Genomic DNA, 144,179 nt, shown 5'->3' with positions numbered 1-144,179 from the left:
AAAAACGCATCCTGGTTTCTTTGAATTTTTCTTGAAGTTTACTTTTAAAGATTGGAATAAGGTTTAGTGGTTGTGTATTATATGCCAAGTATTTTGCAGAGCTATCTTACCTGAAGTCACAAAACAATTTTGAGGAGAGGAGATGGATATCCCTGTTTTATGCCAGAGGTGGCAGGGCAAAGAAAGAAATGAACATTTGCCAAGTAACAATTGAGGGCCAGGCACGGAGCTGAGTATTTTCCGTTTATGCTCTGTTGCCCACTTTATGCAGAGGGCAGTTCTGGAAAGTTTAGTCTGTTGTCTAAGGTCACAAAAATCAATTAAATGACAGACCTAAGTTTTCACTTAGATTTTCTTGTCCCCAGAAAGTCCTGAATTCTTTGTGCTCAACCCTTGTCTCTGAATCCCTCATCTTTAGGATTCTGTTCATTCAGTGGATGGATTGATTTGCTGCCCAGATTTAGCTCTGATGATCAGGGCCAGTGAGCCCAAGTCCCTAGAAGGCTTTGAGCAGTAACTCTGAGGGGCTGGTTGCTGGGATGGGCCTTTGAGGAAGATGCATATTGTCCATGGTCATCTCTTTCAGTTTCCCTGTGACATCACCAGGGCCAGGGTAGGCGCCAAGTGGGCGAGTGGGCACATCTGCCTCTCCAAGATTCCAAGAACAGATGGAACAAAGTGGGCGGGAGGCCTGAAGAGGCCTCCTAATCATGGGAATCCGAAGTACCAGGTCACAAACCCAGAGTCTAAGTGGAAGGTCTTGGAAGAAACTGAGGTCCAGAGAGGGGCAGAGGCTTGCCTCAGGCCCCATGGCCAGCTGGAGGCACAGCTGGGAGTGGAGCACAGGGCAGAGGCTGGACTCCTTGTCCAGTGCTCTTTGCCATCTCCACTCTCTTGCCTCTACTATTTGTGTAATTCCTTCTTGGGATGGAGAAGGAGCAGAGTAAGAGAGTAAGTGGAGGGGTGAGGGGGTGAAATGATGGCGGCGGGGGGATACACAGAGACACTGTGGGGCCCCCAAGTAACCAAGGGTGTTGGGTATGTGTGTAGGGAGTGGCCTCAAAAACATATTTCCATGATGTCATTGTGTCTCCCAAGGGGACCCTGGGACAGCTGTCTATCCATCACTATTGTCTTGATTAGATCTTCATCTTTTTACCTGGGACTCTCACACCTGCCTCCTTAAGGGTCCCCAGCAGCAATTTCACCACTTTTAACCTATCCCCTGCATCATGGTCAGAGTTATCTTTTTAAACAACTTCCACTCAGGTCATCCTTGTTTATAAACTGTTGTATCAGTTAGCTGTTGCTGCCTAACAAACTATCCCCAAACATAGTGGCTTAAGACAACCACAGTTTTATTTAGCTTGTTGTTTTTCAGTCACTCAGTCATGTCTGACTCTTTGCAACCCCATGGACTGCAGCATGCTAGGCTTCCCTGTCCTTCACTATCTCCCAGAGGTTGCTTAAACTCATGTCCACTGAGTCGATGATGCCATCCAATCATCTCATCCTCTGTTGCCCCCTTCTTCTCCTTCCTTCAATCTTTCCCAGCATCAGAGTTTTTTCCAATGAATCAACTCTTCACATCAAGTGGCCAAAGTATTGGAGCTTCAGCTTTAGCATCAGTCCTTTCAATGAATATTCAGGTTTGATTTCCTTTAGGATTGACTGGTTGGCTCTCCTTGCTATCCAAGGGACTCTCGAGTCTTCTCCAGCACCACAGTTTGAAAACATCAATTCTTTGATCCTCAGCCTTCTTTATTGTCCAATTCTCACATCCATACATGATTACTGGAAAAACCATAGCTTTGACTGTGTGGATCTTTGTCAACATAGTGATGTCTCTGCTTTTTAATATGCTGTCTAGCTTAGGTTTCTCTTGTTCAGTTGGGTAGTGGTTCTGGTCTGAGCCAGACTGGCTGATCTGAGCTCTCTTGTGTGTCTGGTCCTAGGTTGGCTGGTGGCTGCACAATCCAAGATGGTCTCACTAACATGTCTGTTGTCGGCAAGCTGTCAGTTGGTTTGGGCTGGGCTCAGCTGGAAGACCCTGTTTCTTCACCATGTGGCCTCTCAGACTTGTTTCCACGGTGGACTCTGGGTTCTAAGAACAGCAAGGAGGCAAGTCCCAATATTCTAGCACTTTATAAACTTCTTGCTTCTGCTTTACACACCCACTTGCATCACCTTTCTAGATTCCCACTCACCAAAGCTAGTCACTTGACTATGCCCAGATGCAATGGTGAGATTGGGGTAGAGAAACAGACTTAACCTCTTTATGGAAAGGGCCAAAGTGTCATCTTTTCGCAGACTACCACAACCTTGCTTGATTCCCAGTGTCTTCAGGATAAAACCCAAAATCTTTACCTTGCACCCTATGCCCTCCATGATCTGTTCTCAAAATTGCCTTCCCATGATGTACCCCATGCAAATCTCATGTTGCAGTTATTCCAGAGTCTTACTGTTTTTAGAGCATCTTTCCTCTGCTCAGCCTTTGCCCATGCTGTTCCCTCTCTCTGTCTTTTCCATTACCCACCCCCAAGCACCCCTGCCTCATGCCCAATCATTCGTCATGGTCCAGCTCCAAAGTTGCCTTTTCTAGAAGCTTTTTCTGCTTCATCTCTGTCTGAATTCTTCCTCTCTTGCAGATCTCAGAAGCCTTGCAGGCATCTCTGTGGCAGCATGTCCTTCCTGTTGTCTGGAGTTTAAGCTGTGCTCATGGTTGGTAGAGTGGGGGCCCTGGGGTCAGGCTGTCCAGGTTGGAATCCAGCTTCTTCACTTACTGTGTGACTTGTGCATGACACTTTACTTCTCTAAGTTTCAGTTTCCTCATTCATAAGACAGGGGAAATAATAGTGGCCCTGACTTCAGAAGGCTGTTTTACGGATCCACTGAGGCTCACGTGAAATGCTTGGCAGGGTGAGCGCATGAACGTTTTGTGAACAGAGACTCTGTTGGTTAAATTTCTCCCCTACACCCAGCACATGACTTGACACAGAGCAGGTTGAGGAGATCCTAGCAATCATATTGGTGAATTGATATCTCCTCCAAATAATAAAGGTCCCTGCAGATGTAGCAGACATAAAGCTTGCCTGCATTTGGGCTTTTCTGTGGCACTCTTTAGTGTGGGACAAGGTTTAGCTGGGCCTACAGCCAGCCCTGAAGTGGATGCTAATAATATCATTATATGCTGAATAATTAACTGTCATTTAAATATTCATATGTTGTTGGGGGCAAGGCCTTTTATCAGCATCTGGGGATGTGTCAGCAGAGGAAGGAGATGGATGTCAGCAAGGCTGACTTTGCCTGTGAAGGGCGACCCAGGGTCCAGAGAGAGTTGTTGGAGTGGCCACTAGACAGTCAGCTAATATATAACTGCAATATCCCCATGTGATAAACTGCAATTTCATAAACGCTTGATGCATATGAGCAAGCCTAAAACAATATTGGAAGCATTAATTTCATTTGACTAATGCTTATCTATATTTTATTCTGTTCCATCTTTAAAGAAGTCCCTCTTCCTTTCCTGCTAAGGGAGTGGGGCCAGAGACTAGCAGATGGGCTAGAGTAGAGGGGGCAGAGGTTCTTACCTGTTCTGAACCTGAAGCTGCAGGTACAGCCATGGGGCATGTGTGGTGGTTGTCTCTGAGCCTTGGAGCCCTGCCTGGGTCGGGGGGATGGTTCTGCTTCTGGCTGTTTGGAAGATGAGCTCAGGCTCTCTACTGGGGTCAGGGGAAAGGGTGTGGGCCTCTAGGTCTTGGCCAGGTGGGCTGAAGCTGCTATAGATTCCCCATTTGTTTCTTCTAGGGATGGTCCTTGAGGGTTCCCTGTAGGGAGAGATTTGGGAAGGCAGGAACCATGACAAGGGAATTATTCCACTGTGGGTAAGGGAGAAGAAAGAGGAGAAAGGAAGTTGAAGAAGATCAAAAGGTTTGAGGAAGATTAAGAGGAAAAGGAAGAAGAGGAAAGATAAGAAATAGATGAGGGACCCTGAAGGGCCTGGTGATAGGGTGAGCTGGCTACCCTGGAAGGAAGGAGACAGCCTGGAGTGATGATTAAGAGCAGGGGTTCTGTAATCAGACAGTCCTGGGCTTGAATTCTGGCTGTGCCTCTAATTATATACATGACTTTGGGGAAGGTACTCACTATTTACAAATCGTAACCTCCTGTTTGTAAAAATGGGAAAAATACTAGTACTGAACTGGTGTATCAGTTGTCTATTTCTGCACAAATTCTAGCAAATTCCCACAAACGTAGTGTCTTTAAGCAACCCACATGTTTTTCAGTTTCTGTGGGTCAGGGGTTTTGGCATGGTTTAGTTGTAATGTCTTCTGAGGGTCTCATAGGCTACAATCAATGTGTGAGTGAAATGTGCTCTCATCTGGAGGCTTGACTGGGGGAGAGTCTGCTTCCAAGCTCACTCACATTGTTGGCCAGAATTCACTTCCTTGCTGTTGTAGGACTGGAGGCCTTGACTCCTTGCTGGTTGTCTTCTGGAGGTGGCTGTCAGCTCTTGGATGTGGCCCCAGCGCCTTGTCACATGGTCACCTACTTCATCAAGCTTGCAGGGAGAGGCTCTGTCTCCAGCCTACAAAAGTAGTCTTATACAGGTCTTCCTCAACTTATGGTGGGGTTATATCCTGATAAACCCATCATAAGTTAAAAATTCCTTAAGGTGAAAATGCATTTAATATACCTAACCTACTGAACATCATAGCTTAGCCTAGTCTACCTTAAACATGCTCAGGACATTTCTGTTAACCTACAGTTGGGCATCCGGTCCCATCACTTCATGGCAAATAGATGGGGAAATAATGGAAACAGTGACAGACTAATTTTTGGGGGGCTTCAAAATCACTGCAGATGTGACTGCGGCCATGAAATTAAAAGATGCTTGCTCCTTGGAAGAAAAGCTATGACCAACCTAGACAGCATATTAAAAGCAGAAACATTATTTTACCAACAAAGGTCCATCTGGTCAAAGGTGTGGTTTTTCCATTAGTCATGTATGGATGTGAGAGTTGGACTATAAAGAAAGCTGAGCACTGAAGAGTTGATGCTTTTGAACCGTGTTGTTGGAGAAGACTCTTGAGAGTCCCTTGGACTGCAAGGAGATCAAACCAGTCAATCCTAAAGGAAATCACTCCTGAATATTCATTGGAAGGATTGATGCTGAAGCTGAAGCTGACTGACAGTTGGGCAAAGGGCTTTCCTGGTGGTGCTAGTGGTGAAGAACCCTCCTGCCAAAGCAGGAGACATAAGAGATACAGGTTCGATCCCTGGGTCAGGAAGATCCCCCTGGAGGAGAGCGTGCCAACCAACTCCAGTATTCTTGCCTGGAGAATCCCACGGACAGAGGAACCTGACAGGCTACAGTCCATAGGATCTCAAAGAGTTGAACATGACTGACGTGAATTAGCATGCATGCACAGTTGGGCAAAAGCATCTAACATAAAACCTGTTTTACAGCAAAGTATTCATTTCAGTTCAGTCGCTCAGTCGTGTCCGACTCTTTGTGACCCCATGAATCGCAGCACGCCAGGCCTCCCTGTCCATCACCAACTCCCGGAGTTCACCCAAACTCATGTGCATCGAGTCAGTGATGCCATCCAACCATCTCATCCTCTGTCGTCCCCTTTTCCTCCTGCCCTCAACCCTCCCAGCATCAGGGTCTTTTCCAATGAGTCAACTCTTCATGTGAGGTGGCCAAAGTACTGGAGTTTTCAGCTTTAGCATCAGTCCTTCCAATGAACACCCAGGACTGTCTTGTAATTTACTGAATACTGTACTGAAAATGAAAAAGAGAAAGTCAGGGTACAGATGTAAGTGTATTAATTGTTTACCCTTCTGACTGTGTGGCTGACCAGAAGCTGCAGCTCACCATCACTGGCCAGCATCAAGAGAGAGTAATGTGGCTCATATTGTCACCCTGGGGAAAGATCAGAATTCAAAATTTGAAGTAAAATTTCTACTGAATTTGTATTTCTTTCATGTCTTTGTAAAGTCAAATAATCATGAGTCCAATCATCGTGAGATGGGGACTGTCTGTATAATGTGATGTAACCACAGGAGTGACACTGCGGCATCTTTGCCATATTCTGTCAGTTAGAAGCAAGTCACAGCTGCTCACACATATGGGAAGGGCAGTCCCTAGGAGCTGGGGATCACCTCTGAGTCTGTCCACCGTACCTGACAATGACTGCTCAGTGCCAGACACTGTTCTAAGTGCTCTTACTCTTTTGATTTTCTGAACAATCGTGTGATGTGCTATGATTATCATTATAATTATGATGAAGAAACGGCAGCACAAGAGGTTAAGTTGCAGCTATATATTTAGTAGCGAGTACAGTTGGCATGTGAATCATGTACTTGGGGATTCAGGCCCCAGACTCTTAGCTGCTGTGAGATGCAGTCTTGCAGGCCTGCTTGTGAAGATGTTGAGTACAAGTCCTGGTACAAGGCCTAATAAATTTTACCTCAAAATAACTTGTTGCTGGGTCGGCTTCCTTTGGCAGCCTCTGCTTACACTCTGTACCCACATGGAGGTCAGGTCCGCAAACACTTCATATTCCCAGGATAACTCAACCCAAGTTCCAGAGCACAGGACACAAAATGGGGAGATGGAGAGAGGTCATCTCTTTATGTGTGTTTCCTTCACCTGAAACACTCCTAGCCCAAAGCTATTGATCTCTTGGGCTTTGGCTTAAAAGTTACTAATTTCCTCTTGCTGCTGTACCAGGTTACCACAAATTAGTAGCTTAAACAACACAGATTTATTATTTTACACTCCTGGGGGTCAGAAGTCTGAGATGGGTCTCACTGTTCCATAATCAAGGTGTTGGAAAGGCTGTATTTCCTTCTAGAGGATCTAGGGAGAACCTTTTTTTATGTTTACTTTTTCCAGTTTCTAGAGGCCACCTGCATTCCTTGGCTTGTGGTCCCTCCATCTTCAAAGTCAGTCCAGTCTTTCTCATATTCCATCACTGTGACATTGACTCTTCTTCTGCCTTTTGATTCCACTTTTAAGGATCCTTGTGAATATACCAGGCTCTCCCAGATAATATTTAATAATATCCCTACTTTAAAGTCAGCTGATTTACAGAATTATTTGCATCTGCAAACAAAGTTCCCAATTTACCGTATAGCATATTCACAGTTTGAGGGGTAACAACGCTGTTATGGACTGAACATCTGTGTCACCAGCCCCTCCAATTTGTGTGTTGGCTTCCACTCCCTGTGCCTCTGTGCGATGGTATTCAGAGTACATTCAGAGGTAGGGCCTTTAAAATTTTATTTATTTATTTATTTTTGGCTGTACTGTGGCTTTGTTGCTGTGTGCAAGCAAGCTTTCTCTGGCTGTGTTGAGAAAGGCTACTCTCTACTTGTAGTGCACGGGCTTCTCATCGTGGTAGCTTCTCTTGTTACAGAGCATGGGCACCTGGGTGAGTGGGCTCAGTAGTTGTGGCACAGGGGCTCAGATGCCCCATACCAGGGGTCGAATCCATGTCCCCTGCTTTGGCAAGTGGATTCTTAACCACTGGGCCAACAGGAAAGTTGAAGTTGGAGCCTTTGAGAGGTAGTTACTATTAGATAGTAACTACCTCTCAAAGTCGTGTCCGACTCTCCTCTGTCCATGGGATTCTCCAGGCAAGGAATACTGGAGTGGGTTGCCATTTCCTTCTCCAGGGGATCTTCCCGACCCAGGGATCGAACCCAGGTCTCCCACATTGGAGGCAGACGCTTTAACTTCTGAGCCACCAGGGAAGCCCCTTACTATTTGATAAGGTCAGGAAGGTGGAACCCTCATGAATGGGATTAGCACCGTTATAGAAAAGACCCTGGGGAGCTCCCTCAACCCTTCTGCCAAGTGAAGACACAGTGACATCACAGCGGTCTACAAAGCAGGAAGTGGGTTCTCATCAGACCATGACTCGGCCAGATGTTGATCTTAGACTTCCTAGCCTCCAGAACTGAAAAATATATTTTTGTTGTATAAGCCACTCAGTTTATGATAATTTGTTATAGCAGTCCTCCTCTGCCCACTACACTTCCATGGGGATCTGGGTTTGGGTGCTGTGTCTGGTGCTCCTGTGACATCCTTTACTTCTCCATCCCCTCCCATAGCCTTCTTCCAAGTGTCTCAAATGCACCTGCCCTTAGGGGCCAGGAGATAATGTAAAGGAATTCTCTGAGTGTAAGATAATTAGGTGTGATGGCAAAGTAAAACCGGTTTCTAGTTGAAGAAAAATATTTTTTAAGTCTACTGAATTTGTTACAAGGCTGCTTCTGTTTTATGTTCTCAGAGCAGAGTTTGAACCCACACCCCCTGAACTGGAAGGTAAAGTCTCAACCACTGAACCACCAGGGAAGTCCCCAGTTGAGAAACTTTAAAACACTGTGCTGACCACGTAAACCCTTCAGCCTGCAGACTGCCAGAGTGCTCTTTGGGGTCCTGTTTGACAATGAGCACCCCGTGATCAGACCTGGGTTGCAGGAGGCTAGCACTGCAGTGAAAGGAGAGGGATGGCCCTGGGCAGCTCCATCAGGAAAGGCTCTCCTTCCGCTGTGCTGAAGCAACCTGTACTGGCTGGTGAATGGCACCCACCCTGGGCTCTCCTAGCCAGGTGAGTGCAGAAGATGCAACTCGCACGCTGTCCATGGTCCTGTCCCCAGGGCTTCATAGAGTGCCTGACCCATAGTACAAATGTGGACTAGATATTTGTTAAATCTGTAATTGAATGAAATTCACTGCCTTCTCACTTACTCTGTACCTCATTCAGGGATATGTGACCTCGTTCCAAAGAGCTCAGCTTCTCTTGACAGGCACCGGCCGTGGCCAGAGGCACCGCGCGTGTGCCTGTGCGCATGCATCAATCACATGCGTCCGTGACTTGGAACCTAAGGTCTTTTCACCTTTGTGGGAAATCACCATGGCCTGTGACCAAAAGGCCGGGGCCAGGGGCTGGCACACAGAGGGGGCTCCAGCCTGCCCTTGCTGCTGTCCCAGCTGCTCCCTTCTTGCTCTCTTCCCCCATCCCCTCATGTTCGAGATTCCCCGGAGGTCGGGCCTGGTGTAATTACAGGGTATCTGCTGCCTCCCTATAAATCTAATAGACTTTTTGGCCTTGTCAGATTAAAACTTACCTATCAACCCGCCGCAGTCCTCTACATCTCCCTAAATCTGTACTTGGGAGAGAATTTATGGCCAGGAATTGCATTTTGCAAAATGATTAAAGTTGCCAAACAGCCATAAAAAGTTGCAGGAGGAGATATGGTTTTTTTGAAAGTCTGCTTAATTTATAAGGGGTGGAAGGTTTATTGTCATTTAGAGTCCACAGCGAGGCAGCGATGGAGCGTTCCGTGGCAGCTGTGCACAGCTGCTCTCGCTTTATGCCTTTTACATGTTTTTAAATTGCCCTGTTTGAATCTGGCCTTCTGCAGCAGCAGAAACGCCCCGGTGGCCCTGTTTGCAGGAGAGAGGCTGGCCCCCCTTCCCTCTGATGCTTAGCTCCACTCATCCCCACTCCCCATCACCCCATTCTGGCTCACTTTCCAGAAGCATTGCTAGCTGATCTTGCATGATCCCATCCCACAGTCCTCCACTGCCCCCCTCACCCCAAACATTAACAAATACTCACGTGTGTAAAGGCTTTTAAGTTTATAGACGAATTCACGTGTAGTATCTTAGTACTTATCACTCCAGGTTAAATGATTAAACGAGATAAAGCACATAATGCTTTAAACACACTGCTGCTACCTAGAGAGCTAATAAATAGAATTAGGGCTTCCATTTACTGACCACTTACCACTTGCCAGGACCTCTGCTCTGAGTTTCACATGCATTAATTCATATAATCTCTCCTGCCACCTCATGAGGTAGCTGTGAGTTGTGTCTATGTTTAGGAAGCTTAAAGAACTGAGCCAAGGTCATGCAGTGAGTGCTGAATGAATCTTCACTATTATCTTTTTTTTTTTTTTTCACTATTATCTTTAATTCTGTTCAGGCAGAACACTAACCTATTTTTGCTCCCAGTTTGGCACAGAGTAGGTACTCAATAAATACAGCAGAATGTAAGCATACATGTGCCAGAGTGTCCTTATTGCCAGTCTGATACTGCTGGCCATGAACACGAAGATCAGAGTTTGTTCATAGTATGTCTGACCTTAGCACCAAGCCCAGTGCTAGGCACATGTAGGTGCTCTTCACATATTTGAAAAATGATGGAATAAATCTAATCCTTACCACAACCCCATTAGGAAGGTAATCGGAGTTCCATCTTGCAGAGGAAGATTGGAAGCGGAGAAGGAGTTTGACACCTACTCAGATCACACTGATGATGGCAGAGCCAGTTTCAGATTCCAAGTCTGGCGGTTTTTGTTTTGTTTTGTTTTTTTAACCACAGCCCAGCTGCCCACCTACTAGGCATCTGGGGTAGATTCAGAAAATTTTCTTCCTCATTATCATATCTAGTATTTATTAAAAACCTATGACTCACCAGCTACAGATACCATGCCAAATAATCCTCCCAACACGCTAGTAAAATGTAGCTTGTTTCTCCAGTTTTATAAATGTGGAAACTGAGGCTCAAAGAGATTAATCAGCAGTTGGCTGAGCTGAAACTTCAGCCCGGGTGTGTGTGTTTGTGTGTGTGTGTGTGTGATTCCAGAGGTGGATGATGACGACATAGGATGATCATGGCTCTACTGAGGGAAGATCTTCAAATCCAGTCTGGTAGGGGGCAGGGGAGGCTTCCTAGAGGAGAGGACTTCTAAGATGACATTTGGACAATGAGTGGGGATTTGCCAGGTAGGCCATGGAGAGTTGCATTTCAGGCAGAGGGACAGCAGGGAGGCAGGAAAGGGCAAGGCTGGAGGGAGGGCGTGAAGTTTTAGATGGGCCAGTCCTGAATTCCTTCTGGCCACAGACACAGTTCAGTCCATTATTCCCCTTCCCTGGTTTGCAGAGATGTTCGTGGTGCAGAAGGGGCTGGTGGGCTGTGTGCGAGATGCTCACCAAGATAGCCATCAGCTTCACTTACATTCCCTCCTCTCTGTCTCAGGGTCAAGCCCACTTCCCTCCTCTGAGAATCAGGGAAGTGGGGATCTGCCTACTGGTTTGTGATGGGTACTAGGGTCCCACTTGGATCTGGTCCAGGTTCTCTCAAACTTACCTCTGTCACTGCATCCACCTTCTACAGTTTCTTCCCTTCCTTCCCACAGCTTGAGCAGGGAGGTGAAGAAATCTCCTCTTCTGCTTTCCTTGCCTGTCAAATGTTCCCAGATTTGGAGCCCAAAGACTTCTCCAGGCTTTTCACTCATTCATTTAACAGATAACTTTGAGTACCTAGTGTGGTTTGGGTACTGTTCTAGGGACTAAGAACATGGCAGCGAACACAGAAGAACAGGCCATTATCTTCCTGGAAGGTACCATGATCCAATGGATAAACAATGGATAAATAGAGGGTGACATGTGCCTTGATGGGCTCCCCAGGTGGTGCTAGTGGTAAAGAACCCGCCTGCCAGTGCAGGAGACATAAAAGACATGGGTTTGATCCCTGGGTTGGGAAGATCCCCTGCAGGAGGGCACAACAACCCACTCCAGTATTCTTGCCTGGAGAATCCCATGGACTGAGGAGCCTGGCAGGCTACAGTCCATAGGGTCACAAAGAGTTGGACTTGACTGACGTGACTTAGCACACATGTATGCACGCATGTGCCTTGATATGCACATGAAAGCAAGTTGATATGACTGGAAGTGAGTGAGGGCATAGGGTGTATATGTGTGAGTGTACCGCTTTGTTAGCATTTAGGGACTTTTGAACCAAGACGTGAATGAGAAGAAGCCAGCTGAAGGAAGATCTGAAGGAAGAATACCGCACAGCAAGGGAAGAGGAAGTGGCAAGGCCCAGCGCAGGAATACCCAACTCAAGGAACAGAAGTGAGGCTGGAGCTTAGAGAGTGAGGGTGGAGTGGTGGATGACCTGGGGAGAGGCGGGCAAGAATCGGATCATGCAAAGGCTTGTAGGCCATAGCTAGACTTTAGATTTTTATCCAAAAAGCAATGGGAAGCTCTTAGAGGGTTGGGTCAAGGGACAACATGATCCTATTTCCACCTGCCAAGGTTCACTCTCCCTTCAGTGTTGAGAACAGAAAGTAGATGCTCAAGACAGCCTGAAATCCAGCCCACACCAAACTCTTCTCCAGATACACTGTACACTGTTGGGCTTCTAGGTCTTTGTACCTGCCAATCCATCAGCCAAGGACGCCTTTCCCTTTACTTCTACAGCATTCTGATTCACTCTTGGGAATAAGCTCCCATACTCCCTCCCTAGGATTCCATCTCCCTTCCTTCCAGGCACAATGAGTTCAGGTTCTCATTGCCTTCCCCCACTTACTGCCATGAGCAAGCACCCTGAAGTCTGCTTCTGGGTCCCTCCCCTGTCTGGACAAGGAGATCCTGAAGTGCCAGGACTATGGCTTTTAGCTCTGAGAGCCGGCGACCTGCACCCAGCCAGCCCATGATGGGTGCCTGACAGATGCTTTCTGAGTGACAAGAACTCCTCAAGCATCCCCATCATTGACAAAAGCACTAGATGAGCAAGCACCCTTTGTTTAAACAGATAATAAGAAGATAAGTATGCTGCTGCTGCTGCTGCTAAGTCGCTTCAGTCGTGTCCGACTCTGTGCGACCCCAGAGACGTCAGCCCACCAGGCTCCCCCGTCCCTGGGATTCTCCAGGCAAGAACATTGGAGTGGGCAAAGGTGAGTATGGCAACGTATTATTTACCATAACATTCACATTAAATCTATACTTACTAGAATTTTTGACATCTGGAGGTTAAGTCTCTAAGTATTTACTAAAAGCAGCAATAGTCTGTGATCATCAACATGTGAACAGCTCTTTCTCTCAAGGACTGTTCTTTTATTACCTTGAGACCATGAATGTTTGTCTAAAGAAGAATACATTTTAAAAAATACTTCTTGTAAATACTTGTGATTGAAAGAAGACGTTTGTTAGAATACCACCAGTAAATACTTGCTTGTAAACCCGTGTTTGTCACACAACACGGTATAAGCTGCCTGATTTGGTTCTAATTAACCTATGTATGTGTAAGAACTGTGTGTTTCCTTGTTAAGCTAAGAATGTATTAACGGCTGTTTCCTTTGAACATCCTCCACCAAACTCAGCCGCATCTTCCCACACCACGTGGAGAGTGCAGGCTGGGCTGATCCTGTGGGTTCCACAGCAGGGGGCATCTAGCTCCCTTCCCCTTCCCACCTGGGCACTGAACGGCCTGCACACTCACAATCGCCAGGAAGTGCCCAGAGGGTGGTCCCGTGGGCATGGTGCATTGGGTAATGGGCACAAGACTTGGAAGCTTCTGGGTAAATGCTAAAAACCATGTCCCACATCTGCATATTTGGTAACCCTGATGCCCAGCTTTTTGAGATGTGGGGAACCAGTTGGATAACTGAAACATGCAGCTGTCACTCAACTAATGGGTAAAGATTCTAAGCCCTGGACAAGTTATTCAGCTGCTTGAGCCCGTTTTCTCATCTGTGAAATGGGGACCGTAGTATACGTAGGGCAGCTTGCCAAAGCCCCGTGGCCCTATTGGATTGCCGGCTGCCTTCATCCTGCCTTGGCTCCAGGTAGACGGCGTCCTGGCAGCTGGTTCCATGTGATGGGGTCCCAGATGGTGACCTGTCTTAGAGGATGATGTTAGATTTTACCACTCTTGTAATAGTCACTAGGCACCTACTATGTGCAAGTACTGTGCTGGGCACTGAGAATAGATACAGCAGAAAAAGACACACAAATCCCCACCCTCATGGAGCCTGCATTCTAGAGGGAAAAACATGGATGCTTCTGAGCAGCTGGGGTTTGTGAGGTGGCAGAAGTCCACTTCTAGACTGATAGGCTTTAGATGCCATTCCTGAAAGTTGCTACCCATTTTTAAGTCTGATCCTGCAATATCCACCTTCTGAGTCTGTGGGAGAATTAATGCAGATAATGTCTGGTGTAGCACTAGGTGCATTCTGGATGCTCTGTAGGTTGGAGACACCTTTCTTTCTCCAGACACAGATCTATCTGTGGGCCCCTTCCTGGTCTCCCTCTTTGCACTGATTTTTAGGCAAAACAAGATATGAGGGATGCTTTTTGTGTTCAAGGATGAAGATGAGCCATTAAAAAAAAAAACTTTTTTGGAGCGGTTTTAGGTTCAGAGCAAAATTAAGAGGAAGGTACAGAGATTTCCCACACACCTCGCTCCCACACAAGCATGGCCTCTCCCACTGTCAACATACCCCCGCTCCTTGAGTGGTACCTTTTTATTTAACAACTGATGAACCTGCATGGACACATCATAGTCACCGAAGGTCCATAATTCTCATTAGGTTTCACTCTTGCTGTTTACAGTCTATAAAGTGAAAGTGAAGTTGCTCAGTCGTGTCCAACTCTTTGCAACCCTACAGACTGTAGCCTGCCAGGCTCTTCTGTCCATGGGATTTTCCAGGCAAGAATATTGGAGTGGGTTGCCATTTCCTTCTCCAGGGGATCTTCCTGACCCAGAGATTGAACTCAGGTCTCCTGCATTGCAGGCAGAATCTTTACCATCTGAGCCACTGGGGTTTGGACAAATGTATGATGACCTATGGTCTTCCCATGTGGCGCTAATGGTAATGAACCTGCCTGTCAGTGCAGGAGATATGAGACTCAGGTTTGATTCCTGGCTCAGGAAGATCTCCTGGAGGAGGGCATGGCAATATTAGAGTGGGCTCTAATATTCTTGCCTGGAGATTCCCATGGACAGAGGAGGAGCCTGGTGAGCTATGGTCCATAGGGTTGCAAAGAATTGGACATGACTGCAGTGACTTAGTATGCATAAATGCCTGATGACCTATATTCATCATTATAGGATCATACAGAGCATTGTCCTGCCTTAAAACTCCCCTGTAGGTGAGCTACTTCTTTAGCTTCAGGGAGGCGGTGTAGGAGGAGGATGGGAACTATATGGAGCCCTTGGAGTCAGGGGACAGCAAGCCTATATACCTCCGTACTGGCTGCCAACCCTGAAGTGGAGGGAGGCAGGGCCAGTTTGGAGTCTCCTTAAACACTTGCGCCAGGAGGAAGATACGTAAAGACCAGAGCGAGGGAACGCAACCAGACAGAGCAAGAAATAGCAAAATCATTGATACTCATTTCACAAAGTCCCACCAAAGAGCCATGGCATCTCGTGTAGTCCAGCCAAGCGATTGTCCTGGAACCCAGGAGACCCTAGCTGGAAGCCCCCAGCCAGCCAAGTGGAGGATGGCATGGTTGTCCATCGTAAAAATCAATGGTTCCTTTGCTAAGTGGTCAATATTTATTTGGCTTTAGCATTGTTTAATTCAATGCATCAATTAAAGATAGTGTAATGTCTGCTCTGGTCTGCAGCCCCGGCTTCTGTGTGTCGTTACCTCATCTGTTTGAGATCACTCACGTCCTTACGTCTCTGGTCCTTTGTCCTCTTGCATAACTCAAGGACAGGAGTAATTGACGTGAAACTTTTAAAAATTAATTTCACTGCATATGCCACCGAGGGGGAGCGCGCGTCCTCCCAGCCATTTATAACGTCACGGTGATTGGTCCTGACAAAACAATACCTTAAAAACTCACCAAAGTAAATTATGGCCCCAGCAAATGGCTGCTCCGCGGCAGGGCCGGAGGCTTGGAGGGGAGCCAGGCAAAAACAAAGTAATGTGCTTTTGATATTAATAACAGAGATGATATTGATCTGCAAGCTAGTGTCACTTTTCCACTCTGGCGAGGAGATTGCTCCCGGCATTTAGTCCACTGAAAGCCACTTTCCATGCAGGCCATTTAATTTTGTGAGTCTTTAATTATGTGAAATGGAGTCTAGTTAAAGGGCCAGGTCCCAGTTTTGCCGGGCGGAGACGTGGGCTGTGATTCAGGAAGCTGTCAGAAATGAATATAACTCAATTCTTAGATCTGCAAATGCAGTTGTCTTTCTAAATGTTTATTTCATCCCTGCACTTCTCTGGCCTGGTGCCACCGTGCATCAGGACAGACACAGCCTCTGATTACAGGACCACATTTTTCAAAGGACCTGAAGTTAATGGGCCTGTTTTCTGCATAATAAAAGTCATAACTCACAGGGGCCGCCAATGCCTCTCTCCTGAAAGAGGGCCTTTACGGACTGCGCTGAAGGGCTGCACATCCCTGCCCAGCAAGCCCCGAGTCCTGTACCTGGCCTGATTTTGAACGTTTGGTCTCTGGGTGGAGCTGCGACGGACCGCAAGTCAGACTACAGGTCGGTGTGTGGGTCAGATTATGTATCAGATCGTGTATAGGTTCGTGAGACATGTTGAGCAGAAATCCACGTATCAGATCAGAGAAGGCCATGACTGCTTTAGGATTTAGGAACTATGTCACCGCAGCTCTATGTCTTGTGTTTATATGTTACCCTTCCTCTGGTTAAGTTAGGTCAAGTCTCTTTCTGCATTTCTTTTACACATAGTCCTCTCTTTGTATGGCCATCTGCTCCTCTAAAGCCACCCTTTCATATATGCATATACATTCAGGCAAGCTTGCACACACACACACACACACACTCTCTCTCTCTCTCTCTCTCTCTCTCTCTCAGAGCTTCAGAATCTCTCCTGGATTCTGCTTTACAATCGAGAGGAATCAGTGGAGAAGAACGGTCTCATATCCAGAACTCGGCTCCCCAACAGCCCCGTCTTTTCAGAACATAGTCAAGGATCAGGAGCTCAGAGAAGCAGACCCGCAAAGAGAAAAGACCACACCTGACTCACAGGAAGATGCATCAGGGCCTTACTCACAGCTCCTTTCTCTTACTTTACAAGTAGTTTTGAAGATCCTTATGCTTATTTGTCCAGCCTACATGGGATTTAGAAGTAGGAAGAGGAGGGAGAGAGAGAGGCTTCTAGAAGCAAAAGCACCCAGAGCAATAGAAAATCACAGCTGAAAGCAAGGGAAGAGAGAAAAACCTGAAAAGCAGACAAAAGAGAACTCAACCCAGTGAGATATTTAAAAGTTAATTCTGTAGCATAAATGAGGGGAAGAGGTGGATGCTCATATATATTTAGGAAATTCTGGGTTAAATAAAAACAGACAGGTTCCTCCGTTGTATGAGATTCCAGTGCCCTTAATATGCTAATATGCATTGTGCATTCCTAGAGGCGATGGGGATAGAATCCAATTTTTCCCAAACTTATTTACCCCTGAATATCTTTTTCTCCCCTAACCCCTATCTCAGAGAATTCTGAGAGGTTAGTATTCAACACACTGGGATGTACTGACACACCAAGATTGATTGTCCAGGTGACCAGAGTGGATGCCATCTGGGTCTTTTTTGGTGCTTAGTAGCCATTGATTCTCCTTGCAGGACCAGCCATTTGGAAATCCCTCTCTCCCCCGTTTTTCAGTCCATGTGGATTTGTTGGAGTCTATTCCTGAAGCCCAGAGATAGGCCCGTAACCCATTCTAAGCCACTCATGACGTTGCATCTTCCTGGCCACCACGATTGGTTTGAGGACAGGCACACGGCCTGATCAGAACTATTGAGACACTATGGGACTTTGCAGGGAATTCTGGACAAGAGACAACTGGACTCAAAGGCAGAGCATGTGAGCCTTAGAAATGTGACAGCCCTTTTTTATACCACCACCACCTGGAGCCCAGAAAGCAGTCAACACAGAAGCGATCAGGGCCAGAGGTGGATAAAAACAGTTTGTCTTTTGAAAAAATCAGGGACTTCCCTCATGGCTCAGCTGGTAAAGAATCTGCCTGCAATGTGGGAGACCTGGGTTCGATCCCTGGGTTGGGAAGATCCCCTGGAGAAGGGAAAGGCTACCCACTCCAGTATTCTGGCCTGGAGAATCCCATGGACTATACAGTCCATGGGGTCCCAAAGAGTCGGACATGACTGAGCAACTTTCACTTTCACTTTTTGAAAAGATCAATCTAGGTGCTGTGCAGAAGGTAGATTAGAAGAGGAGTCCAGCCTGGAGATCCGTGAGTAAGCAGACATCGGAAAGAGACGAGAGTTGCTTGAGTTAGACTGGAGGTGGTAGAGGTGATTAAAGCTATTGAAGAGGTAATATTGACTGGAGAGTGATTGCTGGGGATGAAGAAGAGATGGTTCCCAGACTTCTGGCTTGTAAACTGGATGAGTTGCAGGAAAGGGAACTCCTTCCAGGGCCAAAGAGTGGGCTCTTGTCTAACACTTAATTATCTGAGGAGACACACGTGCTGACAAAGCAAGAGACTTTATTGGGAAGAGGTGCCCAGGTGGAGAGCAGCAGGGTAAGGGAACCCAGGAGAACTGCTCTGCCACTTGGCTTGCAGTCTTGGGTTTTATGGTGATGGGATTAGTTTCCGGATTGTCTCTGGCTCTGGGTCCTTCCTGGTGGCACACACATCTCTCAGACAAAATTGATTCCAGCAAGAAGGATTCCAGGAGAACATATGGACTGGTGTCTCCTGTTTCCTTTTGACCTTTCCCTAATTCTTCTGGTTGGTGGTAGCTTATTAGTTCCGCATTCCTTACCAGGACCTCCTATTGTAAGATAACTCATGCAAGTGGTTAACTTCGGGTCTGGCCAGAGTGGGTGATTTTGGTCAGTGATTCACCTAACAGATGGATGATTGCGATCTCTGAAAGAGGACCAATTTCTTTAGGTGGAATAAGGTGAGAGGAAGATCACAGGCTCATTTTGGTTATATTGGATCTCATGGGTGGTTGAGAAATCTGAGTGGAAATGTTGAGTAGGAAACTGCATGTAAGGTCAGAGGGCAGTCTTAGGTTGGAGATATATAATGGGGAGACACTGGCTTATGGAGGGTAATAAGTGACCCAGAGCAATGTCACCCAAACCTATGTCTGGGATAGGGGGATAAAATGTCAATGGAAACTGGAAAGGCATCCTCAGAGAGGTCAAAGGAAAAGAATGTTTGAGGAAGGAAGGAATGGTCAATTTGCTAAGATGTCAAGTAAAAAGATGGGAAGTTGCCCTATGGATTTAGAGAGGAGACCCTTAGTGTCTTTAGCCAGAGCTGTTTGGGTGGAGTAAAGCGAAGAGAGGATGAGAGGATGAGATGGTTGGATGGCATCATTGACTCAGTGGGCATGAGTTTGAGTAAACTCAGGGACTTGGTGATGGACAGGGAGGCCTGATGTACTGCAGTCCATGGAGTTCCAAAGAGTCGGACATGACTGAGTGGTTGAACTGAACTGAAGGCAAAGAGATCAGATTAGTGGGTGGAGGAGTGAATGGAGTTGAGGAAATAATCAGCATAGCAAGAACAATAATAAACAAAGACTCAGTTCAGTTCAGTTCAGTTGCTCAGTCGTGTCTGACTCTTTGCGACCCCATGAACCACAGCACGCCAGGCCTCCTTGTCCATCACCAACTCCTGGAGTTCGCTCAAACTCGTGTCCATCAAGTTGGTGATGCCACCCAGCCATCTCATCCTCTGTCATCCCCTTTTCCTCCTGCCCCCAATCCCTCCCAGCATCAGAGTCTTTTCCAATGAGTCAACTCTTCCCATGAGGTGGCCAAAGTACTAGAGTTTCAGCTTTAGCATCAGTCTTCCAAAGAACACCCAGGACTGATCTCCTTTAGAATGGACTGGTTGGATCTCCTTGCAGTCCAAGGGACTCTCAAGAGTCTGCTCCAACACCACAGTTCAAAAGCATCAATTCTTCAGCACTCAGCTTTCTTCACAGTCCAACTCTCACATCCATACATGACCACTGGAAAGCCATAGCCTTGACTAGACGGACCTTTGTTGAAAAAGTAATGTCTCTGCTTTTGAATATGCTATCTAGGTTGGACATAACTTTCCTTCCAAGGAGTAAGCGTCTTTTAATTTCATGGCTGTAATCACCATCTGCAGTGATTTTGGAGCCCAAAAAAATAAAGTCTGACACTGTTTCCACTGTTTCCCCATCTATTTCCCATGAAGTGATGGGACCGGATGCCATGATCTTCGTTTTCTAAATGTTGAGCTTTAAGCCAACTTTTTCACTCTCCTCTTTCACTTTCATCAAGAGGCTTTTGAGTTCCTCTTCACTTTCTGCCATAAGGGTGGTGTCATCTGCATATCTGAGATTATTGATATTTCTCCCCGCAATCTTGATTCCAGCTTGTGCTTTTTCCAGCCCAGCGTTTCTCATGATGTACTCTGCATAGAAGTTAAATAAGCAGGTGACAATATACAGCCTTGACGTACTCCTTTTCCTATTTGGAACCAGTCTGTTGTTCCATGTCCAGTTCTAACTGTTGCTTCCTGACCTGCATATAGGTTTCTCAAGAGGCAGGTCAGGTGGTCTGGTATTCCCATTTCTTGAAGAATTTTCCACAGTTTATTGTGATCCACACAGTCAAAGGCTTTGGTATAGTCAATAAAGCAGAAATAGGTGTTTTTCTGGAACTCTCTTGATTTTTCCATGATCCAGCAGATGTTGGCAATTTGATCTCTGGTTCCTCTGCCTTTTCTAAAACCAGCTTGAACATCTGGAAGTTCCTGGTTCACGTATTACTGAATCCTGGCTTGGAGAATTTTGAGCATTACTTTACTAGCGTGTGAGATGAGTGCAATTGTGCGGTAGTTTGAGCATTCTTTGGCATTGCCTTTCTTTGGGATTGGAATGAAAACTGACCTTTTCCAGTCCTGTGGCCACTGCTGAGTTTTCCAAATTTGCTGGCATATTGAGTGCAGCACTTTCACAGCATCATCTTCCAGGATTTGAAATCGCTCAACTGGAATTCCATCATCTCTACTAGCTTTGTTCATAGTGATGCTTTCTAAGGCCCACTTGACTTCACATTCCAGGATGTCTGGCTCTACGTGAGTGATCACACCATCATGATTATCTTGGTTGTGAAGATCTTTTTTGTACAGTTCTGTGTATTCTTGCCACCTCTTCTTAATATCTTCTGCTTCTGTTAGGTCCATACCATTTCTCTCTTTTATCGAGGCCATCTTTGCATGAAATGTTCCCTTGGTATCTCTAATTTTCTTGAAGAGATCTCTAGTCTTTCCCATCTGTTGTTTTCCTCTATTTCTTTGCATTGATCGCTGAGGAAGGCTTTCTTATCTTTTCTTGCTATTCCTTGGAATTCTGCATTCAGATGCTTATATCTTTCCTTTTCTCCTTTGCTTTTCACTTGTCTTCTTTTCACAGCTATTTGTAAGGCCTCCCCAGACAGCCATTTTGCTTTTTTGCATTTCTTTTCCATGGGGATGATCTTGATCCTTGTCTCCTATACAATGTCATGAACTTCAGTCCATAGTTCATCAGGCACTCTATCTATCAGATCTAGGCCCTTAAATCTATTTCTCACTTCCACTGTATAATCATAAGGGATTTGATTTAGGTCATACCTGAATGGTCTAGTGGTTTTCCCTAATTTCTTCAATTTAAGTCTGAATTTGGCAATAAGGAGTTCATGATCTGAGCCACAGTCAGCTCCCAGTCTTATTTTTGCTGACTGTATAGAGTTTCTCCATCTTTGGCTGCAAAGAATATAATCAATCTGATTTTGGTATAGGATATAAACACCTACCAAGGGCAGGCTCTTTCTAAGTGCTCTACATTTAATCCTCACAACAACTCTTTGAAGTGTGCAGTTATTTCCATTTTATAGAAGAGAAAACTGAGGCTCAGAGAGGTTAGGTAGTTTTCCTGAGGTCACACAGCTGGCAAGGAGCGGAGTGAAGTCGCTCAATCATGTCCGACTCTTTGTGACCCCTTGGACTATATCCTGCCAGGCTCCTCTGTCCATGGGATTTTCCAGGCAAGAATACTGGAGCAGGTTGCCATTTCCTTCTCCAGGGGATCTTCCTGACCCAGGGATTCAACCTGGGTCTCCCACACTGCATGCAGACTCTTTACCATCTGGACCATCAGGGAAGCCCTGGCTTGGAGTGGAACCAGAATTCAAACCCAAGTCTGGCTCTAGTGCCCATATTCCTAACCATTAACTTACACTGAGAAAATACATAAAGACAACTCTTTCAAGCAGTTTGGCTTTGAAGGCAGGGAGCGATATAGATATAGACCTGTAACTAGAGGAAGAAATGTAGCCAAGAATTAATGCTTTTGAACTATGGTGCTGGAGAAGACTCTTGAGAGTTCCTGGGACAGCAAGGGGATAAAACCAGTCAATCCTAAAGGAAATCAACCCTGAATATGCATTGGAAGCACTGATGCTAAAGCTCCAATACTTTGGCCCACTGATGCAAAGAGCTGACTCACTGGAAAAGGCCTTGATGCTGGGAAAGACCGAGGGCAGGAGGAGAAGGGGGCAACAGAAGATAAGATGGTTGGATGGCATCACCAACTCCACAAACATGAGTTTGAGCAAACTCTGGGAGATAGTGAAGGACAGGGAAGATTGGCGTGCTACAGTCCAAGGGCTCACAAAGAGTTGGACACCACCAAGTGACTGAAGAACAAAGTAGCCAATGAAGGGTTTATCCAATGGAGAGATTTAAACTTTAAATGTCATAAGAAACATTCTTTTCATTCTCTTAAGAGGAAGTACCTGGGGACTTCCCTGTGGTCCAGTGTTTAAGAATCTGTCTTCCAAAGCAATATGTAGGTTTGATCCCTGGTTTGGGAACTAAGATCCCACATGAGTGTGTGTGTGTAGTCACTAAGTTGTGTCCAACTCTTTTGCGATCCCATGGACTGTAGCCCACCAGGCTCCTCTGTCCATGGGATTTTCCAGAAAGAATACTGGAGTGGGTTGCCATTTCCTTCTCCAGGGGATCTTTTCAACCCAAGGATTGAACTCACAACTCCTGTCTTGCAGCAGATTCTTTACTGTGAAGCCATCAGGGAAGATACTAAGATCCCACATGCCTTGGGGCAACTAAACCCACGTGCCACAACTAGAAAAACCAGCACATTACAACTAGAGAAAGCCTGCAAAAAGACCCAGTACAGCCAAAAGAGGGGGAAAAAAGAGGAAGTATATGCATACAGAAGAGGGAGGAGGAATAACAAAGAGGGACTCCTGAGAATGTGAGAGAGGAGGGGCTCCAAAACATAGGAGGATGTAGGAGGAAAGACCCCTCCTCTAGCATCTGAGAGGGGGAGAGAATGGGTACCATGTAGGTAGGTTTGTAGGTGAAGTTTGTTTTTGATGACTTCCATTCCCTCAGTGAAAGGAGAGATGAGGTCATCTGATGGGAGTGGGAAAGAGGAAAGTAACTCAGAGCTTTGAGGAGACTGGGAAAAGTCTGAATAGTCATGGACAGCAGAAGAGGAAGTTGATGGAGAAAGGCTGACGAGGCATGGAAAGTGGGTGATGATGAATTTGTAGGTTTGTGTGTGGCACAGAGAGAGCAGAGGGTTGGGTTCATCTGAGACTGGGGTTTTGATGAAGAGGTACAGAAAAGGTAATGGGGAGGAGAGTTTCAGGGTATTGGCAAGAGTGTCCGTAAAATGATGAAATGTATGGAATCTGTGGGCTTCCCTGGTGGCTCAGTGGTAGAGAATCCACCTGCCAATGCAGGAGATGCAGGTACGATCCTTTGGTTAGGAAGATGCTCTGGGGAAGAAATGACAACCCACTCCAGTATTCTTGCCTGGGAAATCCCAGGGACAGAGGAGCCTGGCAGGTTACAGTCCATGGGGTCGCAAAAGAGTCGGGCACAACCTAGTGACTAAACAATGACAATAACAACATGGAACCCACGCTAGATAAAGGAGGAAGTGAAGAAAGAGAGGGCTGACAGATGGGGAGAGAGTTAAAGAGGCTGATGGACTCGAGGTCTTGGTGAAGTTAAAGAAAGACCTTGGTCAAACTGGCAAAGAAGGAGAAGAGATTATAATCAGAGGATGGGTGCTTGAATCAGTGATGATGGAGGGGGAACACTTTGGGGTAACAACTCTATGAAGGAACAGCCATTATTCCCCACTATACCATCATCCCCATTTTACAGATGAGAAAACTGAGGCACAGAGAGGTGAAGCTCTTGTCTTGGCTGTGCTGGGTCTTTGTTGTGAGGGCTTTCTCCAATTGCGGCAAGTGGGGGCTACTCTCCAGTTGCAGACCACAGGCTTCTCTTATTGTGGAGCATGGTCTCTAGGTGCACGGGCATCAGTGGTTGTAGCACTTGGGCTCAGTAGTTGTGGTGCATGGGCTTAGTTGCTCCATGCCATGTGGGATCTTCCTGGACCAGGGATCGAACAGGTGTCCCCTGCATTGGCAGGGGGGGTTCTCAACCACTGGGCAAATAATTTAATAATACACTAGCAAATACGTCGGAGAAGGCAAATGGTGGGCTGCTGTCTATGGGGTCGAACAGTGTCGGACACGACTGAAGCGACTTAGCAGTAGCAGCAGCAGCAAATACTTACATGGTATTTGCTATGTGCTGGGAATTGTTCTAAGTGTTGTACACAAATTCATCACTGACTCCTCACAACAATTCTGGAAGGTGGACACTGGTATCACCCCAATTTTACAGATGTGGGAATTGACCACCATGAAGGTGGGACACTGCTAATGAGTTGGCAGAGCTGAAATCTGAACCCCAGTGGTCTGGCATCAGATCAAGGCTGTTGACCATAACACATGCTTACACTCTGTTTCTGAACCTTGTTGCCAGGGACGGAAAACCAAATCCAACAGCTTCAGCTAAGAGGGATTTATTGGCTCAGTGACCTGGTGGTTCAGTGTGGGGTCTGGTCAGATTCCAGAAATTCTGAGTGATGTCAATAGGATGGCGATTTGTTCATTCTCTCGCCCCCTCTGTTCAGGTTCCTCCTGTGAGTCGGCTGTGCCTACTTTCTGGGCCAAGCAGACCAAGTCTCAGAATTGGCCACCCCGTCAGACCCATGTGTCATGGAGAAGGGCCAGTTCAGGGTAGGAAGGGGATGCTGTTACTAGAAGAAGAGGTGCTGAGCAGACAAATAGGACAGGTATCACTACAAGCTCTTTCCTATGCCAGGGGCTTTATACTTTTTAATTTATTTATCTCTCACTACAACCTGTAAAGTCTTCCCCAATGGCTCATCTGTAAAGAATCTGCCTGCAATGCAGGAGTCCCAGGAGATGCTGGTTTGATCCCTGTGTTGGGAAGATCCCTTGGAGGAGGAAATGGCAACCCAATCCAGTATTCTTACCTGGAAAATCCCATGGACAGAGGAGCCTGGTGTGCTGGAGTCCATGGGGTCACAAAGAGTCAGACATGACTGAGCAACTGAGCATGTACAACCTGTGAGCTGGGGATTACTGTGCTCATTTATAAATAGGAAATTGAGGCACAGAGTGATTTATCTAAGTTCATGAAACTTGAAAATTTGCCCAATATTGAAACCCTGCGCTGCCCGGAGCTTCTCATGCAGATGCTCTGAGAGAGCACACCGACCATGGCTCATCTTGGGTTCCCAAGGTCCTCTGGGCAGCTCTGTGGCCAGAGGACAGGAGCTAAAGAGCACCTAGCGGGAGAAAGGCCAAGCCTCTTCAGGGTCAGCTTCTGGGCTGGAGGGAATCACTGCTTAGATAGCGCTCAGGGTCCTGGGGCTGGCCCTGGCTCCCTGCCCTTGCCCGACCCTGCGTGGCCCCCTGGGCTGTGAGCCGGGAGTGGGCACCTCCTCTGGGCCCCTGGCAGGGAGCGAGCAGTGCCTGAGGCAGGAGGCAGGCAGGCATGGTGCGGTCCCTGCCCATCTGGGGAGCGCTTGGTGGCTGGCAGGAACTGAGCAGTGGACGGCTTTTGGACTCGGCAGCGCGAGCCCAGCTCGGAGGCTGCGAGGCAGAGCCGTGAATGCCAACAGTCTGGAGGCAGGCTCCGGAGGGAGACAGGCTCGGGCCCATTCATTGAGCTCGGTTCCCACAACAGCTCAGCAGACAGATGGACCTGGGGATCCTCACTGCCTGGCCAGGAGGGTGTACACGCGCATGGGAAGGCAGGCGCCCCAGGGAGAGGGAAAGGCTGGAGGCTCCTGGACATGGCCAGGGAGGTGAGCCAAGGGGCGGATGCTGTGGCCTGGGCTGGACTGTTAGATAAACCAGATGGGTGTGCGGCACTTTGTGGTCAGACTGACCCCTGGATCTTGGCTCTGTACAGACCTGCCCCTGACTCCAAGCTTTTCCTGGGTTCTGTTCAGACTGAATAGAAACCCAGACTGAGTACCAACTCTGGCCAGTACTACCCTGCTGGCCCTGGTTTTAGGCTGAGCAGACTGAACCCTGATCACAGCCTCCACTGAGCCCCAGTTATCCCAGTCAAACACAGTTGCTTGTGTCCTTTTCAGGAAGGACCCAGTGCTGACTGCCCAGAATAGTCCCCAGCAAGGATGGGGTCCAGTCGGAACCGACAACCTCTGAAAGGGACAACAGAGTAAAGGCAGAAGGACCACAATGAGGGAGGCTGGAGGTGGGAAGACCTGACCAGGGAGAAAGCAGGAGTTGCTGGGATGGACACCAGATGACAGTCCTTCCAGGGTTGGTCCAAAACTCAGACCCGAGGACAGAGCCCGAGAGCGTGGGCTTACAAGGTCTGGGGGCGGGGGTGCAGAATAACAGTTGGCCTTGGGAGAGAGCCAGAGAGGCAGGCTTTCCTGAGTGGTTGATACTGGAGCCATTCTGACCAGACAGGTAGAGCTGGGCCTGGAGAAGAGCTCTCTCTGCAGGACCAGGGATGAAAGTCTCAGAAATGAGCAGTGCCTGAGGCAGGCAGGCAGAGGCTGAGAGAGGAGGGAAAGGCAGCACATTTTGGATTGAGCCAGGAACGATGGGTTAGGGGCGGACAGTGATGATCACGTTGCCTAATGTTGGGGAGCTCTCCCTATTCTCAGTACTTAATACTTAGTACCCAGTACTTAGTACTTGAAGTGCGACCTCATCTAGTCCTCACCACGGCTCAGTGAAGTGTTGGGGCAGAAGCCCTTGGCTCCTGGTCCCCCATCTCCTCCCCATCCTTGACTCTCCTGAGAGGTCTGTCTGGCGGAGAGTGTGTCATCCCAGAACTGAGTGCGTGTTGGGGTGGGTAGTTGTGAGGGTCCCCGGGAGCAGCCAACTAGGGACTGGAGTTGGTGGAAAAACAGCCCAGCTTTCCCTCCTTTAGGGCAGACAGCTCTGAGCTGGGTTCTGTGCTCTGTCCTGGATCAGAGGCTGGCAAACCTTTTCTGCAAAGGGCCAGATAGTTTTAGGGCACGTGGTCTCTGTTTCAACTATTCAATTCTGTCACTGAGACAGAAAAGCAGTCACAGATGACACATAGATGAATAAAACTTTATTTATAAAATCAGGGGACTTCCCTAGTGGTCCCAGTGGTGAAGAATTCACCTTGCAATGCAGGGGACTCAGGTTTGATCCCTGGTCAGGGAACTAAGACTCCACATGTCCAGGGGCAACTCAGCCTGCATGCCACAAACTAAAGAGCCCATGTGCCACCAACTAGAGAGAAGCCCGTATGCAGCAATGAAACGTACTGCATGCTGCGACTAAGACCGGATGCAGCCAAATAAATAAATAAAAATCAGGAGGCCGGAGGTTTGTAGTCTGTAGACAAACAGGTTTGTAGACATCTCTGACCCTTGAGATGTCACCAGCAGGGCTGAGCCCTGGTGGCCCACAGTGGTCACCAGCTCATTGGACTCACCCTTGGTTGGCCTCCAGCCCTTTCCTGGCTCAGTTCTCTACTGCCCGTTGGAGAATCTGGATCTCATCCCAAAGGAGCGACTGGTCGTCTCTTGGATTCTTCTCCGGGCTTCCTTCTGGGGCCTCCCATCTCAGACAGGTCACCTATTTTATAGATGAAGAGACTGAGGCATCTGGAGGCCAAGTAGTGTGTCCGTGGCCTCACAAGGTGAGGCTGAGCTGCCTTTGTGGACTGCTGTAGTCTTTCCTAGAGTTGCCAGACTCTGCTGTTACCTGGGAGAGAATGTGTCTGCTTGCATGGGTCAAATGACCTCCAGACAGGTCCCCGGCATTGGCAGGACAGGTAGCTTGTTTATTCACTACCTGGGGAGTGGGGACATCCAGCCAGAGGAGGGACAGCCCTGACTGCTCCCAGGCCCAGCAGTCTCGACAGGTAGTTGCAGGTGAATCCAGAGCAGAATGGGATCAGTGTGAGCCTTGCCCCACCCTGGCTTGTATCCTCCCTGGAGGGTATGAATGATCACTCCTACTCTTCAGATGGGTAAGCTCAGAGAGGGGAAGGGACTTGCTTCTGGCCACACAGCTCAGGTGCGACAGAACCGAATCTTGTTCCCAGGGCTCTGTGAGTAGCTGGGGGATGCAGAGGAGTCCACAGAAGCCTTCATGGCCTCGTGGGCTGTCTAGCTCATTCTCTTAACTGCTTCTATATTTGCTGCCTCATTGGATCATGGCTTCTTGAACAAAGGAGCCCTTGCGTGTGTGTGTGCTAATTGCCTTCAGTTGTGTCCAACTCTTTGCAACCCTTGGACTATAGCCCACCAGGCTCCTCTGCTCATGGGATTCTCCAGGCAAGAATACTGGAGTGGGTTGCCATGCCCTCCTCCAGGGGATCCTCCCAAACCAGAGACTGACCTTGCATTTCTTATGTCTCCTGCATTGGCAGGTGGGTTCTTTACCACTATGTCACCTGGGAAGCACAAAGGACCCATACAGACCAGCTAGTCTAACTCCTATATTATAGATGGGAAAATAAAGACCTAGAGAGAAGGAACTTCTCAGGAGATTGGCCGGTGAGTCAGATCAGAGAGGAGCAGGAGCCTCAGGTTCTTAGGAAACGTGGGTCGGCGAGTCCCTGCCAAAGCCAGGCAGCATCTCTGCCACCCTGAGTGGACAATGGGCTCCAAGTCAGTCCGTCCCTCTACTGTCTGCCAAAGCTCAGTTCTTGGGGCCCTGGCACCATCTGAAAACTCCTCTGCCAGTCTGCTCTCGGCAGAGCACAGATTATCACTCTTGTGCTAATTATTTTTATGATTAAAAGATGATAAATTATTAAACAAAGTCTGAAAAATGTGCCAAGATCTGCTCTGAGGCTGGGCCTGAGAAGTTACCCACTTGGCGTCCGCGTTAATTAATAAATGAGGCCCTCCATGGAGAGGAGCCCCAGCTGGCACATCTGGCAACCAGGCAGGGGCTGGCGGAGGGCAGATGCTGGGCAGGCGGGGAGGAAGGGAACTCCCTGGGAGCACTCAGCCTGGGCTTTGGTAATGGAGAGCTCTCCCTCTCTGCTCCCAGCCTAGGGCTCAGCGGAGGGCCCTGTGGCACCAGCCTGACATCTGGTCCTTGGAAGAGGCGTAGGAATTCAAGCCGAGAAGCCACTGTTAATCCCTCAACCCTGTTTTCTTCTCCAAAAGCAGACTTGGGAGAACCCCAAGTGTCCAAGCAAGACAGGAGACCAGCATTAAAATCCCTGCCAGGTATTTCCTCCTTGGGTAATTTTGAGTAGGTTGCTCAGTGAGACTCTAAGCCTCAGTTTCCACATCTGTAAAATGGATGGAAATGATATCTCCTTTGCAACATGAGGGCATGGAGAGCATTAAATAAAATAATGTTTAGAAAGAGAACCCATTTCTCAGGAATGAAAAAGAAATGTTAGTTGAGCCGAGCTGAAGGTTGTATTTATTGCTGCTGTGTAATGATCAGCCACGAAATCTTGGTCAGTTTAAGCTTTATGTGTCTCAGTTTCCTTATCTTTAAAATGAGAATGAGAATTCCTAATTGTCAGGATTGAGGGAGAAATTATATATGATGTGTCTAACAGTGAATGTTCAATTAATGGTAGCTATTTGATTATAATTATTTATTGCACTCCAATGCAGTGACATTTCAACAAATAAATTTTCCTCCTACCCCATAGGCTGCTTCTTCACTTTGCTGGTTCTCCTTCCTCCACTGCCTCTACTCATAGCATTGTCTGTGTTTTTCTTTACACTCTCTCCCGTGTGACCTCATCCATCTGATGACTCATATTTATAAGTCTAGCTTGGGCCTCTCACTTAGAAATCTAGACTCCAGGGTCCATGTGCCCATTCCAGCCCTCCCCTGAGACATCTTATAGACACCCTAAATCTAGTTGTCTAATGACACAACCCAAACAGAATTCCTGATCTTTTTCCCACAAACCTGCCCCACCCACCACTGTCTCCATCTCTATTCTTCGGGTCAGTGATGATGCCTGGACTTGTCCTTGATTCTGCTCTTTTACATCAAGTGTTCAAACATTTGATCAGCTCCACCTTCCACCTCTGTTAGAACCCAAACATCTGGCTCTCTCACCAACCCCCACCCCCCAACCCACCCTATCCTAGGACCAGGCATCATTTTGTCTTACCTGAATTTTTATAATCTCTTAATGGGTGTTCAGGTTCTGGTACTTGCCCCCTCTGCTCTATTCTCCCCCTGACGCCCCCTAAAATAAAGTCAGATCCCATCACTCCTCTGCTTGGAATCCTCCGGTAGTGCCCCTCCCGTATAGCAGGAGGAAAAGCCTTGACCGAGGTCACCAGGCTCTACAGGATCAGAACCTCCCCTTTGCGAAGCCCTTCCTCCATCTGTGGCAGCCACACCCACCTGGTTTTTCCTTGAACTCCTGCACCCTCCCATATCAGGGTCTTTGTCCTAGCTGTTTCCTCTTCTCCCAGATATACATGGCTCACTCCTTCACTCCCCTCAGACCTTTGCTTAGGGAGGCTGACCTTGACCATCCTGCTTAGACATACACTCCCAGTATTCCTTTTTGCTTTGGCCCTCCTCTATCGTGCTTACCATCTTCTTGCACACTAGAATTTCTTGTCCCTTGTATAATTGTCTTCTCTTCCCTCAAGAGCACGGACTATTACTTGTTAGCGCCCAGCTGCCTTCTCATAGCACCCAGCCTGGGACCCCGTGTACTGGAGGTGATGACTGTGGGAGCGCTTTGTCGTAGCCCTGCCTCCCGGGACCTTGGACCTGCACATCAGCTGGGTGGGCAGAAGGACACGCCAGCATTTCAGTTATAAGATGAGCTCAGTAACGAGGAAGGGAAGGCTTTATGGAGGAGGTGAGACTAAACCACATGCTGGAAAGAAGGAAATTCAGGTAGAGGAGGCAGCTGTGTGAAGACTTGGCAGCTCAGGGAAGTGAGCTTGGAGAATGGCAGGTTATCAATGGCAACCTGAGAAGAGGGTTTGGGGGAGATGAACCCCAAGGGGGGAGATGCCCAAGGCCAGGGTGCTGGTGGTGGGGTGGGGAGGGAGGTCTCCTGTACCCTCTGCATTAGCAGATGGGGCACATGCCCACTCTCACGACTTCCTAGAGGGGAGAAAGTGGCCTGCTTTCCAGAAACAATATTAGCAAAATAATGGCAGTATTTCAATGCGTCTGAGACGCACAACTATTTTCCATACTACTAAAGAACACTGCCAATTAACACATATCATGGCATTTATTCTAAGACCTACGTGAAAGCATGTGAATCTTAAATCTCTATAGACGATCACAGGTTAGCAATGGGCCTCTCCTGTGTACTGGGCATCACACAAACCACTTCAGATACGTTATCTCATTGGATTCTCACAGCAATGTGTGAGTGCCTATGAGATAAGTACGTTACCTCCCCATTTTACGGGTGTGAGACCTGGTGCCCGGAGACACGAAGTAACTCTCCATCCAGCTGGTAGTGGAGGAGCCCAGGCTGCAACCCAGGCAGCCTTTCTTAAGCATCGTCTTCCAATAGGAAATGGAGTGTGAAAAGTGGAAGCTGTGTGAGAGAACAGGAAATCAGCCTTGGAAAATGGGAAGCAACGGTCCTGTTAATTCAGCAGGGAGACCTTCCTTCCACTGCCGCATTCCAGTAGTCTTAACCTGCCTGCCCCCAACCTTCTCAAGTGTGCTCTGCTGGCCACGGGTCTTCTCAACCCCAGGTGGGTCTTCCCACGGTGAGGCGTACCTACCCTTCTCCCTCAGTTCTTGGGAAGCCATGAACTTTGAGGCCACACACTTCTTGTGACTAAGCAAGCATCTTGGGAACTTTCTGGCTTTTCCAAAGGGACGTGACTCATCATCTCCTCCTGCCATTGCCCTCACAGCCTTTACTTCCAACACTCTGGAATGGTTGAAACCAATGGGTTAACTTGCTTTCCCTATTAAATATTTACATAAACACGCCCGGGAAGGTGTGTGTAAGTTATCAATAATGCAAGGCCAGCCTAGGCTCGGTGAGAGCTAAGAGACCCAAATTGTATCATCATAATCCATTATTCACATATAATGCGTCTATTCTCCTCCATTAGCGCAGGCAGGAAATGCCCCTGAGTGCCGGGCAGGGCTTTGGAAAGCGCAATAAATGGCGGGGAGACACATGGCAGGAGGGCGGCAGCTGTAGTTAAACAAGTGTAAATTAGCGCCCAGCCTCGCTCCCCGCCTGCATCCGGAGCAGCGGGCACAAGGCCTGGCAGGGAGGGGGTTACAGGATTGGGGGAACTCACCATCGGGGGGAACTTGCCATCAGTCTATTCGCCTGCCCAAGGAGGACCATCCCAGCAGTCACGTGGGATACCACGCCTTACTGAGTTCCGCTTGTGCTCTCGCAAGATAGGGCTGGAATCTCAGCTGTGCCACTGAGTGGACACAGAGGGTTGTATGCAAGCTGCCCCACGTTGAGCTTGGTACTCCATCTGTAAAATGCAATCATGAGTTACCAACTCAGGGTGGTGGTGTGGAGGAAATGACATGAGGCAAGAGAAATGCCCTTAGAAAGGAAGACCACTGCTCATCACCGCTCCCCATCCCTGTCAGGCTGATCCAGAGCTAGGCATAGAATGTGGGATGTATGAGGGACAAAGGCAAGGCTAGAGGAAGATGCAGCGGCTTCAAGTGCTCTCCTGTTCAACTTTGTGTCACTGCAGGAAACTGCCTCTAGGGGCCCCACTTGTGGGATCAGTTTCCTGGGCTCTGAGGGCTCAGACCACCCCACCCCCTCCGGTGTGTCTTCAGCCCCTAGGCCAGCCTCATCCTTTTCTCCATCATCGCCCTGTTCCCCTGAGGAGCCAGCTCCCACAGAGCGCTGTGCATCCACGTAGATGACCCCAGATCAAATCCATCTGTGGATGTCCTGTGAGCCAGAAGGCAGCGTTTCGAGGCATGAAGGACACCTAGCTGGGAGTGACATCTGAGTCCTAAGTTCTTTCGCTGCTGATCTTCTGTGGTGTGGGGAGTCCGGCAGCCTCCAGGCCTCAGTCGCTCTCCTTGGAGAAAAAGGGGAGTAATCACATGAGTTGGTGAATATTATCACTCAGTGAGGAGCTGTTGTTTGTTGTGGTTCAGTTGGTAAGTTGTGTGTGACTCTTTGCACCCCCACGGTCTGCATCATGCTAGGCTTCCCTGTCCTTCACTATCTCTCAGAGTTTGCTCAGATTCATGTCCATTGAGTTGCTGATACTATCTAACTAACTCATCCTCTTGTGCCCTCTTCTCCTTGTATCTGCTGCCTGTGTTTGAGGACCTTCCCTGGTTCTAGGACCCCATGGAACAGAAGGGTCATGAGATTCTAGAATCAACTATTCTGCTTCAGTGAAAGTTGCTCAGTTGTGTCCAACTCTTTGTGATCCCCTGGATTGTAGCCCGCCAGGCTCCTCTGTCCATGGAATTCTCCAGGCAAGAATACTGGAGTGGGTAGCCATTCCCTTCTCCAGGGGATTGTCCCAACCCAGGGATTGAACCCAGGTCTCATGCATTGCAGGCAGATTCTATACTGTCTGAACTACCAGGGAAGCCCAATTCTGGTTTAGGGCATCACCAGGTTTTAGCTCCATGGCTAAAGGTAGCTTTTTTTTCCCCCTAGCACAGGGCCTATACTCAGCACACAGACAGATATCCTGGGTCCTGGAGTCAGCTGTCCAGAGGAGTCACATTCAGCTTCAAGTCGCCCCGCTGCGCCCCGCCCCTATATGGTAAGGAACCAGAAGCTCAACCCTTAAGGTCCTGACCATGATTGCTGGTCACAATGATTGGAGGCCACAAAATATTACTACAACGCTCATTTGGAAAGGCAAGGTGCTTTTATATATGTTACTCATTAAATAGTTCCTCAATGAAGTCTGTTCACATATATTAACACCAAAGGGCACCAGCATTAAATTGCAATTGAGTGAATCTGGCAGGAATGCTTAGAATCCTCTTCCCTGCCTCATTTGGGCCAGGGGCCTAATGATTATCTAAGTGGCTAAACGGTTTAACGATTTGATGTCCTGACATCTTCACACATAGACTTCCTTTCTGGTCCTTCCTTCAGCCCAGCTCATTAGTTCTCAAACTTTAGCATGTTTGTGTAAAAATCACAGCACTGGGCTATATAAAAAGAAAACTATGTCCACCATTCAGGGGATTTCAAGAGCAATTTGGGCTCTGCAGCTTTTACCTTTGCATCTTTTTACATAAGATGCAAATTCACTGGGTTAGCTGTGTGGCTTCGGTCAAGTTACTAACCCTTTCTGAGCCTGTTTTTGTATCTGTATGTGAAGATATTCGTAGCTACCTTACAGAGTTTATGAGATCTGTATATAATATATATCCGAGAGGCAATAGGTGGGTTTGAATCCTACTTTTAGTGCGAGCCATATGACTTTGGGCAGGTTACTTCTGCACCTCAGTGTCCTCATCATTAAATGGAGGATATTAATAGGGTCTGCATTTTACTTGGACTGGACTCTGCATTCTGCTGTAAAGCAGAGCTGTGCTCTGGATCAGAGCTGCCCTGATTGTGGGTGCCGCGCCAGGACGTGTGGCTGGGGTCTGTGCCCCTGGTAGGGGCAGGGTTTCTACCCTTTGGGGGAATTCCAGTGCAGTCTCCACTAGTGGATCAGGAGTCAGTAAGTGGTCAAAGAAAAAACTCAAAGAGGATGCAACCCAGATAGTTAGAGAACCCAAGTGGCTCTAGTAGAACCTTACCTACTGAAATCTCTAAACATTCTTTAGTCCTAGGAGCTTTATCTGTGGCATACACTGAGGCTGGCCAATGAACATCTATTCATTCATTCAACACTGTGTTTCTAGGCACTGGTGAGAACACATTGGACAACAGTTCCCATCCTCAAGGAGAACACAGTTTAGTGACTATAATGATTAAAAAAAATCAATAGCAATAATAGTAACAACAGTGGCTTTCATTTGCAGAGGGTGTCATGTGCCACAGCCTGGCCTTTGTGCTGTTCATGCAGTACCTCATTTAATCCTCACAACATTCCTACTTTACAGACAAGTCATCTAAGGCTCAGAGAGGTTGTATGACTTCTCGAAGGTCACACAGCTAGTAAGTGCCAACGGAGAAGCTTGAATCTGGATGCATTTATTTCCCTAGCTTTGCTAATGCCCTTTTCCTTCAGAAACACTTCTGAAAAAGGAGAGTCCCTGGGCTACAAGAGACCTTCCTGTGGAAGGAGGGACTGACGAGGGAAGGAGAGAACAGCTGACCTGAAATCGCTAGCTCAGTGCCACGCTGTGGAGAAATTCTGTCCTGCTACAGATGGCGGGAGTCCAGGATGTGGGGAACAGTAATAAGTCCCAGCTCAGCATGCAGGAGGCTGTGACTGCGAGGAAGGGCCAGCCCAGGGCTTGCTTGGGCAATGGCCAAGCTGGTAGTGTGACATCTTTACTGTCTGATTAATAGAGCCCTGGGGACAGCAGGCATCCGAAGCTGCTCGGAGGTTGTGGGCCTGGGGACCAGGAGAAATAAATAGCCTTCAAAGGCCCCGACTGAGTTGGGGGAGGATGTGAAGCCAAGACAAGGCATCTCCCCCTAACTCCCATCCAGTCCTCTGAGGGCCTTACAGAGAGAGTTGCTGAACTGGGCAGCCCTGGAGCCTGGCAGGAGCAGAGCATATGGTCTGGGGCAGGGCCAGACGCAAGTGTCTCCTTCGGCCACTGGCCTGGGGAAACAGCCCTGAGAGATGTAGACGGAGGCAGTGATCTTGATGGGCCCGGCCTGGGCTCTGGGGCTCAGACCACCTTTCCAGCTCATGAGAGAAGCCAGGAGCAGGGGCAGGAACCTGGACTCTTGACTGCAGTGAGTTCACTGTGTGTTAGGGGTCCATCAGAGCAAAAGACCCACTGTGGATGATCTGAGGACTCTCTGCTGGGAATGAAGCCTTTTGTGATCACAGCAGCTGGTGGGCAGTGATGTTAGTCTGGACACACGGGTCTGGAGGTCAGTAGGGCTGGCAGTCAGGAAGGGAAAATGGCAGGAAGGGGAAGTGAACAAGGACAAAGTGAAACCTGGAAGGATGACTTACAACCCACCAGGCGGAACACTGGGACTTACATCTGTCTGTCACTGGAACCTGGGTGATCTCCTGCTTCCTCCAACCCTCCAGCGAATGATACGGGTGATCTGCAGAACTGGCCGGCTTCATCATGACGTTGCACACAAACCTGGCCCAGAGCTCGGGGAAGCTGAAGGAGGAAATCTAGTGGAGTCTGAGTTGCACAGGTCTGGCTGGGTGGCCCAAGGAAGAAAGGTGAGCCGGCAGGTGGGGTGGCTTCGGCATTGCCTGTGATCTCACAAGGGTTGAGTCGCAATACTGGCTGCTGCTGCACTTCCGCCCTCCAGATCTCCTGCAGATCTCTCTGCGGCTGCCCCCAACCCAGAGCCACGAAGGGGAAGGGATTCTGGGGAAGGCAGCTCCAGCCTTGCCAGGTTGACAAAGTATAGAGCCCCCACCCTCACTGTGTGTCTTTGGCCAGATCACTGTTCCTCTTTGAGCCTCAGCTTTTTCATCTGTAAAGTGAGAGGATGGAGTCCTCAGTAGTTCTTTATTTAATGCAAACAACTCCCCCCAAAACAAAAACAAAAACAAAAAGCAAGTAAGCAAACAAACAAAAAGAGGCAAGGATTTCCTCCTTCCCCTTTGTGTGCAAATGGACATGAGGCTTGGTATGAGTGTGAGCTCAGTCGAGTCTGACTCTTTGCGACACCATGGACTGTAGACTGCCAGGCTCCGCTGTCCGTGGGATTTTCCAGGCAAGAACACTGGAGTGGGTTGCCATTTCCTTCTCCAGGGGATCTTCCCAACCCAGGGATGGAACCCTCATCCTCTGCATTGGCAGGTGAATTCTTTAGCACTGGGCCACCTGGGTTCTCCTTGAAATCAGTGTGCAGATCCCCAGGACTCCAAGGCCCCAGATAGGAGCACCTGGGCTGGATCATGTTGTAGATGCCTCCTTCCTCTGGCAGCGGAAGTGAGTAGAAGTGAGGTGGTGCTTGTAGTCAGAAGAACTGAGCCCAAGATTTGTCCCTGGGATATTGAACGAGGCCCCACATCTCTTCGAGCCTTGGTTTCCCCACCTGTATAATAAGGATGGTTCTTTTTCACCTTTCAGGTGACCATCACGTGGATGTCATCAGAGGCTGGGGTAAAACTCAGAGGGTTCGAGAGGCTTCATAGTTGGTGACTCCAGATCAGTGCTGGCTCTGTGGGAACTGTTGTGCCATGCTGAGGACAGAGGTGTGATTTCATCCTGTCTCCTCCAGGAAGCCCTCCAGCCTGTGGGGGAGACAAGGGGTTTTGTCTATGGAAGCCACTTACACAAAACGTTCTGGGGCTTTGGGGGAGGAGGAGACGCATTGTTTGAAGTCTTGTTTGAAGAGGGAGTGTGTGACCTTGAGGCGTGGACATGGCTGTGACAGCTTAGGTGGATGGCAAAAGCCTCAGGAGGAGGGCAGGGCTGGGCCAAGGCATGGAGTCAGGAGGGTGCAGTGATCGTTTGGGACTGGGAAGGAGTGGGGTGCAATGGAGCAGGGGTGTGTTGGTAGGGAGAGGAAGGGCTATGGTGGAAAGGGGTGAGGATTAGCTTGTAGAGTCTTGACTTCTTGCTGAAGATGCTCACCCAGGATTAGTTGACACAGCAGGGAGTAGGAAGCAACCCAAAGCGAGGCACCAGGGTCCGCATGTCCTTCAGCCTTCTGGGATCATTCTTTCACATCTCCAAAAGATAACTCAAGCCCCTTTCCCATCATGAAGCCGAAGCATTCCCATGGATTCCTGAGCGGAGCTTTTTATCCTTTCAGTCTACATTGCAGTTGGCCTCTGAACCTCGCCCTGGACCTTGCAGGAGCCATCCTCACTTGCTGACTGCTTCTCTCCAAGGTGGAACCTGTCTGATGCCTCTGCTCCTGGAGAGTCCCATTGGCCCAGGGCTGATGGGTGGAGCAGACATCTAGCCATGGTTTACAGGACAGTCTGGGGCAATTATTGTTGCCCTGGAGTCAGCCTGCACCTTGGAAGGAGTATCTACAATGTGGAAATCAGCAAGCGAATCAGTTCGTGTTGACCCTCTGCCAGCACACCACTGATGACCGCTCAGTGCGGACCGCACTATGTAAGGAAAGGACCCAAGTTTTTGGCCATGTTGCTGGCATTCTTCTCTTCCCAGAAATTCCCATCTCTCCCAGATCTTCTGCGAGACTCTAAATTCCATGCACAGTTCAACTCTCTCTTTGTTTCACAGTCTATTGATATTTCCAGACTGTGCCCTGGTGGGGGTGGGGTTTCATATTTTATACTCTAACAGGCTCACCACACTAGTCTCCTTATACTCCTTGGAGGCACTTGCAGACAGGATAGCTTTAAACAGATTTATTTTTTTCCCCCTGCTATGCAAGTTGGCTAAGTTGGATTCAAAAGGTGGTTCGGCAGATATTAAAAGTGATCATTGGGATGCGTGAAACAATATGGAGAAAGCTTGTAGGTCACATGCTAAGATCCTGCACTCTCCTTTCTGGGAATCAACTCTACAGAAACATTTGCACAGACGTATGAATATATATGTACGGTGACATTGTAGCACTGCTTGTCACAAACATTGGAAATACCCTGATTGCCTGGCAATGCAGCGCTAAGTAAAATAAGCAATGAGAGGTACACAGTGCATGAAAAGACAGAAGCGGGTCTCTAGAAGCACTGCCTTGGAAATATCCACAGCGTCGTTTCATGAAAGAGTTGCGAACAGAATTTATATATATTTTCCTGTAAAGAAGTTCTAAAGTGTACATATGTACATGTATGTGTGTGTGTTTATAGACAGAGAAAACTATCTGGAAGGACAAGCCTTAAACATTTTTCCCTTTCTTATTTATTTAATTGACACGTGGTTGCTTTACAATGTTGTATTAATTTCAGGTGTACAGCAAAGTGATATATATATATATATTCTTTTTCATATTCTTTTCCATTATAGGCTATTACAAGATATAGAATATAGTTCCCTGTGCTATACAGTAGGTCCTTGTTGTTTATTTTATACATAGTAGTGTATATCTATTAATCACAAACTCCTGATTTATCCTTTCCCCACCCAGGCCTTAAACTATTAATAATATCAGTCTTAGAGGATAGGTGTCTATGTGTAGGGGAAATGTTCCTTTTCTATAATTTATTAAAAATAAAGTTATCATTTATTTATATTTCTATAGTGTATTTCTGTGTTGTTTTAATTTGTTACCATGGGCATATAGGGCTTATATAATGTTTTAAAAGCCAACAATTTTTGCAAAGAGAAAATGCTTACAACAAAATTTCAAATACAAGTGGTAGGATGTAAAATTGTTTACACACAGTGGTGATCGCTCTACAGAAACCTGCGTCTGGGCGGACAGGAATAGAATAAGAAAGAGCTTCCCACAAAAAGTGATTGTTGATTAGGGTGGGTCCAGAGAGGGTTCTCTTTCCTCTTCCAGAAGACTGGGCAGGCTGAGATCTGGGACTTCTTAAGTTCCTCCCAGCATCTCCCTTCATTATACCCCCAGCCCATGTTCCCGTCACTTACAAGTGGCAGTGGGTATCAACTATTCAATTATTTTCAAATAGTTGAGCTTGGGTCTGGATTGAATAAATCACATTGATGCCAATTTCCAGGGAAGTCCTTTCATATTTTATGATGTGCCCCCACCTTCCCCTACCCTTCCTTCCTTGTGCTCCCGTTAATGAACCTGCAGACTGAATCCTGCTGGACGTCCCCACTGCTCAGCCCCGGATGGAAATGCTGCTGCTCCAAGCATCGGGCTTCTGAGTTTTTTTTCCTTTCCCTCCTCACAGTCCTGGGGAAATTGATATGCAGGCAGGATTATGCTTTGTTTAAAGCTCAGCCCTGGCTTCTGAAAGAATACATTATCCAAATCGGTGTATGTGGTTGAAATTCTACAAAACTCAGTTGTAGCACATGTGGCTTGCCAATGAGATGTCCAGCTGGGTCTCCTGCTGCATAAATGCCCAGGATCAGAGAATATAACTATGGAAAACCATCCACTAGGGAATATTCCCGGTGTCAATAATTTATCCTGCTGATGGTAGAAGTTGACCTCCCACATCTCCCTGCCACCACTGTGAACACCCAATATGCCATCCAACTCCGTGTCCTGGAGTTGGGTGCGACTTCCTCTCTTCTTCCCAGCTCCTTTAGCCTCTGGATTTGTTCAAAGAGCTGAATGAACATGAACACAGAGACCAAAGGTTTTTTGTTCTGTTTTTTGGTTTGTTTCTCTTTTGATTTTCTAAGCAGGTTCTGAAGGAACCGAGCCTGATTTGGACTTTGGAATTCTGGAATGGCAAGAGGAAGAGGTGGACTTGGCCTTGCGTGTTTCAGTGTCTCTTCTGGTTTTGCATCTCCTCCATGGCTGGGGCACAGAGGGAACAACTCACTGGCGATAATTTGGGAGCCACCCTAGTCCTACTTGCTCTTTAAACGTTAGAGTTTTAATGATTTAGGAACCAAAAGAATAACTAAGGAGCCCAGCAGTCATTATCTCAAATAATGAGACTTTTTAATGCAAAATCAATGTTTGTTATAATGAAAATAGATTCCTCAGCTCCTGCAGGGCCAAATGTACAAATCTTTTCTGCTGTTAAATAAAATGTGACGGCTCATTTTCAGGAGGATGGTGAGCATTTTTATTCAAGAATAAAAATAAAATGTCAGAACTTATTTACCTTTATTAAGTGCTCATTCTCAATCAGATACTCTAATCAATATCTAATTGGAGGTGAGGAAACGAAAAATAATTTTTATGCCAACTCGGGGAAGGGAAGGAAAGTAGAAAGAAGGCATAGTAGAAAGAGAAAGCCATAAAATACATTTTCAGTTGTAATAATAGAAATATTTTTTGAGCGGATGTACAGTGCCAGGACTGAGCTAAATGCTTTGCCTGTGTTATACGGCCGTACTTTCACAATAATCCTATAATATTGGCACTTTTGTGGTCCCTATTTACAGATGATAAAACTGAGGCTTGCAGAAGACGATTACTCATAGTCTCATGTTTACTGTGTTATTGTAAGCCAGGTCTGCACGACCCCTTAACTCCAGCTATTAATTATTTTATCTATCTGTCCTCTCTACCTTTTTAGAAAATGTCTTTTATTTTTTTAAACGAGCCATTCTTGAGAGATGAGTTTTGTCAATAGCAGAAGTTTTACTCCAATAGCACTGAAACTGTAAGCTTAAAATCATTTTGGAAAGTAAAAGTTTTTCCTTAACTATATTAATTACTTCTCTGTCTTGAGAAATAGAGTGGATCGAACATATTTTAATTTTTTAAAAAAAGTGATTCAGAACTCAACTCCGATGGGAGGAAGCTATAGTCTAGTAGGAGAGACAAGAGGAGAAGAAGTGATCTGGGACCCTGGCTTTTATGCCAGGGACTGTGTGCTTTGGGCAGGCCACTTGCTTTCTCTGTGAGAGGCTGGCCTCGGGAGGGTCTCTGACTTTAGTTACAGGGAGATGGGTTACATCAGTTTGAGGAAGAACCTTCTAAAGATTAGAGTTATCTGAAAAACGGCTGGGCAGCCTCTGGAGGGAGAGAATGTCTCATTCCTGGGGGTGTTCAATCAAGACCAGTTGTAGAGATGATTTAGGTGATAAGAAATTACCCTCACTCTCTTTAGGTGGGTCAGCACACTTTTTCTCTAAAGGACCAAAAGAGTAACTCTTTTGGGTTCCCAATGACTGAACTCTACTGTTGTAGAGCAGATGCAGCCAAAGACACTGTGTAAATGAATAAGTGTGTCTGTGTTCCAAGAAAACTTTATTTACAAAAAGAGGTGGAGGGCCATTTCGGGTCATGATTTGCCAATCCCTGTTCTAAGTTCTTTCAATTAGAAACTTCACGATTCTCTTCTTATCCCTTTAGTCAGCGAGCTGGGCTGAGCACTGGTACCAGGGCCTTTGATAAAGAATAATAATGAGTTAATCCTTCCATAATTCTTGCCTTGTGCCTGGCACCTTTCCAAGCTCTTTATATATTGACTCCTTTCATCCTCACAAAACAGTCTTAGAAAGAGGATACCAATGTTATTATTATTCCCATTTTACACATGAGGCTACTAAGACCCAGGGAGACTACGGAGCTCACACAGGTTTGTGCAGCTGGTAAGAGATGGAGCTGGGCTGCACAGCCAGGCAGTGTGGCTCCAAGGTCTGTGCCCCCAACCCCTGTAACACCTGCCATTTACTTCCTCTTGTTGGATAAGTTACTACTCCTCATAATATAGCAAATCCTATCCTTATAGTCTACTAGTGTGGACTATATATATATATATATATATATATATATAGTCTACTAGTGTGATTTCAGGCAAGTCACCTACCCTCTCTGAACTGTGGCTTCCTAGCCAGATAATGGGAATGATGATATTTCTCATGGGGTGCTTTCGAGGCTGCCAGTTTTGGGCAGGCACCTTATTTAGGGCCTGGAGCATAGTAGTTGCTCAGAGAATGCTAACTGTTGCCTCTCCTTAACCACTTCTGCAGAATAGAGGGATTGCTGAGAAACAAAGGGAGGGTCTTGCCTGAACAATCAAAGTGACAGATTCCTACCATCTCTTACAGGATTTTTTTTTTTAACCTTTAACAGTTTGTTGTAAAATTTTACTTTCCCTACAAGGAAGTACTTTGGCCAGCATTGCTGGGGTTGGGGGGTGCCTCGTCTGAATTATGCCTCTGCCAAGAGGTCTGAGGAGAAGGCAATGGCACCCCACTCCAGTACTCTTGCCTGGAAAATCCCATGGACGGAGGAGCCTGGTGGGCTGCAGTCCATGGGGTCGCTGGGAGTCGGGTACGACTGAGCGACTTCACTTTTACTTTTCACTTTCTTGCATTGGAGAAGGAAATGGCAACCCACTCCAGTGTTCTTGCCTGGAGAATCCCAGGGATGGGGGAGCCTGAAGGGCTGCCGTTTATGGGATCGCACAGAGTCGGACACGACTGAAGCGACTTAGCAGCAGCAGCAGCAGCAGCAAGAGGTCTGAATCTCTCCGGAGATGCCATTGTTGTGGGGTCTGAACTGGGAACTCTGACCCCCAGGTTGTGGGCAATGATGACTCTGGTCACTCCAGCCTAGTGCTAGAAAGCTCCAGCCCTTCAGCTATCATACCATGAGGTAAGGATCTGGCTTGTACACTCAGTCCAGGGGTGGTTACTGTCTCTTTTGCAATGTATCAAGTACTTTATGCCAGGCCCTGTGCCTAGTATTTTTCGTATATTATATCATTATAACCTTGCCAAACCCTGTGAAGGCATTTCTATTATCATTCCCATTTTGCAGAGGAAGAAACTAAGGCTTAGAGATATTGAGTTACTTGTCCAAGATCACCATGAAGTAGTGGGGCCATGATTCAACCCCAATAAGCCTGAGTCTAAAGACTGTCTTATCTCCCTTTGCTGTATCTGTTAGGTCAGCAAATCCTGTTTGTTTCTACCTGAAAACCACACTGCAAACTCAATTTCTTGCTACCTCTACAGCTACCTCCCGGGTTAAGATTATTGCAGTAGCCTGACAACCAGTCTCTCTGTTTTTATGCGTGTACCTTCATGCCATATTTTACTCTCAAAATCGTCTATGTGATCCTTTTCTTAAAAAAATCATCTCTATCACAGTTTAATTTGCATATAATAAAAGTCATTCACTTTAAACATACAATCCAACGAGTTTGGACAGATGTAGATAGTCAAGTTTACCGTCACTGTGTTGAAGATACGGAACATTTCTATGAGTGTGTGAGTATTTTAAAAACTTTTTTTAAAGTTAAATCATGTCACCATTCTACTCAACATTTTCTAAGTGTTTCCTATTTCCTTTAAGTAAAAGTCAAAATTCTTCTTTATATTAAAATTTTTTTGGTGTATAGTTAATTTAAAATGTTTGTTAGTTTCAAATGTATAGCAAAGTGATTTGGTTATGTATTTATATACCTATATTCTCTTTCAGGTTTTCTTCCCATCAGTTCAGTTCAGTTCAGTCATTCAGTCATGTCTGACTCTCTGCGATCCCATGGACTGCAGTATGCCAGGCTTCCCTGTCCATCAAGAATTCTCATGTCCATCAGGTAGGTGATGTCATCCAACCATCTCATTCTCTGTCATCCCCTTCTCCTCCTGCCTTCAATCTTTCCCAGCATCAGGGTCTTTTCAAATGAGTCAGTTCTTCACATCAGGTGGCCAAAGTATTGGAGCTTCAGCTTCAGCGTCAGTCCTCCCAATGCATATTCAGGACCGATTTCCTTTAGGATGGACTGGTTGGATCTCCTTGCAGTCCAAGGGATTCTCAAGAGTCTTCTCCAACACCACAGTTCAAAAGCATCAATTTTTCAGCGCTCAGCTTTCTTTATAGTCCAACTCTCACATCCATACATGACTACTGGAAAAACCACAGCTTTGACTAGACAGACATTTGTTGACAAAGTAATGTCTCTGCTTTTTAATATGCTGTCTAGGTTGGTCATAGCTTTTCTTCCAAGGAGCAAGTGCCTTTTATTTCATGGCTGCAGTCACCATAGCTGCAGTGATTTTGGAGCCCAAGAAAATAGTCTGTCACTGTTTCCATTGTTTCCCCATCTATTTGTCATGAAGTGATGGGACCAGATACCATGATCTTAGTTTTTTGAATGTTGAGTTTTAAGCCAACTTTTTCACTCTCCTCTTTCACTTTCATCAAGAGGCTCTTTTGTTCCTCTTTGCTTTCTGCCATAGGGGTTGTGTCATCTGTATATCTGAGGTTATTGATACTTGTCCTGGAAATGTTGATTCCAGCTTGTGCTTCATCCAGCCCTGCGTTTTGCATGATGTACTCTGCATATAAGTTAAATAAGCAGGGTGACTATATACAGCCTTGATGTACTCCTTTCCCAACATGGAACCGGTCCTTTGTTCCATGTCTGATTCTATCTGTTGCTTCCTGACCTGCATACAGATTTCTCAGAAGGCAGGTCAGGCGGTCTAGTATTCCCATCTCTTGAAGAGTTTTCCACAGTTTGTTGTGATCCATGTAGTCAAAGGGTTTAGTCTAGTCAATGCAGCAGAAGCAGATGTGTTTCTGGAACTCTCTTGCTTTTTCAATGATCCAACGGTTGCTGGCAATTTGATCTTTGGTTCCTCTGCCTTTTCTAAATCCAGCTTGAACATCTGGAAGTTCTCTGTTCACGTACTACTGAAGCCTGGCTTGGAGAATTTTGAGCATTACTTTACTAGTGTGTGAGATGAATACAATTGTGTGGTAGTTTGAACATTCTTTGGCATTGCCTTTTTTTGGGATTGGAATGAAAACTGACTTTTTCCAGTCCTGTGGCCACTGATGAGTTTTTCAAATTTGCTGACATATTGAGTGCAGCACTTTCACAGAATCATCTTTTAGGATTTGAAATAGCTCAACTGGAATTCCATCAACTTCACTAGCTTTGTTAGTGATGCTTCCTAAGTCATGTCCAACTCTTGTGACCCCATGGACTGGGGTGCCAGGCTCCTCTGCCCATGGGATTCTCTAAGAAAGAATACTGGAATGTGTTTCCATTTCCTTCTCCAGGGAATCGTCCCTACCCAGGGATCGAACCCAGATCTCCTGCATTGCAGGCAGATTCTTTACTGATTGCACTACGAAAGAAGTCTTTTTTCCCCATAAAGGTTACTATAAGTTGCTGAGTGTATTTTCCTGTGCTCTACAGTAGGCCCTTGTTGTCTACCTATTTTATGTTCTGTAGTGTGTATGTTAATACCAAGTTCCTAATCTATTGCTCCTCTCTCACCATCGCCTTTGGTAATCATGTTTGCTTTCTATGTCTGTGAGTCTATTTTTGTTTTGTAAATAGGTTCATTTGTATTTTTAGAAAATATTCCACTTATAAGTGATATCATAAAACATTTGTCTTTCTCTATCTGACTTACTTCACTTAATATAATAATCTCTAGGTCCATCCATGTTGCTGCAAATGGCATTATTTCATTCTTTTTTATGGCTGTATTCCATTATATGTATATATATATTCCATTATATATATATGTATATATATATCACATCTTCATTATCTGTTCCTCTGTAGATGGATGCTTAGGTTCCAAGACACATGGAAATGTCTTGGCTATTGTAAAAAGCCAAAATTCTTATAATGTCTTTGCTGTGGCAAATGAATAGCTACCTGGTTACCAAACAATTTCATTTTCCTCCTGTACAAAGGAAGGCCAGGGTTTTGTTGTTTTTTTTTCCCCTTGCATCTGGGTGGGGCAATGTGACTAGCTCTGGCCACTGGAAAGTAAACAGAAGTGATGTCTACCTTGTCCAGGCCTGGGACTTAACATTTGTAGAGAAATCTGCACTGTTTCTTTCCTTCCATTGCCAGCTAGAGGCAGAAGCAATGCCCTGAGGCCTATGGGATCCAGGAATCACTAGAAAGATGAGTCAGGCCCATGTCAGGCTGGCATGTGAGCAGAGACATGCCTCTATCCTGTTATGCCTCTGAAATTTTGGAGGGGGAATTAACACAGGAGTGAGTGCTGACCCCATCCAATGCAAAGGCTCTGTTGGTTCTGGCCTCTGCTGCACCTCCCACCTTGTCTCCCACTGCTCTCCCTTGAATTCTCTCCCCTCTAGCCACACTTGTCCTCAGGTATGCTTCTGCCTCAGGGCCTTTGAACTTGCTGTTTGTGGTAGGCTGAGTAATTCCCCTTCCCCTCAAGATATCCATGTCATAATTCCTGGTGAGAATCACCTTATATGGCAGAAGGGATTTTGCAGCTGTGATTAAATTAAGGATGTGGACATGGAGAGATTATCCTGGATTATCTTGGTGGGTTCAATGTAATCACATGCTCTCTTTTTTCTTATTTTTAAAGTCTTTATTGAATTTGTTACCGTATTGCTTCCATTTTTTTCTGCTTTGGTTTTTTGGCCCTAAGGCATGTGGGGTCTTAGCTCCCTGACCAGGGATTGAACCTGCACACCCTAAACTGGAAGGTGAAATCTTAACCACTGGGCCACCAGGGAAGTCCTCACATGTTTCCTTACGTGAAGGAGGCAGAGGGAGACTTGGCTACAGAAGAGGAGAAGGCTATGTGGTGATGAAAGGAGAGACTGCAATGATGAGACCATGAGCCAAGGAACGCCAAGGAATTCTGACAGTACCAGCAGCTGGAAGAAGAAGGGAGTTGATTCTTCCCTGGAGCCTCCAGAAAGAATCAGCTGTCAACACCTTGATTTTAGTTCTGGAAGACTCATTTCAGACTGTATGTCTCCAGAACTATGCTGCTAAGTCACGTCAGTTGTGTCCGACTCTGTGCGACCCCATAGATGGCAGCCCACCAGGCTCCCCCATCCCTGGGATTCTCCAGGCAAGAACACTGGAGTGGGTTGCCATTGCCTTCTCCAATGAGTGAAAGTGAAAAGTGAAAAGTGAAAGTGAAGTCGCTCAGTCGTGTCTGACTCTTAGCGACCCCATGGACTGCAGCCCACCAGGCTCCTCCATCCATGGGATTTTCCAGGCAAGAGTACTGGAGTGGGGTGCCGTTGCCTTCTCCGTCCAGAACTATAAGAGAATATATTTCTGTTGTTTTAAGCCACTATTTTTTCTATAGCAATGAGAAATGACTACATTGTTCCTTCTGTCTGAACTGCTCCTCCCCCAGGTGACTGAATGGTTGCCTCCCTTACTTCCTTTAGCACTTTGCTCAAATATTTGCCACCTTCTCAATAAACTACCCTGTTTAGGAGGGCACCTGGGACTTCCTCTCCCCCTTCTCCATTTTCCTGTCTCCAGAGCACTTGATAACTGGCTGACTTACCATAGTCTATTGATTTTCTTTTGGCTAATTATTTCCTCCCCTCATTAGAATGTGCGTTCCAATAACAGCAGGACCTTATGCTGTATTCCCTAGAACAATGCCTGGCACTCGGTAGGCAGCAGTAATCCTTTGTTGAGTGAATGAATAAGTGAATGGCCAAGAGGCCCATTGGGTGAGCAGAGCTTTCCAGGTGCCTAGTAAGTTTTCGGAGAAGGCAATGGCACCCCACTCCAGTACTCTTGCCTGGAAAATCCCATGGATGGAGGAGCCTGGTAGGCTGCAGTCCACGGGGTTGCTAAGGGTCAGACATGACTGAGTGACTTCACTTTCACTTTTCACTTTCATGCATTGGAGAAGGAAATGGCAACCCACTCCAGTGTTCTTGCCTGGAAAATCCCATGGATGGAGGAGCCTGGTGGGCTGCAGTCCATGGGGTCGCTAAGAGTCGGACACGACTGAGCGACTTCACTTTCACTTTTCACTTTCGTGCCTTGGAGAAGGAAATGGCAACCCACTCCAGTAGGGCTCTTTGGAGTGGTCTCAGGTTGAGTGGTCCCTTCAGTCACCCTCTACTGAACAGCTCCTCATCCTGTGAGAAGCTATTGGGAAAGATCTGAGGCAATATTGGGCCCTGCTCCCAAGGGGTGTTCACTTGAGCTGGGAGACAAGGGCTTGGTTGTAGGTTAGGATAAAGCGGAATGGGATCAGGACCATGGAGAGGTAGAGCTGGGGTGCTCAGATTAGGGCAGGATGCTTCCTGGAAGAGGGTCAACCTGGATGGGCTGAGCAAACCATGGACTGGGGAGGGGAGAGGGTACTCAGGATGAGAGACCAGTGGGAGTAAAGGCCCAGAATGGGTCATTGTGAAGGTGTGTTGGGACATCTTACCAATTTCCTTTCATAGAGTACATAGTGTGTGCTGGGAAAAATTGTGAGGGGGGCCGGAGAAGTGGAAAGGGGCTAGATCAAAAAGGGCCTTAAACTTCACTTTAAGAAAACAGATTTCATTCTGCAAGGGGTGGGGTGGGGTGGGGAGCATTAAGGATCACTGGAAAAGTATTCCAAAAGGAGGAAAACATACTTGTAATTCCACACCATCTACAGGACTCATAAATCCATGTTGTGGTTGTTGTTTTGATGGGCATGGGAAAAACAATTAAATCTTTATTTTCACCAACTTGTAACTGAAATGCAGCATCTCCTTCTATTACGAATGTAGGTAATGAACCACAGTAGAATTATTAGTGCCAGAACTTGGTCATCAAGAGAAATCACAGACATTACAGTTGTAACAACTATCTTGAAAGATAGTTTAAGCTCCTTTGAACTCATAGTTGCTTTAAGGACATGACTAGATCTTACTATTTAATATATTAATAAAGAAGCTCTTATATTTCTATTATTTATATTTCATAGCTTCAATTTGAATATTTTGATGTCTATACTTCAAAACAATTTGTTCTCTTTCTAATCCTATGCATTTTATTTTCCTCATTTTAAAACATTCTGAGAAGGATCCATAGACTTCCCTGGGTGATACATGGCATTAAAAAAAAGGTTAAGAAATCTTGCATGGAGTTTTTGCTGATCCTTCATAAGTTCCCTCTCCCTCTTAGTTCCTATAGGTCCAGTTGGCATTTTTCTTATGCTTCATTCTGCCTATGATCCAGGCATTGATGGACTTGTCCAACCTCCGCTGGAGGCAGGACTGTGTCTGATTCATTTGTGTATTCCTCCTGGTATTGTTTGGTGCATAATAGATGTACAATGAGTGCTTGGAAAGAGTCGGACATGACTTAGCTACAGGACAACAACAAAGTGATTGTAAACTCAATAAATGAGTAGGGGATGTATGAATCAATGAATGAGGGAATGAACACTGAGCAATGTGGGAAGAACCCTCAAGCCTCTGTGAGTTCTCATATATATTATCAAATCCAATCCCATAGCTCTATCAGAAAAGGGAATTTGAGGTTCAAGATTTTCAAGCATATCTCCTCAAATGACCTATATATCAAGGTCCTACTCTTTACCTGTCCCAGACATTAAAGACACCTGTAAGACTGTGCATTTATTTCCTTTGCAAATCTTTCCATTAATAATCAGATTATTACATTAAATCCTGGGTCTGGTTTTCAGCCCTGTGGCAGCTGGAGATGAGTCTTCTTTAAAGATGTTGCGGCACCTCTGGTTTTCAAAGCATGCCTTAAGTTATCAGTTGGCTTTCCTGCACCCATCTTTTTATTTTTACAAGGCTTTCAAGGCCATCAAAAGCAGCTAGCTCTTACCACAATCCTTATAATTTCCTCCAGGCTGATCAAGCCCCCATTCCATATCCCTATGCCTCACCTTCCCCCTGTATCTTATCTCATGAACCACAGGTTAAAATTTAATGTTATTTGTGAAGCCCCATGTACCAGAAGTTATCACCAGTCCACTCTCCACCAGCAATGGAGTTTGTACTGTCTACAGAAGGAGGCAATCCAACTGAATCCCATCTTGAAGGTCTGCTCTCTAGGATCACGCTTAGTACCATCTGCCATAGCCCTGGTTTCCAGAAAACAGCATGTGTGCGTGCTCATTTGCTCAGTCTGACTCTTGTGACCCCAAGGACTGTAGCCCGCCAGGCTTCTCTGTCCATGGGATTTCCCAGGCAGAAATACTGGAGTGGGTTGCCATTTCCTTCTCCAGGGGATTTTCCCAGTCCATGGATTGAACCTGTGTCTCCTGCATTGGCAGGTGGCTTCTTTACCACTGAACCACCTGGGAAGTCCTCCAGAAAATAGAGCCTGAGACACAAGTTTATATGATCACAGAAATGGAGAGTGCAATTCCAGGGCCGCAAGAGTGAGGGGAGTGTAGAGCAAGGCAGGGAGAGGGAAGAGGGGTGCAGACATCAGGAAGTACAATACTGAGCTTCACTAAGCACAGTTCCGAGGGCAGCTGGTGGCTGGTCTCAGGTGAATCTTCTCGCATGCAGGACCACATGGGTCATTAGAATAGACTGGTGACTATGCAGCAATGATGGGGGAGGTTAGAGCAGGACTTTGTCCTCAGGCTTCCTCCACCTCCTGTCTGGGCTAGCCCCGCAGGATGACAGCTCTCCTGCTCTTCTGGGTCGTGTCACCCACCCCTTCGGTGACCCCGAAGGAGTCAGAGCCGTGCCTTCTGGTGTGCTGCTTTTCTAAGGGTGCAGGAGTGGAGGGGGGACCCAGGGGATTCCTGCCCCCTACCATTTGTGGAGCCTCACGATGCATATTGGGAACTGCATGCAGCCTTGACACTCTTTGTGGGCCCCGGGCCCTGGAGGAGGTCTTGGTCGGCAGAACTGCAAGTTTCCTGAAGCTGTGCTGGAGCCCGGCCCACCTGGAGAGATAGTCAGCGTGATGACCACTGGGGCAGACCCAGAAGTCAAGGACACTGGAGCCAGCAAGGCCAAGAGGACTTGAGATCACACAAGAGGTTCTGCGACACCCTGGGAACCGGTCAGACGAGGCCATTCTTAGGCTCAGACCCCCCATGACTTCTTACCACAGTGGCCCACAGATGCTCCCAGTGGGGCCCTGCCGTTTCCACCCCCCATGGCTTATTTGCTCCAGCAGCACCAAGCTCCCTGCCTTTCCTCAAACCCACCACACCCTCCCTCCTGGGGACCTGCCTTTCTCTGCCTGAAATGCTCTTCTCTCACATGCCTGTCTCCTTAATTCCCTTCAGGTCTCCCATCCCCTGGCCACCTTATGTTAATACAAAAGGGCACTTTATTCCCTGCCCCCTTCCCAGCATGCTCTTTCTTTACCCTGCTGTGTTGTTCTGACATCTTATACATTTAAATAGTTGTTTCTCATCTGTGTTCCCTGAGCCAGACTGCAAGCTCCATGAGGGCAGAACTTTGTTGCCCCTGGAAGCTCTCACAGAGCCTGGCACGTAGTAGGTGCTCCATGAAGTCTCTGTTGAATGACTGAATGATTAAGTAACTGAATGACCATTACTTGATGTTCATTCCCCCGGCTATGACTGAAAAACCAGAAAGAACCCCTGACCTAAGGTGGACCAATCAGATTTTCTCTCTAGATAATTTGGAAACGGACTTGAAAGCTGGTGAACTTTGGCAAAGGGCAGAAACACAGCCCTGTGAATTTAGGGGCTGTGGGTGCACCTTCCATGTGCTTCAAAGAAGTGGGAGGAGCACGTCTGCAGACAGAGGAAAGTTAGGGGCCCTGCAGAGGATGGAGAGAGGCCTGTGCGGGCTCTAGTCCCCACCTGGGGTCCAGGAGACAGCCAGAACCTTATAATAAATTCTTCTTTTCTGCTTCACTAGAGTCATTTGAGTTTTATTTGCAATGAATTTCTTAAATATCAGCCCTACTACTTATGAGCATTTCTAGACATATCAGGAGCTGGGCTGAACATTATCCTGCTTTGTGGGACCTGGGCAGGTCCCTCCCCTGGGCCACGCCAGACACTGGGTCACACACACGGTGCTGCAGTGAACACACGTGCCGCTCGTGATGCAGGAAAGTCTTCCCTGACGGTTTCCTCTGCAGCTGCTCTGAGGCTGCCCCCAGGCCAGCTCCTGGCACCCAAGGGGCACCCCAGCTGCCCCAGAGCCCCGGGCCTCTCCTCCTCACCCTGGCACATGGCACTCCCCCCACCCCAGCTGTCACCACTGACTCCCTGCTCCTTGTCACCTCTGTGCCCGAGGCTCCGGCTTGGCCCCCAACACCTCCTCACGGGACTGAGCCCAGGCCCACCTGGCACCGTCTCCTTCTCTTCCTGCCCCCAGAGCGCCACAGCCCCCTCCCCCCAGGCCTGACCCCAGAGCACGGAATCTATTGTCCTCCTCCATCCCAGCCAATCCCCAGCCCGACCTGACAGCTCTGCATTAAGGATGCACATTTCCAAACAGCTCATTTACATAGAACGCCAGGGAGCGGCTTCCGTCTCCTGAAAGGAGAGTCCCGGTCACCTCGACAGGGTGGATCCTGAGATTAGGAAGCCTCCTGCCCTTCCTCTCTCTTTCTGGGCGACTCTAAATGGCACCTCTGACCAGGAGTGTGGAGGTGGGAAGGATGAAATCAGATTGAATAAAAGAAACCAGGTGCTGGGCAGGCAGATGCTCTCTAGTTTTCTGCATTTATTTGTTCGTTTTTTAAAGAACAGTTTTATTCCTTAACTACATATGCCCCTGTAAAATTTTGAGGCCTTATTTTCCACTCTGTCCAACCTCTACTGTCAGCTTCTCCTCCTCTGCCCCGCCCTTCACCACCACCCAAAACACTAGCGATTCTGGTGGGTGCAGAAAGACAGGGGTGCTGCAGGGGAGAGGAGAGGCTTTGAAATAAAAAACCCCATTTTGAATCCCAGGGCCACGTGTGACAAAAGACTCCCTCAGGGGTCTCAGTTACCCTGCTGGTAAAATGGGGATCCTATCAACTCTGTCCAGGGAGTACATGCATGCGAGGAGCTCTGTGCTGGGCTGGATAGAGGACACGGGATCTGTTAGTGTAAGCGGTTGTTACATCATTGAGGTTTGCGTGCTCATTTGCTTCAGTTGTGTCCGACTCTTTGCAAGCCTATGGACTGTAGCCCGCCAGGCTCCTCTCTCCATGGCATTCTCCAGGCAGGAATACTGGAATGGGTTGCTAAGCCCTCCTCCAGGAGATCTTCCCAACCGGGGGATCGAACTAGCATCTCTCTGTGTCTCCTGCATTGACCCACCTGGGAAGCCAATTTATTGAGGTTCAGGAAACCGAAAAACTCAACCACTCACCCCATCTAGCCTCTCTTCCATTCTTCCAAGAGAGCTCATCTCTTGTTCTGACCCAGGCACAGGCAGAAACCTGCCCCTGGCTGCTGGCAGAGGATACAGGCCTTTGTTCCCTGCTTTATTAGTTCACATTCTTCTCTAGAAATGGCCCTCTCTTCTTGTTCTGTTCTTTGTGTTAGGATCTTCTTTCTCAACCATGCCAAGAAAGTGACAGATGTAGACCAGCTGGGCTGGGGGCAGCAGGGTTGGGACGTGAGCATGCAGCAGCGCTAAGTGTGCTGCCCGGGCCAGGTGTCCTGCTCAGCTCCGCACAGGCATTGTCTTGTTTAATCACCACTATGTGTACTTTTGGCAGGCATTTCCCGTTGAGCCCTGAAAAGGTCTCAGAAAGTACCGTGATCCATTAGTAATGCCTGCCATGGGTGGAGCCATAGGAATGTCAAAACTGAATCTGCTTTCTCAGCTGAGTGCAGTTGGAAACTTGTAGGAGGGACTCTGGGCTCAAGCTGAAACTAAGTGAGCTTCCTGGGAAGGTGACCATGAGCAGATAACTGTAGATTGAGTAGCGGGTGGACAGATAAAGAAGGATTGGGTAAAGCCCTCTGGGCAGGGTAGCAGCATGAATGTGAAATATGAAATGACAAGGTAGGAAGATAGGTTTTACTGGAGCTTAAAACAGGAAGCAGGGAGAGATGGAAGATGGAGCAGGCAAGAAAGACAATGAATTGAAACATGTAAAGCATTTAGAATACATAGTAAGTGCTCAATAAATAGTCACCACCAGTATTATTGTTGTTGTTATTATTATTACTGGGTAGTTTCAATAAATGTTTCTTGGCTGACTGGCAGAGAGCAAGGCCCATTAAGCACCTAGTGGATATTGCTTAGTAAATCCCTAGTTGACTTATTGGCAACTTGATCAATAATCAATTGACTCTGGAAGAGTCCAGCCACATCAGGTGACAACATGTCAGGATAAAGACATAAGTGTCAGTGTGAACACTTTACCCCAAGTCCAAGTTTGGGTAAACTTTGCATTTTATATATGCCCTCCTCTGAGGGAGTCCTCCTGACTCCTTCCAAGCCCACTTGCCATCTGCCCTGGGAGCCTCAGAATCTGGCTCAGACACAGCCACAGCCACATCTTCCCCCTGTCCATGTCCTGGAGAGGGGGCTGTCTGCCAAGAGGAACAAGTGTTGCTGTGTGGAGAGAAGGGCAAAGAGAAGACTTCTGCTCATCCCTTTCCGTGGGAGTCATGGGAACCCCCTGAAGATGAGGCATGGGTGATATACTTGGATGGGGTGACCTGAGGAGTTGGGACTGACTTTGTGGGTGCCTAGACAGGTGGTTATGAGCTGGGTGAGGACAGGGACTCCTCTTGCAGGTCTATGAGCTGAAGGAAGAATGACAGACGGGAAGGAGAAAGTGAAAATGCCCCTGAGCCCCATTGCTATCATCCATCGCCTCTCCATCTGGATCCCAGTGGACTAGGGTATCCTCCTCTGCAGCCATGCAGCTGGGTACCCCTTCAGCAGAGAGACCCTGAGCTGTTCCCTGCTCCCAGCCCTGCCTCTGGGATGACTGGGACTCTTCCCTGGGACAACTCTGAGAGGGCTCCGACTAGGGTCAGTGGTTTTCCTAAGTCAGAACCCTATCCTGTCCCATCAGTTTCCTGTAGGGGCGGGATCCCAATAGACTCTGGGTGTTTTGAAGAAAGACACTTTCCCCACTATTGCCATTTTCTGTTTTCTCTGTTCACTCTCCCAGGGGTTGCTCTGAAACTCAGACCCTATGCCTCTCCCACTAGAGCTGCTGCAGACCTGGCTCTCATTTTCCATACTGTGCTTCCTTATTTTACAGGATGGACGGAGTGACTTCTCATACCCAGGCTCTTCTGTGCAGGAGGAATTTCCATCTCCTTCCTTCCTTCCCTTCCCTCCACCCCTCAGAGTGCCGTCCCTGCTCCCACCTCCCCCTTCATCCCGCAGAGCCTAACTGAAGAGACTCCGCCTGGTAGAGAAGATGAAAGCTTTATCTTCCCAGTCCATCCTGAAGCGCGTTAGGATGATGGATGAGTTTTCAGAGCTGCATGCCCCTCCCAGTAGCATCAACAAAATTGCCTTTCAGGAGCCCAACTCCCATGTTAAGATGGGCTGTGGTGGAGATGGGAGACCCCAGCTCTGGCACTCGACGGTTGAGCATTAAAATCATTTTAATGCTGCATTCAGGGTTTACGTTCCCTGTGTGTGAGCCAGTCCCATCGCTGGCATTGGAATAAGATGAATGATGTTTGTTAAAAAGCTCTTTGGTGCAGCCTGATTGACCATTATGAACACTCAGCTTGGAGCTGGGATGCATGGGCCCAGCTTCTGGGTCTGGATGGGACCCATCAAAGATGTTGTCGCTGTTAGTCCTATTGGGTCATGGCCAAATCTATTCTTTAGGTCTCTCAAACCTCCCCTAGGCCGATAGTGTAAAGAGGTCAGAGATAAAACACACATATGAGAGTCTGGAACCAGGTACTTTATTGCACTTGGCGAATCCTCCCCGCCGGGCTATCAGTGTCCTTATCGATGAAATAAGAGGATGATTAATTGTTATGGGTTGCACTGTGGAAAGTGAAAGTTGCTCAGCGTGTCTGACTCTTTTTGACCCCATGGACTATACAGTCCATGGACTTCTCCAGGCCAGAATACTGAAGTGGATAGCTGTCTACTTCTCCAGGGGATCTTCCCAACCCAGGGATCAGGCCCAGGTCTCTCACACTGCAGGTGGATTCTTTACCACCAGGGAAGCCCAAGAATACTGGAGTGGGTAGCCTATCCCTTCTCCAGCAGATCTTCCTGACCCAGGAATTGAACCGGGATCTCCTGAATTGCAGGTGGATTCTTTACCAGCTGAGCTACCAGGTTGCAATGTGTCGCCCCCCAAATTTGTATGTTGAAGTCCTAGACCCAACAATATTTCAGAATGTGACCTTATTTGTAAACAGGACTTTTGCAGAGGTGAAATCAAGTTAACATGAGGTCATCAGAGTGGGTCCTCATTCACTATGATTGGTGCTGTAGAGAAAGGGGGAGTTGGGACAGAGACACACACAGGGAGGACACCATGAAAGATGAGGGTGCTGCATCTGCAGGGCAAGGAGCACCAGATATTTCCAGCAAACCACCAGGAGCCAGGAAAGAGGCCTGGGGCAGATCCTTTCTCAATAGTCCTCAGAGGAAACCAACCCTGGAGGCACTTTGGTCTTGGACTTGCAGCCTCATAACTGTGACAACAGATTTCTGCTGTTTAAGCCACTTAGTCTGTGGCACTTTGTTATAGGATCTCAGGGAAACTAATACATCAGCTAAAGCCTCTCCCACTCTGCATCTAGGATGCGGCCTCTGGTACCAACTGGAACAGGGGCACCTGCAGTAGGAGGAGGAGTGGAGTCTGCTCTTTGCTGTTCTAAGATCTTGGAGCTGAAGCCACAGGCTGTCTTTGTTCCTGAAAAAGTCCAGAAGCCCAGAGGGAGCTGCTAGTCCTTTGGGAATAGATGGCTGCAAGAGGGGCTGCTTTCCAAGCACAGAAGCTCAGGTAGAAGTCTGGTGCTGAGTTTGGGGACTTCTCTGTCTCAGGATGAAGGGCCTGGAACTCGCACCTGGAAACCCAAAGCAGGGAGCAGGGGTGCTTGCTGCTGAGCAGCTGAGACAAAGTTGATGTGTTGGGTCAATTTCAGCTTCTTGACTCTTCCAGGTCAATGTATTCCTCCTCCCCCGCCCATAGGAGAATTTTTAAAAATTACATAGGAGCTGACCCACTTGAGGTAGACATTCAGTTTAGTTCAGTCGCTCAGTCATGTCCAACTCTTTGTGACCCCATGAATCGCAGCATGCCAGGCCTCCCTGTCCATCACCAACTCTCGGAGTTCACTCAGACTCACGTCTATCGAGTTAAAATTTTTGTGTACTTGAATATGTGGCTGGAACTACAGATCCATGAATAGTTACTGAGCATCCACCATAGCCATTTTGTTAACTGCGAGTATTAATCCTATTGACAATTCTGTATGTAGTATTACTGCCCCCATTTTATAGATGAGGAAAACTGAGACATGGAAAAGTGAAGTGTCTTAGCCAAAGTTTCACAGACAGCAAGTGGTACTGCTTGCATTTGAACTTGGAGAGACTGATTCCAGACCTCCCAGGGCCAGGGGCTGGTACCTCAGCAGCCTGGCATCCACTGACTGAATCTTCTCATGAGAGGTCAGGAGTTGGGGACCACAGAGAAACCCAGAAAGGATAAAGGACAGTCTTGAAGTCCCTGAGGGTTTGACAAACTTGTGCTGGCTGTAATATTTGGTGAGAAGTGCCCCTGGGGATTCTGAGGGCTGTTTTGCCATGGGGTCACCCTGTTTACCCAACACATGTTTTGGGGACTGAGCAGGGACCCTATGCTCTTCGGTTCCTGAGAGGTGGCCCGGAGCCGGGGGTGAGGGCTGGGGGCAGTTATTTCTCCTGGTCCTTGCCACCCCTCCCCCACACGGCAGGTAGCACCAGGTGTGTCTGGCAAAGCTGAGGGGGGAAGGCCAATCAGTGAGTGAGAGGAGCTGGGCTGCACTGGGGCTGGATTGCTGGGGATTGCACTCGCAATCAGGGCATTTCACACAGCAAATTGTGGTCATTTAGGCTTCTCTACGGCGAGCTTAATTTCAGGCCCAAGCACGGAGGATATTCAGAGACACAATGAGGTAATTTCACATTTTAAAGCAGAGAATGCAGGGTAAATTAGTAGAAAAATCATGACACTTATAAACCCGTTCTAAAGATGTATTGTTCCCTTTTCTTCTGGGAGGAAAAAAATCAGCTTCTATTAAGATTGAATTAACCACTGGAGGAGAATTCCTCAGACGGCCAATTCATAAGGAGAAATCTATTTTAAACTTGGTCAAAAGGCTTTTGCAGAAAGTGGTGGGAAGACAGCTCCCCAGGAAATGCAGGTGCTCTGACAGTCTTCTCTGCACCTGGGCCTGGGGGGCTGGCCTGCTCCTGCCCACCCCGAGTTGACCCCCTGTGGATCCAACCTTGAGTGGTCTGACTGCTGAGGTCAGATACGCCCCTGACAAGGGGGCCCGCACCCTTCCATGTGAGGACCCTGCATTTACTGTGTGGCGAGATAGCTAGGGGTTTTAGGGTTCTGATGCTTGGATTTGCATCCCAACTCTGCCTCCAAACAGCCATGACCCTGAACAAGAATTTGACCTCCCATCCTTAGTCTTGTCATCTGCAAAAGGAGTAATAGTAGCACCTATTTCATGGATCACTTGAGAGGAGAGGCATACACAGATCCTGGCATGCAGGAAGCCCCCAGTAGAGTCACTGTCTTAGTTTGGGATGCCCCAGAAGAGGAGCCTGAGACAAGGACTTGAATAAAGGTGAAGGCAGAGGAGGGGGGACGTGAGAGGCCAACAGGAGGCATCACCTAAGGCACAAAGCAAAACAGCTACCTCCTGGGGGCAGCTCTTGGAGCATAGGAAACACACCAAGAGTTAGCCTACGCCAAGGGTGCAGGAGCTAGGGTATGTATACACCACATCCCCCAAGTCACCCTCCAAGGCGCTCCTCCAGGTGGTTCCAGTTTCTTGGTGTTTCTAGCCTCTACCCTGAAGATATCAAAGTGAGCTCCAGGAGCCAGAGAAAGCCCCCAAGCAAGGCAAGTCCAGTGGGTCAGAGTCAAGGTAGAAGGAGATAGGCCTCTGCTGCCCAACTGCTGGCACTGTTACTCCAAGCCCATGCCAGGGCTCTTCCTTGGGCTCTAGCATTTATGTTATTCCAGGAATACAGGTGCCATGCCAGCTGTGTACGTGATACCAGGGTCCCACCAAGGAGATAAGTTCTGTGTTCTTGTCTCAGCTCTTTCCCTAGAAAACTGTAAACTTGAGCTCCTTCTGTCCCTTTCCCTGGGTCATAGTGTTCCCATGAGTTTTGGGATACTCTTTGAAGTCCTTCCTTGCTCTGAAATAATAGCTTAGGGGGTGGGGGTATGGAGAGGTTATGGACACCCATTCCCTCACCTCTCCCAGCGCCCAGCTCTGGCACAGAGCTGGACTATGCTACACGGGGTGAAAGTGGAGCTCTGGCCAGACGGACAGACTCCTGATTTCTTGAACCAGAGAGAAGTCTTCCTCTCCCCACTGGACCCAGGCCCACAGAATGGTCCTGCTGGCCCTGTGAATGCTCAGTGTGGGGGCCAGAAACTGCCGGGGAGAGATGGTTCCAGGCCATAGACCTAATCTGGGGGATCAGGACGCCAGGATCCCTTTTGATTTTTAAAATGACATCAATTTAAGGCAAATCCGTCAGAAAACTGATGAATTCTTCTCCCTGTGACAAACAAGAGCCTAACTCTGCACCAAGCGCTTCCCCACATCTCTGAGTACTCTGCCTGCATCAGTTTTTCAGTTCAGAAAAGACTGCCCTCAGGCTCTACAAACCTTTGTAATCCATTGAACTTTTCACATAGAACCCCCCAATACCAGGATATTCCTTGACTCTTTTTTTCCCCTTTTATAATAATTTTCCAGCTCACTTTTTTTTTTTTTTTCAGAGAAATCAATTTTAATGAGGATCAAAAGGCTTTTTCAGAGCCCCAGGTGACAGAGCCCAAGAATTCAGTCCTCAAGGAAGGGCAGGGCAACTGGGCTGGTCCCCAGACTTGAGGGTAGGGAGCAGTGGCCTCCAGCTGTCCACAGAGTGGGTCCCTCCCCAGGACCACATGAGCTATCCATCTCTCAGGCTGGCAGCCTCGAGGGGCCTTGTCCAGTCCCAGACTGAGGCCTCCCCAGCCCCCCTGACAGCCCATGGCAGGGAGATCGCTGCTCTGAGAGTCAGCTTTCTACAAAGACAGAAATAATCAGGTTGACCAAAGGGGAAAAAAGGGAAAATTGAGCATTATGAGGGTGATAATTCAGAAAGTGTCAGCCTCAGAATAATTGAATCGGATGACATTTCGTGCTACGGGAAACAATAGCAGCTAGCCCGCTGCCCGTCTGATTCATGTCTGGTTCATGTTTAACAAAACAAGGGCAAGGGTCACGCAGCCACGAGCCCCATAAATAACCCGTTAATGGGATTTCCAAACAAGCTGTCCTCAAAAGTGGCTTTCCGTCTCACTGAGAGAATATTAAAATGCAAATGGATTCGGGCTGTGTCTTCATAAACAACCGTGTTCATTTAACCTCCGACCTCCCCGCTTAACTGCCCATTCCAGCAATTTGTACGGGCTCCTCAGCCACCGGCTCCTGGCGGTAATTCAGGGAAAGTGCATTAAAGGAAAGGGTTACAATTTGCGATGCTCAGTTAATCACGCTATTGAGATGTTTATGGACAGGATCCCCTGCTCCTCCTCACACTTGTCTCGGGCCTCTTGCCTCCACCCCATTGGCCCAGACTTGGCCAGTGGGTTCCTTTTGTTGTCCAGAATCTCGGGAGGTGGGTGCGGCTCTGGGCCGAGGCAGGCTGCCCTTCCAGCTGAGCGAGGGCCCCTCCTCGGGCCTCTGGTTACCAGCCTGGTCTCCTATGCTGCCCTCTGCTCCTCTTTGGAGGCCCTGTCCAGACCTCAGTTAAGTGCTGCTCCTAGTGGATGGTCTCAAAGCTCGTTCTCTTTTGTACAATAGTTGAGGCTCTCCCCAGGTAGTGTCTATCACTTGGTTTCTTTAGGGGAGGCCCTATCTGTTCCCCCCAGTACCAGATCCCAGGCCTGGCACTGGCCCAATAGAAAGCCTGTCTTCAGATGCTCTTTGAGAGGCGGCTTGAATGTACGTTTCCTCCCCAGCCTCTGGGCTTTCTCCCTGAGCCTTGTTGTTCAGTTGCTAAGTCGTGTCTGACTCTTTGTGACCCTATGGACTGCAGCACACCAGGCTTCTCTGTCCCTCACCATCTCCCGGAGTTCACCCAAACTCATGTCCATTGAGCTGGTGATGCCATCCAACTGTCTCACCCTCTGTCACCCCTTTCTCCTCCTGCCCTCAATTTTTCCCAGCATCAGAATCTTTTCCTCTGAATTGGCCAAAGTGTTGGAGCTTCAGCATCAGTCCTTCCAATGAATGTGCAGGGTGGATTTCCTTTAGGATTGACTGATTTTATCTCCTTGCTGTCCAAGGGACTCTCAAGAGTTTTTTCCAGCACCACAATTCGAAAGCCTTGACCTTCCGTCTACGTAGCCATGCAGAAAGAGAAGACACAGACACAGGGAACAGATGGAGATGAGAGCCAGAGGCCAGGGCAAGATTTGACCCCCTGGGTGTTTATTTCAGGGGATGAGACAGCCATGTCGCTGGAGGGGCCCTGTTATGGCCTCAGTTGCCTGGACACGGGCCACACACCCTTCAGTTACAGATAGGTTTTCCACAAAAGTGACTTCTGCAAGGGCGCTTGGCATGTGGTACCTCCAGGTCCAGTCATGAGGTTTTGTCCTTAGAGATGAAGAAAAGACAACTCAGGGGCACGAAGGGACTTGCCTGCGGTCACCCAGTGAGTGAGAGGAGGAGGGAGCCTGCAGACTTGGCCTGACTCCAGGTACAGCTTTACTGCACGCCTGCAGGAGGGCCTGGCAGCTGTGATGTCTCCAGGCAGAGTCTGAGAGCCAGGACTGGGTCTCCTCTTTTGGGCAGGAGGAGAGCTGAGAAGGCGTGGCCATGCAGGGGAGGGCAGGTGGAAGTGGAGGGAGGGGGTCCTTGTCACTGATCCCAGCTGAATTGATGGCCTCCTCTCTAGAACCGGGGAGCCCCATTCCAGCTGAACTTTTGTGCTGTTCTCTGAGGCCAGCCTCTCTCTCCTTCAGCTTTTTTCTCTCACTCCTTTACCAGGGAAGGAGTGGAAATCCCTGATAATTTCTCTGATTCACTCATGGAAACTTGGGTCTCTGGGAACCACGCAAACAAGAAATATCCAACTCTGCCTTGCTCCCCTGCTGGATAAACTAAAATATGCTCCTAGTTACGAATCTGTCCGCCAACATGTAAAGACTCAAATGGTGAATGGCGGGTGCGGCTGGTTAAGCATCTGAGCTGAGGCTGTGGCCACTGGGCTTCCAAGCCATCTCCCGCCCACCCCATCCTTCTCCTCCACTCCTCTCTTCGTCCCCTGCCTCCTTCCCTCACTCAGACTCAGTACTCGAGACCTGGCACTGTGCCAGAGGGTCCCAACAGGGGCGCCAAGAGTCCTGCAGCTCTGGCCCCACATTTCCTGTCTGGTTTCACTCACTTTCTTTGCCTGGATGGATTTCTTTCTCTTCCTCTCTCCATTTGTCTGGTTTTCTCTCTGTTCTCTTTGTCTCCTTCAGACTCTCCTGTTCTCTGTACATTTCTGTCTCTCTCTTTTCTGTCTCTTATGTATCTCTCCCCTGTTTCTCCATCTCCTTTCTCTCTCTCTCCTTCCCCAACATGTCCCCACCCCATCTATTCTTTCCACACACCTGCCCTACTCTCCTTCAGCTCCATCATCTCTTGCTGGCATTCCTTTGACAGCCCCAAGCCCATTCCTTTGTCTCCAGTCTTGCCCCATTCTCTACTTTCCTCTCACAGTCATTTATATAAAATGCAAATTGGACTATTTCCTTCTCTGGCTTAAAATCCTTCAAGGCACCCACTGCCCTCAGGGTTAACCCCAGACTCCTTTTCGAGACATGCTAGGTCCCGATCAGCTCCTTGTCCATCTGTCCAGACTCATCTCTCTTCACACCTCTGGGTTCCACTTGACTGTATGTGTGTAGAGAGAGAAAACACACACACACACACACACACACACACACAGAATGAGAACCTGAGGGACAGACGCATTTACTAGAGAGATAGAGAGGGAGAGACGAAAGGAAGTGCTCTGTTGGAAGAGGAGTGGTCATTCAGCTCCTAGCCCTTCCAGGCGTTTGTCTGTTGCAGGGCCTGGCCCACGTGTGCAGAGAACTTTCTACCCACCCAGATCATCTGACACTGGAATCTGTGCTCCATACACTTCACACCTGTACACTGACTGTCTTGGAGTGATATCAGGTAGGAAGGAGGGCTTTCTGATTGGGCAAAGGCAGAAGAGGGTAGGCACAGGAGCCAGGCAAGTTTACAAGCAACTGGAGGATGCTGGTAGCCCCGTTTCCTGGTAAAGGGGGTGAGGTCACTGCCTGTGGAATGTGTGGGGCATTAAGAACAGAGGGAAGATAGGGTGAAGGTATGGGCAGATTTCAGAGGGTCACATGACAGGAAGCCAACCGGGCAAACACCAAGGCCAGCTGGGCAATAGCGGGGACTCAGGTGATAACCAGGAACTTGTGGGAAGGTTGCCCATGAGGCTGGATGATTTCCTGTAGCAGTGTTTGGCAGCACAGGTGCCTAAGCATAGAAGATGGACCGCTGGATTGCCCCAGAAATGGGGACTTCTCTAAGAGTGGGATGGAAGGACAAGGGTCAAAGGAATTGTTTTGAAGGTTTGGGCCAAAGAGTGGTTGGTGTAATAGAACATGGAATCTCTCTGAGATTGGAAAGGTAAGGAAGGCAGGAAGGGCAGATGGGGAAAAATTAGAGAGGAAGAAATAGTTGGAGGTTTTGATGAAACTGAAGAACAGGTGTGGTGGCAATAAGAGGGTGTGGGAGGGTAGGGAACAGAGGTCCCCGCATCAGTTGCCTGTGGTTCTGGGTAGTGGACAGAGCAAGGGCCATGGAGCAGAGGCTGAGGGGTGGTGCAGGGGTCACTGAAGTGTAACGAACCACTCATACACCTGGAAGCTTAAAACATTGATAGTCTGGAGTCAGCTGGAGGTTCCGCTGATCTTGGCTGGGCTTGACTGGGCTCCCTCACATGCCTGAGGTCAGCGGCATGTTGGCAGGAGCTGGTTGGCACCTGCTGGTCTGAGATGGCCTCACTCACAGGTCTGGGGTTAGGTTGGCTGTTGGCCCAGGTGTTGGGGGTGGCCAGATATCGTGTCTCTCATCCTCCGGCTCAGGCTCAGGTTGAGAACAAGTGCAGCATCACCTCTTCTGCATCCTCGTGGCCAAAACGAGTCATTAGGTTTGCCCTCAAATCAAGCAGTAGAGAAATGGCTCATCTTGGTGGGAAGAGCTGGAAAGAAATGTGACCATTTCCCAACCTTGCACAGTTAAGGCCCTGAGAGTCCTAGGGTTGGTTAGATCACTAGCTCCCACGCTCAGTTCCTTTGGGATATACACGGAGACCCAGGTGCTAAGGTCTTCAGAGAGTGACACAGAGCCTGTAGAAATAGCATCAGGAGGGACAAAGGCAGTCCAGGCCCTCAGAGGAGTGGCTGTGTGTGCGCGTGTGTGCGTGTGTGTGTTTGCAGTGAGCTTCGGGGATTGAGAGGATGACAACCTTTGGGAGGGTCAGAGGCAGGGGCGGCAGTGGCAACGCTGGGAAACAGTTTCTGGTACTTTGCAGAATCGAAGCGTTAGCAATTCAGCCCCCTTCTTTCCCCTGCCCCAACCCCACTGCTGGTAACTGACAGAAGGTCACGGCCCATCAAGACGCTGCCCAGGGGAAGGTTGCTACATCAGCTCTTTCTTATTGACCGACTGTCTTCACTTTCTTTCACTCAACAAGTAATTATTGAGCATCAGTCATGTGCCAGGCTCTGTGTGGGGGACAGGAAAGAAGACACAGTCCCTGCCCTTGGGGAACTCAAAACTTGGGTATTATGGCCAAGGTGTGTCTAAACACACGTGCTCACAGGTGTGGGCCCATGCGTGTGCACACATACACATTACTCCTCTGGTACCCTCACATGCTTTATATATTAAAATATGTACCCTTGCTAATTAAAAAAGCAAAACTTCAAAATCATCCTAATTGTCTATCTTTTCACTTTTTAATATCTGACAACACTGAGGTTTTTCTAGAATAAAAACTAATATGTTAAAAATTAAAAGATTCTATTCAATGGCTTGTTTGAAATCTCCTGTGTTCAGGCTGGCTCTTAAATCTATTTCTGTGAAAAAAGGGAATGCTGGGAACCCTCCTCCACAAGAATAACAGTAGCGGTAAAAACAGTAACATCCCTATTTGTGATGCTCTGCAGTTTGAAACGTCCAGTCTTGCATGTTATATCAGTTGTCTTGCAAATGGCATCTCAATGTTGATCTTGGGGCTCCTGGGAGGTTTATGGGGACAAGTGTGGCTCTTGAGGCAACCTGCTCATGTCTCCAGGTACAAACCAGCTTTGGTCGGTTGTGGTGAGCCCTACTAAAGGGGAAGAGATGCCTCCTTTGTCTCCCAGTCCTGTTGCCTCTTCTTGGACAGGGCTTGGGCTCCCAGCCCAAGAGCCAAGGCTCTCTTAACTCAGAGCCAAGGCCAGCACTGGGGTCATGATCTCCATGGCCAGAGTCATGGCCATGGAGATCTGCATGTTTCAAGTCCATTAAGAATCATTTGTTGTTGTTCAGTCTGATTGACTGAACAGCAGTGTCTGATTCTTTGCCACCTCATGAACTGCAGCTCCCCAGGCTCCGCTGGCTTTCACTATCTCCTGGAATTTGCTCAAACTTATGTCCATTGAGTCACTGATGCCATTAATTCAAGGAATGTTGCAGCTGGAAGAAACTTGGGAGATCTCTGGGCTTCACTCACCATCTGTAAAATAGGGCTGCCGTTCACATTGGCTTCAGGCTTGTTATGAAGTAGAAATACCACTGATCACAATGATGCTGAGGCAGATGCCCTATGGACACTATGGATGTGAGGTGGGTGTCACGACACTTGGTCTCCACCTCCTCCAAGTGAGGTCTACACTGAAACTTGTTACTCTGATGATCCAGTCCATGGTACCTTTTCCCTTCACTTCTGGAGACTTCCATCAAGACCCAAACTCCATGTTTTCCAGAGCTACCAGGATGCTCTAAGCTTTCAATTTATGTCCCAGGGAGCTGAAGATCTTACTCACAGGCATGTCCAGAGCTGGCTTTGGTTGGATGCAGAGACATGGCTTTTGCCCCCTCAGCCAACAGGGTCTGAGCTTCTGCTCTGTTAGGTTAAGTGCTGTGCTGGGGATAGAGAGGAATCTGCATGGAGCTCATAGTCTGCATGGGGCACAGACAAGACAGCAGATGGTCCCAGTGCAAAGTGGTAGCAAAAATATCAGAGGAGGAAAGGAAATCTGGAGGAACTGGGTGGGGTCATGGATTCCCCTGGGTCGGGAAGATCCCCTGGAGGAGGGCATGGCAACCTCTCCAGTATTCTTGCCTGGAGAATCCCATGGACAGAGGAGCATGCCGGGCCACAGACCATAGTGTCACAAAGAATTGGACATGACTGAAGTGACTTAAATTGAAGAAAGTAGGGAAAACCACCAGACCATTCAGGTATGACCTATATCAAATTCCTTATGATTATACAGTGGAAGTGAGAAATAGATTTAAGGGACTAGATCTGATAGATAGAGTGCCTGATGAACTATGGAATGAGGTTCATGACATTGTACAGGAGACAGGGATCAAGATCATCCCCATGGAAAAGAAATGCAAAAAAGCAAAATGGCTGTCTGGGGAGGCCTTACAAATGTCTGTGAAAAGAAGAGAAGCAAAAAGCAAAGGAGAAAAGGAAAGATATAAGCATCTGAATGCAGAGTTCCAAAGAATAGCAAGGAGAGATAAGAAAGCCTTCCTCAGCGATCAGTGCAAAGAAATAGAGGAAAACAACAGATGGGAAAGACTAGAGATCTCTTCAAGAAAATTAGAGATACCAAGGGAACATTTCATGCAAAGATGGCCTCGATAAAAGACAGAAATGGTATGGACCTAACAGAAGCAGAAGATATTAAGAAGAGGTGGCAAGAATACACAGAAGAACTGTACAAAAAAGATCTTCATGACCAAGATAATCATGATGGTGTGATCACACCCCTAGAGCCAGACATCCTGGAATGTGAAGTCAAGTGGGCCTTAGAAAGCATCACTATGAACAAAAAGCTAGTGGAGGTGATGGAATTCCGGTTGAGCTATTTCAAATCCTGAAAGATGATGCTGTGAAAGTGCTGCACTCAACATGCCAGCAAATTTGGAAAACTCAGCAGTGGCCACAGGACTGGAAAAGGTCAGTTTTCATTCCAATCCCAAAGAAAGGCGATGCCAAAGAATGCTCAAACTACTGCACGATTGCAATCATCTCACACGCTAGTAAAGTAATGCTCAAAATTCTCCAAGCCAGGCTTCAGCAATATGTGAACCGTGAACTTTCAGATGTTCAAGCTGGTTTTAGAAAAGGCAGAGGAACCAGAGATCAAATTGCCAACATCCACTGGATCAGGGAAAAAGCAAGAGAGTTCCAGAAAAACATCTATTTCTGCTTTATTGACTATGCCAAAGCCTTTGACTGTGTGGATCACAATAAACTGTGGAAAATTCTGAAAGAGATGTGAATACCAGACCACCTGACCTGCCTCTTGAGAAACCTATCTGCAGGTCAGGAAGCAACAGTTAGAACTGGACATGGAACAACAGACTGGTTCCAAATAGGAAAAGGAGTACATCAAGGCTGTATATTGTCAGCCTGCTTATTTAACTTCTATGCAGAGTACATCATGAGAAATGCTGGGCTGGAAGAAGCACAAGCTGGAATCAAGATTGCCGGGAGAAATATCAATAACTTCAGATATGCAGATGACACCACCCTTATGGCAGAAAGTGAAGAGGAACTCAAAAGCCTCTTGATGAAAGTGAAAGAGGAGAGTGAAAAAGTTGGCTTAAAGCTCAACATTCAGAAAATGAAGATCATGGCATCTGGTCCCATCACTTCATGGGAAATAGATGGGGAAACAGTGGAAACAGTGTCAGGCTATTTTTTTGGGCTCCAAAATCACTACAGATGGTGATTGCAGCCCTGAAATTAAAAGACGCTTACTCCTTGGAAGGAAAGTTATGACCAACCTAGATAGCATATTGAAAAGCAGAGACATTAGTTTGCCAACAAAGGTCCGTCTAGTCAAGGCTATGGTTTTTCCAGTGGTCATGTATGGGTGTGAAATTTGGACTGTGAAGAAAGCTGAGCACCAAAGAACTGATGCTTTTGAACTGTGGTGTTGGAGAAGACTCTTGAGAATCCCTTGGACTGCAAGGAGATCCAACCAGTCCATTCTAAAGAAGATCAGTCCTGGGTGTTCTTTGGAAGGACTGATGCTGAAGCTGAAACTCCAGTACTTTGGCCACCTCATACAAAGAGTTGACTCATTGGAAAAGACCCTGATGCTGGGAGGGATTGTGGTCAGGAAGAGAAGGGAACAACAGAGGATGAGATGGCTGGATGGCATCACCGACTCGATGGACATGAGTTTGGATGAACTCTGGGAGTTGGTGATGGACAGGGAGGCCTGGCATGCTGCAATTCATGGGGTCATAAATAGTTGGACACGACTGAGCGACTGAACTGAAGTGAACTGAACTGAAGTGACTTAGCATGCACACACACTCGGCTTGAGGTGAATAGGAATTCCCTGGGCTGAAGAAGTGAGAAAGGGCAGGAGCTGCCTATGTGTAGACAGGAGGATGTGAACTGGAGGAGGGTGTGTTCAAGAAGGTGGCCAGAGCAAAAGACATATGAGGGAGGCATGCAGGGAACATGGCTGGGAAAACTAGGTGGGTATCAGCTGACAGACAGCCATGATGGGATTTGCTAAGAAGTCTAGGCTTTTATCCTGGGGGCAATTGGGAGCCATTGACTTTTAGGGAGCACCCAGCAAATCACAGGCTAAAGCACAAGCATATTTGACGTGCCTGTTTTGCCACCCAAGTGGCTGCATCAGGATTTGGAAGGTACTGTTTTGATTTGTGTGGCTGGTGAGCATTGCCCCTTAGGCCGCTTCTGCTCCCTCATCCCTATACTGTCTCTTTTCTCCCTCTTCTCTTCAAGTTTCTGCCCATCTCTTATCCCAAAGCCTTCTCCATACTTCAGCATCAGGGATGGAATGAAGCTCTGGCTGTCTATCTTATCCATCAGGGATTTGTTTTTTAAGGCATCAAAAACCCTGCTTGAAATGGCTATGTAAAAACCTCTGAGTCTTAAGTATCAGGAGGTCATTGCAGGCACCAAACCAGATGCTATAGAGACAGAATTGAGTAAATGTGGTCATCTTCAAGTGGCTTCCACTTAGTGGGGGATGGACAGAGATGCATAACTTCACCCCACGTTGTGGGAGCTTTGGCAGAAGAGAGGAAAGGGGCTTTAGGAGCTCCAAGAAAGGCAATGTAAGTCAGCGTAGGGTACAGGGAGTGCTGGGAGGTACCTCTGATCAGGGTCTCTGGAGATGGACTCTGAGATGGAGGTTTGTGTGGGGCAAGTTTCCAGGGGCGTGTTATTGGGAACCACACGTGTGAGTGAGGAAAGCAGGTCTGGCATGAGGAGAGGCCTCAGCCAATCCCACAGGGGCCTCTGGAGCTTGGAAGACCAGAGGTGTCCAGAGTTAGGCAGGGGGACTGGGCCATTAGAGCCCACACTGACCACTCACTGGCCATGGGCTACCCAGGGAAGGGGGGTAACTCGAGGGCCTGGCTGGTGCTCCTGCATCTGGAAGTTGGGGAATGAGTGCCTTGGTCTTAAGAGGGGTTCTGGGTGGTGCACCCCAGCTTTCCCCACAGGGGGCCTCCCGGAGGGGTGATGGCTACGCCGGACATGGAAAATGAGCAGCAGTGATCCCGATGTGGTGGGTAGGGTAGTGGGAATAGCATGGGCAAGGCCTAGAGGCCCTACTTTTTGGAAAAGAGCAAGTAACACGGCTCAAGCCCAGAGCTCAGTTGTTGTTTGGTTGCTAAATTGTGTCTGATTATTTGAGACCCCATGGACTGTAGCCCACCAGACTCCTCTGCCCATGGGATTTCCCAGGCAAGAATACTGGAGCAGGTTGCCATTTTCTCCTCCAGGGGATCTTCCTGACCCAGAGGTCAGACCCACATCTCCTGTGTTGGCAGGCAGATTCTTTACCACTGAGTCACCAAGGAAGCCTCCAGAGCTCAGAGAGGGCAGTAAAGGAGGATCCTGGGTAAGTAAGCAGTGGGTAAAACCCCAAGGGGCTGAGTTAGACAAAACCAGGGTCAGAAACTTGAACTTTGTGACAATGGCAATGAGAAGTCACAGAGGGGTTATGATGTCATTTGTCCTATATACTTGCTCTGAATAATGGAGGAGGTAAGATGCACGGGAGGCAGCACTCTCAGGTGGTTTTTGAACTTAGTTCTGAAGACCTGTGCTGTGCTGTGCTTAGTGGCGTAGTCGTGTCCAACTCTTGAGACCCCATAGACTGTAGCCTGCCAGGTTCCTCCGTCCATGGGATTCTCCAGGCAAGAATACTGGAGTGAGTTGACATTTCCTTCTCCAGGGGATCTTCCTGATCCAGGAATCAAACCTGGGTCTCCTGCATTGCAGGCGGATTCTTTACTGACTGAGTCATGAGGGAAGCCCTGAAGATCTAAGTATTGACAATAAGTGGACAAAAAGAAGCATTACGAAATACTGCTTTTCGCTAGAAAAGTTCATTGCTTTTTTTTTATAAGATGTTATGGAAAACCCAAAAGATATTTTTTGGCCTATCTAACATTTCAGTTCAGTTCAGTTCAGTTCAGTTCAGTCACTCAGTCATGTCTGACTCTTTGCGACCCCATGAATCGCAGCACACCAGGCCTCCCTGTCCATCACCAACTCCCGGAGTTCACTCAGACTCATGTCCATCGAGTCGGTGATGCTATCCAGCCATCTCATCCTCTGTCATCCCCTTCTCCTCCTGCCCCCAATCCCTCCCAGCATCAGGGTCTTTTTCAATGAGTCAACTCTTCGCATGAGGTGGCCAAAGTACTGGAGTTTCAGCTTTAGCATCATTCCTTCCAAAGAACACCCAGGACTGATCTCCTTTAGAATGGACTGGTTGCATCTCCTTGCAGTCCAAGGGACTCTCAAGAGTCTTCTCCAATACCACAGTTAAAAAACATCAATTCTTCAGCACTTAGCTTTCTTCACAGTCCAACTCTCACATCCATACATGACCACTGGAAAAACCATAGCCTTGACTAGACGGACCTTTGTTGGCAAAGTAATGTCTCTGCTTTTGAATATGCTATCTAGGTTGGTCATAACTTTCCTTCCAAGGAGTAAGCGTCTTTTAATTTCATGGCTCCAATCACCATCTGCAGTGATTTTGGAGCCCAGAATAATAAAGTCTGACACTGTTTCCACTGTTTCCCCATCTATTTCCCATGAGGTGATGGGACCAGATGCCATGATCTTCATTTTCTGAATGTTGAGCTTTAAGCCAACTTTTTCACTCTCCTCTTTCACTTTCATCAAGAGGCTTTTAAGTTCCTCTTCACCTTCTGCCATAAGGGTGGTGTCATCTGCATATCTGAAGTTATTGATATTTCTCCCGGCAATCTTGATTCCAGCTTGTGCTTCTTCCAGCCCAGCATTTCTCATGATGTACACTGCATAGAAGTTAAATAAGCAGGGTGAGAATATACAGCCTTGACGTACTCCTTTTCCTATTGGAACAAGTCTGTTGTTCCATGTCCAGTTCATTTAGGGGGTACAACTGATCCAAGTAGTGACTGGCTGGATACAGAAGTTATTCTTCTAACTTTACATATATAAACTCATTTGTGGTTCACAACATGGAAACCTTTATGACCTCCATTTTGCAGTTGAGGAAGCTGAGGCTCAGAGAAGTTGCTGCTGCTGCTGCTGCTAAGTTGCTTCAGTTGTGTCTGTCTCTATGTGACCCCATAAACAGCAGCCCACCAGGCTCTGCTGTCCCTGGGATTCTCCAGGAAAGAACACTAGAGTGGGTTGCCATTTCCTTCTCCAATGCATGAAAGTGAAAAGTGAAAGTGAAGTCACTCAGTCGTGTCTGACTCTTAGCGACCCCATGGACTGCAGCCCACCAGGCTCCTCCGTCCACGGGATTTTCCAGGCAAGAGTACTGGAGTGGGGTGCCATTGTCTTCTCCATCAGAGAAGTTAAGTAACTTGCTAAGGTCACACAGCTGACAAGTGGTAGAGCCTAGATCTAAAGCTAGATTTTCTTGCATCCTGATATTTGGTTTGGCAAACTGAATGGATTAGTGAGATGGAGGACCCAGGAAGAGAGGGGGTTAGGGAGGATGATGGTAACATTTGCTTCAGACTTGTTGACCCCGTGTTACCTGTAAGCCATCGAACAGAGATGTTCAAAGAGTAGTTGGTTCGTCTAGGTCAGATGAGCATGGCCTGGAGTAAGAGACTGGAGGACCAGTACACTCCAGATGACACATGGAGCTGTGAGGATGGAAGAAGAAAGAGTACAGTGAAAAGAGAACACAGGATGGAAGTGAGAGGAACACGGGAGTTAAGAGAAAGGCAGAGGAAAAAATACCTGTCTGGGAAACCAGGAGAGATTGGTTAGAGATCTTGGAGGAAACTCAGACAGGTTGTCACGAAAGCAGATGAAGAGGATGTTTGAAGGTGAGAAGGACCAGATGCTGCAGAGATCCATAAGATACAGACTCAGCACTGTCCTCCATTCACCAAGGCAGAGAATGGACCCTCAGTCCTGGAGCACACGGAAGACAAGCACAGATCTTAACATCGCACTGGCTTCCTCAGTCTCTTGGCAGCAGTAGACGTGAAGGGCTTTCTGAACAAAATATCTCTTTGGAGATGGATTGGAAAAAACACCCTGTTTATCACTTCCTCCTGGGATTTTCCTAGCACCTCTCTGCTGAGATAGAAATCTGAGGCTTGTCATCAGAAGTGGGGAGACAGATCACGACAGCCTGTCCTCTGAAACCTGCCCGCTGCCTCCGCACCTGCAGAACCCCCGGAGGCTCTGGGTGTCAGTGGGCGGGGGCGAGTTCCCCACTGCGTCTGCTCCCCTCGGCTCCTGCAGGCAAACACCTGGAGCCCTCTCGGCAGGCCCAGGGCTGTCCTGGGACAAAGCCCCACATCTGACAGCCATACGGTGTGTGGCTGCACCCCGCCACCTGCAAACACACGCACTTGCACACATGTGCACACACGCATGCACACAGACACACTCCCCTGGCTGCTGCATACCACCGCCACAGTGCAGTGGGGGTGGGGCAGCAAGAGGTAGAAGAGACTGAGCTGGTTGGTATCCAAGCTCTCAATAGCTAGGGGTGCCGGTTACTTCACCTTTTTGAGTGTTTGCTTCTTGATTTGATAAAATGAGGATCCGGTTTTTTTAGATGCCTGATATGACTGTAGCAATAACAGATTAATTAAGTGCCAGAGACTATGTGAAACCTTTACACACATTTTCTCAATGAATCCTCATCATAACCCCATGAAGTGAGGATATTCCCATCTTACCTGGGAAGAAGCTGAGGCTACAGAGAGTAAGTAACTTTTGCTCAAAATCTCACAGCTTGGAAGTGGCAGGGCTGGGGTTTGAACCTGGGCAGCTGGGTTTGGAGCTTCTTTCCCTGTGATTTCTTTCTTTCTGGCGCTCTCCTCATGTGCCTTCAGAGGCGCCTTTTTACACTACTCATCTGCCTGTCGCCCCCCAGCTTAAAGCCACATGGCTTTCCTTCAGTTGCTTATTAAAAGCGAAATGCCTTCTCTGGGCCTCGAGGGCCCCAGCCCTCCTCCTCGTCCCTCACACGGACTTTGTGCCTAGCACCCACTGCCATGCCCAATTTAATAAACATGCTGTGTGTGTTCATGTCCAGCAGGAAGTGGCCGGTCCTGGAAGGGCAGAGCCTGCATTGCCTCCTTCAACTCTGACATCATTTCTCTCTCTCCTGCTCCTCCTCCAATCCTCATGTCTAATGAATGTTTTTGCCATAAAAGATAACCATGGGAATAGCTGCAGCCATGGGAATATCAGGAAAAGTTAAGCAGAGCAGCTAATAAACCCTGACTGAGGGTCATCTATATAAACAACTTTGTGTTTGGCCCTTTAGGGTAAGAAAGAAGGAAGACTCTCACATAGATGAGAGTCTATGTGACAAACAGGAAACAAGGAGATGCTGATGAGTACAGCCTTGATGTTAGCTGAGTGTTATAACTTCACCAGAAAACAAGGAGAAATCAGGGCAGACTTCCTGGGGGAGGTGGCATTAGCACTGAGCCTTTTAAGGACTGGGAAAGTAGACAGCATTCTGAGACTGGGGAGAGACCTACACTTTAAAGTGCTTCCATCCCTCTGCAACACCCCCTCCCACACTCCAAGTCCCCCACCCCCTGCTCTCTGGGCTTCTGCCAACACGTGCTGTTTTACCTCCCACCACACCAGCAGGTGGGGCTTCCTACAGTTTTCTCATCAAGCCTTTTCCTTCTGAGATGTTGTTTCCTCAGATGGCAGGTGCTCCCTGTCCTTGCCTGGCTAACTCCTAAGGATCTTTCAGTCTCACCTTAAACCCCACTCCCTCCAGATTCAGGCAGTTTTGGGCATCCTGCCAGAGAAGGCAATGGCACCCTACTCCAGTACTCTTGCCTGGAAAATCCCATGGGCGGAGGAGCCTGGGCATGCAGTCCATGGGGTCGCGAAGAGTTGGACACGACTGAGTGACTTCACTTTCACCTTTCACTTTCATGCATTGGAGAAGGAAATGGCAAGCCACTCCAGTGTTCTTGCCTGGAGAATCCCAGGGACGGGGGAGCCTGTGGGCTGCCGTCTATGGGGTCACACAGAGTCGGACACGACTGAAGCAACTTAGCAGTAGCAGCAGTAGGGCATCCTGCTTGCCATTTGCACTGCATTTTCTGCCTTGTCTGGTTCGACACTTACCAGCCTCACTGATGATGGCTTAGTTCATTGTCTGCCAGCTGCACCAGCCGGTAAGCTCAGGGAGGCCAGGTACCTATTTACCCCAATGCCCCCAGCTCCTGCACACAGAAGGTGCTCAATAAATGTGCACAGAATTGATAAGTGTGTGATACATGGTAGCTAGTTTTCTAGTTACCACTGCCTTGAACATTCTTTCTGGTCAGCACCTCTTTCTCTGCCCTGGTCTTCTGGGTTCTGGTCCCAACTCCAACCCAGGAGTGAAGCGTTGTGTCCAGGTCCTGGGGATGCTGATGCTGTCTTGAGAACAGGACTGTGAAAGCCACAATGGGCCTGATCCAGAGCGCTGTCCCTGCTAATTATTACGGACAAGCCTCCTTATTGAACCTCGTCCTCTTATTGACATTCGGATGCATGAGCCGAGGCTGTTGTTTTAAACGCACTCATTAGCCACACAAATCAGTCCTGTTGACAGAGCGCCTTTGAATTAAGCATCTCGCCGTAGTCATTGGACAAGGAGCAATTTATAATGCCATTAGCAACGCTTTCGAAGGTTACAGGCATCAAAAATTGTTCAGCCGTAATTATTCTTAATGGATACAAGGAATAAACTGACGCAGGACAGCTTTTTCATTAGCCTTCAATCAAGGCTGATGGCTTTGAGAAATGTACAGTAAGTGCGTTTTGGGGGAGAAATAATGATGTTACAGCACCTTTCCCAGGAAAATGCTCTCGGTACACAGCTTAACTTTTAATGGCCTTAATTTGACATAATTAAAAAAAATTTGAATTTGTTTTTGAAGATCTTGAAATAAATTATTTGGCTCCCATTTTTAACCCTTGGGGGAACTGGTGCTAAATAGCAGTGAGGGAACCAGTGACTGGAAAGGAGGGGCTATACTGGGAGCTGGACCTAATAGGGTAGAGTCTTCCAGAAAACCCACCTACTCTGTTATTGTGAGGGCTGCACTCTCATCCCAGGGTTTCTGAGTGACCTTGGAAGAAGGGATGGGATTTCTAAGTCACCAGGTCCAAATGGATTCAAATGCAAGTCTCTACCTATAGAGTCCATTTGGATTATCCTGGAAGTGGGGTCCCTATAGGCAGGGAGAGAGGCATCTACCCCATTCTGGGGCAGAGCAGGCTAAGGAAATGGTAGGACAGGGAGTAAACCCAGATCTGGAGCTGTGAGACTTCAAGCAAGTGAACCTTGGTTTCTTCATCTGTGAAATGAGGGTAACAATGCCTATATCGTGGGACCTTTGTGACAGTTTGCAGGCAGAACTGATATGAAAGCTGCTGGCCAGTGCCTGGCACACAGTAGGTGCTCAATAAATGTTCATTCTTGAGGTCAGGGCCTAATCCAACTTGCTACGGTAGTTCCTACTGGCCAAGGCTGGGGCACCAAAAGCACAGGAGATATAATAAGATGGGGACAATTATACTTGCCAAAACTTGTCTCTGGGAGGACACTGGAGGTCACTGAACAGAGGCTGTTTGGAGTGGGGATAATACGTCTCCTTGCACACATCCCCACCTGCATCCTCAGGCCAAAGAAGAAATAGATGACTTCTGAACTGCATCCTAAGGAGAGTGGGTCAGATGATTTCAGGGCTGCTGCTTTGCTAAGTGAGGGTATGCAAGTTTAGGGCAAAGCAGAATTGCTGGGACCATGAAAGAGATGGCACAAAGTATCAATAGGAGAGGTCAAGCATTGTCTTTGTTTATCTTCAATTTCTCCTCCAAGTAAATGCTAAACAAATCCTTCAAGTCTATCAGATTGAGGGTGGGTCAAATCCTCACTTGCCCAAAGTGCTCAAAAGTCTGGTTCAGGCCTGATTGAACCATGGTAAGTACTCGCACAAGGGTTCACTGGAGTCATGCTGAAAACCAGGGGTGAGGCATACTCACTGTCGTGATCACTGGCACTCAGTAGGCTTCTTCAGGGCCTCCAGGTCTTGGGAAAGGCAGATACAGAGGGGAAGCCTGGGGCTGGGCCCGCAGATGTGGCACTGCCCTGCTTTGGCTCTGCACTGCCCACTAAGGGACCTTGGATAGGTGTCTCTTCATCTAGGTCTCAGATTGCTCATATGAAAATGGCAGAATAGCTGGAAGTTACTCCTACAGGCACCAGGGAAACGCAGCCTGTGATTTCCACCTGGTCTGCCTGAGAGCAGAGGCATGCCCAGACAGAGGTGTAAGAGACTTCCATGCAGAAATATTGTCAGTGGGAAACATTCTGTCCATTGGTGTAATACTTTCTGGGACTCGGGAGAAGTGGCCAATGTTGCATCCTAACAGGTTGTGGGGCATCCATGGTCAGCAGAAGCTTGTTTGTGGTCCACTCATGGACAGATTCAAGATCAATGGTGAAGCAATAGGAAGCTGGCAGGTCTGGATTCTACTCCCAACTTGGCCCTAAATTCCCTGCTGGACCCTGTTTGGGTCAATTAAGCTTTCAGGGTCTCAGATTCCTCATCTATACATTTTATGGAATTTGACCTTAATGCTGTATCTTTTCCTTCTACCCTCCCTGCTCCATCTCCCTTTCTTCCGTTCACTTTAGCTGCCAAACCCTGTTTTCAAGGGTACGCCTACACAGAAGCCTACTACATGAAATAAAGAAAAGTAAAGCTCATCTGGTTGAAGTGTGGTTGGGTCCTGGGAACCTGCCCCCTCTAAGCTTTCTCTATAGCCCTGAAGACTTCTCAGAGCATATGATCCCTCACGAGATGGTCTCAGCTTCCCCTTGAAGCTACATCTCCTGCTGTCTCCCTGATGCTCCCCCTCTCCCTAACACTGGCCAACTAGCCAAGTATGCCACACACTGTCATTCCTCCCTGCCTGTCTTCAAGCTGTTCCCTTTCCTTGGAACATCCTGGCCTTGTTTGGCTGGCAAACTCCAACTCATTCTTCAAGGCCTGCTTCAAAGGTGACCTTCTCAGGAAACCTCCCCTGAGGGCCTCATGCTGAATGACTCGCTCAGTCAGCTAGGTCCTTACAGGACTTTGTAAGCCAACAGTTAAAGATGGCTCAGTGGGTGGTTTAGCCACTGGGTCATGTGTCTTTCTCCCTGGACACAGTGCAAATGTCTGATGGCAGGGGCGATTCCTGATTGAGTTTTATGCCCCAGCACTTGGCACTAACAGCGTGTGCCGGAGGTGCCCACACAACTCAGGATGCCGCGGAAGTCCAGCCGTTCTGGGGTCTGGCACACAGTAGGCACCTACTGAGCATAGGTCCCAGGGTATGTGGGCAATTCCTCATCCTAAGGCATGGCACCAAGGAGGCATTCATGGAGCTTGGCACACCACGGGCACTCACCCAGCACGGGGCCTGGCTCTGGGGTGCTCAGTCAGTGTTTGCTACACAGAATTTCAATGGGGTGGAAGCCAGTTCTGGGAAAGCTGCTGGCTTCTCCCCATAGAAACCAGTGTTTTCTGTCCCTTTCCCACTGGTCAGAGGAGCAAATGGAATCACCTCCTACAACCAGGGGCAGACAGGGCTGCAGGTTCGGGGTGATGGGAGAGGTCTCTGGGGGTAGCGGGCAGATACTGCTTCCTTATCACCATCGGCATGTTCTCAAGCTATTACTCCCTGTCACCCTCCTGGCTCAGCCTCCATTTGGACTCCTTCTGATAAACACCAATATCTGTGCAAATTCTTGAGGCTGACTGCCTCCCCAGCCCAGAGGCTGCTCTGCTGGAACTCCAGATGTGTGATAAGGCAGGGAAATACATTTTCAGTCCACTAAGTCATCACATTTTCTGACAAGGATTCTTAGGCGCACACAGATCTCTGATGACTAATATTGCCTTCACTCAGCAGAGGGCTCAGAAACCATCCAAACCATCACCAGGCTGTCAGGTGTCAGCTCATCCCCTGGCTTCGCATTTTGAGAGGCCCTCAGAGGAGCTCGGAGTCCTGATATGGGAGAGCAGCAGGCTCCATGCAGATGAAGAAGGTCGGGGGTGGTCAGCAGGCTTGTGTTCTCTATGCGTGACTTGGGTGGATCTGGAACCCCCGCCCCCGGCCTCAACGTCCCCCCACCTGTCTAATGGGGGTGGGATAGATTCTACAATCTCCATTTTTCCAGCTCCAAGACTCTGTGATTCTCTTACTTTTCTGCCCATAGGAGCATGGGTTGGCAGGGTCTCATTGCTGTTAAGTGTGAGGGAGGGCTCAGAATCCTGGGGAAAAAATAATAAGCATAGCTGTATTCTTCTTCACCATCATCACCACCATCATCATTATCATCATAGCAACTACCACTTTCTATGAGCGATTTCACCTGTTTTTTATCTCTGGAACCAGGCAGACTTGAAATTGAAGACCTGTAGTGTCACTGACTGTATGGCCTTGAGAGAATTACTTAACCCCCCCGAGCCTCTGTTTCCTCCCTTGAAAAAAAAACCAGGTGATAATAAGAATTTAATGAGATGATATAAAATATTGGGTTGGCCAGAAAGTTCGTTCCATAACAGCTTATAGGAAAACCCAAGCGAACTTTTTGGCCAACCCAATACTTACAGGACATAGCTTAGAACATTGGAAGCACCAATAAATGTTGCTTTAAAAAAAATCAATGTTAATAATGATCCTTAAAATACTCTTTATGAAGTCATGAGCACTCCCTTGATTTTACTGATGAGGGAGATCTAGCACAGAGAGGAGAAATAACTTGGCATAAGGTCGGATCCTGGATTGTCCCTGGGTCTATCTGACCCCAGGTTCACACACATGACCCTTGCTGTGCTCCATTGTAAGAGCCCTCAGCCCACTAACTCTGCACTCCTTTCTCAAAGCTGGCTCGGCCAGCCAGCGCTGACATCTATGAAAATGAAGGAGAGGGCTTCATTCACCAGCTGAGGGCTGGTGAGTTTGACAGAACTGTAGGGAAACAGCGTGGTCTGGGGGGCTCTAGACCCCTGAGGAGATGGGCTGGTAGTGAGGTGTGGAAGTCATCTGGCCACTGCAATTGGGGCTTTTCTTTGGGGAGAAAAAAGTTGAGAAGAAAATAGATTGCAGTCTGTTACAGACCCAGTGGCTGCAAATCATTCTGAAAATTAGCTTTCTATGGAAAAATCTATATACTAATTAACTCCATGGCCTCTCTAACGAGTTTAAGCACAATAAGGCCTCTGAAAATATCGAGGCATTTTGCAGCTGCCTTAAATTCTACCTGGGGAGACATGCGCACAGCTCATGAGGCTGTTTGAGAGGTTCCAGGATGAAAGGGGAATCTTCAATGATTCATTTCCAAGGGCAGAAGCTGGGCAGCTGTGACTGGTTTATTGCAGAGGGAAGCTGAGAGCTCCAGGCTTGTTGGGAGAGATGGAGTCCCTGCCTCCGTGGCTGTGGTTGGCACTGGGGTGTGGCCTGGTATCTCTTCTGAAATCTGTGTCCTCAGTGTGAAGGCTGGGAGGCTGTCTCCAGGTCTGGACAGAGAAAGGCTTCCTGGGACTTGGCCATGGAAACTGAGGTGGGCACCTTTGGCTGACTCACTGCTGACCTGTGCCGGGGAGGTGGCAGGCACCTTGCTGTGTGTGGTGCAGCAGACAGTCCAGCCAGTGGAGTCCCTGAGGACCTTATTTCTCCCAAGAGAGCCAGACTGCTTGGGCTGGGGTGCTGCCCTCAGTCCACTGGCTTTTGCCCATCACTTTTTTCAGATACCAACTTGTTCAAGGAGCAGCCGATACAGTGCAAGTGGCACACCCATGTGCTCAAAGGTGCTTGCACACACACAAGTGCCTGTGAACAATGGATGTGCAGCCACTTTGTACACCCCATGCTTGTGCATATGTAAAAACACACATGCATGAGCACACACCCACTCACACATCTTCATCCATGCTGACGCACAGCACTCAGGCTGCAAATACCCTTCCTGTTGTTCCCTGGGAACACAGGCCACCAGCCCACAGCCCCAGGTAATACTGAGGGGTCAACCTCAGCATGACATGCTTCTAGGAGAGGGCAGAGGCCCAAGCCCTCTTCACTCCTGTCCCTTCCAGGAAATGCACACTAATGTCATTCACGGCTGCCTTTGTAAAGTGATAGTCCAGGCCTGATATGAACAGAAATCTCCATGGGGCCATCCACGGTCCAGACATCCCTTCCCACATTCTCTGGCCTGGGCCTCCTGCTTCCCTTGGGCCCCAGTGGGGTATGTCTCGCTCAGAACAGGTCTTCAGAAAAAAACCTCATGGCCGACATGCTGTCCATGATGGACTTGGGCTGTTAACACACAAGTAAGCGGGCTCCTCATTCCACAGAGGGATGGCAGGAGGAGGGGACCACCCAGGCCACTGATAACAGGGGCACCCCTGCTCCCATCAGCCTTCTCCTCTACCATGTGCCTGGACACCAAGCTAAGTATTTGGTGCCACAGTCTCTTCAGCTCTGGAGAGATGGGCATGATCATCCCTGTCTCCCAGTGAAGACACCAAGGCTCAGAGAAGTGAAGCGACCTGACTGTGGTCCCATCACTGTGAGTAGCAGGGCCCTGAACAGAGCACGTCTGATCCCAAACTCTGCTTATTACATGAAACTGCCACCTGGGTGTCTGGCTAAAATGTTGACACCCCTTTCCAGCCATGAGTGAGAGCATTTCATAAGTGAAAAATGATGGTTCTCTGAATGGTTCCCTTTTGGACCTGTAGCTGATGGTGGGGGAGACCTGGATTTGAATTCTAGCTCCATGCCTCACTGGCTGGGTGTCCCTGAGCCCCTGGTTCAAGCCTACAATCATTTTCTAGTTCAGTCTAAGTGGGTTGTATTCCGAGTGTTGGACAGAGTTGATCACTTCCTCCTTCTCTTTCTCCTCCATGAAGCCCTTTCTTCCACTTAGCTTCCTGGATGTCAGTTTCCTGGTTTTCCTGCTGCCTCATTGGCTATCCTTCCTGGGTCTTCTTTGCTGGTCTATCCTCTTCTCTGTAGCCTCTGAACCCTGGAGCATCACAGTCTTTGCTGCTCCTGTGTTTCTATTTGCCCACACTGGCCTGTGATCTCATCACATCTCATAAAGTACCATCTTTGGCTCAAGTCTTGCAAATGCATGCCTCCATCCTGAAAGTCTGCCCTAACTCCAGACTTATGTACCTAACTGCCCCCAGATTGCCTCTTGGGATCTAAGAGCATCTCAAATGAACACATGCTGCCAGCTACTCAGGCTGAAAAGATTTGGAGACTCCCTGATCCCCTGCCCCTTCTCTTATCTGCCACATTTGATCAATCAGGAAGACTCTCTGCCTTTTCCTTCCAAATACATCAAGTTTCTGACCACAACTCACTACGTCTATTGCCTGGAACATTCCTCTTCCACCCTGGAAGCAGCATGGAGTACACCTGGTCCAAGCCACCGTCCTGTCTCACCTGAATTATTGCAACAGCCTTCTTAACTGATGGTGCTTCTTCTACCCTAGCCCTTGATGGTGTAAATCAACCCAGCAGCCAGAGAAAGCTTTTTAAATACTACTCACATCGTAATTCTCCATTACTCGAAAGCTTGCAGTGGCTCCCTTGTTTCGCTGAGAGTAAAAGTCTAAGTTCTCAATAGCCTTGAAGACCCCCATGATCGGTAATCCCCTTGACCTCCCTGCCCACCTCTCTAGAGACGGTCCCCCCTCATTCACCACCCCAAGCCTCTGCACCTCATGTCTCGTTGCTTAGAGCACTCTTCCCCAGGTATCCAGAGGGCTCACACTCTTACCTCTCTCAGGTCACCTTCTTGCTGAGGTCTCCCTTGGCCATCCTATTTCAAGTCCCCCACCCCTGTCTCATGACAGGTGTTCCCAATCCCCCTTAGCCTGTGAGTGTGCACACACTCTCAGCACTGACCCCTTTATGATTCTTCCTTTCATATACTGATAGGTCCATTGCTTTATTGCCCCCAACCTTCAGCTAGAAGGCCTGCTCTGTAGGAACAGCGCTTGTCCATCTTGAATATTAAAATGTATTCACTGAATGATTAGCATCTCTTAACTTCTATGAGCCTGGGCTTCTTCATCTGTAGAAGTGGGTTATTTGGGGGATTAATTAATGTAATTAAATGCACCACACGGGTGGCACCAAGTCTACCGTTTTCTCGTGAGCACTCTCTGGCTTCTCCTAGAAGTCTCTGCCGCATTTCAGAGGCTGCCTTTGGCTCCCTGGAGAGAAAAAGGGTGATGCTGGGAGGGAAGACAGTACCTGGGGCCTCTAAGCCCTTCCTTTTGAACCTTGCCCTTGTCCATCAGAGGTCCAATGAGAAGATGACTCTAGGGGGAACTTGTTTTCTGGGTCCCTCCCCGTAAACATCACATTAGACTGGGGTGTAGGGAGGCACAGGTTCACACCAGCCCTGCAGATTCCCAGAGGGGAAAAAACTTGTGATGGTGGGCAAGTAATAGAATGAAAGAATAAATTTGCTTCATAAGTAGTGAAACAGATGATTTTAAGAGTTAGGCTTAGGAAAGAGCAATAAAATACAGACGAGAAAGATGTACTCTTATCAAAAAGCTTGCAACTACATTGCTGATGTTTCCTAACGAGGGTATGCCTGATGAAGGTGCTGTTTTTTTTCTTAAGGGTGCATTGTTGTAACACGCCAAGTTTCAATAAACTTTCCCCCCTCTAAATTGCAAGACACACACAAACCCAGTGAAACAGAAGTCGTAGTTCTGTTTGCTCAGTGACAGTATAAATGTCATTCTTTTTCCATCAAGATGGAAAAGTGAAAACAAAGAAAAACTAGACAAAATCATGAGTGGTTGAACAGGAGTCACATGAACTATAATCGAAATGCTGAATAGTGACAAGTGTGCCTGGATCTTCCTTTCCTCTCCAGAAAAAAGAGAAAGTAATCAAGATATTACTATAACCTGGCATGTAGATTGCATAGCAGGAGACAGCCGTAATTAGCTGCTTACCTTTCCTTGTCTTGACAGCCCATCCCAACCCATCCCAACTTATCCCATCCCATCCCACCCCATCCCATCTTACTCTTCCCTTCCTCTCTTTCCCATTTCTTTCCTTCTTCTCCCTCTCTTCCCTTTCCCTCCTTCCTCTCTCCTTCCTTCTCATCCATCCTTCCTTCCTCTCTTTCCTTCTTCAAATATGTTTGAACACTTGGGATGCCCTGGGATACAAAGATGAACAAGGTAAGAACTGTGATCTCAAAGAGCTTTCATCTTGTAGGAAGGGCATGTTGGGAACCAACAGCCACATCCTATGATAAATGTTTGTACAAAGTTCCACAAAAACCCAGAGGAGTGGGAAGGCTTCACAGAGGAGGTGATATTGAGCTGTGGCTGGAGGGATGAGTGGTTGGGAGGGGATGGCAAAACTTTTTAAGAAGAAAGAAAAGCAAGTACAAAGGTATGGAAGTTAAGCTTGTGCATTTGGTCTTATTTGTATGTGTGTGAGTGTGTGCGTGCATGTGTGCGTGTGTGTGTGTGTGTGGTGGGGAATACTGATGGGGACAGCCTTCTCCTTGTCTTCAGGAAACTACTCTGTCTGGTTTCCCCAGAGCTGGGTCCCCATTGCTGAAATGGGCCCACTGATGGGGGGAACACTCCTCCTTGGAGGTCTAGGTGTGGGACACTAAGGGCCCTGGCCACGGCCTTAGGATTTTTATGTCTTTGCACCAGACGGAGGGCACTGGACTTTCCCCTCTCCTGGATTTCCCTTCCTTGAGGCTGCTGTGCACCCATGCTAGGTGCTTAGGGCTTTCAGGCCACATGAAGACACTACCCGTAATTCTTTCACAGTTTCAGTTAGTGATATCTCCTGAGAGATATAAGTTTTTTTCAGTAGTCATGTATGGATGTGAGTTGGACTATAAAGAAGGCTGAGCAGCAAAGAATTGATGCTTTTGAACTGTGGTGCAGGGGAAGACTCTTGAGAATTCTCTGGACAGCAAGATCAAGCCAGTCAATCCTAAAGGAAATCAACGCTGAATATTCATTGGAAGGACAAATGCTGAAGCTCCAATATTTTGGCCACCTGATGAGAAGAGCCAACTCATTGGAAAAGACCCTGATGCTAGGAAAGGTGAATGCAGGAGGAGAAGGGGGCACCAGAGGATGAGATTGTTGGATGGCATCATCGACTTAATGGACATGAGTTTGAGCAAACTCTTGGAGATAATGAAGGACAGGGAAGCCTGGTGTGCTGTTGTCCATGGGGTCACAAAAAGTCAGACATGACTGAGTGACTGGACAACAACAACAGGAAACAGACCTGGGAGAGTTCTACTGGATTCATCAAGAAGGGGCTGGACCATCCCTGAGCTGGTGACTTCCTCTTTGGTGACCCCAGTCCTCAGTGGGTGAGGGCTTTTCTGCTTCCTGGATCTCCTTCCTCCTGGAACAGCTCAGATTGGAAGTGTAATTAGAGGCCTCTGGAACCTGGTCCTGGCCTTCATGCTCTTGGAGCCTTCTCTGTAGTGTTGACACAGTGAAAGAGGGCCCTTAGAGGGTGACCTCCCTTCTCCTCCAGCCTGGCCTGAGTCCTGGCAAGTTGCTACCATAGTGATGGAGCGGTGACTTCCTGCTTTTCTGGGCAGTGAGGACACTCAAGACCAACGAAGTTCATGGCCATTGCAACAAGATCAGAGGCCTCTGGCAGGCTCAGGATAAAGGGTCAGAAGAAGGCTGTGTTGGAGTTTGGCCTTTACTAAGCATTAGTTGGGTACTTCCCTGGTGGCTCAGGCAGTAATGAATCTGCCTGTAATGCGGGAGACCTGGGTTTGATCCCTGTGTTGGGAAGATCCCCTGGAGAAGGAAATGGCAACCCCCTCCAGTATTCTAGCCTGGAGAATTCCATGGACAGAATTCTCCTTGTCGTCACGTTGCAGCTTTTCTTGCCTGGAGAATTCCACGGACAGAGGAGCCTGGAGGGCTACAGTCCACGGGGTCACAAAGAGTAGACACAACTGAGTGACTAACACTATAGACTAAGCACTGGTTGATGGTAACTGTGGGCTCCAGATGTGCAGGGACCTCCGTTTTCCTACCATTGCCCAACACAGAACCACATGCTTAGTAGGTGCTTGGGTGAATGTTTAAGACAGGTGTGTATTCATGCATATATGTGTATACAGATGATTTGATGAAATTTTCTTCTAGACTCTTTGATGAGCCTCCATTTCTGTTCACGGCCTCAATCTTTTTTTTTTTTTTTTTTTTTTTTTTTAATTTTATTTTATTTTTAAACTTTACATAACTGTATTAGATTTGCCAAATATCAAAATGAATCCGCCACAGGTATACATGTGTTCCCCATCCTGAACCCTCTTCCCTCCTCCCTCCCCATTCCATCCCTCTGGGTCGTCCCAGTGCACCAGCCCCAAGCATCCAGTATCGTGCATCGAACCTGGACTGGCAACTCATTTCATACATGATATTTACATGTTTCAATGCCATTCTCCCAAATCTTCCCACCCTCTCCCTCTCCCACAGAGTCCATAAGACTGTTCTATACATCAGTGTCTCTTTTGCTGTCTCGTACACAGGGTTATTGTTACCATCTTTCTAAATTCCATATATATGCGTTAGTATACTGTATTGGTGTTTTTCTTTCTGGCTTACTTCACTCTGTATAATAGGCTCCAGTTTCATCCACCTCATTAGAACTGATTCAAATGTATTCTTTTTAATGGCTGAATAATACTCCATTGTGTATATGTACCACAGCTTTCTTATCCATTCATCTGCTGATGGACATCTAGGTTGCTTCCATGTCCTGGCTATTATAAACAGTGCTGCGATGAACATTGGGGTACTCGTGTCTCTTTCCCTTCTGGTTTTCTCAGTGTGTATGCCCAGCAGTGGGATTGCTGGATCATAAGGCATGTCTATTTCCAGTTTTTTAAGGAATCTCCACACTGTTCTCCATAGTGGCTGCACTAGTTTGCATTCCCACCAACAGTGTAAGAGGGTTCCCTTTTCTCCACACCCTCTCCAGCATTTATTACTTGTAGACTTTTGGATTGCAGCCATTCTGACTGGTGTGAAATGGTACCTCATAGTGGTTTTGATTTGCATTTCTCTGATAATGAGTGATGTTGAGCATCTTTTCATGTGTTTGTTAGCCATCTTTATGTCTTCTTTGGAGAAATGTCTATTTAGTTCTTTGGCCCATTTTTTGATTGGGTCATTTATTTTTCTGGAGTTGAGCTGTAGGAGTTGCTTGTATATTCTCGAGATTAGTTGTTTGTCAGTTGCTTCATTTGCTATTATCTTCTCCCATTCTGAAGGCTGTCTTTTCACCTTGCTAATAGTTTCCTTTGATGTGCAGAAGCTTTTAAGGTTAATTAGGTCCCATTTGTTTATTTTTGCTTTTATTTCCAATATTCTGGGAGGTGGGTCATAGAGGATCCTGCTGTGATGTATGTCAGAGAGTGTTTTGCCTATGTTCTCCTCTAGGAGTTTTATAGTTTCTGGTCTTACATTTAGATCTTTAATCCATTTTGAGTTTATTTTTGTGTATGGTGTTAGAAAGTGTTCTAGTTTCATTCTTTTACAAGTGGTTGACCAGAGTTCCCAGCACCACTTGTTAAAGAGATTGTCTTTAATCCATTGTATATTCTTGCCTCCTTTGTCGAAGATAAGGTGTCCATATGTGCGTGGATTTATCTCTGGGCTTTCTATTTTGTTCCATTGATCTATATTTCTGTCTTTGTGCACGGCCTCAATCTTAACCCAGTCTGCTGCATATTTGAACTTGAGCCTGGCATGTCCTTTCCAAGGAGCTGGACTGAGAATCCATTTGTCTTTCTCTCCTCCTCGTTCAAGGCTAATGTTGAAGTCATTCATGCCAGAATATACCTCTGGCTTATTTCCTACTGTAGCAGCTGCATATTTGCTAATTTCTTATGCGACTCCCGAGGTTCTTTTTGAAGAGCAAAGAGACTTGAGGCCCTCAGATTGACCTTCCATGTAGAAGGAAAGTTCTGGCAGGCCCAGAACTTTCTAAAAAAGCTGCAATGTGACAACAAAGAGAACCAGCTTGTGGTATAACCATTGCCTCTATATGTAGACAAAGCCCAGAGCCACTCAACCAGGAAGCAGTGACTGGGCAGCAATGGCCTTAATGTGCTGGCTGAGAATGTGGGAGTCAGTTGCCCACGTTTGGATTCTGACTGTAATACTTCAGCTCCCAGAGCCTCAGTTTCCTCATCTGTAAAATGCACATAATAGTTCTTACCTCTGAGGTTGTTGTGTGGATTCAATGACTTTGGGAATCAGAGCTCACTAAATGTGAAGGTAGGACCCTGTGGGGCCTAATTAGGGAAGAGAGGGGATGCAGTGACTAGGGAGGAGCTTAAAAACAACAGTGCAGCCTTGGGGGCAGGTTCCTAGATCCCCTTCAAGGGATATGCATAACAATTCCCAGTGGGAAAAGTTACCTGTATGCTGCCCACAAGCACACAGACCCCAGGTCTCTTGGAACCAGAAGGTTGATGATGTTGAATCCCAATTACCTCACTGTCAACCAGTCAGAAGACTGTCCACCAGCTGATTGCACCCTCATCTCTGAACCATTACTATCAAATGCCTCACTACTCCCACCAGGTCGGGACACACAGATTTGAGGGCATTAGCCCCCTGTGGCCCGCTTTGCCTGGCAAAGCAAGAAAGCCATTCATTTATTTCTACTTCACTCAAAACTCTTGTCTTCAAAACCTAAGTCGGTGTCAGGGTACAGAGGCTGGGTTTGGCATCAAATGCTGGCCTTTCCCATCGTTTGCTGTGTACTTAGGATGGGCCAGATCTAGTGCTAAGCCTGCTACTGGATCATCTCACCGAATCCTCCCCGCAAATCTACAGTCATACAGGTGAGTCCATGGGGCCTTGAGAGAACCAGGCTTACCCTAAACACCGGAGACAGCTCTTGCGTGTTGGGGATAAGAGTGGACTTGGCTTCTCTTCACTCCAAGCCCATCTTCTTAATGGCTCAGTTAGTCAGGAACCCTACCTCCTAATTCCTTTGCCTGGCAGCCCCCAGGGAACAACTCCCAGTGTGGACCATGGGCAGAATAATGGGGGGTTGGTGGGAAGGAAGCTGTGAGTTAGCACCCTTGGCTGCGGGGAGTGTGGCCACCTGAGCCCTGCAGGCAGGTAAACCTGGCTGGAATCTGGAGACAGGCTCGCTGCGGAGCCCCCGCCCGGCCCCTCCCAGCAGCAGCAACACTGTGCTTTTAAGTCAAATGTTGCCTGGAAGTCATTGCTTCAGCAATTACCTCTGAAACCCATTGTTTCCTCAGCCCCATTAACATGTCAGATCCTGGCAGCCGCTGACGGGGCAAACACCCCTCGGAGGGCTGCAATTCAATTTAAGATCACCTCCCTGCACAGACAGCCTCGGAGCCGGCCCATCTCCAGATTTCACCAAATCCAAGAGAGTCTCAGGGCGCAGTTTGATCATGCTGCTTCCTAAATTAAAAACAAAATTGTAAGTGTTAAACATCTTTAACAAGTCATTAAGCCCCAGCCATAATCCAGAAAAAGTCCCTTAATGAGTAATGACATATGTTGTGAGCGCAGTTATCTTCTAATGTTGGATGCTGAGATGGTGTGATGAAATGGCACAGCGCTCAGAAGGGATGGATCACCACTAATGGCAGGATAATTCGAGGCTGTTGGGCTGAGGACCCCAGAGGGCCAATGAGGCAGCCTGAGCCAGGCAGCCAGGATGTCTCATTTGTGTCTGGATGGGGTGGCCCTCAGTCTCCCACCTGACCTGACCCTAGAGCCCCTTCTCTGCACCAGAGGCTGCTCTGCCCACCCCCCTGCACACCACCCCTGCCAATCACAGACCAGCTCTGCTCTAGGCTTTGCCCAGGACAGGGTCTGTAGTGGTCCAGAGATCCAGAGGTCGGTACCACCCCTCATGCATTGGGTCCTCCCAAGCTCTCCTTGTGTCCCAGCCTGAGTCTCTGGGCTCCTGAAGGAGGTAGGCGTTTTCTCCCAGTTCCATCATGGACACTGCCGTATCCCTGTGTCCCCACTGGCCTCCCTGTCTGCTGCCCATTTCTCCTTCTCAGTCTCAGAATACTGCCCTTGATTGCCTCTCCACATGTCAAGGCAATCACTTTGTGCTACTGTGTTCAAGAGCCCCTGCTGGACCCCTGTCTGATGTTCATTTTCCTACACGTATAGTTGCAGACATGTGAAGAAACTAACCAGGTGACCCTTATTCCCAAGTCCGAATTCTCAGGAGAGAGAACAGGTTGGCTGAGCTTGGGTCATATGATCAACCCCAGGGTCATCAGGTGTGGTCCAGCCACAGGATGATGAGAAAAGGATTTCCTTTTACATGTTTGGACTTCTTTGACACATCACACATTCCACCCACCCACCATGTTCTTCTCTGCTGGGTCTTCCGAAGTGCTCCCTCCATGCAGGGCTCTGGGATTGCAGCTGGAGGATGTCCCTTGAGCCAAGAGTCCTGGGTCAGAGAATCCAAAAGCAGGTCTGAGCACCTCGGTAAGGGAAGGAAGACTCTGGGTGGGGAAGGTGAAGGAGCCCCTGGGGGTGTGGCTTCAGGCAGAATCTGCTGAAGGCGGCTTCAGGCTGAGCCTGCAGGACAGGTCTGGAGTGGAAGTCCCATCCCAGAGTTACACCCACCGGAGTCCAGACACAGGTCCTGAGTGCCAGAAACAAAGTCCCGCCCCCAGCAGTTTCATATTTACTCACTCATTCATTCACTCACATATTTTCTAAACATGTGCTGATTTAGTGAGTGTTTACTATCTGCCAAACACTGCACTTGTACAGAGTATAAAAAGGCTTCCAGTGGTCATGTATGGATGTGAGAGTTGGACTATAAAGAAAGCTGAGCGCCAAAGAATTGATGCTTTTGAACTGTGGTGTTGGAGAAGACTCTTGAGAGTCCCTTGGACTGCAAGGAGATCCAACCAGTCCATCCTAAAGGAAATCAGTCCTGAATATTCACTGGAAGGACGGATGCTAAAGCTGAAACTCCAATACTTTGGCCACCTGATGCAAAGAACTGACTCATTTGAAAAGACCCTGATGCTGGGAAAGATTGAAGGAGGGAGGAGAAGGGGATGACAGAGGGTGAGATGGTTGGATGGCATCACTGACTCAATGGACATGAGCTTGAGTAAACGCCGGGAGTTGGTGATAGACAGGGAGTCTTGGCGTGCTGCAGTCCATGGGGTCGCAGAGTTGGAGATGACTGAGCGGCTGAACTGAACTGCAACATTGCACTGAGAACTTTCTATACTCTGTGTGTGTGTGTGCTGTGCTGTGCTGTCACTTCAGTTGTGTCTGACTCTTTGCCACCCTATCGACTGCGGCCCAACAGACTCCTCTGTCCATGGGATTCTCCAGGCAAGAATACTGGAGTGGGTTGCCGTGCCCTTCTCCAGGGAATCTTCCCAACCCAGGGATCGAACCTACATCTCTCATGTCTCCTGTATAGGCAGGTGGGTTCTTTATCACTAGCGCCACCTGGGAAGCCCTTATATACTCTACTACATTGGAAATACTGGCTTCCCTTGAGGCTCAGCTGGTAAAGAATCCGCCTGCAATGCGGGAGACCTGGGTTTGATCCCGGGTTGGGAAGATGCTCTGGAGAAGGGAGAGGCTACCCACTTCAGTACTCTGGCCTGGAGAATTTCAAGGACTCTATAGTCCATGGGGTCACAAAGAGTCGGACACGACTGATCAACTTTCACTTTCCCTTTCACATTGGAAATAGTCACCCAGTGATAGAGGTACTGTTATTAGGTAACTAAGGCCCAGAGCAGTCAGATATTTGCCCAAACTCATACGTCCAGAGAGCAGTGGAGTCAGGATCCGAACTCAGGCTTCAGAGCCAGTGGGCTGTTGACTCTGAGAGAATAGGTACATGTGTGTGTGTGTGTATAAATGTGTGTGTACATACATTTACATACATTTATATATATAAAGACCCTTATACAAATATTGGAGACAGTCTAGCTAAACACTAAAACACTGGTCCCCAAACAAACCCAAATCATTTAAATTTTCTTTTAAATTTTCTTGAAGTACAGATGATTTACAAAGTTGCGTTATTTTCTGCTGTACAGCAAAGTGATTCAGTTCTACGACATATACATTCTTTTTCACTTCTTTCCCACTGTGGTTTATCACAGGATATTAAACATAGTTCCCTGTGCTCTACGGTAGGACCTTGTTGTTTATCTATTTCATATATAATAGCTGTTATCTGCTAACTCCAAACTCTGACTCCATCCCTCCCCAACCTCTTCTTCGCCCCTGGCAACCTCAAGTCTGTTCTCTAACCCAAATCATTTACATTTTAACAGCAAGTAAAACAATTGGAATTTTGGCCCCATAGAATCTCTGAGCTGGGACAGAGTTGAGAGGGAGCTGAGAGATCTCCTGGCTTAACACTTGTACTTAACAGAGGCAAATGAGGTCCGGGGAAGAGTCAACTTGTCCAAGGTTACTAAGCAAGAGAGTGGAAGAACTGCAGGGACTGAAGGGGATGCAGGACGCGGACGCTGCAGGCACTACGCTCTTCTGTCTCACAGCAGTCTGCTGTGTTCATGAGAGATCAGAAAAACTTCTCACTGTGTCATTTACTTAGAAACAACAGAGAAACATCATAGCAGAGGATCGATTCCTGACCATGCATTCAAAATCAGACACTTAGAGGGCTCCCCTGCAGCGTTTTCTCCTTTGGTGCCAATAGGAAGCAGCATTGCCTGCCAGTGGTGGGTTGTGGGGTATGTGTGACAGGTGCAACCAGGTAAGATCTGCAGGGACAGCAGCCTGCCTCTGACCCAGATGCTCTCAGCTCAGGCTGGTGTCTGCCAGGCCTGACCTCCTGCTCCATTTCTGGATCTTGTCCCTCCATCAGTCTTCAATTTTAAGTGTCATCCATAGTTTGGAGTCTTTGGCCTCAGTGACTCTTTCATACCCAAGAACTTCTTAGCTTAGGAATCGCTGAGGCCTGTCATTGATGATCTTCCAAGGCAGGCCTGTGCTGGATGCTCAGAGGTCATCTTTTGGCTACAGAGCTAGCCCTATGAGCCTCTGAGGGTCTTAGGTATGAGGATGAGTGCCCAGAAATCACCTGGTTGCTATGACAATGAAAGGAAGGACACCGAGGCTGACTCACAGGCGTCAGTGCCTGGTGGGAGAGGGTGGGGTGTTTAGGCTGACAGCTGGACTGAGAGCCAGCAGAAAGGGTGGCCAGTTCAAGCCCCATAAACCTTGGCTGTGTGGCCTAAGGAGGATGCCTGCCCCTCTCTGAATCTTGAGTGGGATGGATTAGGATACTTTCAAGCACATGCATCTTTGATTCTCTGGACTGGAAAAGGGGCTGCATTCTAAAGTCTCTGTATTCTTTCACACATCCACCTTAAGAAGAGGCACCTTCAGGTCCCGGATGGAAAATGCTACTCAGAGGTCTGCCATGGTAGAGAGGGGAGGGCTGGAGATTTGTGGCTCCCAGTTTCTGGCCAATGTACTGGCCTGGAGTGAGCTTTTCTTAGCTGTTCAGTGCTCACAGGATGCTGGGCAAAGGGGGATGGAGCATCCTCCCAGCCATTGCCCTAAAGCAGCAGCGCTCCCACCCTGGGACCCAAAGAGGGACAAGAAAACCCTCTTTGTTCTGGGCAGCCGGTACAAAGCCTTGTTGCCATAGCAGCAACAGCTATTTCCTTCAGATCTGAGCTGGGGCAGCAACTGAGCCAGGCCTGGGCTCAGGCCCTCTGAGGCCAGGAGCAGAGGTCAGCCTCATGTGTGGGGGGTCTGTGTTGCCACACTGAGACCCCAGCAATTGCCAGCAGAGGAACAAGAAGTTGGCAGTCATGAGGGTACCTTCCTGTCATCATCCAAAGCTGAGGCAGCCAAGGGCTAGGGCTTGGGGCCAGGGCTCGAGGACCCAGCTGTTGGAACAGGGGGGCCCGGATGCTGGAACCTTCCCTAACCAGGCTAGCATTGGAGACTGGCCTTGCAGGGGCTTCAGAGCCCTGGAGGAAGTGGTGGAGAGGTCTGTAGGGAAGGGGCGGCGGGGAGGGAGACAGCTGTCCTGGACATATCAGGCCCTGAAATATGGATGGAGCCAAGAAATTTGGAAAATCCTACACTTCTGAAAAAAAAAAAGAAAAAAAGATGCCCAACCCCTTCTACCTGCTGGCCTGTCCCTCCTCTATCTGTTGAGCCCTGTGGAGAGTGGTCACAGTAGGGGGAGATAAGAAGGACTAAGGGTAGATTCAAGGACTTCCAGGCACTAAAATGGGTTGAATGGGTGGTAAGAGACTCAGCCCCTTGCTTCACCCAGCAGGAAAGAGATGCTGTATGCTCTGAGGTCACACACAGAGCTCCATCTCAGTTCTACCAATATGAATGTATACAAAACGCTTGCCTCTCTAAGCCTCATTTCCTCATCTGTAAGATGGGAACATGCACACCTAAGAGTGCTTTTTGAGAGCAGTAAATGAGATACTGCCTGCAAAGTGCTAAGGGCACAGTTGGCCCAAATGATGACTGTTAGTAACCACCGTTTATTGAGTACTTCAATGAACAGTGGTTCCTAATAGTAGTGTTAGGTTGAACCAGATAAAAATGTCATTTTATCAGAGTGTGAGAAATGACTAAGTATCGCAATTCTATCTGGTTTAACCTAATATTAATGTGTGTGATGACTCTCACATTAGGGTGGGCCTATGGAATACCAGACCACCTGACTTGCCTCTTGAGAAACCTATATGCAGATCAGGAAGCAACAGTTAGAACTGGACATGGAACAACAGACTGATTCCAAATAGGAAAAGGAGTACGTCAAGGCTGTATATTGTCATCCTGCTTATTTAACTTCTATGCAGAGTACATCATGAGAAACGCTGGGCTGGAAGAAGCACAAGCTAGAATCAAGATTGCTGGGAGAAATATCAATAACCTCACATATGCAGATGACACCACCCTTATGGCAGAGAGTGAAAAGGAACTAAAGAGCCTCTTGATGAAATTGCAAGTGGAGAGTTAAAAAGTTGGCTTAAAGCTCAACATTCAGAAAACGAAGATCATGGCATCTGGTCTCATCACTTCATGGGAAATAGGTGGGGAAACAGTGGAAACAGTGTCAGATTTTATTTTTTTGGTCTCCCAAATCACTGCAGATGGTGATTGCAGCCATGAAATTAAAAGACGCTTACTCCTTGGAAGGAAAATTATGACCAACCTAGATAGCATTTCAAAGCAGAGACATTACTTTGGCAACAAAGGTCCGTCTAGTTAAGGCTATGGTTTTTCCAGTGGTCATGTATGGATGTGAAAGTTGGACTGTGAAGAAAGCTGAGCGCCAAAGAATTGATGCTTTTGAACTGTGGTGTTGGAGAAGACTCTTGAGAGTCCCTTGGACTGCAAGGAGATCCAATCAGTCCATTCTGAAGGAGATAAGTCCTGGGTGTTCTTTGGAAGGAATGATGCTAAGGCTGAAACTCCAGTACTTTGGCCACGTCATGCGAAGAGTTGACTCATTGGAAAAGACTCTGATGCTGGGAGGGATTGGGGGCAGGAGGAGAAGGGGACGACAGAGGATGAGATGGCTGGATGGCATCACTGACTTGACAGACATGAGTTTGGGTGGACTCCGGGAGTTGTTGATGGACAGGGAGGCCTGGCGTGCTGCAGTTCATGCAGTTGCAAAGAGTCGGACACGACTGAGCGACTGAAATGAACTGAACTGAACCGAACCGTGGACAGTACTGAGCTCTTGACCACTTGTTCCTTGGGTAACCATGAACAAGTCTCTCAACTTATCTGTAGCCCCATCCCTCCTTTGGGAAACAGGAATATATAAGTGTTGTGTGGACATAGAAAATAAATGGCTTTGTGGTTACCAGAGGGGAAAGAAGGGATAAATCAGAAGTTTGGGATTATCAGATACACATTACTATATATAAAATTGATAAAACAACAACGCCCTACTGTATAGCATAGGAAACTATCTTCAGTATCTTGTCATAAACTATAATGGAAATGAATCTAAAAAGGATTATGTATATATACACAAATTCACGTATAGGTATACATATATACAAATATACATATAAATGTATATATATCTATATCACTTTGCTGTACACCAGAAACTAACATGACATTGTAAATCAACTATACTTCATTTTTTAATAATTAAAAAAAAGAGTGTTGCATGGATGCCATGAACAAACATAGGGGAAGTACTTAGAGGAGTGCTTGGCCCAGAGCTTGTGCTAAATAAATGCTTGTTAAGTGAGTAATTATGGTTAACGGGGAAGGGATGACTATTATTCCCATTTACATGATAGGAAGTAGGGATTTGCTCAGTTCACACAGCTGGGGCTGGAGCTCAAGCTGTCTGAGTCCAGTGAGTGTTCTTGCCATTGCCCCAGTTGCTTGTCCTCTGTAGCCTCCTGTCCTGTCCAGCCCAATCTATCGCTCCTCTCTCATGATGGTCTATCTGTCTGTCCAGCAGGCTGGTCAGCTAGTTGGCCAGCTGCCATTCATCAATCAATCAATTCTTCCATGTTTTTATCCATCTACTTCCTTCCTTTCCTTCCCTTTCTTTCATCTTCATGAAACCAACTTCTGTTGGATGTTAGAATTTGGCTGAAATGATCTCAAAACCTAGAAATTATTTTTAAAAGTCAAATCTATTAAAGTATAATTTACATGCAGTAAAAGACATCCTATTAAGGATGTAGCCTGTATATTAAAGCATATATGTGGAATCTAGATAAATAGTATAGATGATCTTATTTGCAAAACAGAAACAGAGACATTGATATAGAAAACAAATGTATGGACAGCAAAGGATGGAAGGGGGAGGGTGGGATGAATTGGGAGCTTGGGATTGACTTATATATACTACTGATACTATGTATAAAATAGATAATGAGAACCCATTGTATAGCTCAGGGAATTCCACTCAGTGTTCTGTGATAACCTAAATGAGAAAGAAATCCAAAAAAGAGGGGATATATGTATAGCTGATTCACTTTGCTGTACAGCAGAAACTAAGGACATTGTGAAGCAACTGTACTCCAATAAAAATTAAATTAAAAAGGATGTGAAGAAAGGATGTGGTTTGACGAGTTGTGACAATTGTATATAATTGTGTAATCATTGCCACAATCAAGATACAGAACATCTCCATCATCTCTTTTTAAATGTATTTTTAATTGGAGGATAATTGCTTTACAATGTTGTGTTGGTTTCTGCTACATTTCCATCATATTACCTGCCCCAAATTTCTCAAGTTCCTTTGTAGTCGACCACTCCATTATCCTCAGTCCCTTAGTAGCTACTCATCTATTTTCTTTCCTTATAGCATTGCCTAGTCTAGAGTGTAATATAAATGGAATCAAATAGTATGTAGCTTTTTTAGTCTGGCTTCTTTAACTCAGGTTAATGCATTTGAGATTCCTCGTGGGCAGAGGTATCAGTTGTATGTTTACTTTTATTACAGAGTAGTATTCCTTTGTATGGATATACTGCAATTTATTATCCATTCACTCTTTGAAGGACAACTGAATGGTTTTCAATTTTTAGCAATTATCATAAAGCTGCTATAAACATTTGCATACAGGTTTTTGTGCAAACATACGTTTTCTTTTCTCAAGGGTAAATACTTAGGCATGAGATTGCTGGTTCATATGAAGTTATATTTAATTCTATAAGAAAGTGGCAACCTAAAGCCAAGAGGTGGGACATATTTCTCTCTTTTAGTGGGAAGAACTGCAAAGTCACATGACAAAGGGCATGGCTACAGGGAGGGGCAAAGCATTGGGGTCAATAATATAATCCACTGCCATGGAGACAAAAGCTACCCCCAAAATATGGTAGACCAGAAAGCCAAAAGGAGTTTGATGACTTCTTCAAGTAGCTGAATCTTGTTAGGAAAGGAAAAATAGATTCCTATTGGGTTCAGCCACCATAGCTGGGTTTCCATTACATAAAGCTAAAGACAATTTCCAAGTTACATGAGGAATGTAAGAATAGGAAGAAAGTGGATGAATCAGTGGCTTGAGGTCTCAATGAGCTCAATGAAGGGTACTTGTGGAAAGAAACGAGAATGATAATGCATTTTGGCTGAGAGTGAGTATGTATAGTTAGTAATTTTAGAGGTGGTGCGGTTCCTGGTGGTGACAAGTTGTAAAGAGGGGCAGATATAGAGAAGAAAGTGGAGATGAGAAAATCAAGAACTATCAAGACAGTATGCAAGACAGATTCCCCATCTGGAGAGTCAAGACATCCAGAATGACTTGGGAAATAGAAAATAGACTGGGATCCAGGGTCTGAAGCCTATTCTGAATGTGTAAGAGTAGTCTGGAGAGAATTGGAACAGGAGAGAGGGCAGTACAGCCCGATGGCATGGGTCTCAAAGGAGTGAGGGGTTTATATGACAATGAGAGAGCGATAAGGATGCCCAACTTTATATTCATGGTACAGGCTGCCCTTTGAGATTTAGACCTATGTAACAACCCTGGAGAGGGCTTCCCTGGTGGTTCAGTGGTAAAGAATCTGCCTGTAATGTAGGAGACACAGGTTCAGTTCCTGGGTCGGGAAGACCCCCTACAGAAGGAAATGTCAACTCACTCCAGTATTCTTGCCTGGGAAATTCCATGAACAGAGGAGCCTGATGGGTTACAGTCCTTGGGGTCACAAAAGAATTGGAGATGACTCAGTGACTAAAACAACAACAACAACCCTCCCTTGGGACCTTTCCATTTCATGATAACTTGGCATTTGCAACTCAACATAACCAAGGTCAGTCTCGCTGTATTTCCCTGCAGACCCACCTCCCCTGTTGTTGCTTCTCTGGGGGAATGACCTACCGCCTCCTCACCCAAACCAGAAACCTGGGGATCATTTTCGAGTCCTCCCTTTTCCTCATCCTATCACGACATCCTACTAATTTTATATCACAGCTATGTTGCAATTCATCCTTACTTGTCCTTTGTACCTTATTTTCAGGCCCCCAGCATCTCCCATCGGTCCCTCTGCCTCATTCCCCTAACCACGCTCCCTGCCCCCAGTCTCTCCCCATGAAATCCATTATCTAACACCTCAGGGAACCACTCCGATGTTGGCTGAATCTGAAATCACACTCTGCACGAGAAACCGATCATGAGATACCTGCTTTGTCTCCCCGATTCATGAATATGAAAATGGATTCCTGAAGCTAGCAGGGTGGGAGAGTCAGCACAGGGGATAAGAACCAGGCTGCCCTGGGGCTGAGTGGTGGTTCACCCAGGGAAGCCCAGGCTTGTCCGGTCATGGGGCCGGCTGAGAGGTGGAGGCTGCCTATGGATACCCACTGGATGGTCCTGGTTGTTGTGGGGACCACAGCCTCCTTGTATTGCGGGCAGCCTTGGAGGTCCCGTGGATGTGAGTGTGGGACTGTGAGCTTCTGTTGAGCGGAGAGGCCCGGGGGAGGGAAGGCCAGATGGCACGATGCAGGGAGCGGTGAGAACAGTGGGGAGGGGTTGGCAGCAGCTGGGAAGGATCAATGCCTTTTCCCTTCCCGTGTTTGCCTGTGTTGCGATCCCTGCTCAGATGAAAGAAATTCAAATAGTTATTGATTCGAGCTGAGAGGAGAGTGTGGGGATCTGGTCTGGCTCCGTTACAGCTGCACCCAGCCCTGGCCAGGCCCACTCCCAGCCCCAATTTTTGGCCCCCCAGGCCCTGCTCTGTTTCAGGCCCTGGCCTATTCTCATCCTCTGCCCTGGCACCTACCCTGTCTTTGGCTTGGAGCAGCCATGTGCTCAGTAAAAAATATTTCCCTATGCACCCTTTCATTCAGAGCAGCCATGTGAAGCAGTTTAGGCCAAGGAGATGGAAGCAGAAATTGCTAGGACAGAGACCCAGATTCCTGCCTCAGTCCCTGTGATGGAGACAGGTGAGACCGGGGCTTGTTAGCTGTGGGGCCAGAGGGCCCATTCCAGCATGTGCCCGGCCCATGAGCTAAGAACAGCTTTTTAAAAGGCTGATAAAGAAAAACAAAGAAAGTGTGTAACAGAGACTGCACATGGCCCTCCAACCCTAAAATATTTACTGTCTGACAGAAGTTTCACTTGACAGCAAAATTTTCCTGACCTCTGCTTTACACTCTTCCTCTGCTTGTGATTTTTGTGGGTGAATTTTCTCCAAGTCTAAGCATCCTTAGTGAAAAAGCCTTATGCCATCTCCCCACAGGGAAGCCCACTGAAGGGGCAGGAAGGGGGTCAGTCCCCCAGTGAGAGTCCATGGCTGCCTTGCAGAAGCTGTTTGGCCCCAGTTGCCCCCACCCTCTGGTGCCCTGGGCAGAGACCCCAGGGATGCATCACCAGGGTTGTTTTGGGGAAAAGTGACCCCAGGGCCCAGGGGGCCCAGGTGCCGTGTGTCCCTCACAGGGCGCACACAGCTCCCAGCCTGGGTTCTCCTGCCTTCCACGGGCTTCAGCGCTGTCGGCCTGGCTGCAGAACTCACAGGGCGCACACAGCTCCCAGCCTGGGTTCTCCTGCCTTGTCCACAGGCTTCAGCGCTGTCGGCCTGGCTACAGAATTCACAGGGCGCACACAGCTCCCAGCCTGGGTTCTCCTGCCTTCCACGGGCTTCAGCGCTGTCGGCCTGGCTGCAGAACTCTCGGGGCGCACGGGCTATGGCCCTGATGCTGTCATCTTGCTGGGTGACATTGGACAAACCCCCAAACTCCTCTGAACCTCAACTTGCTCAGCTTTAAAATGGAGATAACCATAACTACCTGTTAGGATCATTTTAACCGTTACATAGAAAAAACTCTGGTTGTATATTAGCCTTTAGTAGAGATGAATGCCAAAAATAATTGCAAGAGATACAAATTTCTGGGCTGCTTTCCATTGACCGCAAAGTGCAAACATGCCAATGAAGCACTGGAACCCAGGACTGGGAGACAGAAGACACATGTTTTCATTCCTGGTCTTGGAGTTCAGTCACCTGGGGCAGGGTCCCCACTCAAGGTTGCAGAGGAGACTTGAAAGTGAAAGTTGCTCAGCCGTGTCCAACTGTTTGCAACCCCATGGACTCGCCAGAATATACTGGAGTGGGTAGCCTTTCCCTTCTCCAGGGGATCTTCCCAACCCAGGGATTGAACCCAGGTGTCCCGGATTGCAGGTGGATTCTTTACCAGCTGAGCCACAAGGGAAGCCCACAATACAGGAGTGGGTAGCCTATCCCTTCTCCAGGGGATCTTCCTGACCCAGGAATCAAACCGGGGTCTTCTGCACTGCAGGCGAATTCTTTACCAACTGAGCTATGAGGGAAGCCCAGAGGAGACTTGAAGCTACTGTATGTAATTGGTCAGGACAAGGAAAGGTTTCATGCAGACTGCTACACCTGAGGATGGATGTCTGGAACGGCCCTCTTCTCAGGGCCAGGTGCTGCGAGGGAAAAGGCCGGAGCTGGGGCAAGGTGCTGGGCTCGCTGCCGACCCCGCCCCAGGGATGTGCAGGAATCAGCAGGAAGGTGCATCGATCCCACCCCGTTGGCAGCTGGGCCACGTGGGCCGCCGATCGATCGGTGGTCTGCCTCTCCCCACCTACTCCTCAGCCCTCCCCAACTGGGCAGTGAGAGTCTCTCCTGCCTTCTGCCCCCTACAGCACTGGGGAAGGGAGGGGAGGGGAGAGGAGGGGAAGACCGAGAAATCTCCCTGATCCCTTTGGACAAAGAGATCGAGCAGCTGCATGTAATTCGGGACTCCGATAATCCCTAATCCCTAATCCGACTCCATTTGCACATAAATGCAGCTCCTGGCTTCTGACCCTAGGGGTCCTGGGAGCCCTTTGGGGGGTGTGCCCCCATTTATTTACTCTGTGAGTTTTCATTCACCCCTCTCTCCTCCTGGCCCACTGAAAGGAAAAGGATTTCCCAAAGAAGCCCCTTTCTCAGGATGGAAGAAAATTCCTGCAAAGGGACTCATATGCAGGGCTCCAGGAGGGACCCCCGAAGGGCTGGGGAGGTGCCCACAGGGCTGGCACACCCAACTGTGCTGTTGTTGTGGACCCTTGGAATGGGGTGGTGTGTGCAGGGGAGAGGATGCTGGGGAGGCCAGGTGGGGATGTAAAGACAGAGCATCTCGGGATTCCGAGCTCAAGAATTCACAGCTGCAGAAAGACAGGCCCTTGATGGTCTTACCTGGGACCAAGATATGTGTGTGTCTCTCTCTCTGACATTTATCGAGAATTTACTATGTGCCCGGTACCGTACTCCATGCTTTACAAACATTATGTCATTTTCTGCCACAACAACTCTTCAAAATCAAGTAGCTGAGATGATCCCCACTTTATCAACAAGGAAGCTGACTTTCAGATAGTTGAAGTGAATTGCTCAATATCTGGGTGTTTGTCAGTGGAAGCACTCCTGTGTCTGTCTCCAAAGGCAGAGTGCTCCCATGCTGCAGGCTGCCTGGATGCCTCACGCTGCTGGCCCATCCCTCAGACAAAAGAGGACTCCAGGTGCAGGCTGGACCACCTTCCTTGGCATTTGAGTGTAGCTGCTAAGTGCTTAGGTTCTGGAGTCTGCCTGGATTCAGACCCCAGCCCTGCCACTTAGCAGGGGGTATGGGCAGGCAGTATGGTGGAGCTGAAAGGCAGTGTTGCTCCCTTCTCTCCCTAGACTTGAGAAAAAGATGCTCCCACCCACCCCTTTCAATTCTAAAGGAAATTTCAGTCCTAAAGGAAATCAGTCCTGAATGTTCATTGGAGGGACTGATGCTGAAGCTCAAACTCCAATACTTCGGCTACCTGATGTGAAGAACTGACTCATTGGAAAAGACCCTGATGCTGGGACAGATTGATGGCAGGAGGAGAAAGGGACGACAGAGGATGAGATGGTTGGATGGCATCACCGACTCGATGGACACGAGTTTGAGTAAACTCCAGGAGCTGGTGATGGACAGGTAAGCCTGGAATGCTGCAGTCCATGGAGTCACAAAGAGTCAGACACAACTGAATGACTGAACCCCCACCCCACCCCAGAGCCCCATGCTTTTAAGGGAGATGCTCTGGCCCACCCATGTGGTGAGGAGTCCATGGGGAAGTGCCTGCTTGGAGCCCTACTTCCTTTTCAGGGGAAGATCATGTGCCAGGTACCTGGGGCCCCAGAGTTTCCTGCCGCAGAGCCCGGCTCCCAGTGTCTGTGTGGACCCGTTCCCTGGGTCCATCCTCATGGGGCAGGCCACACTGTGAGGAGTGGTCCAAAGGGCAGCTGCTTGGGGCTGTTGGATGCTGTGTCTGGAGGATGCAGACAGCTGGGCTGTGGTGTGCATGACACTCTGCTGAGTCCAAGAATCTAAATGCAAATTTGGCCTTCCAGGTCCTTGTGAACGTTCTTTTGTCAAGGCATTTCACTCAACGTAGTTATACGATTTAAATACTTGGAGCACACAGGGCGTCCCTGGTGGCTCAGATGGTAAAGAATCCACCTGCAATGCAGGAGACCTGGGTTCTATCCCTGGGTTAGGAAGATCCCCTGGAGAAGGGAATGGCAACCCACTCCAGTATTCTTGCCTGGAGAATTCCATGGACAGAGGAGCCTGGCGGGCTAGAGTCCATGGGGTCACAAAAAATCGGACATGACTGAGTGACTTTCACATACATTTTAAATGTTTGGCACACATACATAGTACTTGAGCCTTCACTTGCGTTCTTACTGGGGACCTGCGAATGTTAGGGTAGCCTGGCCGTGGCTCAGCGTCTAGAGCCAGGCTGCCCGCTGGGGTTCAAATGCTGGGTTTGGCCCCACTAGCTATGTGACCTTGACCTTTAGGTTACTAAACCCCTCTGTGCCTCTTGTTTTTTTCAGCTGTAAAATACCTGAGCACTTACCTCAGAGGTTTATTGTAGGAATTAAGTAATCAGCCTCCAATTAAAATAAATAAATTGATTTAAAGAAAAAAGAAAGATTGTGCATGTAAAGTCCTTAGAAACACTGCCTGGAACAGAACAAATGCTAACTCCCATTTAGGTCTTACTTCCAATTCAGAAGGGCTGTTTCTCAGGATTCCAATGACCTTAGGTGGCAGGGCAAAGGTGGAGCGGGAGAGGTCAGGAGGGTCCCGGTAGTTGTTGTTGAGCTCCGGGTTCTTCTACTCTCTTGCTGTGTAACTGTTTGCATTCCTTAGCCTCCCTGTTTCTCTTCCCTTGTCTCTAAAATGGACATGATTTGAACTACTTTAAGCTGGACAGTGGATAAAAACTAAAGAAAACAGCTGGCAGTGCCTGACACAGTACCCAGCAACACAGACAGCTGACAGCTTTCCAGTTTTTCTTCTAAAACATCTCCATGCGTGCGTGCTAACTCACTTCAGTCGTGTCCAACTCTTTGTCCAACTCTTCTTGCCAGTCATGTCCTGGCATGGACTGTAGCCTGCCAGGCTTCTCTGTCCATGGGATTCTCCAGGCAAGAATATTGGAGTGGGTTGCCATGCCCTTTTCCAGGGGTTCTTCACAACCCGGGGCTGAACTTGCGTTTCTTATGTCTCCTGTATTGGCAGGTGGGTTTTTACCACTATCGCCCCCTGGGAAGCCCCAAACATCCCCATTGCTTTCGATTGTTGTCCTTTCCTTTTCTCTCTACTCCCACTCAGGCCCTTGACTCATTTCATCTGTGCAACCCCGGGAGGTGGCTCTTCTAGTTTGGGAAATTGAGGCTCAGGGAGGGAAGTCGTCTCCCAGTCGTCGTCTCTGAGACAGTGAGTCTGATGGAAGAGCCAGAGCTGGGCCAGGAGTCGTGAAGACCAGAGCAGAGGGGTGCTGCTGTTCACTGAACACTCACTCTTTTGAGGCTCACAGACACTGGGGGTAGAGGGCTTTACAGACCACCATTTTATAGTAGATGGGAGGAACCCTTAGGGCATGAAGGGATCTTTCTAGAGTAGACCAAAACTGCTACCAGTTTTCTGCTTTCAGAAAGTGTGGGAAGGAAGCCTTTCTAAAACTGGCTCCAGCTCTGAGAAGGCTCATCTTTGCAACCAGATTTCTCACTGTGTCCCAGAGGATGGGGCATAATGACTATGAGATGATTGGTATGATGATTCCTTCTCTGAATTGGACACCGGTTTCTAGAATCCCCCAGGGGCTAACCTCTCATTTCAATATGTTAATGTGTGGAATCTAATGGCCTATTTATTGCTTATGTAGATGCTAGTTATTTACATGGGAAACTGATTTATCTATTAGATAATTAGTAAACTTCAATAATTGCAAAAACCTTTTAGCAATCAGTTGACATTTAATTAACATACAATAACTGTCTTATTAAATCTACATTAAATGCCTATTGGAGTTAATTAAAACTCATACCTATGACTCCACATTCTTTGGGAATCCTCATTATAAAGCCCACCAGTAAATGCAGATGGGAAAATTCCCTGGAAAGAGAAAGTGATTTGTAATAGAATTTCAGGAAGGACTCAAAACTTTAACTGAGTGCCTACTGTGTACTTAAAACCATATTGGGCAAGACAGAAATTGGCCTTGCCTTCAGGGAACATACAGTCTGGTGGTGGGGATGGAGTGGGCCATGGAGATGAATTAAATAGTCACACAGCAGTTACTCAGCAACTCTGACAGGTGCAATGAAGGGTGAACATTCTGTGCTCTGGGAAGACCCTAGAGTACTCCTGCTTGGAGTATTTGGTAGTGGTGGTCAAGGTGGTGGCTTGAGCTGAATTCTGAAGGTTAAGTAGGAGCTCCCTGGGGAAAAGGGATGAGAAGGTGCCTCAAGGAGAGGGAACAGCATCTGCAAAGTCTCTGGTAAGGGAGGGCGCATGCAAGAAGGATGGATTAAAGGCTAGTATTGTAGGGCAGGGAGTAAAGAGGAGCACAGAACAAGGATTCCGGCATTTTTCCTAAAAACTGTGTGTGTGTGTGTGTGTGTGTGCGCGCGCATGTGCAGCATGATTGGGTTTGTGTTTGGAGAAGGTCATTCTGGCTGCAGCTAGAATGAGTTGAAGGTGGATCAAATGGGTGTATATAAACCAGTCAGGAAGTTATTGCAGTGGTCCAAGTGAGAGATGCTAGGAGCTTGGCCTGGATGATGGACAGTGATGAGGATAAGAGATGTTGAAACATTCGATCCTCACAGGAGCTGGCGAGTGGAAGTGGGCATTAAGCAGGACTCCTATGAACCTGGCTTTTGGAACTGGCTGGCTGGTGCCATCACTGGAAGTGGGAACACTGGAATTGGAGTGAAGCCCAGGACATGTTGAGGATGAGCTAAGCAAGGGAGATGTTACATAGACAGATATATAGGCCTTGCACTCAAAAAGAAAAGTTAGGGCTGAAGATTTTAAAAAATCCTTATGCTTCTTTGGGTTCCATGCCGGAGATTCTCATTTCATTGGTCTGAGCTGCAGCTGATTCTCATGTGCAATCAAGCTGGACAATGACCGGCCCAGGTAGAAAGCACACACATATCAGAGGGGTTTCATTACCCTCTGCCTTGATCCAAGCATCTCCAGGCATCTCCACCAGTGCCCATTCTCATCTGCCCAGATATATGTGCTCAGATTATTGGTGATGCTATAAGGGATCATTATATCACCCTTGTTATCAAGAGCTTACTGTGCTTCAGACACCGTGCTGAATGCTTTGCATTTGTTCTCTCGTTTGATCTTCACAACAAAATTATGAACTAGGCAATATCTTTGTTTTACAGACAAGGAAATGAAAGTTCTCTGAGGTATAGTACCTGCCCACTGTCACACAGGCGGTATTAAGTGGATTTGAACCCCAATCTGCTGGATTCCAAAGTCATCATGTTCCCATCACTGATATATTTCCAGGTTCACTGTTAAACCTGGTAGAGTAAGTTTATTTGCATCTTTAAAAAAAATCTACATATGTGATATCATATGATATTTGTCTTTCTCATCTGGCTTACTTCATTTAATATTATAATCTCTAGGTCCATCCATGTTGCTGCAAATGGTGCTATTTCATTCTTTTTTTAGACCAAGTAGTATTCCAATGTGTATATGTACCATATCTTCTTTATCCAATTCTCTGCCAATGGACATTTAGGTTGCTTCTATGTCTTGGCTATTGTAACTACAGACATAAAAAACGAACTTATGGCTACCAACAGGGAAGAGAGGGGTAAATTAGGAGGTTGAGATGAACATTTACACATAATATAAAGTATGTAACTAACTATACTCAATATTTCCTAATAATCTATAAGGAAAAAGAATCTGAAAAAATATATATATGTCTGAAAATACATACAATACATACATACATACATACAATACATACATACAATACATACATACATACATACAATGCATACATACAATACATACATACATACATACATACATACAATAACTTCATATATATAAAACTGAGTTACTGTGCTGTACACCTGAAACTAACATGATACTGTAGATCAACTATACTTTAATTTTACAAAATACTAAAGAGTCTTTTTAATGTGCCTGACTCACAGGGTATCAGTCTGATAAGGGATATAGTAGGAATGTGAATGCCCTATATGTCTAAGGAAGGGCCCTGATCCTCTTGCTAGAGAAAGAAAAGAAGTATGTTGGCCAGTGGCCGTCTCCCTTCCCCATAAGCTGTTTTGATTTGGACCCATAAAAAGCTAACAGAGAAGATATAATTAACATGTATTGATTAGACCAAGACATTATTGCAAAGGACCTCCAATTCACACACACACACACACACACACACACACACGCACACATATATCATCAAACCACTCAGCAGTGGCCACAGGACTAGAAAAAGTCAGTTTTAATTCCAATCCCAAAGAAAGACAATGCCAAAGAATGTCCAAACTACCACACAGTTGCACTCATCTCACATGCTAGCAAAGTAATGCTCAAAATTCTCTAAGCCAGGCTTCAACAGTATGTGAACTATGAACTTCCAGATGTTCAAGCTGGATTTCGAAAAGGCAGAAGAACCAAAGATCAAATTGCCAACATCAGTTGGATCATTGAAAAAGCAAGAGAGTTCCAGAAAAACATCTATTTTGCTTTATTGACCATGCCAAAGCCTTTGACTATGTGGATCACAACAAACTGTGGAAAATTCTGAAAGAGATGGGAATACTAGACCACCTTACCTGCCACCTGAGAAATCTGTATCCAGGTCAAGAAGCAACAGTTAGAACTGGACGTGGAACAATGGACTGGTTCCAAATTGGGAAAGGAAAACGTCAAGGCTGTATATTGTCACCCTGCTTATTTAACTTACATGCAGAGTACATCATGTGAAGTGCTGGGCTGGATGAAGCACAAGCTGGAATCAAGATTTCCAGGAGAAATATCAATAACCTCAGATATGGGGATGACACCACCCTTATGGCAGAAAGAGAGGAAGAACTAAAGAACCTCTGATTAAAGCTAAAGAGGAAAGTGAAAAAGTTGGTTTAAAACTCAACATTCAAAAAAGGAAGATCAGGGCATCTGGTTGCATCACTTCATGGCAAATAGATGGGAAAACAATGGAAAGAGTGAGAGACTTAATTTTCTTGGGCTTCCGAATCACTGCAGATGGTGACTGCAGCCATGAAATTAAAAGAAGCTTGTTCCTTGGAAGAAGAGCTATGACAAACCTAGACAGCATATTAAAAGGCAGAGACATTACTTTCTGGACAAGGTCCATCTAGTCAAAGCTATGGTTTTTCCAGTAGTCATGTATGGATGTGAGTTTTGGACTGTGAAGAAAGCTGAGCACTGAAGAATTGATGCTTTTGAAGTGTGGTGTTGGAGAAGACTCTTGAGAGTCCCTTGGACTGCAAGGAGATCAAATCAGTCCATCCTAAAGGAAATCAGTCCTGAATGTTCATTGGAAGGACTCATGCTGAAGCTGAAACTCCAATATTTTGGCAACCTGATGCAAAGATTTGACTCATTGGAAAAGACCCTGATGCTGGGAAAGATTTAAGGCAGGAGGAGAAGGGGATGACAGAGGATGAGGTGGTTGGATGGCATCACTGACTCAATGGACAGGAGTTTGTAGGGAAGCCTTGCATGCTGCAGTCCATGGGGTTGCAAAGAGTCGGACATGACTGAGTGACTGAAATGACTGACTAACTGATGATCATCAAATCTTGTTAATAAGTGAGCACTTCTCAAAGTATATGCCAGAATTAAATGCTGTTCCTAGGAGGTAAAAGGCTTCTGTGGTCAGATAAGTTTAGAAACTGCAGGACTCCTCAAATTCCCTTTTTTGTACCACTGTGGCACTCCAGCAGGGAGCAGATGCAGTTTTCTAATCTTATTTAACCAAAGAATGCTGCTTCTGTTTTTTCTTTTTTTTTAACCAGAGCATCTAAGCTCAGAGTTTCTCAAAGTGTGAGTTCCCAAACCATCTGCATCAGAACTACCTGAGGAGCTTCTGCAAAATGCAGGCTTTGGGGACTCCCGTGGTGGTCTAGTGGTTAGGAATCCACCTGTCAATGCAGAGGACCTGGGTTCGAACCCTGGTCTGAGAAGATTCCACATGCCTCCAGGCAACTAAGCCCATGGATCAAAACTGCTGAGCCTGTGTGCCTAGAATCCATGCTCTGCAACAAGAGCAGCCACTGCATTGAGAAGCCCTTGCACTGCAATGAAGAGTCGTCTCCACTTGCTGCAAGTAGGGGCTTCCCAGGTGGCTCAGTGGTAAAGAATCCGCCTGCCATTGTAAGGAGACAGAGGAGATGCAGATTTGATCCGTGGGTCAGGAAGATTCCCTGGAGGAGGAAATGGCAACCCACTCCATTATTCTTGCCTGGAAAATCCCATGGACAGAGGAGCCAGGCGGGCTCGAGTCCATAGGGTCACGAAGAGTTGGACACGACTGAGCAACTGAGAAGGCACGCACCCACACCGCAACTAGAAAAAACTTGCATAGCAAGGAAGACCCAGCATAGCCACAAAATAAAAACAATAAAATCTAGGAAAATATAGGCGTTGGTCCCATCCCCAACCCTCAGATCCTGCATCAGAGGCTCCCCAATGGGGCCCCAGTTTCTCCAGCACCAGACGATTCTAAAGGCCATTAAGCTTATAGAACCACTCTCCTAGAAGGAAACACACTTTGGGAAATGCTGCAATGGACTGAATACATCTCTAACTTTCATGCTTTGTATTTAAACATGGATATGGATGCTGTAAAAAACAAAATGTACATTTATTTAATTGTTGCCAAATCCCCATAGTTTTGTTCAGCATTAGTGTTTTTGATGGGGAAGGGGGCTGCTAAAAATACAACTACCCTCCTGGGTGGGGTCAGTGGCATGTTTTGAAATTAACAAGGGGGTTCTCACCTCCCCAGATGTTGGCCCAGGACAGGCAGAGGCCAGCTATAGCAGGGGACGGTGCAGCCTGGGGCTTGTGTAGGGGCCTCAGAAACTATGGAGAGGGGAGGGGAAAGGTTACTGCCCATTCTCTGTCTCAATCAGGGCGGTGTTACTGTGATTTGTCCAAATTGTGGTTGAAACCAGGGTCTGACTGCTTAAAAAAAAAAGTTTGCTGACTACGGTTGCAATCCCTCCGATTGTCAGAGGAAGGGTCTGTGACCCAGAGACGGACAGAGACTTCTCTATGGTCACCCAGTAGGCCGGGGGTAGAATCGAAGGAATCTCCCTGGCCGGCACTTGGCCCAAATCACCGTGCAGAGCGTCAAGGCTGTTAAGATGCAGCCCATGGCCGGTGTGACCAAAGTCAGCTGTAAGTCAGAGCCGGACGCAGCCTGGGGAGAGCCCCAGCCGTCCTCCTTGGGGCTGACCTCCCTCCCTGGCCTCGCTGCTCCTCTCCTCACTGCCTTTTCCGAGCACCTAAGCATATGTATGAAGCGGAAATCAAACGTCTGCCTCGGACTTGACAGAAGTGCTGAACTAAGAGCCATATAATGTCCTCTGCTGAAGGACATCACCTTGTCAAGATAAAGCTTGGTAAACGCGCCGCGGGAAGCCGGGCTTCCAGGGCAGGATCATGTATATTCATGGGGGCTCCAGCCTGCCCACGGCCCCACCCCTGGCTCCCCGCCAGCCCGCTGACCGGCCTGGGCAGCCCTGGAGGAGGTTTGGAGGCCAGGGCATGTGGTCTTCCACTGCCCACGTCTTACTGGGCACGAGGGCTGGGGGAGGCTCATCTCTCACCGTCACAGCTTCAAGCCCTAGTTTCTGTTCACAGCCCTCCTGCTAGCTTTCTCTATACTCTCCAGCTTTGGGGACCTGGCAAACATATCCAGAAAACCGCTGGGCATGGCAGTCAAGGCCCTTTGTGAGTTATCCTGGGCCTCCCCACCTCCTTGCCCACAGCATCTCCATGGACTGCTCCGAGGAACCACATGGAACTCCTTTCCTTTGTCCTCACCTTCACATTCTCTCTCAGTGAGGTCCCCTGCCTGGAATTTCCTCTGCCCTCTGCTTGGTTAGCCTCCGTGCTCCTCTAGGGCCCAGGTCACAGCATCACTTCTTCCTGAAGCCCTTCCTGCCCATCCAGACTGATTCGTCGTTCCCTTCTCTTAGCCACCTGGCATTCTGGCTCTCCCTTCACCTCTTACACTTTAAATTCTTGTGTGTCTCTTTCCTAACTTTCCACTGAGAGCTCCTGGAGGTGAGGGAAGCACCCCAAGAGTCCAGTCTCAGGCCTGGCCTAGAGTAGGGACCAATAAGTGTGAACTGATGCTCTGCTTACTATGCTGGTGTGTATACAAAGTAGCACAGGCTGGGCAGCTTCAGTAACAGAAATGTCTTGTCTTGCAGTTCTGGAGGCTGGAAGTCTGAGGCCAAGGTGTCGGCAGGACAGGTTTCTCCTGAGGCCTCTCTCCTTGGCTTGTAGGGGGCTGCCTTCTCCCTGTGTGGCTGTTCATGATTATGTCCTAATGTCTTCTTTTTTCCCTTGAATATTATTTATTGGGTGCACTGGGTCTTGTTGCTGTGCATGGGCTTTCTCTAGTTGCAGCAAGTGGGGGCTACTCTCTGGTTTTGGTGTGTGGGTTTCTCATTGCATCGGCTTCTCTTGTTGCAGAGCACGGGTTCTATGGCTTGCAGGCTTCAGTAATCGCAGCACGGGGGCTCAGTAGTTGTGACTCAAGGGCTCGAAAGTGCAGGCTTGGTAACTGGGGTGCCTAGGCTTAGTTGCCCCATGGCATATGGGATCTTCCTGGATCAGGGATCAAACCAGTGACCCCTGCATTGCAAGGTGAATTCTTAACCCCTGGACCACCAGAGAAGCCCCTAATCTCCTCTTCTTATAGGACACCAGTCATACTGGATTAGTGCCCAAGCCAAAGATCTAATTCTACCTTAATCACCTCTTTAAAGACCCTGTCTCCAAATACAGCTGCATTCTGAGGTCTTGGGAGTTAGGACATCAGCATAAGAATTTCTGGGGACATGATTCAGCCAATAACGCTGTATAAGAAAATTACCCCCTGACTTAACAGCTTAAAACAGCAGTTTTATTATGCTCATGGATTCTGAGGATCAGGGTGTTGGACAGGACACTGCAGAGGTGACTTGTGTCTGCTGCATGATATCTGGGACCTCAGTGAGGACAACTCAAAGGCTGGGGGTCAGAATCCTTGGAAAGCTCCTTCATCACCAGCCTAGCATGGGGGCGGTGATGCCGCAAAGAAGGGGATGGGGACTGGAGTGCCTCTTCCATGTGTCTGGGCTTCCTCCTGGCATAGCAGCCTCTGGGGACTTGAGCTTCATCCCTGGAAGCTCAGGTTTCCGGGAGCAAAGTTTCCAGTGAAAAAGGCGGACCTACATCATTGGCTTCCCAAGTAGCTCGGTGGTAAAGAACCCACCTGCCAATGCAGGAAACACAGGAGGTGCGGGTTCAGTCCCTGGGTTGGGAAGATCCCTTGGAGGAAGAAATAGCAACCCACTCCAGTATTCTTGCTGGAGAATTCCATAGATAGGGGAACCTGGGGGACTACAGGTCCATGGGGTCACAAAGAGTAGGACATGACTGAGCATGCAAGCACATCGTGTTTTAGGATCAGGCTTAGGGTCCTACAGCATCATTTCCCTTTTATTCTATGGGTCGATGCAGTCACCAGCCCACCTGGATGCAAGGGGAGGGGAATTAAGCTCCACACACTTGTGACAGGGCAGTGATGAGGCCACACTGGAGGAAACATGTGGGAAGTGGGACACGGTGCCATTTTTTTGGAAAATGCAACTGGCCATGATTGAACTAGACAGAATTCAAAGGGACACTTTGCAGTCCCCATTATGGATGGGACATGTTAAAGTGGGTTGCAGTCAGAGGAAAACAAGGCTTGTTTTCCTTGGAATATTCTTTGGCACATATACATGTTTTGGGGATCAGTGCCTTTAATCTTCAGGTTTATCTGTTGTAATGACCACATGTATCAGCCGCTAGCTGTGTGGCTTTGGAGGTCGGTGAATTCTTCCTCACAGAGCATGCAGCACAGGGTCTGATAAATACCCATGATTTTGAGTTCCCTGTTGGTTCAGCACTTAGAACCATCTGCTTATTTGATCAGCGTGAATTTTTCCAGGGCCTTCGAGGGGCCCACACTTTGTTTAGGAATAGATCTATCACTTACGCAGTAAACAGCCCTTGTGGATTTTGTCATTCAGCAAACACTGTCATTGTTCAGTCATTCAACAAACACGGTTACAGTATCCGCCCTGGGGAAAACAGGAACTCTGGGTAGAGAGGGCTGCTCTCCAGCTAACGCTCTGCTCAAGATGCATCGGGCAGAATTCTAATAGCATCCATGTGTTTCATTTTGCCCATTACGACACCATTATATTTTAAAGCTTGTCTTTCTAACCCTCCCATTTTTCTTCTAGACTGCACTCCTGCTCTATGGCTCTAGTTTCTCTAACCATTAGGAAGGTATTATAGTTACTGGAGATTCATCTATCATTTTATGAGTCTCTTTCAAGAGAGGAAATAACAGGTTGTTTCGACTGTGAAGTGATGGCTCACAAAGGCCTGTGGAAAAGGCGTCTTGCTCCCGGGGGATCAGCCAAGTGGTGTTTATCTTTGACACAATAAGCAAAAGATCGGAAATGATTACAACAAATGGCAGAGTAAACAATCCATTCGCTGCAAAGGGCACCTGCCCAAATGCCGGAAATTGGATCCACACACAGCTGCCAACTCCAGACTGTGGGCCTGATGGCTCCATCACGCTCCGCAGGACGCAGTGGGCGGCAGGGTGCAGAATTGTCCCATCCCTGCACGAAAGGCTCTGGCCAGAGGGCCCCAAATCTTGATCCCTCTGGGAATCTCCTTGCCCTTAGGCCCAAGTCCAGCCTCCTTCCCTGACTCAAAAAGCTCTCATGACCTTGGGACTGTTTGGTCCACTGCTTTGTCCCCATTGCCTGGCATAAACCAGACACTCAGTAAATATTTGTTGGCAGAGGGAGTGAATAGCTGGCCCCTGCCCACCTCTCCTGCTCCAGCTCCTGCCTCCCTCTCCTTACAGTCTTCTCTGAATTGCCTTTAATTCCTCACATGCAGCATGCTCCACTTTTTTGTTCTACCTTTGCACATCCTGTCTCCTCTGCTTGGAACCCTCTCCTTCACCTCTTCCTGGTTGAATCCATACTCACTTTAGGTCTCAGCTCAGATTCCCCTTCATCCAAGAGGCCTTCCCTGATCCCATTGCCCCCCAGCCCACTCACCCTAAATGGCTGTTTATTTAGCACATTCTATTTTGTAGCCTCTTGTCTATGTTCCCACTGGGTTGTAGGCTCTTGAAGAATGGCAATGGTGTCTATTTACTGCCAAACATCACTGACTCCTGCTCCCCTTCTGTAGGGCAAAGCTTCTTTGAGGGAGCAGCTGCCAGGATAAGGACAATGGAACCCAGCCTTCCATTCACGTGGTTACCTTTGGCAGTGAGATGCGAGTGGAACGGGTATGTGTCCCTTCTGGGCCAAAGCGATTAAGTAGGGGGCAATCCTTCACACACTCTCGCCTCCCTCTCTTCTGTCAGCTGCAAATGATCTACTGAAGGACTCTGAGGAAGCCCCCAGGAGAGATAACCGAAGGGAATGTCCACATTGGATTTCACATGAGTGTGACGTAAGCCCTTACTAGGTTAAGCCACTGTTATTTTGAGAATGCTTATTTATCTTAGCAGCTAGTCCTAGTTGACCAGGGGCTTCCCAGGTGACTCAAGGGTAAAGAATCCGCCTGCCAAGCAGGAGACACGGGTTTGATCCCTGAATTGGGACTATCCCCTGGAGAAGGAAATGACAACACACTCCAGTATTCTTGCCTGGGAAATCTCATGGACAGAGCCTGGCAGGCTGCAGTCCATGGGATTACAAAGAGTTGGACGTGACTTAGCGACTAAACAGCAGCAGCAGCATGAGTTGACCAATTTACTGCTTTGCTTCAACACGTACTTCTTTTTTTAATTTAAATTTTTTATTATTTTTAAATTGAAATGTAGTTGATTTACAATGTTGTGTTATTTTCAGGCATACAGTAAAGTGATTCAGTCACACATAAATATATGTATAAGTTGACTCTTTTTCAGATAATTTCCCTTTATAGATTATTACAAAATATTGAATATAGTTCCTTGTGCTATACAGTAAGTCCTTGTTGGTTATCTATTATATATATAGTAGTGTGTATACATTAATCCCAAACTCCTAATTTATCCCTTCTCCTTCCCTTTCTCCTTTGGAAGAAACCATAATTTTGTTTTCTATGTCTGTGGGTCTATTTGTTTTGCATACGAGTTCATTTGTATCATTTTTAAAAGAGTCTACATGTAAGTGATATGTGGTATTTGTCTTTATCATTCTATCTTACTTCACTTAGTATGATAATCTCTAGGTCCATCCATGTTGCTGCAAATGGCATCATTTCATTCTTTTTTGATGGCTGAGTAATACTCCATTGTATATATGCACTACATCTTCTTTATCCATCCATATGTTGATGGACATTTAGGTTGCTTCTATGTCTTGGTTTTAACAAGCATTTGTTAAAACTAGAGTTTCCTGGCCACACGGCCTTACAGCGGGTCTGCCCAAGCCCCAACCCACTGGGCCCAGCAGTTCCCAGGAATCCACAGTTTGGCTATGGAGAGGAGTTTGAGAATCAGCTCACATCATGAAAAACAACAATTTGTTAGACTAAATAGACTGAGATGTGTACTGCTGGACAACATACAGATATTTGCTTGTGGACAGAAATGACATTATTCAATATAAGGTGTCTTAATTAAAGCAGACAAATAATAGCCTTTGATATAGCACATTAGATAGGGTAAGTGTTGCTCTCTCCTTCAACCCATGTCCCATTAATTTCTATAGATCCCATATGCCTTTTCCATTTGTCCACTCTCTCCACTGCCCTGCCACGTGTTAGTCCCTTTTATCTCTCAACAGAACCACTCAAGAGCCTCTGAACTGGACTTCTCCTGTCTACATTCAGAGGAGAGGAGTTTACTATCACCTACGTCACAGCCATACGATTCTTCTAAGACCCAGAACTGACCTCTTGGCCACCTGTTGCGTTCAGGGGAAACCATACTCCATACCTAACATTCAAAGCCTTTCAAGGTATGTCTCCTGCTTCTCTCCCATCTTTCCCTGAGTCTCCATCCACACAGTGTTTCAGAGACTCTAAGCTCCTCTTTTTTGTGTCCTGGGTATTTCTGCATCCATGGTTTTCCTTCCGTCAGTGCATAGCCAAGTTTCAATGTTCCACCCAAATGCTACCTTTTCCAGGGAGCCAACCTGGATTTTCCTCTGAAATCCCACAGCCACTGAGCACCTCTCTTATCCTGGGTGTCTCTGAAAGCACAGCCTGAAGCACAATCTTGAGAGTGTTTAATTGGAAAGTGGTGCCAGCAAGCAGGTGCGAAAGTTCAGGGGAGTGAAGTGGGCAAGGGGGGAAAGCAAACACAGGACAGATTGCTGAACTGGCCACCATTCCATGCCTTAAGGAATTAGTCTTAGGGTGTCTGCCTGGGGGAATGAAAGGAGGCCCTGCAGGTACAAACTACTTCCTCTTCCAGGTGGGACATGTGTGTCCTGAGAGGATTCCCTCTGTTACCTCTCCCTGTGATGTCAGAGGAAGACAGGGCAGTAGGTGAGAGGCATGTGTCACGCCTTCACATCTGGTTCCGTCAAGTTACACCTGCGGGAGTCTGTGCAGACAGTCTGCACAGAGTCTGTGCAAAGCTGGTCACTCTGAGTTTGCTGGCATGACAGAACTGCCAAGGTGTCTTGAAGTGGCACCTGAGAGGTGTCCAGTACACAACCCTTCATTCAGCCTTCCTGCTAGGACTGTTTTTATGTACATATTGTTTTATCTAATTTGGTGAGTCTTTGAAGACAGGTACTGTATTTTATCCCCAATATTCAGTATGGGTCCTTATACATAATTGGGCTCAAACATGTTGAATAAATGGATGAGAAGTTTCAAATGATTATTTTTCTCTGCAGAGGAAAAACCTATAACACATACAAAGAAAAGCCTCCTTCAATGTGAATTTTTGAAGAGTGTGAAGTGGGGTAGCTATATCCAGAGAAAACCCTGAACAAAACAATAATAGTAGTAATTAACAATAGTAATGTGTTGCAAAGAGTTGGACACGACTGAGTGACTTTCATTTTCACACTTTCACTTTCAATAATAATAATAGCTGATATTTACTTGGTCCTTACTATATGCAAAGTGTTTAAGCACTGTATGTGTGACTTTACTTGAAACTTACAACCTCCAAACAAATTATTATTATTCTCATTCTAAAGATGGAGAAATGGAGGCAGAGGTTGAATAACTTGCTCAAGGTCTCATGGTCACGAGCAGTAGGGCTTGGATTTTGGACCTGGCTAGCATTCTGATGCCCATATCTGGGTGCACACCCACCACAGGGTAGGGGGGCTCCCTGGGACGTCCTTACAGCCCAGACCCTGGAAGTTGGGAGGGGCAGGGAATTTGTTAGTGTTTATTTCTGCTAAAGCTCCTAATAAAGCGTGCAAATATGTGTTACATTTTTATTAGGTCCTGTGTTTGCCCACAGGTTAGGGACAAAGTGTGGGATTTTATCTTTTAAGTGTTTGCTCTCTCTCTCTTTTCTCACAAACCAGTAAGGAATAGTGCAAATTATATAAATAACAGGCAAAGAATATTCACAGATGAAATAAACAATCAATAAGGGAATAGAAATTTTACTTAACTTATAAACAAAGAAACATAAGTTAAAACAGTAATATGCCTTTTCCCCCATAACGAAAGCAGATTGCTTCTTTTCCTAGTGAGTGAGTGTAGCCTGGATTGGCAAAACCCCAAAGAACAGTTTCTCCCATTCACTGCTAGTGAGTCTTTCCAGGGGTAATTTGGCAATATGAATCAGAAAATTTGCAGGTGCTTTGATCCAGTAGTTCGCCCTGGAACAGATCCTAAAGAAACAGTCAAGGATGTACACAGAGATTTAATTAGAAGTGTATTTACCATAACACTGCTGACGGTACTGAAAAAGTTAAAGCTATTTAAGTGTCTATCAGGCTGGTTACACATCACAGTGGATTGCTAAGTAGTCACTGAAATGACATAGACAGACCTCAGAGATATTGTGGGTTCTGTTCCAGACCAATGCAATAAGGTGAATATCACAATAAGGTGAATCACATGATCTTTCATCTCAAAGTGCATATAAAAGTTATATTTATACTGTATACTGTATATATACTATTATATACTGTAGTCTGTTAAGTGTGTAATAGCATTATGTCTAAAAAATGATGTACATATCTTAATTTTAAAACACTTTATTGCTAAAAGATGCTAACTATCTGAGCCTTCAGCGAGTTGTGATCTTTTTGCAATAGTAACATCAAAGATCACTGATCACAGATGACCATAACAAATATAACAGTAATGAGAAAGTTTGAAATATTGCGAGATTTAGCAAAATATGACACAGACACACGAAGTGAGCAATGTTATTGGAAAAATGGCACTGATAGGCTTGCTCAATACAGGGTTGACACAAAACCTCAATTTGTTAAAAAAAAAAGCCATGCAATATCTGTGAAGCACAATAAAACAAAGGGCAATAAAATGAGGTATATGCCTGTAATATTTTACGGCATGGAAAGATGCACATGATAAATATTACATGAGAAAAAAGTAGGTACAAAACAGATAAAGTATTGGAAGCAGTAGCCATGTACATAAACAACTCAAACACGAGGGCTCGGAAGGACCCCAACTAGCGTAGTACCATAAGAGAAAGAAAGCACAGACTCTAGACCCAGGTTGGCCAGATTCAATCCTCAGCTCTGCTAGAAACTAACTATGTGAGCTTGGATAAGTGCCTCAACCTCCCTGTGCCTTAGTTTTCTCATCTGTAAAATGGGGATTCATCATAGCACCCACCTAAACAAGTCAGCATATGGAAAGTGCTTAGAAGCTTGCCTGGCATCTAGTAGGCAGAATGTGAGAGTTTGTTAAACAAAAATGTGCAGTGTCCTATCAGAAATATAAGACCTGCTCTTCCCTGGAGGTCCAGTGGTTAAGAATCTGCCTGCCAATGCAGGGGACACGGGTTCAATCCCAGGCCAGGGAAGAGTCCCCATGCTGTGGGCAACTAAGCCCAAGTGCCATAACTCCTGAGCCCACTGCTGAGCGCCTACTCTAGAACCCGTGAGCCAGTTACTGAAGCCCGTGCACTCTAGAGCCCGTGCTAAGCAAGAAGAGAAGCCACCCAATGAGAAGCCCATGCCCCTCAACTAGAGAGTAGCCTGCGTGCAGCAATGAAGACCAAGTGCAGCCAAAAATAAATAGATAAATTATAAAAAAGAAATATAAAGCTTGTGGAGAGAGAATCGTTGTCTCGCAGGACATGGGGGCCAGCCTCAGAGAGGTGAGGGCACCTGCTTGGGTCTCGAGTGATGTGAAGGACTTCCAGGGGTGGAGAAGGAGCCAGTTGAAGGCGTTCCTTCCCCAGCTTTCCCTGGGAGGCCAGCTTGGAGGCTTTCCCTGAAGGCAGGCTGGGAAGGTCCTCTCCATGGAGCCACCCTGGGCCATTGAATGCACATGGCTATTGGGACACTGCAGTCTTACCATGGCAAAGATGGCTTTTGGTCTCTGGAGCAGCTTCACTTTGCTGCCTGGGCCAGGGTTTCTCTTTGTCTGTTCGTGCATGGCATTTCCAGTTTTGCTGAATGGAGCAGGATTGTGAGGCAAGTTCTAGGACAGAAGGTTAGAACTTCTTTTAAGAAATATGCATGTTTTTTAAAGAAGTGAATTTTATTCCGTAGTGATTATGTTCTTTACCCAAGTTTCTGCTGAGCCAAAGTTTTGGAATTACATTTATGTTACAGAATTCTTAGAATTCAGAGCCTAAAGTGACCATTCAAATCATGCAATTATTGGATGGAGAGATGATGCCAAGAGACTGGAAAGTCCTACCCAGGAGGTCATGACAGAACCAGGGCCAGGGTCCAACAGTTGAGTATGTAAGGGCAAAGCTATGACCCCTGTGCTGGAGTCAGGGGTAGAGGCAGATTTTAGCTCCACTACAATTTACAGGCAAACCTGTCCAGAATCAAAGTGGGCTGCATGGAGGTGGTGAGCTCCCCATTGCTAAGAGTGTGTAAGTTGAGACTGGCAGACTCTTGGGAAATGGTTCAGGTAGATTAATTGACTTTTGAATTTTCTTTAGATTCTGAGATTCTGTTGTGCCATGATCTTTCATCTTTTTTTTTAAATTAATCATTTTAACATACTGTTTTAAACATGCAGACATGAAGGTGAGAATTATGTGAGACATTCATTATTCACCATTCAGAATTAAGAGGTTAACATTTTGCTCTATTTGTTGTAGAGCTCTATTTGCTCTATTCATTTACTAAGGAAGAAAAACCACAGATATAGCTAGAGTCTCCACATTTTCTTTCCTCCACAGAGGTGACCATTAGCCTAAAGTTGTTTGTTTGAAAAAAAGTCACTCCATACCAGTTTTCATATATATAATGTATATATATGTATCTATAAACAACATGTAGCATTGCTTTTTGTGTTCTTACAATTAACCCCAGTTGTATCATACTGATGGTGCTCTTGCACCACCACACTGATGGTGCAACTGATGTTTTTCATTTAATATTATGTTTTTGAGACTTAACTATGTTGATGCATGAAATTTTAGTGTGTTTATTTCAGCAGCTATATAATAATTCATTGTATCAATGAACTGCATTTGATTTGTTTATTCTCTATTCTTGGACATTCAGATTGCTTCCTAATTTTTCTCTATTAAAATATCTAAAGGTGGAATTCCTGGATCATATTTCATGCAACATCTTCAACTTTACCAGATTTGAACAATTTCCTCTTCAACGTGATCTGCCCATTTAGAGCTCACCGAGAGTGAGAGTTCCTTCTTCCTCCATCCACCAAAATATGTGATTTTATCAACTATTTTGATTTTTCCAATCGGCTAAGCACAGAAAGTTATCTCAGTGTCACGCTTATTAATACCTTTCTTCCTCTCTCCCTCTCGGATTCCCATATGACACGTACTAGGCCCAGCAGACATCTTTGTCTGTTCTTGACTTTAATCTTTTAATACTTCCAATATTTCACCATGATGAATGATATTTGTTATTGGTTTTGGAAGATAACTCTTATCAGCTTAAGGTTTCCTTCCTAGCTTGTTAAGAGGTTTTTAAAAAATCATGAATTAGCATTGTTGAATTTTATCAAAAGCTTTTTCTAAATCTCTTGACATGATCATGTGGTTTTTCTACTTTAATTTGTTAATCTAGTGAATTAAAATGATAGGCTTTGTCTTCTCTTTGCTTCGGTTCTTTTTAAAATGAATAAAATATTTCAGATATAACTGAAGCTCTGTGTTCCCTGTATGGATCTCATTTTTTGCCTTCCTCCCCCGAGGCAAATACCACCCTAAATTCAGTGTTTATCATTCTCATGCATATTTTCATACAATTGCTACATATGTATGTATCATAAACAATATGTGGTGTTGTTTTGCATGTTTTCAAAGTTTATATAAAATGTGTCTTACAATGCATATTCTACAATTGGCTTTTCCATTTTGATACTTGAAACTCTAGTTCATCTAGCTGCTATATGTAACTCTGGTGCATTGAGTTGCTATATGACATTGTGTTTTGTTACTATACTGCAATTTATTTTTTTCTTCTTTTGTTTTGGAACACTAAAGTTGTTTCTAATTTTTAGCTGTTGCAAACAATGGCACAGATAGACATTCTTATAAAGGACTTGTTCTGCACAACGCAAAGTTGCCTGGTTGGGCCACAGGACATGACCTTCTTCTGTGTTGGCTGTATTGCTTCCCCAAACACACTCCCAGAAGTGTAAGAGGCTCTGTTTTCCATATACTCTCTGATACTTGGTGTTGTCAGGCTTTTAATGTTTGCTGACCTGATGGCTGTGAAATGATAATTCATCATTTTTAAAATTTGAATTTCCCCCAGTTTATTACTGCTATTGAGAATAATATATATACCTATAGTAAGTATCTATGTATACCTATAGACTTTAAAATATCTATCTATCAAATGTCTATCCATCTCTTTAGCTATCATCTATCTATCTTTGGGGCTTCCCTGGTAGCTCAGATGGTAAAGAATCTGCCTGCAATGCAGGAGACCTGGGTTTGATCCCTGGGTCAGGAAGATCCCCTGGAGTAGGAAATGGCAATCTGCTCCAGTATTCTCACCTGGAGAATTCCAGGGACAGAGGAGCTTGGTGGGCTACAGTCCATGGGGTTGCAAGGAGACACGACTGAGCCACTAACACTTTGATTTTTACTTTATCTATGTGTATCTCTCTACCTCTCTCATTCCCCTACCACGTGCTGTTCATATGTTCATCATACCTTTTGTCCTTTTTCTGAATGATTCAAAAACTTAAAAATATGTATGTGTGTTTATTCTGAATGCTAATCATTTATTGCTCACATGCCTTACAAAGATATTCTCCACGTCTGTGGCTTGAGCTTAAGACACAAATATTTACCATAATCACAAAGTGAACACTCATGGAAATCACACTCAATTTAAACAGGACCAAGTTGCCAGCTCTAGAAATCCCTTTCATCCCTTCCTAATAATGTTTACTATCCTTCTCCTGCATGGAATCACTGTCTGGATTTTTATTTATCACATTCTTCCTTCTTTATATAGTTTAGCTACCTATACAGACATACCAAAACACTGTAAGTTAGTGTTGCTCACTTTGAAATTTATGCAACGGAAATAATTTTGTAGTTTTTTTGTGTGTGTCTTATTTCTTTGACTTGACATGTGTCTGTAAGATTAATCCTTGTGATGTGTGGCTATAGTTTCACGCTTTCTCTGCTGATGGTGTTCTATCAACTAAACATTCCACAATTTATCCATCTTACTGTTGGTTTCTTCCATCCACTGTTTTGAAAATTTTGAACAATATCACTATGAACATTCTTATACATAATGTTTTGGTGACTGTGTATAAGAGTTTCCCCAGAGACACAGACATAGAGAACAGACTTATGAACCCGGGGCGGGTTAGGGTGGGGGTCGGTGGGGTTGTGGGGAGGAAGAGGTATGGAGAGAGTAACATGGAAACTTATATTACCATATGTAAAGTAGCCAATGGGAACTTGCTGTATGACTCAGGGAACTCAAACAGGGGCTCTGTAACAACCTAGATGGGTGGGGTAGGGAGGGAAAGAGGGAGGGAGGTTCAAGAGGGAGCGGACATATATGTATAGCTATGGCTGATTCATGCTGATGTTTGGCAGAAACCAACACAATTCTGGAAAGCAATAAAAATAAATAAATTAAATTAAAAAAAGTGTTCCCCCAGAGACTATACCTAAGAAAGGAATTTCAAGTCATTCAGTTCAGTTCAGTCGCTCGGTCGTGTCCGACTCTTTGCGACCCCATGAATCGCAGCACGCCAGGCCTCCCTGTCCATCACCAACTCCCGGAGTTCACTTAGACTCATGTCCATCGAGTCAGTGATGCCATCCAGCCATCTCATCCTCTGTCGTCCCCTTCTCCTCTTGCCCCAATCCCTCCCAGCATCAGGGTCTTTTCCAATGAGTCAACTCTTCGATGAGGTGGCCAAAGTACTGGAGTTTCACCTTTAGCATCATTCCTTCCAAAGAAATCCCAGGGCTGATCTCCTTCAGAATGGACTGGTTGGATCTCCTTGCAGTCCAAGGGACTCTCAAGAGTCTTCTCCAACATCACAGTTCAAAAGCATCAATTCTTTGGCACTCAGCTTTCTTCACAGTCCAACTTTCATATCCATACATGACCACTGGAAAAACCATAGCCTTGACTAGACGGACCTTTGTTGGCAAAGTAATGTCTCTGCTTTTGAATATGCTATCTAGGTTGGTCATAACTTTCCTTCCAAGGAGTAAGCATCTTTTAATTTCATGGCTACAGTCACCATCTGCAGTGATTTTGGAGCCCCCAAAAATAAAGTCTGACACTGTTTCCACTGTTTCCCCATCTATTTCCCATGAAGGATGGGACCAGATGCCATGATCTTCGTTTTCTGAATGTTGAGCTTTAAGCCAACTTTTTCACTCTCCTCTTTCACTTTCATCAAGAGGCTTTTTAGTTCCTCTTCACTTTCTGCCATAAGGGTGGTGTCATCTGCATATCTGAGGTTATTGATATTTCTCCTGGCAAACTTGATTCCAGCTTGTGTTTCTTCCAGTCCAGCGTTTCTTATGATGTACTCTGCATAGAAGTTAAATAAGCAGGGTGACAATATACAGCCTTGATGAACTCCTTTTCCTATTTGGAACCAGTCTGTTGTTTCATGTCCAGTTCTAACTGTTGCTTCCTGACCTGCATACAAATTTCTCAAGAGGCAGGTCAGGTGGTCTGGTATTCCCATCTCTTGAAGAATTTTCCACAGTTTATTGTGATCCACATAGTCAAAGGCTTTGGCATAGTCAATAAAGCAGAAATAGATGTTTTTCTGGAACTCTCTTGCCTTTTCCATGATCCACCGGATGTTGGCAATTTGATCTCTGGTTTCTCTGCCTTTTCTAAAACCAGCTTGAACATCTGGAAGTTCACAGTTCACGTATTGCTGAAGTCTGGCTTGGAGAATTTTGAGCATTACTTTATCAGCATATGAGATGAGTGCAAGTGTGCGGTAGTTTGAGCATTCTTTGGCATTGCCTTTCTTAGGGATTGGAATGAAAACTGACCTTTTCCAGTCCTGTGGCCACTGATGAGTTTTCCAAATTTGCTGGCATATTGAGTGCAGCACTTTCACAGCATCATCTTCCAGGATTTGAAATAGCTCAGCTGGAATTCCATCACCTCCACTAGCTTTGTTCATAGTGATGCTTTCTAAGGCCCACTGGGCTTCACATTCCTGGATGTCTGGCTCTAGGTCAGTGATCACACTATCATGATAATCTGGGTCGTGAAGATCTTTTTTGTACAGTTCTTCTGTGTATTCTTGCCACCTCTTCTTAATATCTTCTGCTTCTGTTAGGTCCATACCATTTCTGTCCTTTATCGAGCCCATCTTTGCATGAAATGTTCCTTTGGTATCTCTAATTTTCTTGAAGAGATCTCTAGTCTTTCCCATCTGTTGTTTTCCTCTATTTCTTTGCATTGATTGCTGAGGAAGGCTTTCTTATCTCTTGCTATGCTTTGGAACTCTGCATTCAGATGTTTATATCTTTCCTTTTCTCCTTTGCTTTTTGCTTCTCTTCTTTTCACAGCTATTTGTAAGGCCTCCCCAGACAGCCATTTTGCTTTTTTGCATTTCTTCTCCATGGGGATGGTCTTGATCCCTGTCTCCTGTACAGTGTCACAAACCTCCGTCCATAGTTCATCAGGCACTCTATCTATCAGATCTAGGCCCTTAAATCTGTTTCTCACTGCCACTGTATAATCATAAGGGATTTGATTTAGGTCATAGCTGAATGGTCTAGTGGTTTTCCCTACTTTCTTCAATTTAAGTCTGACTTTGTTAATAAGGAGTTCATGATCTGAGCCACAGTCAGTTCCCGGTCTTGTTTTTGTTGACTGTATAGAGCTTCTCCATCTTTGGCTGCAAAGAATATAATCAATCTGATTTTGGTGTTGACCATCTGGTGATGACCATGTGTAGAGTCTTCTCTTGTGTTGTTGGAAGAGGGTGTTTGCTATGACCAGTGCATTTTCTTGGCAAAACTCTATTAGTCTTTGCCCTGCTTCATTCCGTATTCCAAGGCCAAATCTACCTGTTACTCCAGGTGTTTCTTGACTTCCTACTCTTGCATTCCAGTCCCCTATAATGCAAAGGACATCTTTTTTGGGTGTTAGTTCTAAAAGGTTTTGTAGGTCTTCATAGTGGAGAAAGCAATGGCACCCCACTCCAGTACTCTTGCCTGGAAAATCCCATGGATGGAGGAGCCTGGTAGGCTCCAGTCCATGGGGTCACTAAGAGTCGGGCACGACTGAGCAACTTCCCTTTCACTTTTCACTTTCATGCATTGGAAAAGGAAATGGCAACCCACTCCAGTGTTCTTGCCTGGAGAATCCCAGGGACGGCGGAGCCTGGTGGGCTGCCGTCTATGGGGTAGCACAGAGTCGGACACGACTGAAGCGACTTAACAGCAGTAGCAGCAGGTCTTCGTAGAACCGTTCAACTTCAGCTTCTTCAGTGTTACTGGTTGGGGCATAGACTTGGATTACTGTGATATTGAATGGTTTGCCTTGGAAACGAACAGAGATCATTCTGTCATTTTTGAGATTGCATCCAAGTACTGCATTTCGGACTCTTTTGTTGACCATGATGGCTATTCCATTTCTTCTGAGGGATTCCTGCCCGCAGTAGTAGATATAATGGTCATCTGAGTTAAATTCACCCATTCCAGTCCATTTCAGTTCACTGATTCCTAGAATGTTGACATTTACTCTTGCCATCTCTTTTTTGACCACTTCCAATTTGCCTTGATTCATGGACCTGACATTCCAGGTTCCTATGCAATATTGCTCTTTACAGCATCAGACCTTGCTTCTATCACCAGTCACATCCACAGCTGGGTATTGTTTTTGCTTTGACTCCATCTCTTCATTCTTTCTGGAGTTATTTCTCCACTGATTTCCAGTAGCATATTGGGCACCTACTGACCTGAGGAGTTCCTCTTTCAGTATCCTATCATTTTGCCTTTTCATACTGTTCATGGGGTTCTCAAGGCAAGAATACTGAAGTGGTTTGCCATTCCCTTCTCCAGTGGACCACATTCTGTCAGATCTCTCCACCATGACCCACCCGTCTTGGGATGCCCCATGGGCATGGCTTAGTTTCATTGAGTTAGACAAGGCTGTGGTCCTAGTGTGATTAGATTGACAAGTTTTCTGTGAGTATGGTTTCAGTGTGTCTGCCCTCTGATTCCCTCTTGCAACACATATCATCTTACTTGGGTTTCTCTTACCTTGGGTGTGGGGTATCTTCACGGCTGCTCCAGTAAAGCGCAGCTGCTGCTCCTTACCTTGGACGAGGGGTATCTCCTCACCCCCGCCCTTCCTGACCTTCAACATGGGATAGCTCCTGTAGGCCCTCCTGTGCCCATGCAGCCACCACTCCTTGAACATGGGGTTGGTCCTCCCGGCTGCCGCCCCTGACCTTGGACGTGGGGTAGCTTCTCTCGGCCGCCACCCCTGACCTCAGTCTCAGTCATTAGGTACGTATATCTTCAGCCTTACTAGACTGCCAAACAGTTTTCCAAAGTGGCTGTTGTAGCCTGTCTTTCACTTTGCTTACGGTAGCAATTGTTGAACAAAGTTTTTCATTAAAAAGCAGTCAATTTTATCAATAATTATCTTTTCTTACAGTGCTTTGTTTAAGAAATCCTTCTCTACCCTGAAGACATTTCTCTATTTTTTTTTCCCCGTTGGATATTTTAAACCCTTACTTTTTCTGTTCAGTTTTTAATCTACCTGGAAATAATTGTTGTGTATGATGAAAATGCAGGCATTTAAGGATGGCCAGTTGTCTCAGTACCTTTTATTGAAGAATTCATCATTTTCCTCTTGACTCGTGATATCGCCTCTGTCACATATCAAGTTTCCATTTAAGAGTGGATCTTTTTATTGAGAAGGCCTTACTTTTGTTGATTTTATTTCTTTAGTAGGTTGATTTATTCAGGCTTCCTATTTCTTCTTGAGCTAATTTTGGTCACTTTTATTTTCTAGAAATGTGAAATTTCTTTAGGCTTCAATTAAAAAATATAAAGCTAATCACATTCTACGCCACTGATATTTAAATTTCTAATTTAATTATATTGTGTATTTCTAATTTTGGATGTTCTTGCCTTTTCTCCATTTCCTTGTTCAGTCTCATTGGAAGTCTATTTTATTCGTTATTTTTTAAAAGAACAATACCTTTTGTTCTTGTTGACCTTTAAAAAATGGTTTTCTATCTTTTATTTCATTAATTTCTACTCCATTTTAATAGTCCCTTTTTGTACCTTGTTTCTGATCTTCTTATCGTTTCTTAAGTTGAGTAATGCTCATTTATTTTATTTCTCTTATTTAAGTAGTGCATTTGCAGTTACAAATTCTCTTCTAAGTACTCTTCCAGCTACATTGTTTTAATATGCAACCTTTATATGCATATTACAAATATTCCATAGTTTCTATGACATCCTCTTTCACAGTGAGTTGTTTAGGAATGTATTTTAAAGTTTCCAGCATGTTTGTTTTGCTTTGAGTTAACTTTTATGTTGCTTTCTAATTTAGTTTTACTGTCACGAGAGAAAATGGCCTGTATGATATCCATTCTCAGTGTTTGCTGAGCCTTCCTCTGTGTCCTACTGTTACATGCGGTCATTTTCTTGAATGATTTATATGTGCTAGGAAAGGATACATTTTCTCTATTTATGGGTTGAAGACTCTGTCCACATTTATTAGAAAACATGTGTTGATTTAGTTGTTCAAACTTTTTACATGTTAATAATATTTTGTCTCCTGGATATATAGTTTCTAACAGAAGCTTTTTAAAATCTCTCACTATGTTTCTATACTGCTCATTTTTTTCCTTGTAATTCTATTTCTGTGTTGTATACTTGAGATAATTTTGTTAGGTGCATGTAAATTCATTATTGCTGTATTTCCTTGGATTGTTTTGTTTAAACAATACACAATAAATACTTTATATTAATTTCTTAAATAATATAATGTATAATTATACATTATAAATTTATAATATATTTCTATTTAATGTATAAAATACATAATATATTGTTTTCTACATTTTATTTCCTTGGTAGATTGTTTCCTTTAAATGATATATATTCATAATTATGTATATATTATACAAATTATAAAATATATCGTACCTTAAATTTTATTTTGGTATTAGTTTTACTACACCATTTTTTTGTTGTAGTTCTGTTGGTAATTGCCTGGTATAGCTTTCCTGTGCTTTCATTTTGACATTTCTAACTAATTTTCTTTCTGGTGTGCCTCGTGTAGGCAATTTGCTGGATTTATTTATTTATTTTTTTTTTTCAATCACTTTATTTTTTTTATTTTTATTTATTTATTTTTTTAATTTAATTTTATTTTTAAACTTCACATAACTGTATTAGTTTTGCCAAATTTGCTGGATTTAAATGTAATCTTATAATCTGTTTTAGTAGGTAGTCTTTGTATTTTTCACATTTGTCTTAGTAACAGTGCCCAAAGCAATTCCAGGGCATTAAAGGAGAGAGAAAAGGGAAAAGGGGCTGGGAGAATGGAAAGCAGATGTAAGGACTTCACAACAAGCCAAGAAGCAATACTATTGCTTGACAGGTACACTTCCTTGACCTCTCGGTACATTTCCACACATACTATATAGAGCCTCATGCCTTGGGGAAGTCCATTGAAGAGAAAAAAGTAGGAGGAATTTACCTGCTAGCTTCTCCCTATCTCCTGTCTCTAATTAGTAAAAATTTACCCCTTCTGGATTTAACTCATCTGAACTTCGTGTTGAGTAATCTCCTCTGTGAACAGTGGCATGAAATGTCAGCTCTGTGGGGGGAGGCAGAGACCAGCGGTAGTGGCTTCCGGTCACAGGACACGCAGAGCTGACCGTCACTTGGCAGGGCTTGCAGTGAAGCAAGAGGCTGAGTGTCAGGTGAGGGAGGTTGGTGAGGCCGCGATAATCTGAGGATGTGCACAAAATGCATCTCACATAGTATCTGTTGTAGCCACTTGTACATTTGCACTTATTTTTTGCCACGTTATTTAGCGTTTTCTGCTTTTTGTTTCATATTTTCCCTCCTTTTCCTGCTTTTTGTTGCATGGAAAAAGCTTATTTCCCCCTACCTCCATATCTCTCCCCCCGCCCCCAGTTTGGCAGTTTGGAAAATAGACTGTATTTTTATTTTTACAATGGTTACCCATTAATTTGTACATACTTAGTTATATGCATATTCTTAAGCGCACATTTTTGTAATAGATTTAAGTCATTCAATATCTCTATCATCTTTGAAAACGTGGTACAGACTTCAACTCTCTCTAACTGCTAATTGAACATACTTCTCCCTTAGTTATTGTTTCTAATTTGACCCATTACTAGCAAAATAATTGTCTTTTACAGTTAACAGTGAAATAAATTTACTGACATAATCTATTTCCTAGCTCATTATCTTCCCTCTAAACTCAATTGTCCTCTTGCAGAAGTATATCTTTCAACAGTTCTTTTTTTGTTTATTTGTTTAGTAGATCTTACCTTTTTAGGAGTTTAGGTTTACAGAAAAAATCAGAAAGCTAGTTAAGAGATTATTGGTATACCTTGTAAGTTTACCCATTATCAACATTTCACATTTGATGACGCATTTGTATGTCACATTTGTCACAACTAATGAACCCATATTAATACATTGCTAATAACTAAGCACTCTACTTGGTAAATTTGTGCTGTATTCAGACTTCCTTTGTTTTTTCCTAATGTCCTTTTTCTGGACATTCTATCCATGACAGCACATTGCATTAAGTCATTCGGTCATCATGTCTCTTTTGAACTTTAGCATTGTCTCAGGATTTTTTTTTCTTTTCTTTTTTTTTTCATGACTTGGATAGTTTTGAGGAGTACTGGATTTTGTAGAATGCCCCACTAAAGGAATTTATCTGATATTTTTCTATGATGAGACTGGCTCTATGGCTTTAAGATTACAGAGGTAAAGTGCCATTTTCATTGCATCGTATCAAGGGTGCATAATGTATTATCAGTATGATTCATGACTATTGATGTTGGCCTTGGTCTCTTGGCTAAGACTCAGATTTCTCCATAGTAAAGTTCATTCTCCCTGCCACCATGCCCCTTCAATACCCTACCCTTTGGAAAGAAGTCACTATGTGTAGCCTACACACAAGGAAGTGAAGTGAAAGTGAAAGTGTCAGTCGCTCAGTCATCCCTGACTCTTTGAGACCCCATGGACTGTAGCCTGCCAGGCTCCTCTGTCCATGGAATTCTCCAGGCAAGAATACTAGAGCTGGTAGCCATTCCTTTCTCCAGGGGATCTTCCCAACCCAGCGATTGAATGCAGTTCTCCTGCATTGTAGGCAGATTCTTTACCATCTGTTCCACCAATTTATATAGATACTCTGCCATGAATGAAGGGGATAATAATACGTATGTGTAAGGTGTGGAGTGCTATAATCCCCTTCCCTGATGGCAGAGTATCTATATAAATTATATGAAATTTTTCTGTGAGGGAGAATTCTCTCTTCTCAGTTATTTATTATTTATTCAATCATTTATTTATACAAGTATAAAATCATTAATATTTACTTTATACTTTGGGTTATAAGTCAAAATTATTTTATTGCTCAAACTGTTCCAACTTTGGTGCCAGTAGGAGTTTTTTCAGTTGGTTATGGTGCTCCTTTGAAACACTCCCATCAAGATATATTTTTTCAGTACTTTCTTACTTTATGGCACTACAAGAAGCTCCAGGATCATCTTATATAGTCCCTGCCCCAGTCATAGAATCAGTCAGTTGTTTCTTCAAGAATCGCTGCCTCCTTTTTGTTGGAGAATGGTGCTAGAAACCAAGATCTGGGACTTTAGATATGCCTGACACCCGCTAATGGAGTGTCGTTTCTTTCAGACCCTCTCAGTGGATAGAGCAAAAAATGAGTGTTTATACCAACTGGTGTATGTACGCATATCTATAAATATTTCTGTAAATAACTGAAGTGAAAGTTGCTCAGTCATGTCCGACTCTTTGTGACCCCAAGGACTATACACAGTCCATGGAATTCTCCAGGTCAGAATACTGGAGTGGGTAGCCTATCCCTTCTCCAGGGGACTCTTTCTAACTCAGGAATCGAACTGGGGTCTCCTGCATTGCAGGCGGATCCTTTACCAACTGAGCTATCTGGGAAGCCCAACTATTCATGCCTTTATTAATATAAAGCTAACCCTGAATTCATACTGATGTTGCCAACTCAAATCCTTGGATTAGTCTGGCCTCCTCTTATCATCTGTAAATGTCTACTCAATAGTGAGAAACCTGGCTTCCAAAATCCACCATCCATTTGATTTGATTTGAAAGAAATAAATGAAGATCTATGTAAATGGTGAAGTGTTCCATGTTCATAGATAGCAAAACCTCAAATTGTTAATATGTCAATTCTTTCCAACTTGATTTATAGATTCAACACAATCCTTAATCAAAATCCAAAGAGCTATTTTGTGGATATTGACAAGCTGGGTCTAAAGTTTATATGAAAAGACAAAGACCCAGGAAAACCAGCACATGAAGAACAAAGTTGCCAGATTGGCACTACCCAATTTTAAGATTTACTTTAAATGTATCTAATCAAGACAAGATAGCATTAATGAAAGAAGAGACACATTGATTGATGGAACAGATATGAAATTGTTCAGTTCCAATATATATGGATGGTGATATTGGAATTTTAAACCCGTAGTCTCATAGGAAACAACAACTTTATCAACTAGAGTGCTTAAATGCCTTTAGACTTTGGTCTTAGGAGTCCACTGATTTCCAAAGTTCCTTAGGTTAACACCTGGTTTCCCTACCTCTTTCAGTTAGGTTATTTCATACACTTGCAATACTGTTACAGTCTCTTGTCATAGTCTTCATTCCTTCCTGAGATCCCTAACTAATTGACTTTTTAAAAATCTGAGTGCATTAAGATTCACTCATGCTGTGAAGTTTAATAGGCTTCACAAACACATATTGTCCTTTATCCACAATGACATTATCATATAATATGGTTTCGCTCCTCTAAAATATCCCCTGTGCTGCATTTATTCATGGCTTTCCTCTATCCCCAAGCTCCCTGGCAATCATTGGTCATTTTACCATTTCTCTAATTTTGCCTTTTCCAGAATGTCATACAATGGGAAACACAAAATATGTAGCCTTTTCATGCTGTCTTCTTTCATTTAGCCATGTTCAAGTTTCCTCCAGGTCATTTTGTGGCCTAACAGCTTATTTCTTTTTTTATTGATAAATAATTTTCCATTGTATGGATGTACCACAGTTTGTTTATCCATTCACCTACTGAAGGTAAGTGATATTTTGGTTGCTTCAAGTTTTTGGTGATTATTAAAAACTGCTATAAACATTCACATGCAGGTTTTTCTATGGACATAAATTTTCAAATCAATTCAGAATATACCTAGGAGTGTGATTGCTGGATTATTTAGTAAGGCAAAGTTTAACTTTGTAAGAGATTGCTGAACTATCTTCCCAAGTGACTGTACCATTTGGCATTCTCACCATCACAAGATAAGAGTTTCTGTTACTCCACATCACCATTAGCATTTGGTATTTCTTGTTTAAATTAAGAAAGATTTTGTCATTCCAATAAATGTACAGTGGAATTTCATTGTTTTAATTTGCAGTTCTCTGATGACAAGTGACCTTAGACATATTTCCATATTCATTGCTTGTCATTCTTCAGTGAGGTATTTGTTCAGATCTTTTGCCCATTTTTAATTAGGCTATTTGTGTTCTTATTGTTAAGTTTTAAGAGTTTTTGTATACACAGATATATATTTTGCAAGTATTTTCTCCCAATATGTGGCTTCTGTTTTGGTTTCCTTAACAGTATCTTTCAAATAACAGAATTTTAAAATTTTAATAAAGTTTAATATATCAATTTTTTTCCTTCATGGACCATGATTTTGGTGTGGTATCTAAAACCTTATTGCAAGCCCAGTGTCATTCAGATTTTCTTTGTCACATAGATCTATGTTTTCTTCTAGAAATTTTATATAATTTCATTTTATATTTATATCTATGATTCATTTTGAGTTAAATTTTTCTGAAAAGTGTAATATCTGAATCTAGATTACTGTTTTAAAAAATCCAGAAATCCAATTGTTTCATCACCATTTATTGAAAATACTATTCTTTCTCCATTGAATTTCCTTTGTTCCCTTTGTCAAAGATCAGTTAATTCTATTTGTGTGGGTTTCTTTCTGGACTCTATCTGTTCCATCACTTTGTACATCTATTCTTTCCTTAATGCTATGCTGTCTTGGTTGGTGTAGATTTATAGTAAGTCTTGAAATTGAGTACTGCCCGTCCTCCAACTTTTTTCTTCTTCATATGTTGGATATTCTGGGTCTTTTGTCTTTCCATATAAACCTTAGACTCAGTCTGTCAACATCCACAAAATAGTTTTTTTGATTACAACTGTGTTGAACCTGTAGATCAAGTTGGAAAAAATTATCTTAAACATTTTGATCTTGCTGTCTCTGAACATGAAATACCTCTCCATTTATTTAGATCTTCTTTGATTTATTACATCAGAATTTTATAGTTTTTCTTATATGGTTGCTATAAATACTATATTAAGCTTTATATATAAGTATTTCATTTAAAATACTATTATAAATAACAATGTGCTTTAAATTTCAAATCTCAATTATTCACTGTTTGTATATAAATAAGCCATTGGTTTTGTATATTAGCCTTATAGCCTATAAACTTACCAAATCACTTACTAGCTACAGGAGTCTATTGGTTGATTCTGTGAAATTTTCTCACACAGGCAAATATAACATCTGCAAAAACAGAGTTTTCTTTCTTCCTTCCAAATTTGTATACCTTTCCCTTCCTTTTCTTGTCTTATAGTATTAGCTAGGATTTCTAGTACAAATGGTGAGAGGGGACATAATTTCCTAGTTCCCAATCTTAGGGGAAAATTCTAAATATTCTACCATTAAGTATGATGTTTGCCATTGGGTTTGTCTGTGCCTATGTGTAGTTAAATAGATAAAGTTGAATAAGTGTCTCTCTATTCTTAATTTACTGAGTTTTTAAAATCATCAATGGATGTTGGATTTTGTCAATGTTTTTTTTCTGCATCAATTGATATGATTTTCTTTAGTTTGTTGATGGGGTGCCTTATATCAATGGATTTTTAAATGTTGAATCAGTAGCATAGCTAGGATAAATCCTGCTTAGTTATGGTTGTGATGTACAATTCTTTTTATGCATTGTTGGATTCAATTTGCTAATATTTTGCTGAGGATTTTTTGCATCCATATTCATGAAAGATATTGGCTTATAGCTTTTATTTCTTATATTTATCCAGTTTTGATATTAGGGTAATGCTGGCCTCCTAGAATGAATTGAGAAGTGTCAATTTAACTTCTGTTTTCTTAAGGAGATTGTAGAGGATTGATACTGTTTCTTTCATAAATGTTTGAGCCTAGTGCTTTCTTTTTTTGAAGGATATTAATATTAATTGTTAATTGAGTTTCTTTAATAGATATAGGCCTATTCATGCCATCTGTTTCTCATTTCATGAGTTTTGGTAGTTCATATCTCAAAGAATTTATTTATTTTACCTAAGGTATCAAATTTGCAGGTATAGTTTTTTATAATATTCCTTTATTATTCCTTTGATGTCCATGAGATCAGTAGGGATGACTTTTCTTTCATTTCTAATATTGGTATTTTGGGTTTTCTCTCTTTTATTTATTTATTTTTTTGGTTAGCCTGGCTAGAGCTTTATCAAAAAATTTTGTTTTCATTATTATTTTAGTTTGTATTTATTGTTATTATAATATTGTTTTATTATATTATTAATAATATAATACATATTAATATATTTATAAGTCATTTGTATTTCAATTTTTCTGAGAACACTACGCTTTTAAGTTTAAATTTTTCCAGATTTATTGAGGCACGATTGACAAAAAATTGTGATATTTAAGTTGATGTTTTGATATATGCATATGTTATGAAATGACTATCAAAATGAAGTTAATTAACATAGTCATCACCTCACATAGTTACCATTTTTTTTGTAAGAACCCTTGTGATCTACTCTCTTAGCATTTTCAAGCATACAGTACATTATTAACTATAGTCATCAGGCTGTACCTTAGGTTTCCAGAACTTACTCATCTTATAACAGAAAGTTTGTAACCTTTGATCAATAACTCCCCTTCCTACCATTTCCCAACCTCTGGTACTCACAATTCTATTTTCTGTTAGTATGAGTTCGACACATTTTTAAAAAAGATTCAACATACAAGTGAGATCATGCAGTAGCTGTCTTTCTGTGTCTGGCTTATTTCACTTAACGTAATGTCCTTCAAATTCAGCCAAGTTTTCACAAATGGCAGAAAGTCCTTTTTTTTTAAAGACTAAATAATATTTGTGTGTGTGTGTGTTTGTTTCTTTATCCATTCATCTGTAGATGGTCCCTTACTATGCTGTGTTGTGCAAAGTTGCTTCAGTTGTGTTTAACTCTTTGTGATCCCATAAAACATAGCCCATCAGGCTCCTCTGTCCATGGGATTCTCCAGGCAAGAATCCTGGAGTTGGTTTCCATCCCCTCCTCCAGGGGATCTTCCTAACCCAGGGATTGAAACTGTGTCTCTTACATCTCCTCATTGGTAGGCAGGCTCCTTACCACTAGTGCCACCCAGGAAGCCCTAGATGGTCCCTTCAGTTCAGTTCGGTTCAGTTCAGTCGCTCAGTCGTATCCGACTCTTTGCGACCCCATGAATCACAGCATGCCAGGCCTCCCTGTCCATCACCATCTCCAGGAGTTCACTCAAACTCACGTCCATCGAGTTGGTGATACCATCCAGCCACCTCATCCTCTGTCGTCCCCTTCTCCTCCTGCCCCCAGTCCCTCCCAGCATCAGGGTCTTTTCCAATGAGTCAACTCTTCGCATGAGGTGGCCAAAGTACTGGAGTTTCAGCTTTAGCATCATTCCTTCCAAAGAACACCCAGGGCTGATCTCCTTTAGAATGGACTGGTTGGATCTCCTTGCAGTCCAAGGGACTCTCAAGAGTCTTCTCCAACGTCACAGTTCAAAAGCATCAATTCTTCAGCGCTCAGCTTTCTTCACAGTCCAACTCTCACATCCATACATGACCACTGGAAAAACCATAGCCTTGACTAGACGGACCTTTGTTGGCAAAGTAATGTCTCTGCTTTTGAATATGCTATCTAGGTTGGTCATAACTTTCCTTCCAAGGAGTAAGCATCTTTTAATTTCATGGCTGCAGTCACTATCTGCAGTGATTTTGGAGCCCCCAAAAATAAGTCTGACACTGTTTCCACTGTTTCCCCATCTATTTCCCATGAAGTGATGGGACCAGATGCCATGATCTTCGTTTTCTGAATGTTGAGCTTTAAGCCAACTTTTTCACTCTCCTCTTTCACTTTCATCAAGAGGCTTTTTAGTTCCTCTTCACCTTCTGCCATAAGGGTGGTGTCATCTGCATATCTGAGGTTGTTGATATTTCTCCCGGCAATCTTGATTCCAGCTTGTGCTTCTTCCAGCCCAGTGTTTCTCATGATCTACTCTGCATAGGTTGTTCTAAATCTTGGCTATTGCCAATAATGGTGCAATGAACCTGGGAGTACAGATACATCTTTGAGGCAGTGATTTTATTTCCTTTGGATATACCCCCCCCAAAGAAGGATTATGGTATCACGTGGTAATCATATTTAAAAATTTTGAGGAACCCAAAAACTGTTTCCCATAATGATTGTATCAATTTACATTTCCACCAACAGTGTACAAGGATTTCCTTTTCTTTACATTCTTGTCAACAATTGTTATCTTTTGGCATTTTGATAATAGCCATCTTAATAAGTGTAAGATGATATCTAAATCTTGGTTTTGATTTCCATAATGATTAGTGATGTTGAACATCTTTTCATATATTTGGTTATTTATATATCTTCTCTAGAAAAGTGTCTATTCAGATTCTTTGCCCATTTATTAAAGCCAGGTTACTTCTTTATTTATTTTTGCTACTGAGTAAAACATGATGTATTAGGTAATAAGAGGTGAGGTAAATAGACCTTTAGTGTGAGGTTTTATATTAATGTGGCTAGGAGTTGGACTTGTTGTCCGTCTAGTCAAGGCTATGGTTTTTCCTGTGGTCATGTACGGTTGTGAGAGTTGGACTGTGAAGAAGGCTGAGCGCCGAAGAATTGATGCTTTTGAAGTGTGGTGTTGGAGAAGACTCTTGAGAGTCCCTTGGACTGCAAGGAGATCCAACCAGTCCATTCTGAAGGAGATCAGCCCTGGGATTTCTTTGGAAGGAATGAGGCTAAAGCTGAAACTCCAGTACTTTGGCCACCTCATGCGAAGAGTTGACTCATTGGAAAAGACTCTGATGCTGGGAGGGATTGGGGACAGGAGGAGAAGGGGATGACAGAGGATGAGATGGCTGGATGGCATCACTGACTCGATGGACATGAGTCTGAGTGAACTCCGGGAGTTGGTGATGGACAGGGAGGCCTGGCGTGCTGCGATTCATGGGGTCGCAAAGAGTCGGACACGACTGAGCGACTGAACTGAACTGAACTGAACCTTGTTGTAGCTATAGGTGTCAAAGGCTTTAATTTCCTCTAGTATCCTTGTTTTATGTCTTACTTGTTATCTTTGAGTTTTCATAAAATCTCCTTCTTGAAGAGAGTATGAGTCTTGCTGATGTTTGAGCTGTGACCCGCTGTTATGCTGCAGCCGTATGGATGGGTGGTAAGGTGTAGGAGGAGGGACGAGTTCTATAGTCCTATGATTAAGTCTTAGTCTTTAGTAAGCCAGTGTCACTGAGCTGTGACCTTCACAAATGTGTATCACATCTTCTCCCCACTCCCTTTAGATGAGACAGAAAGGCTAGAGGGGGCTAGAATTGGGTAAGTTGCCTTTCCCCCTTCAGCTAAAGTTCTTTTAAAGTCTTTTCCCTCAGTGAATAGGTCTCTGTTAAGGTGAATGCTCTGGACATTATTCCAAAATTGTTACCTTCTCTCCCCGCTGCCAGAAACATGGGCTTTTGTCTTTACTCCTCAGCAAGACAACTTTGTGGGGTTCCTGGGGGTAAAACCCATGAAAGTGCAAGGTTCCTTATGACTGAGGCTCTGAAGAGTTTCTCACTGACACTATTTTACATTCCATATCCATAAATTTATCAAAATTACTGTTTAAGTGTTCCTACAAGTTTATGGCTTTAGCAACTTTTCCTCTAGGGAAGTCGATCTTGGCTGTGATTCTCTGCATTCAGCTTTCTCTCCAGCTTTCAATGTAGTTACTCCTTTGATCTTAATTCTCTAATGAGTCTAAGAAAAGTCATTGATTTTCAGTTTTCCAGCTCTTTTGTTGTTGTAGGGATGGGATTTCCAACTTTACGTGTTGGAGATGCAACTCTAACTCTAGTCTCTAACCGTTATTTTAATGAGTTGAGAAACTTATAACCTTTTTATGTTTTAAAAAGTCTTTTCCTCCCTCATTTTGAATGATAATTTATCTGGGTATCAAACTCAAGTTTGCCAATTATTCTCCTTTAGCACTTACCTAAATTATCTGTCTTTTTTTTTCTGGCAGTTTTAAGGATTTTATGTTTCTTCCTGATATTTTACAGGCTTTCTATATGTCTTTTAGGTGTAGAATTATCTTCATTTAATATATTTTTGATGTAATTAATTCTATTCCCTTAATTCTGAAAAATTCTCAGTTCTGATATTCTGAAGCTCCATTAGGCTAATATTAGCTTCTCAATCTATCCTTCATGTCTCTAAAGTGCTCTTTTACACTTTTAATCTATTTGTTCTATGTTCTTGAGAAATTCTTAAATATTGTCTTCCATTAATTCTCTCTACGAGTGTGCCCATTTTAGAGTTTATCCCATTGTGCTGCTTCTGTCCGTGAGAAAGATGTTCTATGGAGAAAAAAATCTTCCCCTATATCTGTCCTATGAAGACACCCATTCAAGTCTGCCTGCAAAAATCTTTTGAGGTATTTGAAGACAGAAAAGACAGCTTTACTTTTTTTCTTTAGGTTAAACCAAAATTAAAAGTCATATATTTAAGTAGATTATAATGAACGCTACCACTCATAGTGTGGTAACCTCTTGCAATACAGTAACATAAAGTTTGGAAAGCAGATACATATCTAAATTTTAGTCAATAATTATAGAAGATTTCATTAGCTGTTGGGCATAGAATAGGATTCTTGTGTAAGCAGAGAGCAGAGAATGAATTTTCCAGTTGATTGCCTTCTTGCTTATTGAGAGTTCCTTGTTTAAAGTAAGCCACAGATGTAAAAACTTTAACTGAGAGGTGACTACTGGCATCCTACAAAGAGATTTCATACAAGTAGCTTAGAAATTCCCCTTGGGTATGTAAATCAATTGCCATGTGACATCTGGATTTCATTCATTTATTAAACATTTATTATATGTTCACTTTGTGCTAATCAGTTCAGTTCAGTCACTCAGTCATGTCTGACTCTTTGTGACCCCATGGACTGCAGCATGCCAGGCCTCCCTGTCCATCACCAACTCCCGGAGTTCACTCAAACTCATGTCTATCGAGTCGGCGATGCCATCCAACCATCTATTTCTCTGTCATCCCCTTCTCCTCCTGCCTTCAATCTTTCCCAGCATCAGGGTCTTTTCTAAGGAGTCAGTTCTTTGCATCAGGTGGCCAAATTATTAGAGTTTCAGCTTCAGCATCAGTCCTTCCAATGAATATTCAGGACAGATTTCCTTTAGAATCAATTGGTTTGATCTCCTTGCAGTCCAAGGGATCTCAAGAGTCTTCTCCAACACCACACTTCAAAAGCATAAATTCTTCAGCACTCAGCTTTCTTTATAGTCCAACTCTCACATCCTTACATGACTACTGGAAAAATCATAGATTTGACTAGATGTACCTCTGATGGTAAAGTAATGTCTCTGGTTTTTAATATGCTGTCTAGGTTGGTCATAGCTCTTCTTCCAAGGAGTAAGCGTCTTTTAATTTCATGGCTGCAGTCACCACCTGAAGTGATTTTGGAGCCCAAGAAAATAAAGTCTCTCTGTTTCCATTATTTCCCCATCTATTTGCCATGAAGTGATAGAACCAGATGCCATGATCTTAGTTTTTAAATGTTGAGTTTTAAGCCAGTTTTTTCACTCTCCTCTTTCACTTTCATCAAGAGGCTGTTTAGTTCCTATTCACTTTCTGCCATAAGAGTGGTGTCATCTGTATATCTAAGGTTATTGATATTTATCTCAGCAATCTTGATTCTAGCTTGTGCTTCATCTAGCCCAGCATTTCACATGATGTACTATGCTTATAAGTTAAATAAGCAGGGTGACAATATACAGCCTTGACATACTTCTTTCCCAATTTGGAACCAGTCTGTTGTTCCATGTCCAGTTCTAACTGTTGTTTCTTGACCTACATACAGATTTCTCAGGAGGCAGGTAAGGTGGTCTGGTATTCCCACTGCTTGAAGAATTTTCCAGTTTGTGATGATCCACACAATCAAAGACTTTGGCATAGTCAATAAAGCAGAAATAGATGTTTTTCTGGAACTCTCTTGTTTTTTCAATGATCCAGCGGATGTTGGTAATTTGATCTCTGGTTCCTCTGCCTTTTCTAAATCCAGCTTGAACATCTGGAAGTTCACAGTTCACATACTGTTGAAGCCTGGCTTGGAGAATTTTGAGCATTACTCTGCTAGCGTGTGAGATGAGTGCAATTGTGCAATAGTTTGAACGTTCTTTGGCATTGCCCTTCTTTGGGATTGGAATGAAAACTGACCTTTTCCAGTCCTGTGGCCACTGATGAGTTTTCCAAATTTGCTGGCACGTTGAGTGCAGCACTTTCACAGCATCATCTTTCAGGATTTGAAATAGCTCAGCTGGAATTCCATCACCTCCACTAGCTTTGTTCGTAGTGATGTTTTCTAAGGCCCACTTGACTTCACATTCCAGGATGTCTGGCTCTAGGTGAGTGATCACACCATCGTGGTTTTCTGGGTCATGAAGATCTTTTTGTGTACAGTTTTTCTGTGTATTCTTGCCACTTCTTCTTAATGTCTTCTATTTCTTTCAGGTCCATACAATTTCTGTCCTTTATTGTGCCCATCTTTGCATGAAATGTTCCCTTGGTATCACTAATTTTCTTAAAGAGATCTCTAGTCTTTCCCATTCTGTTGTTTTCCTCTGTTTCTTTGCATTGATCCCTGAGGAAGACTTTCTTATCTCTCCTTGTTATTCTTTGGAAGGCTGCATTCAGATGGGTATATCTTTCCTTTTCTCCTTTGCCTTCTGCTTCCCCTCTTTTCAAAGCTATTTGTAAGCCATCCTCAGACAACCATTTTGCATTTTTGCATTTCTTTTTCTTGGGAATGATCTTGATCACTGCCTCCTGTAGAATGTCACAAACCTCCGTCCATAATTCTTCAGGCACTCTATCAGATCTAATCCCTTGAATCTATTTGTCATTTCCACTGTAGGGGATTTGATTTAGGTCATACCTGAATGGTCTAGTGGTGTTCCCTACTTTCTTCAATCTAAGTCTGAATTTTGCAATAAGGAGTTCATGATCTGAGCCATAGTCAGCTCCCAGTCTTGTTTTTGCTGACTGTATAGAGCTTCTCCATGTTTAGCTGTAAAGAATATAATCAATATAATTTCAGTATTGACTATCTGGGGATGTTCATGTGTAGAATCTTCTCTTGTGTTGTGTTGTTGGAAGAGGGTGTTTGCTATGACCAGTGTGTTCTCTTGGCAAAACTCTGTTAGCCTTTACCCTGCTTCATTTTGTACTCCAAGGCCAAATTTGCCCATTACTCCAGGAATCTCTTGACTTACTGCTTTTGCATTCCAGTTCCCTATGATGAAAAGGACATCTTTTTGGAGTGTTAGTTCTAGAAGGTCTTGTAGGTCTTCAAAGAACTATTCAACTTCAGCTTTTTCAGCATTACTGGTTGGGGCACAGACTTGGGTTACTGTGGTATTGAATGCTTTGCCTCGGAAATGAACAGAGATCATTCTGTCATTTTTGAGACTGCACCGAAGTACCACATTTTGGATACTTTGTGCTAATCACTTCCTGACAAATAGATAGGGAAACAGTGGAAACAGTGACAGACTTTATTTTGGGGGGCTCCAAAATCACTGCAGATGGTGACTGCAGCCATGAAATTAAAAGACGCTTGCTCCTTGGAAGAAAAGCTATGATCAACTTAGACAGCATATGAAAAAGCAGAGACATTACTTTGCCAACAAAGGTCTGTCTAGTCAAAGCTATGTTTTTTCCAGTAGTCATATATGGATGTGAGAGTTTACCAAAAAACAAAATAGTAATAATAAAAAAATAAAGAAAGCCGAGCACTGAAGAATTGA

The sequence above is a fragment of the Bubalus bubalis genome, chromosome 6 (assembly GCF_019923935.1).
Source record: "Bubalus bubalis isolate 160015118507 breed Murrah chromosome 6, NDDB_SH_1, whole genome shotgun sequence".
Lineage (NCBI taxonomy): Eukaryota > Metazoa > Chordata > Mammalia > Artiodactyla > Bovidae > Bubalus > Bubalus bubalis.
The sequence above is the reverse complement of the archived record's forward strand: the minus strand, read 5'-3'. Positions refer to the sequence as shown.